General features: G+C 44.6%; 1 protein-coding gene across 1 annotated transcript; it reads right to left on the bottom strand.

The window, feature by feature from the left end:
- Positions 1-73,367: 73,367 nt before the first annotated feature.
- Positions 73,368-101,911, bottom strand: LOC135977522 (uncharacterized). The gene is made up of 4 exons (XM_065578792.1): positions 101,826-101,911; positions 83,068-83,238; positions 80,763-80,815; positions 73,368-77,378 (listed from the first exon to the last, which is right to left on the bottom strand). Exon 4 carries the CDS (start codon positions 74,663-74,665, stop codon positions 73,505-73,507), a length of 1,161 nt encoding a protein of 386 aa, XP_065434864.1. The 5' UTR covers positions 74,666-77,378; positions 80,763-80,815; positions 83,068-83,238; positions 101,826-101,911; the 3' UTR covers positions 73,368-73,504.
- Positions 101,912-144,179: the final 42,268 nt, after the last annotated feature.

The following is a 144,179-nucleotide window of genomic DNA, read 5'->3' as shown; positions in this document are numbered from 1 at the left end:
GGCAATGGAGAACCAGGGAAAGTGGAAAAACACTGTCAGGCTAGTACAGTAAGGACCTACCAAACAACTCCTCTTATATGACAGAGAGGATGACCCTAGGTTTTGTCCCCTTTGGAAAAGGCTGCTAGCAGAGGAAGATGAATGCTTCCAGCTGGAATCTATTCCCACGGCTGTTCCCTGATTTTCCTGCCACTGATATGAAGCAAAATAATCAATCAATGTCTCCATCACTTAGGAGTCTCTTAATGAGAATATTTCCTAACAGGAAATCATGAAACTGCAAATAGAATAGAAAGATAGGATCTGACCCCTGGTCTCTCTCTCTTCGATTGTCCTGTCTCCTAGGGTAGTGAGTACCAGATGCTTCAGAGGAGACTCAGGAGGCAGTTCTGGGAAAGCATCCTCATACCCACTAACAGAGGATGGTTTCAGCTGGGAGTTGAGAGACACACGCTCAACATGTAGAGACTTTGGAACTCCTGGAATAGAAAAGAGAATCTTGAAGATTTTCTAACTGCTTTCATCTCTAGCTAGGCCGCTTTATTTTATGTATTTATTTGGTAAGCTATTGCCTTTTAAAATTACTGGTTTACGTTTCCTACTGGATTTTTTAACTTCCATTCATGAATGATCCTTTATTTGATAGAACTGAATATGTCTGAACCCACACAAAATAAAATCTACATAAATTATAAAAGGAGAAAATGTGCTTAAATGAGCGAGGTGTTTTTTTTTTTAAATATGTACAATGGACATTTGCAAGTCCTAGTAAAGTTACAGTATTTTAAACATAAGAAGGGCCATCTAGCCCAGTATCCTGTCTTCCAACAGTGGCTGGTGGCCAGATGCTTCAGCAGGAATGAACAGAACATGGCAATTATCAAGTGATCCAGTCCCAGCTAGAGCATGGGGATGAATCCCTGACCATCTTGGCTAATGGCCATTCATGGACCTATCCTCCATGAACTTATCTAATTATTTTTTGAGCCCAGTTATACTTTTGGCCTTCACAGCATGTCCTGGCAACAAGTTCTACAAGTTGACATTCTATTTACAATAATAGCAGTATTCATGATTCCAAGTCTAGGGGAAATCACAAATATCACAGTAAAGGGCAATACCACATTGTACATGGCCATTACTACATGTTGCCCGCGGTATTCATTTTAAAAGAAAGATAGATATTGTTATGGCAGGCATCACCAAATAATGTTGTTAAACAGAGTCTTAAAAGTCCTCTCTTTAGTGTGTGAGCATTATATGGTCCTTGAGGGGATGCTATATGTAGTGGTATTAGTTTTTGTGGTGCAGATTCTTTAAGGTGAGATGCTCTCTGACTTAGTCAATTCTTGAGGCAGAGTTGCTTCGTGAGAACTGGGCAATGGTGTTTGGGCTTTGATTCCTGAAAGAAGAGATTGCCTGCCTGGTGTTTGTGACCACCTCTGTTCAAGAAGTGGTGTATCTAATGTAATAGTAAGAAAATACTGGGATTTCACTCCCAACACAAAACTAACCTTCACAAGTTCCCAGAATCTGTTCCCTTTCAGAAGAGGGCCAAAAATATGAGCATTAGCAGAGAGGAAAAGTAGTGAATGGGCTGGAGACAGAAGAGTGGGATTGAATGGGCCTGAAAATTGAGCTTTCCCCCTAAAGAGTGGTTTCTAGAAATCAGGTTTGAAGCATTTTCCCAGAGCAGTGAGAGATGCTTGTTGTACCTCTTTGAAGTCCTTTGTGTCTACCAGTCTACAAGCTGGAAACTTGGAAGCACTAAATGCAATTAACATTTAGAGGAAACTAGAGAGTTACTAATATGATAAAAGATCCAGGAGAAAGCAAAGCTGTGAAGAAGTATTGGTAACTGGAAATCCAAGGGCCTTTAGGAGTGGCTCCACTCTGCCAAATATGCACGGTGTAAATTTTACTGTGTAAATATGGCATGTCCTTAATCAGCAGATCTGCTTGCTCCCTATGTGTGTTTTCAGCCACATCTGCTGCTAACGTCCAACACGTAGTCACTGCTTTTTACTCAGCACTGCAGAGCCAACAAACCATGGGTGAAAGAGTGGGATGCTATTCATGTGCACGTTTCCAAATCCACTGAAGGCAATAGCTTTGTACAGAGACAGGTAGATAATCCTTTTCTCTCTGACTTTCCTGTGAACCTCCAACCATGCCAAGTCAGATTTGGTCAGCAAAGTAGTGCACAATACTGATAGATTTCACTAAAATATTAAGTATGGGATTTTCAAATCTCCCTAGGAGATTTGGACCCCCAATTTCAATTAATTTTAACTGAAATTGGGCATCTAGTTCCTGTTCATTTTAATAGGAATTAAGCATCCCTTAGGCAGCTTTGAAAGTTGCAGGCTCAGTATGTTCTAAAGCAAGCTTCTCTGTCCCTATTGACTGTGTATGTCCCTAACAGATCAGTTAAAATGCACAGCTTACAACATGGAAATACAATGAGTAGCCACATGTGAAGTTTCTGCATTCAAAGAATGAACAAAATGGATGCTGCCAAGATATCACAAGAAACATTCCTATGCACGTTTGAAAAACAACTCCTTGAACTCCCAGTGCTGTTTCCTTTAGACTTTAGAGGAATGAAATTACAGATAAAGACAACGTGTCTTAGAGCTATTTGCTCCTTTCTTTTCTCAGTGAAGTGAGAGTGGAAAAGGTTTCTTACATATTTTCTTTCGGGTTTAATATATCTCTTCCTTATAATAAGGTCTGACTTGAAATGCCTCTTTCAGTCTTAAGCCCAGCTGCTGAATCCTATTGGCACACCGATATGAACACTAAATAGGCTAAATGCACCTTAACAACTCATAGGGGACTGGGAGGAGGGAAGCTTGTGTAATAGTCTTAATTTTAAAAACAGCACTAGGAATTATGAAGATGCCCCCTGCTCCTTTGATTGTTTCCTGACACTATCCTTGCTTGGCTTCCTCTGGGTCTTCCGTCAAGATAAGAACCAGAGACCTGCAGAAATGATAAGAGGAAAAGATCTATTAGGTCATCTACTCTATCCAAAGGAGGTTTATTCTCTACTATACAGATTGTAGTGGGACTTTTTCCATTCTGCTTTAAAAATGTATCAAGGGAGAGGTTTCCCTCCACTTTCCCTGGGAGATGATTGCACAAGCTAATATGCTATGGGAGTAGTTTGTGCCATTAAAGTTCACTTCTGTGGTAGGAACTGCACTGACCCAGTGGAAATACCAGAAAGGGTTGTGCTTCAGAAAAGAACAATCTAGAATACAGAGCCTTGGTTCCTTGATCATCATGGTATCACTGATCAGGAATACTTGCAGCTCCTTTTTGCTCTTCTTCCATCTTCTTCACTGTTCTGAGGAGCTGTCTGTCTTGGCCTGTTCTCATTCTATTCCTCATCTGCTGGCTCCTCCGGGGAAGAATACTTACTGCTGATGACTGCCAAGGGTTGGAAAGGTCACTGACCTTTCCCTACACTCCTTGTCCTACTGTCCTACTTGCCACATCTTCCATCTAACTTTCTTGCTCCTCTACAACTATCCTATCTATTGTTTTAACCTGTGATGTGTCTGGTGAGTCCTTCCTCTGTGTTCCAACTGATTTTGCTTGCTTGCTTTCTTCCACCCATATCATAAGTAACTAAAGGCCTTGTATGTTTCCCCCCAGAAAGGCCATCAACTTGACAGAAATCCATACAAAAATTTGCATTAAAACCAGCATTGAAGTTGCCCAGTGAAGCACTCTGAAGTTGGGAACCACCGAAGTTAATGGTGAATGTGCAGCAAGTTGTGGGCATACACTGCCGATATCACAGTTGCATATGACCCTTCAATCTTTGGTATTAGATGTTCCTGGAGATTTTATCAGTATTATACTGCTGCCCTCTGGACTTCATTCAGAACAGCTAACATTTCACACCTTCCACATCAAATGACTCTGGTTTCCTTGGTATCCATTTCATATCATATTCTGTTCACTTGTTGGGACTTGTCAGTGTTGGCCTCTTCAGAACTTCTTCAGGAATTCTTGCAGTATGTGGTTTGCTGTTCATGTTTCACACTGAGTCGCAGCTTATGCCAGCTTCAACTCCACCCCTTCACTTCTCAGTTCTGGCTTGCCATTCCCTGCTGCACATCAAGCCCTCACACAGATATCCTGAGCATGTACAGAACCACTACTCTAAAGCTAGTGTTTATTTTCAGTCAGTCACCCAAATCCCCAATTTGTTCTTCCATCTGTCATCCCATTGAAATCGCTCCCTCTGGAGCACTGCTCTTGCCTTCACTAGTCTCTGTTCTCAGCTGTTTGCTCAATCATAGAAGTACAACTCTTTGAATAAAGCTGATCTAAGAAGTGAGGTGGGAATTTGTAACAATGCAGACAGAGGACCTTTGAGCTTCTATAGTGACTGGGTCCTTCACTGTACTGAACGCCAACTCTAACATATGAATAGAACAGGTAGATATCAAGGACCGCAAAATATGCTTTTATTTAGGTGAGTTGTTATGGTCTGTGAGAGGTATATATCTTCCATTTCACCTTGGGCACCAGAACTCTCAGGACAGCACTGACCAGTACAGGAAAAGCTATGGCCCTGTATAAAGAGATCTTGTATTTCAACACCTACTATGTTTCTTTCATGCTTCTCAATATTACACTGTCATACTTATCACAAAAGAGGATTTGTCTGCTTGTGAAATTGCACTAAATTTTAACTTACCTTTTTCCTATTTGGTTTAATCATCGGGGTCTATTTTTTTCTATAATTCACTCTTGTATCTCCCAGTTAACATTAAAAGGTATTGCACCTATTTATCAGAGAGAGTAGTTAGATCTCATAAAATGTTTGGGGGGGTTGGTTGATATTGAAATGTTAAGATAATACCAAAAAATATTACACATTTTTTTTATTTGATTTAACTTTAAAATATAGGAAAGAGGCAATGACAAGGAACTGACAAGTCTTCAAGTGACTGTCCATATGTACTCCACTCTTGGTGCGCATGCAGTATCCTTTGGCCTGCAGTGCCCAGTAGGCTGCACCTGTCCCCTGTATGCCCTCACGCCTGCCCCATGTCAAGGGCAGAATTAGGCCAACCATCCCTCAGCTCCTCTTTATTGTCCACACATGTGAGATGGAACTGTGAGCAGTATCTTTATCTCTTGTGCTTGGCTAGCTTTGTTTGTATATAGCTTATTTTAGTGTACATAGTAGTTGATTAGTGGAAAGTACTTAGTTGATAGGGTTTTTTAGTAGGTTTTTATCTGGGTATTTCCCTTTTTATACCTAGGTACAGGCTACAGCCATAATGACTAAGCGCACAGGCCCTGGCTTTAAATATTACCCTCCTGTGAGGTGGCCATGTCCCTCAGTGGGGGCATGACAGATGTTTATTTTGTCTGGGTGAGAGGCATATCACCAAAGTGTTCGCCTTCAGGTCATTTTCAAAACAAATGCAGAAAGTGAGACTTGCCTTGGATCTGCACAAACAAGTCCTTCCTGGAGCAGTGCAATCTTCTTCTAAGAAGGAAAAAAATGGTTGCTTAACTTGCAGTAACTGTGGTTCTTCAAGATGAATTGTCCACATGTATTGCATGACGCATCCTCCTTTCCTGCTACTATGGAGTCTCATAACACGCTGACACTGTACTGGTGAAGGGACTGAGGGATAGTTGCATTTGCACCATGCTTTATGCCCTCAGAGGCAGAGGATGCAAGGGTACTCAGAGTTCAGACATGGCCCAACGGACACTGATGGCAAAAAGATTCTGATCTCAAGAGCATGGGGCGCATGCCCACCAAGAATGGAATCGATATGGACAACATCCCAAAGAACCATAATTACTGTAAAGAAAATAACTTTTACCTGCATGCCTGTTTCTCAAATATATGGTAGTTTATTTTGTCTATATTCACCCTCTTCTCTTGATTAACATCCGTGTGACTCCCATTGAAATGTTCCGTTTTACACCCATATCTTTTATTGCTTTCCCATTACATGTGACTGGAGTGAGATCAGAGATGCCTTCCTTTGCTGTTGACTAAGGGTAATTTATTGCCATCTCTGAATTTAGTGAAATCCCTTGGACTTTGCATATCAAGTCTGAAGATATTGAGTAGTCTACCAGCATAGTGTAAAATGATCGAAAATTTAGTTTGACGACTTTATAATCTCACCAGATCAAATTCTATGACCTGTGTTATGCAGGAACTCAGATCAGATTATCATAACTATCCTTTCTGGCCTTTAAAATCTATTACATGTATTGTTGTTATGGTATTAACTATGAATTTTATAGATCTTGGGCAACTCCAGAATATGAGCCTGAGTGTCCTATTCTCCTTCAGCAGACTATTCTCTCTCAATCTTACTTTCTTAATTTAATAAATTATACTGGTATCCAGTATGACTGTTTAGAATAAACCATAACAATTTGAGGTAAAATAGCTATGTAACTTGCTAATGTAGGCATGTAGCTTGCTCTGTATCTGTAGGTCCGCTCCGCATCTGAACCACTGAATTGCAGGATTTTTCTCTATATAGGATGGCCGTTAGCATTGACGTTAATGGGCGCAGAGTTGAGCCAATGCTAAGCACTATTGAAAATGTCATTTATACTGTGTTCTTTAACAGAATGGGCACTTTCATTCTGTACTCTAATAGAAAATTATAGATCAGAGTAGGCAACCTATGGCACGTGTGCCGAAGGCGGCACGCAAGTTGATTTTCAGTGGCATCACACTGCCCAGGTCCTGGCCACTGGTCCGGGGGGCTCTGCATTTTAATTTAATTTTAAATGAAGCTTCTCAAACATTTTAAAAACCTTATTTACTTTACATACAACACTAGTTTAGTTATATATTATAGACTTATAGAAAGAGACCTTCTAAAAACGTTAAAATGTATTACTGGCACACGAAACCTTAAATTTGAGTGAATAAATGAAGACTTGGCACACCACTTCTGAAAGGTTGCCAACACCTGTTATAGGTCATTGAAGGGTGGTGAGATACTGTAGATGACAACTGTTCCAATAGTTCATTATTATCTACTTTTGATCATAAGGCCTCATTCCCCATTTTTTTTATATTAATGCTTAAGTAGAGTCAGCAGGTTCTAACTAAAAGATGTTAGAGGGTTGCTAGCCAATATTGCCAGTGGATTATTAATATATTATATGGGTTTGAAGAGCCTCAATCACTCAATACAGGTTAGATTCTTGTGTGTTTTCTCTACAATTTATTGTTTAACTTCTAACATTCCTGATTAGTGCAGTTGTTACTGTGTATCAGCAATAACTGTTGTCCAGGTATATGTAAATTGTAATTCAGAGTTACTTATGGGTAACTATCCATAATTTCTTAATATCCAGAAAGATTTGTTATAACTATGTGCTGTAAAGAAGTGGCAACAACACTGTTGCTCACAAAATGTAGCTATTAAAACCATTTTAAATTATACCTCCTGCCTGGGCAGTCAATAATCTTCATGCTTCCATAAGATCTTCAATTACTCTATTTCTCCATACGCATTTGTGTACATTTATGATGACTTCATCATCAGATTAATAGGGCAAACTAACCTTTCTGATCTCATAGATTCAAACCTGATTTATGCACACTTCTTGCCCGGTGCTTACTGTATTGTCACTAACACCAGCACTACTATCACTGGGAAACTCTTGTTCTCAGTCTTTCTCTTGCTGTGGAGTATTAACATATGCTGCTGAATTGGGCATTGACTACTTTTTGGAAGGACCATGTGATTCCTTCAGTGTATAGTTTGTGAGGCCTGTTGGGAACCAAAAAGGAATAGGCTGGCTAAATAGGCGATAGACTGAGTTATGTAATTACTTCGCTATTTTCAAGAACAGAAGTGATTTTTGTAATTAAAATTTACATTTTATAACTTATCATTTTGACTCAATTGTTCCTTATCCTCTATGGACATTCTGAATGTAGATAATTTTAATTAAAAAACCAATAGATGCCTAACATGAAAAATACTAAGAAAGTATATTATATTCCTTCTTAAACATAATAATTATGGTGCTAATACTTTATACCATCCTTAATGAGAAAAAGGGAACGATTTCTGAAGGGAATGAAAGATAGTTGCTTGCTTTAAGGTTTGATCCAAAATCTACTGGAAAAAAACTCCCATTGACTTCACTGGGCTCTGGATCAGATCATAAACTTCAATTCAGTAAAACATATGTATACATGTTTAACTTGAAGAATGTGCTTACACACATCTCTACTCAACAAAGCACTTATCTCATATTTGCTTAAACTTAAACATGTGCTAAAGTACCTGAATTTGGCTTAACGGCTTTGCCAAACCAGGGCCTAAAACAGTAACCATTTTTTAAACAAGCCCTGCTCAGCCATGGGTGCCATGTTGCCCACATATTGATCAGAGGTGTGTGGGAGCCAAACTTCTGTTTTATGGGAAACTTTGTGATTTCAAAATTTGGTTTTGTTACAAATTGGAATGAAACCAACATTTTCTTAATTTCACTTTGGGTTAATCAAAATGTTTCACCAGAAATGTCAAAACAGAACACGTCAACATTATCAACATGCGTCGTGTCGTGGGTTTATCCTTTACAGAATTTTGTAGAAATAGACATGTTCCCATAGAAAGTTTCTCGGATGTGACAAAATGGCATTTTTGGACTAAAATAAAGTTCCATTGGATCATTTTTGATCAGTTCAAATGTTAATATATAATAGAGTGTTATGAACAATAAATGGAAGATGCACTAGGTGTTAATTATCTATTATTACTGTTCATTTTATTAAAACTCAACAGTATCTAGTTGCTTCTTGTCCCATTTTGGCACATACGTTAACAGAGTTTAATATATTTCGAGTTACAAAAATGTTTACAGGTGCAATAAAGTAAATGTAATAAAAATGAAGTATGCATTTTTTCCTTGAGTGTTTAAGGGTCAGTATTTAGACGTGTAGAAGTGCTTAAAAAAAAAGGCACCTATCTATATACTCCAGATATACTTGACATAACTAAGGGCTTGTCTACCCAGGGATACTCAGGAGAATTAATCTGAATTACTGATCAAAGTGGACTAGTAAAACCACATTGAAACACCTGTGTGGATGCTCTTATTCAGAATTATAGTGGCCTTAATTCGGTTTATCTTAATTCACTCTGGAAGTGAATTAATCTGATCTGAATTAAGGCCACTTTAATTCTGAGGCCAGGTCTACACTACAGACCTATATAAGTATAGCTATGTTGTTCAGAGGCGTGAAAAATTCCAACGCCTGAGCAACGTAGTTATACCAACCTAACCCCCGTGTAGCCAGCTCTATGTCAATGGATGAGCTTCTCCCATCGACATAGCTACCGCCACTCAGGGAGGTGGATTAACTATGCCAGCGGGAGAAACTCTTGCATAAGCGTAGGAGCATCTTCACTAAAGTGCTGTAGCACTGTACATGAAGATAAGTCCCAAGTAAGAGCTTTAATGCAGAGGTTTAATGCAGTTTAACCCCACCAGTTTAAATTAATAGACTTTTAGGCCAGAAGGGATCACCACGATCATCTAGTCTGACCTCCTGCACATTGCAAGTCACAGAACCTCAACTATTCACTCCTGTCTTAGACCCCTAACCTCTGGCTGAGTTACTGAAGACCTCAAATCATGATGTAAAAACTTCAAGAAACTGAGACTCCCCCATTTCCTTTCATTTAAACCTGAAAGTGACCTGTGCCCCATGCTGCAGAGAAGGAAGAAAAACCCTATTGTCTCTGCCAATCTGACCTGGGGGGAAATTCCTTCCTGACCCCAAATATGGCGATCAGTTAGACCCTGAGCAGGTGGGCAAGACCTACCAGCCAGACACCTGGAAAATAATTCTCTGTAGTAACTCAGAGTCCTCTCCATTTAATGTCCCATTACTGGCCATTGGAGATATTTACTGCTAACAGTCGCAGCTCAGCTACATGCCATTCCCCATATAAACTTATAAGGCTCAGTCTTGAAGCCAGTTAGGTTTTTTGCCCCACACTGCTCCCCTAGGAAGGCTGTTCCAGAACTTTACTCCTCTGATGGTTAGAAACCTTCATCTAATTTCAAGCCTAAACTTGTTGATGGCCAGTTTATAGCCATTTGTTCTTGTGTCCACATTGGTGCTTAACTTAAATAACTCCTCTCCCTCCCTAGTATGTATCCCTCTGTGATGGGGTGTGCGCCCCACACTGGCCCTGAGAGGGTAAATTAGACCCAATAAGTCCCCAGGCTGCACCTGGAGGAGGAGCCAGGGAGCAGGGATTCATTAATTAGACATGAGGCTCAGCTGGGCAAGGACAGGCAGGGTCTATATAAACCAGGAAGCTGGCAACAGAAGGGGCTGCAGGAGGGTAGGGAACTGTGTTGGGACTATAGAGGGTTGTGCACAGTTGCTCCCTGGGTTTGTCAGCCTCCCAACTCCTTAGTCCCAGGGACCCAAGAGAAGGCTCAGGAGAATAACAGCAAGGAATAGCAGTGCAATAGCCTTGGCTGCTAACCAGAGGGCCCCTGAGCTGGAACCCAGAGTAGAGGGCAGGCCCAGGTCCCCTACCAGCCACTGGGGATGTGGCAAATACCAGGCAGAGGTCAGTGGACTGTCTGGGATGATTTGGTCTGGGAAAGACTTTGTTACACTCCGCCCCCGCCCCCCAACCCCCGGAAGGGGAAACCATGTTGTGAAGTGGCCGGAGGGCTGAGTCACGAAAAGGACTCTGCAGTTCCTGGAACGAGAGGGGCCACAGGATGTGAGAAGGATGGGAGAGATACCGCCAGAGAAGGGCGCAACACTTGGCCAGAACTAATCCCCAGGATGGCCAGTAGGAGGTGCCATGTATTTATAGAGAGAAATCATATCTCCACTCAGTCTTCTTTTGGTTAGGCTAAACAAGCCAAGCTCTCTGAGTCTCCTCTCATAAGGTAGGTTTTCCAATTCACACCAGTAGTTAATTCAGATTAATTTTCCTGAGTGTCCACATGTGGACAAGCCCTTCAATATACATCCAAAGTGTAGCAGTGCAATTTGAAATAAACCAGCACCAGTAAACCAGATGATTTAAAATTATGACCCCATCAACCCCTTATTTACATGTGCAGTTATTTCCATAGATGCTAACTCTGTGTGACTTATAGCCAGGGCCGGCTCCAGCTTTTTTGCCACCCCAAGCGGCGAAGAGGGAAAAAAAAGCCGCGATCGGTGGCACTTCGGCGGCTGCTCTCCCGCACCGCTTCATTCTTTGGCGGCAATTCGGCAGCCGGTCCTTCCCTCCAAGAGGGACTGAGGGACCTGCTGCCGAATTGCCGCCGAAGACCCGGACATGCCGCCCCCTTCCATGGGCCACCCCAAACACCAGCTTGCTGCGCTGGTGCCTGGAGCCGGCCCTGCTTACAGCAAAGATTAACCTTTTATGCGTGACAGCAAAGAATGTGGATTCATTCTCTTGAGTACGTGGCAAACAAGGTAGCAGTGCATTCGCTCACCCCTGGGTACCCACTCCAACACTTTATTTGCATTTGCTTGCTCCAGATGGCATTTCAGCCTGTTCTGCAGGCACCGTGCTGTGTGTAAATGTTCAGCAGACAGATGTTTGTAATAATTAGCTGATTTCTACTGCTCTCCTTTAGGCACACAGCAAGTGATGCATCGAACACTGATGTTCAATTGCCTTCTAACCTTGGTCTAATGGCCCCTGCTGAGGAGACCTATATAGCTATGTTATCAGGTGAAATAAGATTGCAATCCTGCAGCCTTTTACTTTATTGATAGCAATTTTATTGTGGAATATGTCCCTTGATTGCAAAATTTGGAACATCAAATTCCTGCCTAGCCCTTTGCTGCCATCATCCCTGGGCTCCATGCAACAGTGTAAGTCAGGAGTAAATCCATTGTCACTGACAGTTACCTGGAATTTACACCAGTAGAATTTGGTCTTCAGTTGTCAAGATGGATGGTGTACAATGAATGAAGCAGGGATGCACCTGCCTTCAAATACCAGAATCACTCACATAGTTGTTATTGGGTCATTTAGTGCACTGGAGGAGGTACACCACATGTTGTGATGGACATGTGTAGGACCCATGGATCTTGAAAGCTATATTGTGAGGGGTGTTGATCAGTGTAGCAGTAGAGATAGGTCTGCAGGTTTTGCATCTGTTGTTCTGGCAGGGTCTGGTGCTGCTTTGAATTGTTGTGTCCTGATCTGTGGGGAGCTTGCTTCTGATGATGAGCTTGGAGAGGTTGGATGGTTGTTTGAAGGCCAGAAGAGGGAGTTGAGGAAATATTTCTTTCAGAATGGGGTCCCCATCGAGTATACAAGTCTAGTAACTATGTGGGTGAAACCAGACGATCACTATGCTTTGAATCAAGTATTAGAGGGGTAGCTGTATAAGGCTGTATCCACAAAAACAATGAGAAGTTGGCACCTTAAAGACTAACAGATGTATTTGGGCATAAGCTTTCGTGGGTAAAAAGCCCACTTCTTCAGATGCATGGAGTGCATGCTTTGAATGAACTTTCACAGGAAAATGATAAAAGACAAAAACACCCAGTCTCCTGCGGGTGAAAACTAAAATTATGGACTGAATAAAGACACGGGATTTATGGCTTGTTAGGACAATCTGTAACCCACTAACATTGACTTCCTCCTCTTCCTCCCTCCCCCCAGCTGTTTCTCCCCCTCCTTTCTTCCCTATGACTGGAGGGGTATTAACAGGCCACTTCACCTTGAATGGTCCCTTGAAATATGTGTTAACTACTTATGCCAAACAATCTCTTTAAATCTTGTATTCAGCAGTGACGCTTTGAGTTTCCCAGACCTGAAGAAGAGCTCTGTGTAAGCTCTGTCTAAAGCATGTCTCTCTAACCGACAGGAGTCGGTCCAATACAAGATATTATCTCATTGTCTCTAATATCCTGGGACCAACATGGCTACAACAACACTGCATACACCAATCCAGATATATCTAGTGCAGAGAGAAACGTTGTTTGGTTTGTTTTTCTGATCACTGTTTCAGGACTAGCATTTATAAAATGTTGGAATCCTGAAAGCATTTATAAAATGTTTGTACAGATCTGCAGAAGTGTACTGTGTTTCTACAGCTCTTGGTATCTATAGGCAGAAGATATCAAATCTTACAATCATACCATTCTGATTACCACCTTGCTTTTTTTCTCTCATTCCAATTCTAATATGAATTTATCAGCTAATAGATCATGTACCACTAGATTGAGGGATAAATGTTAGGCCAAGATCCCAAATTTTCAGATGATATAAAGCATTAGTTGCTAACTCTAGCAGAACTCAAGGGAACAATCACTAACTAAACTTATGAGGCTAAAAGAATATATGGAAATCAGATACATGATTTTAAGCTCTATTCTAACATCACCTGCCAGTGCTAGAATTAAATGCCTGATGCCATTGGAAAGTCATATTTTGTATAGATCTCCAGCAAGTTATTAAGCAGAGATTCAGAATGGTGGATGAACACCTTTAGACTGGCACGGAAAATCTTATGAACTCATTCATCTCTTGAACTTTGGAATGAAATACAAGTTTGAAAACTGCTGATATTTCTACTTTTGATTCATTTGTTTATCTGAGAGTGAGACCAGTCGACTTTTAAAACTTGGACAAAACGGCAGATTTAAATGCTTTTTTTCTTGAAGATTTTTCTATTGCTTTTAATTGCATCTCTGTGGGTTCATTTGCTTGGCAAACTTTGAAAGAGAAAAAACGGAAGAGTTTGGGCATCAAGCAGGTTTCTCCAAGCTTTCACTAATCCATACTAGCTTTGTCAGTAATTGGTTTGAGTGTGTTGGCAGGACTTGATAGCTTTCAGCAGGGTTTGTACCTTCAGATACATTTTCATTATCTAAAAGGAACAATATTCTGTAGATCTTGTTTGTTCTTTTATTCCAAAATAACCTGCTTTAAAAAAACAACGGAATATCCAGTGCTCACAGCATTATCGTAAGAAATTCATATATTTTACAGAGTAAAAATTGATACATGTTCTCTGCTTGTATCTAATTACAGAAAGCTCTGCTAGGTGCTGCCCTGACACTATACAAAGGAATCTAATTAAGAAAAGAGGAATCCTCGTGAAGATGATCCATTAATTAATGTTGTTGTTATCCTTTTAAACTGATTCTTAGTGAGTTTGAGTCCTGGTCCAACCCTCTTTGACATCAATGGGAGTCTTTGCATTGGGCACAAGATTTGATGAAGGTGCTTAACTAGCAGCACTAGTGCTAGTGATAAGGCTGCATCTATGCAGGCTACCAAGATGTGACACCTTCTGTATACCATTGCCAGTTCATTCAGCCCTCAAAATGATCATCCTTACTTCTCTACAAAAATATAAATAAATATCCTTGATCCACAGTAGTACACATGCCAATTAAAATGAATGACGTCTCCAATACAGAATACAGCTATCCCTGCAAACGCACATAGCCCTCCCAGTCTTGGCAGTGCTCTTTATACGATTGGCTTTGCTCAGTTTAACTGAGAACTGATGTGGAACATCACCATCAAGATGTCAGGAAGGATTAAACTTGTCACTATATGAATTGACTTTAGTTATTTAACATCATTACTAAGGTTAGCCTTTACAGTAACTAGCTAAAAAAAATTTGTAAAAAGCTTCATTTTGGTAAAGCTAACAAAACTTCATTTTGGTTAAGCTAACAAAACTCTCGCATTTCACTCAAAACATACCATTAAAAAAACAAGTACCCAAAGAGCTGAACTAAAAATGTAATTAAATCTTGTATTATATCCCAAGACTCATTTTGGCATAGATTAATGAGAAGAGCATTCCAGCATCACCAGGCTTAAAATCTGCTCTCTTTCACATCTGTGTAAGACAAGTAATGGAATTAGCGGGGATGTAGACGGATGTAGGTGACACCAGAGTCTGGCCTGCAGTGTAACCATCCAATGGGAAAAATCTTTCTTCCTCACCCAATCACGGGTTAGGACTGAGAAGGCTGGTGTTTTGTTTAAGGCCTTGACTGGGACGCCGGACTCCATTCCCAGTTCTGTCACAGATCTTCTGGCAAATCACTGAATCTGTCTTGCCTCCTTCCTTACAATATAGACATAGCTCCTGCTATGAATGGGATTGAATGCTCAACAGCTAGAGCAGCAGCACAGTTTACTGTTCAGAAGTTGAGAGCAGTTGTACTTGAACCGTTATCTAGCTAGCAGTTTGTGTCACATAAAGTCCTGTCTCAACTCCTGTGACTGCCTTCACCGCCTACTTTTCACTGTGCTTTGACTGTTTTGCAATGTTCGTGAAGTCAGATAAAAAATGCTGCCTCCATAAACACAAGCTCCATCCAATTTTAAAGGCAACTATTGATTTTCTGTAAATACCAATAAGGAGTGGGCATAACTCATTGGGGAACAACTGTCCCTTCCAATGTCCTATCTGCATTAAAAAACTTTACCGATATAGTTATTCCAATGCAGCAACTCCCGCCTCCCACCAACATAGATGGACTGTATGTGTTCAAAGTCAAACTGTAGTAGGTCACTGGTCCTTGGGGTGCACGTGTAGCCCAACATGCTGTCTGGGAGCTAGACCTCTTTAAAACTGGGAATTTGGGGAATTTGTAGCCTCCAGACAGCATAGGACTAATGGGTCAGCTGACTGGGGATCAAGTGACTGTCTGTAGGAACTACAGTGACACTTTAGGGTTCAAGCCAGACCCAACCACCCCCCGTCCTGAATTTCCCCAAAACCAGTCCTGTAGTGTCCACCAGCCCTCCCACTGAGCACTTACAGAAGTTAAGTTCACTACTCCCTAGAGGAACTCTACCCAGCAGCTTATTACTTTAACTGAAGTTATCAAATGCTCTATTTTAATCAAAGCACCAAATTGGTTTATAATAAAGCAAAACAAATGTACTAACCATAAGGCCATAGGTTTAAGGAATATCAAGTATAAGTAATAGGATAGAAATGAAGCAACAAAGAGTCCTCTGTTGAACTCCACTGGCCATCACCTACAGTCCTCAGCTTAAACCTCTCCAACGCATCATCAGTGATCTTGTACTAGTAATCATGATTGGTATCATTTGTTATAGTCTTGGCCTAGCAACCCTAACCCAGCATCAGGGCCACATATTGGGCAAATAACAAAGAAGACAGTCCCCAGAGCTCCCAGCCTTCATGGCAAACACAAAGTAACAGGTGCCTGAAATGTGAAGGGGTGGTTGGGAAGATGAAGTATCTGTAAAATGAACAGAGTTTAACAGAAAAGCAGCAGTTACATGTAGGTCATCACAGAGCTCAGATCTTCACAGAAAGATTCATGGGCATGAGGCAAATATGGGGTGGAGGGTGGGATAGTGGGAATCCCGAAATAGTCCCAGGTTGTGGGCAGCTGGGTGGAGTTTATTCATCTCTAGAGATGGTTAACTCATAGGCAAGAAACCCCCTCAAGTTATGTTTTAAATAAAAGGGGTAAAACATACATAGCCTGCAAGAAAAATATTTGCAGCAAATCTACCAGCTGTCTCTGTATTTTACGAAACAAAACGTGTTTTTCTCCTCCTCCTATCATTTCTCTTTATATCAGACTGTTTCCATGAATAATGTAAATGAGCATTTGCCACCTGAGGTGAAGCTAATTAAAATGTTAAATGTGACTTTAAATGGAGTGTCTACCACTACTTCATCATGTTACATATTATGAGCATCACTTGTTTAACTAAAAGCTTGCTTCCCGCTGGTTAACAACCATCTGTGAGAGCAGAGACAGAACTTTATGTGCCCATGATTTGAGCTGCATGCCGTGTTTAACAGTGATTAATGGATGCAGTTATAAATAAGTGTGTGTATGTGGATGGTAATCTTTTGAAGAAGGTTATAAAGTGAATGTCAAAGCAAAAAGTCTAACACTAGGATGTCTCTGAAGAGGTACTGATCCCCTTTAGATTCTTTCATAGTCACTTTTTTAATATCATCAGCTTCCATTGCTCCTCTGCCACAATCTTTACATACTAATGCATTTATAGGAATATTATGCTCAGTGGGAGACTTTCTAAAATGGTGCTTATTGTTTGGAGGAGAAGATTCATGTCTTCTCAAAGGGAATTGTGCAAATCCATTTGTCAATATGCATGAAATTAATGGGGAGGCAGATATGTTTAATAGCTTACTGTGTAGATTGTGCATATGGTTCCCTTATGGGACAGGTTCTCTCCAGAACGTGCCTGTTGTTGGGGCTCGGTGGTTCGTTTCAAGAGCAGTGAAATAAAATGAATAACACTTGCAAACTTCCAAGTGCTTTGCAAACACAGGGCACCTGGGGGTTCAAGCTGCAGAAGGGAAAAGACACTTTAGAGGCTCGTACCTGGCCCCGAGTCCTGTGTGCCAACCACACCTCTCTGAACCATGCTGCCACATGGAGGCAAACCCTGTCCTGTTTCCAAGGCTGCAGGGATTCTCCTGGCAGAGGGACAGGTGTGGTTCTGCTGCATGAATCCCACACAAAGAATACCCATCCCCTCTGGGGTATGGAGCCAGGGTCCCCCTGCATGTCTGTGCAAGGGGGACAGGGCATGGACGCACTGGAGAAAGGGCTGGGGATCTGCCACTGCACAGCTCTTTCCATCCTATCCCCATGGGAGATTCATGTAAAGGGCCACAGAGCACAGTGCAGTCGTTGGGTTTCCCCCTGCCCGTATGAAGATTTGCCCCAGAGTGTGCACAGATAATAGGCTATAGTGTGACTGGTTCTGGTGAGGTGCACTGAGGGACCATACAACCTCCTGCCATGACTGCAGTCCCTATCTTTGTGTGAATAAGGGCTCTGCCCCTTTGGAGCACACATCACCCCAAAGGGGGTTGGGGAGAACATAGGTGCTGGAACTGGGGTGCTGCCGCATCCCCTGGCTTGAAGTGGTTTCCATCATATACAAGGTTTCCAGTTTGGTTCCATGGCTCTCCGCACTCCACCACACAAATTGTTCCAGCACCCTTGGGGGAAAGGCAAGTCCATGGCCCCCACCTCCACACCACCCTGTGACATTCGCTGCGAGCAGGCAGCCTCAGCCCACAGGATTATTATTGTTGTTGGGTTAGCACCTTGGCACCCCAGTCAGGGTCAGGGCCTTGCTGCACTAGGTGCTGAAGACAGTTCCTGCCCCAAAGAAGTAAAGCATGACTCAGTTTGTGCAGTCCCGCCTGCTGCCCACTGTGATGCTCAGGGTGGGAGTTGACTTCTCTGGCTCCTGCTATAGTAGGGCAGCTCCACACTGCTCCCAAAACAGCCAAGCTGGAATTGTCGAAGGAGCCTAAGAGAGTTAGGCACCCCATGAAATTCAGTGGCCTTTGGGTGCCCTTCGTCTCCTCTGAGAATCAAACTCCAGTGCTGAAATGGCACCAATTGCCCCCTGTTTAATAAGGTTGATCAGCCTCTTGTATACAGTATTCAGTAAACTGACCTCTCTGTGCATTTACCATGAACAGCGAGACCTTACTTATCCAGCGCAGAAGGAAACCGTTAGGCCCAAATGACTTGGCAGCTGAGGCTCACATTTTGTCCTGTGAGTAATATGGAGCCAGGCAGATGTACTAGTAATGAGCTGAGCATTTGAATGAGTCTCATCTACCCATTGAATTATAAGGATAGGATACTTCTCACTGTGTGATGACACTCAAGCTTGGCTCATCCTCATCAGTGCCTCTGATATACTGTGCCTCTATTTGCAGAATCCCAGGGGATGCTAATCAAGTTGTCTTCAAATATCCGAGCTCGCAGCCATTTAGAGGAAGTGCTAGTGTAATGCTTTACCCTGTCATTTTTCTTTTCTATTATTTTAAAGCTGAGTGAATCACCTATTTGTATATAACTGAGACAATAGTCCCTGCTATACCAACAAGCCAATAGAATACCAAATGGCCCTGAGCTAGCTAAATTAGCACTAAATAGGAAATCTATCCACGTCTTAATTCCCAGAAAATTAAATTAGCAGATACTGAGCCAAATGTCTCCTGCTCAAAGACCCTAATCATTGGTTATTTTGCTAAGAGCCAACAGAGGCTAGCAATATTCCCAATATGACTAGTGGTCACCATCATTTCCACTCTGCTTGCATCTGCTGTTCATGCAAATGTCCAGCACACATTAACAGCCCCCATTCCCACTATCTGTCACCACTACAACTTGGCAAACAAAAGGGCTTAAGATTTAGCAAATGCATTGAGGAAGCTAATGCAGCAGTGGCTTGCACTCACAGATTGCTTTCCTTGTCCCTTGGATGGAATTAGTGAGTTTCTCATGGAAACTGCACGGTCTGGGAATTGAAGACAATGACTCTGAGGAAGGGGGATTTGCTGGGAGGAAGGTTCATGGCATGAGGTAGGTAAGATTGTGGGAAGTGATAAAAGTTTCTACTGGGGTTGGAGAGTAGGGAAGAAAACAGCTAAGATTTGCTAACAAGACAGAAAGCATAGGAAAAGAGGTGAACATAACATGGGGACAGGAGAAATGGAGTGGCAGGGAAAGGTAGCCCAGGTGACCTTTCTTGTGTGTTCCCATGTATGCTGTGACCATTTTGTTCAGGGACATGTTTTCCTTGTATGTCTGAGGCATTCAGGACACACTTGACTGCAAGACAGATATATAGTCTGGTTCCTTGCCCCATCTCAAAACCTATGGAGCTGTGAGTAGTTTTGCATCAAAAGCAAAGTTGCTGCAAAATTCACCAACCAGCTGTGGAAACGAATGAAGTGACTGTGGCATTAAAAAAAAGAAGGAAAAGGAAAATTGGACTAAACTGGGACTCTGACAGTAAGATTTTGCCTGGGAGAGTGGTGCTAATTTCAGAGTCCTAGGCCCTGATCCTGCAAACGCTTTCACAAGTGCTTAACTTTCTGCTCTTTGACTCCCATGGGACTACTCACCTCGGTAAAGTTAGGCACGTGCATGAGTTTTTGTAGGACTGGGGCCACAGAGAGACCCTAATAATCTCAGTGTGATGTCTTGACATTAAATTGTGAGGTTTGCATCATCATGACCCGGCACCAGCATATGATGCAGTAATCCCATCAGAATCGCAATGAAGTATTAGGATAGGTCAGGAGGACTGTTCTGTGCATCCCTGATTCTAATTGGCGCTATATGTCCTCTCCTACCACCTACCCACTTCTGGTTGCAGGGCTGGATCCCAGTGCACGGTCCCATTTAAATGGAAATAAGGAAGTGCCAGGCTGCTTAGTCAGTGTCCCCCATGCTGTGTTGCATGTTTGTGGGGAGTGCTCTTCTGCTCTGTTCCCCACTTGCTGTGCCATATGCCATGCAGAGTGAAGAGTTCCCATTAAACTTGGGGTCCACATGGAAGCCTGGGGTGCTATCAGATGTGCCTGCTGCTCTCCCTTTGCCCTGTATGTCATCGTCAAAGCACTCCCCTCAGCCCTTTAACTTCAGGTTGGGGCAGCGGGCTGGGGAAAATCAATGTCCAAGTGCAGAGTCCAGAACTTTATGGCATTGGATGTTCTTTATCAACAGATTGGCGTTTTGCAATGGCAGCCAATTTGCAAAGTGTAGCATGGGTAAAAGCAGTGTTCACACCACTGGTCCCCCTGTTTAAGAACAAAAAGATTAAATAAATGAAACCCCATTCTTCCACCAAGCTCCTACTGTTCCTAAGAGATGCCTATTTAGGGCAAGATCGTGGCTTCCCTACGTATCTGTGCCAGAGAATGAGGAGATGTAAGACTGCCCCTCACTTCCCTACACCAGTCAATCTCACAGCACACAGGCCGGTGAGGGGCAGTCTTACATCTCCTGCAGGAAGATGTATAAGTAGGGGCATTGCCAGCAGATGACAGAACAAGGAGCAATGGTCTCAAGTTGCAGTGGGGGAGGTCCAGGTTGGATATCAGGAAAAACTATTTCACTAGGAGGGTGGTGAAACACTGGAATGCGTTACCTAGGGAGGTGGTGGAGTCTCCTTCCTTGGAGGTTTTTAAGGCCCGGCTTGACAAAGCCCTGGCTGGGATGATTTAGCTGGGAATTGGTCCTGCTTTGAGCAGGGGGTTGGACTAGATGACCTCTTGAGGTCCCTTCCAACTCTGATATTCTATGATTCTATGATTCTAAGGGGACCCATGGGACATGGGCTGCTACCACTGTGGCCAGAAAGGCCACATACGGGCCCAATGCCCCAGGCTCAGGGACAGACTGAGCAGACCGAACCCACAGAGGGTTGACTGGGTAGAGACCCAGCCCGGCGAGAGGCAGCATTCCCAGGGAAGGGGGGCTGGCAGAGTACCACCTGCTAAGGAGGGAGGAGAGCTCCAGGCCAGCTCCTCTGGGGGGCTGGATGCTCCAGACTCAGGGTTTTTGGTTTATACGGTAGGCGCGGGGCTGTCCCTCCGGAGAGAGTACCTTGTTCCCCTGGAGGTGGATGGGAGGAAGGTCAATGGATACTGGGATACGGGCGCAGAGGTGACGCTGGCCCGGCCCGAGGTGGTGGCCCCAGATCAGGTGGTGCCCAACACCTACCTGACCCTGACGGGGGTGGGCGGGACACCAGTCAAAGTGCCCGTGGCAAGGGTACACCTGAAGTGGGGGGCCAAGGAGGGCCCCAAGGATGTGGGGGTACACCCGTATTTGCCCACTGTGGTGTTGATGGGGGGGGACCTGGAGGACTGGCCAAGCAACCCCCAAAGGGCACTGGTTGTGACCCGCAGTCAGAGCCGGCGAGGGGCACTGCGCCCTGGCCTTGGGGAGGGTGCCTTGCCTGAGGCGCAGGACCCTAACCTGGTGGGGAGGAAACGCCCAGGGACACGGCTCAGGGAGGCTGCAGCTTCAGACCCAGCCGGCGAGAAAGAGCAGGTGGCCATCCCTGTCCCAGCTGCTGAGTTCCAGGCCGAGTTGCAGAGAGATCCCTCCTTGCGGAAGATAAGGGACCTGGCCAACCTCAATGCGGTACAGACCATGGGACGAGGTGGCCGGAAAAGGTTCCTGTGGGAGAAGGGGTTCCTGTACCGAGAATGGGCTCCCCCAGGGAAAATGGAGTCAGGGGGGATCAGGAGGCAGCTGGTGGTACCCCAGAAGTATCGCCGCCAGCTGCTGTGCCGGGCCCATGACATTCCCCTCTCAGGGCACCAGGGAACCTGGCGTACCCAGCAGAGGCTGCTATGAAGCTTTTACTGGCCTGGGGTCTTTGTTACTATCCGACAGTACTGCGGATCCTGTGACCCCTGTCAGAGGGGGAGGAAGGCCCGGGACAAGGGGAAAACAGCTTTAGGACCCTTGCCCAGCATAGAGGATCCTTTCCGGAGGGTGGCCAAGGTTAAAAGGGCGGCTCTGAACCAAGAGAGCCCAAAGCACAGACCTCCAGACTGGAGCGCTGGGAGAAGACCACAGCCCAGTTGGAACCCCAGGGGTATTGGGGTGGGAAAAGGGCACAGGCCGCATAAACCTTCCCACATGCGAACTGCGAGTGCCATCAAGCACCCCCGACTAAGGGGCGGCGTGAAACTGGAGGGGCCTGGTGTAATTCTCACCAAGGAATGGGAGGGATGCGGGGGCATCCATGGGAACGGGGGTAGGTTCGAACTTCCCCGGGTCACTGGCTAAAGTGACCCTGCTCAGTTCGGTCTCGAAACGGGGAGAGATGTGACGAACTGGGACTGTTCTTACTGTGGTCTGTGAATGCTGACAGGGGAGTGTGGCTAGGATAGTCTGCACTGGGGGATGGGAGACTGCCCGAAGGAGAATACCTGAGCGTGTAACATGAGAACCCAGGAAGGGGTTGGAGGCCAGGTGACACCTTGGCCCGGGAAACTGAACAAAGGCTGTGGGAGGGGTCGCTGAAGGCAGAGTGTTGGAAACGGGCTGGAGAGATGGCTGGGAGGCAGAGATGGCTCTGACCTCCCAAGGGGGGGGATGGGATGCCCTGGGACCCCAAGATGGACCTAACTGAGGGGGGCCCTGTTGTCTGTGCCTGCAAGACCTGTCTTGGACTGTATTCCTGTCATCCAAATAAACCTTCTGCTTTACTGGCTGGCTGAGAGTCATGGTAAATCGCAGGAAGCCAGGGGTGCAGGGCCCTGAGTCCCCCAATACTCCGTGACAGGGCCGCAGTGGGCGGGGGGGTGGAATGGGGCAGGACTGTGGGTGGAACAGGGGAGGGGCTGCGGGGGAAGGTGAAGAATGAGGTGGTGCAGCGGACGAGGCCACAGGGGGAAGGGGTGAAACAGGGGAAGGACCTCAAGCAGAAGGGGTAGGAAGGGGGCCCACCCACTTGCTCTGGCCAGGGCCCCAGAAAATCTTAATCTGCCTCTGAGCACACCAAGAAGCACAGCTCAACTGGCATAGAGGGGCTGTCATGTACTACTTGACAGAGACCAACAACAGATTCCCCCTCTCCTGGAGGGAGGGAAGAAATTGTGACTGTCACCATCCCCTCCTGATCTGCATCTCTGACAGTGCAGCTACACACTGCCCGTAGCTGTGGACCCTGAGTGAACGCTTCACTAACTCTTCAGTCAGAGCCCCCATTCCCCATCTCTTACCCAGAGCTCATGGTTTCTTAGTACAAGAACCCACCAGCTTTCAAGCAATCCTTTTTAGACCCCAGCTTGTACTTATGCTCCAAAAGTTTGGATGATTCATAAGCTTTGCGTAAGCATTTTAATTTAGTGGAGCTGCTCCAAAGTGAACTGAGCCTTTTGAACTTCACCCAGTGCTACTTAAAAGTACGGTGCGGTGTGGCCAGCCATTAATCATCCCTGAGCCTTAAATGATAGATTCTTAATGAGTGCAAAAGGAACAGAATATAAATGAAAAACGGGTTTCATTTTAAAACAATTTAAACCTCCTTTTCATGTCTGAAGATAATAGGGTCTGATTCTTCTATAATGGAAATTAGCTATGAATCTTAATTATTAGCCTGGAATTATTAATTTCCATTCCTCTAGTTCACAAAGAGTGAGCAAACTCAAGGCTTCCTATTCCTTAACCTTAACATCACTTAAAAAATAAGGAAAATAATGCAAATATTTTCAAAATCTATTATGAGCGTCAGATTTTGATGGCCTACTCACCCTGCATAGTAACCTACTCAATGAGTAGCCTTGTTTACTTCAATGGGGATACTCGCAGTGGGAAGTACTACTCCAAGTGAGTAAAGCTGTAAGTGTCCTCGTATATTTGAAAGAGTTCGAATTGGACCATGAACCCCTTTCTGCCCCTTTTAAGTAGCTACTCATATAAGAATAAGTCCCATAGACTTCACTGGGACTGTTTGTGTAACTGCTCTTCAGTGCAGGTAAGGGGCTCATGTTCTGGTCCAATGTTTATTTTAGGACATAAAAGAACTTGTGTTCAGTTTATCGGATGTCTTTAAACATATTTTGGATGTAAGAGTGACAATGGGTTTATTATCTTCACTGCTGTAATTTTTAGTATTTGTAGTTATTGGATGGAAACCATTGCATGGAAAATACACCACTCTGCAGTGTTGGATACATATTCAGATTTATCCTAATGAATCCTGCCACTTTTCTCTGCCGTAAAAATAAAGGCTATGAAAAAGAAAAGAGCCAATAGGACAGGAGGAGTTATAGAAATGTATGAATCAGGGAGTAGGTCTAAAGTAAGAAATGATTAAGCAGACCTGGCTGCTGTAATAAGGAGAACTCAAGGGGAAAAATAAAAATGATAGAAAAAGATAACAGGAGATTGTAACAGACCTTCAGGGTGGAGAGGGAGGGCAGTGAATGTGCGGAATGTTTATGCAGGTTCATAAAGAACCTAGCATGGTGATCATGGAGAATTTTAATGACCCTGCTATTGACTAGAATAAGGATTGCAGAATGGTTGGGAAAGGATGGATATTTCTGGTAGTTGTTTCGGGAGTTTTCTTGCTCTTTTTCTTCAGAAATCAACAAGATCAAAAGCTGTAGCTGTTACAAATGAACCCGAAATGACAAATAAAAGGTAGTCATCTTCCGAGATGAACTGATCCTTATGCCATAAGATTTGTATGAGGTACTTGGGAGGATATGTTCAAAGGCAGCGGCACAGAAATATTGGATTTTAAAAAGGCAGTTTTGAGAGAATGTGAAAGGAGTCGAATGAAAGTGATTGAAGAGAGCTATTGTCCAGAAATTTTGCTCAGGAACAGTGGGAGGTACAGTTGGTGAAGAGGGGATACTAATGCTGTGACTGTTTAGTTCTAAATAACCTCTTACTGTCAATAAGGGCAATAGAAGCCACCCTTGTTCAGCAAGAAAATTATTGTGTGCCAATAAACAGGGGCCAGATCAATTTGTCCTGTGGATGGGAAGGAAAGAAGTCTGGGGAGGGGGGCAACTTCAGCACAGAGTTTCATCAGGGACATTGCCCCCACCCCGCTCACTGGAATAGCTGGGTAATTTGTCCACGTGCCCTATGGATCCCCCAGGATCTGTGAACATCCCTGAGGATCCACAAGAGGCCAAGGTCATCCATGTGGACAGGAAGTTCCCTGTGCCTCTGCACTGGTCTGGGGACCCTCCCTAGCTTGTCCCTAAGGCTGTGAGCGCTTCCTCTGCCAGCAGATGCCCCAGAATTCCCATTAAAAGGAGTTTCTACAGTCTACAAGAACTCCTTAGTGGATTCCCTGCTGCGCTAGCAGGTCAGGCCGCTCCACTTCCAGCCCTGTGCTTACCTTCTCCAACTCCCTGCTCCAATCGGCAGCATTCTCTTTGCAGGGATAACAACAGGGGAAGGCAATGCCCTAGAGGAGACACAGCCCTGCGCTACAGCCAGGCATCTCTCCTTGCATGGCTAAAGAGGAATTTTGGCTAAACACTTACCCAAGTGCTATAGAAATGTGACAAAACTAAATGAGGGCCCAATAGTAAAACAATGGTGGTTGGAAAGCAAAGTGCATCTGATTCCAGGATTGTATAAATATTGAGGGCTCCATTTTAAAAGGTTAATAAACAAATGTTAGAAGCACATTACAGACATGGATCGCCTGTGTTATAGATGGCTGTAAGAATATAGAATCATAGAAATGTGGGCTGGAAGGGACCTGGGAATGTCATCTAGGTCAGCCCCCTGAACAGAGGCAAGAGCAAGTACACCCCGACAGGTGTTTTTGTCCAGCCTGTTCTTAAAAACCTCCAGTGACAGGGATTCCACAGCCTCCCTTGGGAAGTCTATTCCAGTGCTTAATTACCCTTAGAGTTAGAAAGTTTTTCCTAATATCTGACCTAAATCTCTTTTGCTGCAGGTTAAGCCCATTACTTCTTGTCCTACCTTCAGTGGACGTGGAGAACAATTGACCACCATCCTCTGTATAACAGTCCCTAACGTATTTACAGACTATCATGTCCCTTCAGTCTTCTTTTCTTAGGACTAAACATCCCCAATTCTTTCAACTTTTCCTCACAGGTCAGGTTTTCTAAACCTGTTATCACTTTTGTTGCTCTCCTCTGGACTCTCTCCAATTTGTACACATCTATCTTAAAGTGTGGTGCCAAGAACTGGACACAGTACTCCAGCTGAGGTGTCACCAGTGCAGAGTAGAGCAGGACAGTTACATCCCCTGTCTTATCTGACACTCCTGTTTATACACCCCAGAATGATATTAGCCTCTGTTACAAGTGCATCACATTGATGGCTCATATTCAATTTTGATCTATCATAATCCCCAGAGCCTTCTCAGCAATACCACAGCCTAGTCAGTTATTCCCCATTTTGTAGTTGTGCCTTTGATTTTTTCCTTCCTAAGCGTAGTACTTTGCACTTGTCTTTATTGAATTACGTCTTGATTTCAGACCCGTTCTCCAGTTGATCAAGTGTTATACATGGTTATAAGTCATGGTTATGAACAGCCAGCTGGACTTTATAACAACCAAATAAATATTTTTTAAAAATCTATTAATTTTATGACCCCTTTATAAACTATTTCAGCAGAACCTTAATATGGAGTGTGCCCAAATATTGATCTAGTTGTAGATGTGTTAAGAAGGAAGATCTATATCTCTAATAATATTAGAGCAAATCCTGTCACTCTCATGGCCAAAAAAGCAGTGGAACTGCCATGTGTGGTTGGAGACAGGCTTTGGATATGCTATGCTTTGTCCTGCAATGGCATCACAAAGCTATTTTGACTGCTAAGTGGGGGAAGGTGACAAGTATGGACATTGGGTCTGCAATCTACACAGATCCACTGGCCCAAATCCTGTTGTAATAGTGGGGCCCAGCAGCTACAGGTTGTTCAGCAATAGCTATACAAGTTGAAAAATTTCCATCTGTCTTTTCATTGGAAAATGGCCTCAACAAAATGGATGTTTTCATGAAAAGCAAAAAACATTTAAAGAAAAAGGTTCTCAGCACCTGGCTTTAGAGTTAGTGGCAAGGGGTAGGGGCGTATGCGTGTGTGTGTGTGTGTGTGTGTGTGTGTTGGACAGAGAGAGAGAGGAAAAAAAGGTCTGTTCCCAGTAAGCAATGGGCAGCTTCTTCCAGTCCAGAAGGGAAACACTTACTTGTGAAAACAACAAGGAGTCTGGTGGCACCTTAAAGACTAACAGATTTATTTGGGCATAAGCTTTCGTGAGTAAAAACCTCACTTCTTCGGATGCATCCGAAGAAGTGAGGTTTTTACTCACGAAAGCTTATGCCCAAATAAATCTGTTAGTCTTTAAGGTGCCACCAGACTCCTTGTTATTTTTGTAGATACAGACTAACATGGCTACCCCCTGATACTTACTTGTGGTTACACTGGTACTTCCAACTGACTTGCATTGTGATTTTTGTCCTCCAGGAAATTCTCCTCAGCCGTTTGCATATGTAGGGTTATTAGGACCCATTTCACCATTGTCTCACAGGCTGTCCCAAGACTCCTCTTCTGCCTCCATGATGTGTTCCTTGTTTGGGAGAAGGAGCTGCTTGTGAATGAGAAATGCTTCCTTCTTGGTTTCTTTGCTATGTTTTTGGGTGCTTTTATTTTTGTCTTAGAGGAAGAGCAACTTTGGAGGGACTCTTCTTCTTTTCAGCGCTATAGTGATCCTCCCAGAGCAGTGTATAAGCTTACAAGACTTTCTCTCTCATTGTTCTTATTTTTTTTTCTTCCCTTTCCTTAAAGAGAGGGATTAAGGCTCTTTTTCACTAGCTTTATGGAACATTGTCTCTCATGCTCCAGCAGACAGCTCCACCATCTGTTCTGCAATTAGCTGTTCACACTTAAACACCTCTGCTGCATCCTCCCTGGGGGTTGGGAGTCTGTTCTTTAGCTTCTTTTGTGTTTGGCTCATTTCTCCTGTGGCTTGTGGAACTGTTAGACCTGCAACTGTATGGGAAAATGATTGTGGTGGGGGAAATTTGTAACAGTCACATACTTTTTGCTACAGACTGTATTTGTAGCAGTCAAAAAAATAAGAGAAACCAACTAGTAAAGAGATATTGGATCTAGCTAGGGGAGTGCAGTTGTTCTGTAGAGTCTGGTATGCAGGTCACTGATTTGTGACACCTTCCCTTATGCTTCAGCACTAGATACAACAGCATATGCGACAAATGTTTTCCTCTGCTAAAAATACTGGGATGTTAAAATGTGAGAGATGGACATATTGGCCATGGTAACTTTCTACCTCCACTTTTTGCTACAAAACAGAACCTTCTAAAATCCTATCTCCACTCCCCAGGCCAGCTCTTAACCTGATGTAAATTGGCATAGTCCCATCAAAATGAATGCCGGCTTACACTAGCTCAGGATTTGATCCAGAATCTAATAAATCTTATGCACAGGGGAGGGAATAGTGATTAGACCCAGCTATGGAGAAAATCCTGTAGATTCCCCCAAGAAATAGTGGGGCCCTCAAATAACTTTCCTAAACCCTGATCCTGCAAACGGATATACTAGCTTAATCCCCTGATCCTGGAGAGATGCATTTAAGTCATTGGGACTCATGCTAGCACAGGGGTCTGCACAAGCATATTTTGAAGGACTGGGGCCTTAGTATTGCTGGAATTTGCATATGGATTATCATTCTAACAACACACCATTTTAATGGCTCGTGGGCTTCCACCAACTAAATCTTCTTTGACAGTACCTGAACACTCATGACAGCTTTAGACTTCGAAGGTTTTGTGGGCCCAGGACTCAGGAGAGCCCTGCTTTTCGTGGAAGCTACTGTATGTAAATAACTCGTTACCACTGTAATTATTGTATGTCATTTTTAAAAATTAGATTTTTTTTTTTAAAGGGGATCTTTCCATAAAATGTTCAGATGACTTTAAGATCTCCACTGACTGACTGTATAAAGGTAACTAATCCCTGCCCTTGGACAGATTCCTGTACAGCAGGCACGGTCGTTAAACATTTAAAATGAAACTACAGCTTGGCAGAGGGGCTCCCAGAAGAGTCACTAACCTCACTTCTATTTATGCAGCCCTTTCTCTGGGTAGTTCTTTGTTTATTTTATTATTGTTTGTGATATGTAGTGGAAACTGAGAGGCTTAGCACAAATAATGGTCTTTTAACCCCCATAATCTTTTATTACATATTTCTTCTTCTGTCCAAATGCTTCTCCGCAACCAATTCTAGGTTTTAATGTGCTGAAGATGGTTTGAAAAAAAATTGGTAAGGGCCCAGATGTGCAATATTAGGCCTCAAATAATGAAATCTTCCACAGATTTAGTGTAGAAAAGAACATTTGTTTTAACATAACACCTTTCGTACCCACAGTAGTTTATAAAGGCATATTTTAGATACTGAAAGCATGATGGAAACAAACAGAAGCCACACACACACACACTAGGGTTACCATATTTCAGCAAGCAAAAAAGAGGACGGGAGGAGCCCCGCCCTAGCCCCGCCCCTGCCCCTCCCACTTCCCGCCCCCCCAGAACCCCCAACCCTCCCCCCGTTCCTTGTCCCCTGACTGCCCCCTCCTGGGACCCCTGCCCCTAACTGCCCCCCAGGACTCCACTCCCTATCTAAGCCTCCTTTCCTCTTGTCCCCTGACTGCCCCAACCCTTATCCACACCCCCACCCCCAGACAGACCCCTGGGACTCCCACGCCCCATCCAGCCACTTCCCACCCCCTGACAGCCCCCCCCAGAACTCCCAACCCATCTAAACCCCTCTGCTCCCTGTCCCCTGACTGCTCCGATCCCTCTCCCCACTCCTGCCCCCTGACAGCTCCCCCCCAGAACTCCCAGCCCCCTACCCCCCCGCTCCTTGTCCCCTGACTGCTCCGATCCCTCTCCCCACTCCTGCCCCCTGACAGCTCCCCCCCAGAACTCCCAGCCCCCCACCCCCCCACTCCTTGTCCCCTAACTGCCCCCTCCTAAGACCCCCCCAACTGCCCCCCAGGACCCTACCCCCTACCTGTACCCTGACTGCCCAAAACTTTCTCCACTCCCCCCAAAAAGCCCCCCCCCCGTTTCTTGACTGCCACCTCCAGAACCTCCCTGGCCCCCTTACCCTGCTGCTCAGAACAGGGTGTTGGGCTCTGTGCCAGCCGGACACATGGCTGAGCTCCCCAGCACAACAAAACCCGGTCCCTGGCCCTGCACAGGGCTGCGGGACCAGGCTGCAGGAGGAGGAGCTGCTGCCGGCTCAGAATGCAGGGAGGAGGAAGCTGCTCCGGAGTCCAGGCCGGGACTTTCCTGCAGCCCTCCCAGCCACTCGCTCTGCTCTGCCGGGGGAGGGGGAAATCCCGGACATTGTGAGTGCTTTACAAATTCCCCCCGGACGCTATTTTTAGAACAAAAAGGAGGACATGTCCGGGTAAATCCGGACGAATGGTAACCCTACCCTCCTGGGACCCCTGCTCCTAACTGCCCTCCAGAACCCCACCCCCTACCTAAGACTCCCTGTTCCTTGTCCCCTAACTGCCCCCTCCTAAGACCCCCCCCAACTGCCCCCCAGGACCCTACCCCCTACCTGTACCCTGACTGCCCAAAACTTTCTCCACTCCCCCCAAAAAGCCCCCCCCGTTTCTTGACTGCCCCCTCCAGAACCTCCCTGCCCCTTCTCCTGCCCCCTGGCCCCCTTACCCTGCTGCTCAGAACAGGGTGTTGGGCTCTGTGCGAGCCGAGCCGGACACGTGGCTGCGCTCCCCAGCACAACAAAACCCGGTCCCTGGCCCTGCACAGTGCTGCTGGACCGGGCTGCAGGGGAGAGCTGCCGGCTCAGAATGCAGGGCGGATCCGGCTCCTCTACAGCTGCTCCGGAGTCCAGCCCGGGACTTTCCTGCAGCCCTCCCAGCTGCTCGCTCTGCTCTGCCAGGGGAGGGGGGAAATCCCGGACATTTTGAGTGCTTTACAAATTCCCCCCGGACGCTATTTTTAGAACAAAAAGGAGGACATGTCCGGGTAAATCCGGACGAATGGTAACCCTAACAAACACACACACACACACACACACACACACTCTCTCTCTCTCTTACTTTTAACCTAGAGAAGGAGTATTGAGAAGGATACTGCTGATGATTTACCCCAGTTATGCATCTGGCTCATAATCTGTAATTTTCACCTAGACAGGCACCAAAGATGGGCAAGAGGGGTTACCTAGGGAGGTGGTGGAATCTCCATCCTTAGAGGTTTTTAAGGCCCGGGCTTGACAAAGCACTGGCTGGGATGATTTAGTTGGAGTTGGTCCTGCTTTGAGCAGGAGGTTGGATTAGATGATCTCCTGAGGTCTCTTCCAACCCAAATCATCTATGATTCTATAATTCTAGCAATCTCATCTGGAAGCCTGCCCTGTATTTCACTGCAATGTCATTACTGGCTCTGAGCCTATGTCCCGGTGAAAATGTTTCCAAAAAGATTCTGGAGAAAATTGCAAAACATAGCATTTTCAAAAGGGATTTAGGCACTCAGGAGCCAAAATCCCATTGAAAGTTGATGGGATATTGAAAATGATATTTAGGTTCCCAAATAAGTTAGGCACAGCAACGCTGAGTGCAGCAATGCCTAAATACCTTGACAAACCTGGGCCCAAGAGACCAAGAATGTTGATCTAAAGTTCTGTTGATGTGATTCTTCGAGGGGCCTGATCCAACAACCATTGACTCCAGTAGGAGTGTTTCCATTGACTTCAAGGGGTGCAGGATCAGGTCCACAGAGAGAAGCTAAATGTATGTTACAGTAGAGCCCTACAATTTTACTTTAAACGTCAGTTAATTATTTAAGCCCCACTTCTGCTCAGTGAGGTTGTGACTTTGGGCACAGTCCGGAACAATGGATGGCATGTATATTTCTCCACTGCAGGTAGTGTGGGGATAGGAAGTGATCGTAATTTTGTTTCTGGCCTGTACAAGCAGCAAATTACAACTTCCCCAGTGCTCCGTTCAGGTGATGGACCCAAGCGTTTGCCCTTTTCCCACCCTTCCTTGCCCTCCTGTCCCAGGGAGGCCTTACACAGGCATTTAGCCCAGCTATGTAGCACCATGCCTGCACCCAAAGTTTGGGGAGACCGTACAGGAGAGCGAGGGAGGAAGGCTGGGATCTGCCCAGGGACTGAGCCGTTGCAATGCTGAGTGTCACAGATGATGTCCTGGACATAGAAACCAGGGACTGAGCCGTTGCAATGCTGAGTGTCACAGATGATGTCCTGGACATAGAAACCAGGGACTGAGCCGTTGCAATGCTGAGTGTCACAGATGATGTCCTGAACATAGAAATCCAAAAGTTAGGCAGGGCGCCTAACTTTTGGGTTTCTATGTCCAGGACATCATCGGAACATACGATCCACGAAGCCTGAATTCGGTGCCTAGGCTCCCTACACAAAGAATGGAGAGAGATAGGACTCTATCTCTCTCCATGGGTAGCTAAGGAACTTTTACAGAAAAATCTTACTCGCTGAGTGAGTTTAGGCTTAGGTGGCAACTGTGTATGGGTTTCATGGAGGCTCCTAAATCAGGTTAGGCATCTAAGTACCTTTGTGGATCTGGGCCCAAGTGCTCCAAGCTGCAATCTGGTTTGTAGACATCTTAAACTAAAAGCATGATAGAACTGAAGAAATTCCCCGCTTCCCATAGCAAATTAGACCAGAATTTTCAGAACAGCTCGGCTCCCATGTTTGGAGCCAGACTTTCAAAGCAGCTCAGCTGCCACTTGGGCAGCTAAGTGAGTGGCCTGATTTTCCAAAAGAGTGCTCAGCAGTTCCCTGGAGAACGACTAAAAACTTGGCCCTGATTGTGGGGATTGAGCACTCTTGAAAATCTGGTCCTAAGCATGGAAGATATGATGACCCCTGTCCTCCTCCTATTTTCATTAAAGTGTGGTCTCTCCCCAACCCCTATTTAGTCTAGCTGAGGCTAGTTTGCACAGGGACCAAATGTCCTGTTCCCTTCCTTATAGCTTACCACTATTGTATCTTATTTCTAATCTCTCTTCACTAATGGCAGCACACGAGGCACTGCTCTTTCCAGTAAAGACAGCTGAACAGCCTCTCCACAAACATCACCGCAGATTACCTAGCAGAGGGTGGTCAAGTAGCAAATGGCCAACAGCCAAGTACCTTGCCTTCAATATTTGCTTGTGGTCCAGTAGTCCAAACCCAGGCAGCTGCTGTCAAGATACAAGGCTGGCTTTTTACTCTTCTAACCTTTGACACCTGGGACCAGATCCTTAGTGGGTATAATTTGCCATTGTTCCATTGAGGTCAATGGAATGATGCTGATTTAAACCAGCTGAAACTCTGGCTTAAAGAGTTGGGATTTGCTAACAGGCTGCTAATGGATTTTGCATTAATGCTAATGAAAGAAGTTGGGCCTGACCCAACATAAACAGCAGCAATTCCATACGTGTTCTGCTTTACAAATACATCCTTCGTGAAAAATGAACAGAAGAATGATGTAAGTTTAGCTGAGCCAAAATAAGTGATTCTTTCTTCAGGTTTCATTCCTTGTATTGATCTGCTAAATCAGGTAGTTACCATATTCATACAACTAGCTGATGGCTTCTGGGACAGATTAATCAAGTGGAAAGAGAGAAATTCTCAAGGAAAATCATTCTATTTCAAGACTGCATCTTCCTTGAGTAATACTTTGGTAGAACTCAGATACTGACGCTGCTGTGTGTCTGTGTTATTGTGATGTATTTGTAAATAATTGAAAAGTACAGAAGATGTTAACTCTAGAAAGTCCCCCAAGTTTACTGAGCAAAGAATGCAAATTAATCTAAATTTCTTTTTGTTTCCCACTGCACATAACTTCTGCCTTCAGAATTATAACCAAATGGAATAACACTGCTGTAGCTAAAAGGACACATTTTGTTAGTTTCACTTTATATGTTTCCTTCTTTTTCTTTAAAAATAGAGTAACACAAGTGGATGATTTTGAAATATTGCTGGGCATCTTTCAACTAAAGAATTCTGGAGAAGGGGTTGGATTGGAAAATTCTTAGTGGCATTTTTCTGTATTTTTAATTTATTCCAAAACATTTGACATAATAATAATTAATAATATTCTAAACCCTTTATTTTCTGAGCACCCAGAGCAATGTGATAGGTGCATGACATGAGTTGAAATATAACAAAACTAAAGTAAATTGATTATAATCAGAATTTGGGGAAATAAAAGTCCTTACATTTTGAAATAATCAATAACTGTATTGTGGTGGTTACACATCACTGTTATATTGTACTAAAAGTAGTAGGGTTTTCTGTTGGCCTACCCTGTGTTAGCAGGTGTTTGGAATCCAGTACTGAAATGCTGACCCATTCCTCCTCACACACTGTAGCACATGTGGCTCCTTTTCCCACCCTGAACATAAGGTTGGGCAGGAGTGGCCGTCTGGGTAGAGGGAATGAAAGTCTTGGAGAGAGCGAGAGCTGATCTTGGGCAGAAAAAGATGAGGCTAAGTTCTACGTGGTGCTCTTACAATTGCTCATTAAAGAACAACGCAAGGAAAGAGGGCTTAGTTTGGGAATTAACTCACTGTGTATGCTGTGTGCTAGAGCAGCGTAAAGAATCAGCCTTTTCCTACTGTTCTTCTGAAACTGGATGATATCAAGCAACAGAGGGTCCTGTGGCACCTTTAAGACTAACAGAAGTATTGGGAGCATAAGCTTTCGTGGGTAAGAACCTCACTTCTTCACTTGCATCTGAAGAAGTGAGGTTCTTACCCATGAAAACTTATGCTCCCAATACTTCTGTTAGTCTTAAAGGTGCCACAGGACCCTCTGTTGCTTTTCACAGGTTCAGACTAACACGGCTACCCCTCTGATATTGGATGGTATCAAGGCGCTGTCTCTTTAATTAGGGTTAAATTCCTAGAAGAAACTGCCAAGTAAAGTTGCTGAAATGTACAGTGTGTCTCAGGCGTGTGTAATGCGTCTGTATGTATAGGCCTGCAGCCACAAAGGGACAAAGCCATTGCGATGCTTAGCATTATAATGCCTGGCTTTTAGATGCCTAGACAATCACTGGAACAACATGATCCACAAAGCCTGAGGCCTAGTGGCAGAGACATAGGTGTCTAGGGAGCCTTTACCCTGAAAGTTTAGGTGCCAAGTGAAATTAGTTGCCTACAGAGTTTGGCAGCAGCTGAGCAGTTCTGTGGATCCCAGTGGCACCTAAAGCTGGGAAGAGATAGGCATCGAAGAATGGGATCCACAAAAGCCAATATGCTAGATGGGCAGCTGTCTAAACCAGCCAATGGGAGATGCCAGTGAGAGCGGGGTTTCCAAAGCCCCCGCCCCCCAAGTTAGGTGCCTGTATCTCTTTGCAATCCACCGCTGGAAACCCTTCTCCTGGAGTCAGGTGACTTCCATGCCCAAGTCGTTCCTCGTGTGACTGAGTGAGGCACACCCAATCTGTCACTCCACCCTCCTGAATCTTCGCATTGACTGAAAAGAGCATTAGTACCGAACTGCAGTTTGACACAAAATGGCCGGAAGAGGTGCTGGAGCTACTACCCACCTAGCCCAGTGGTTAGTGCACGCCTCTGGGATGTAGGAGACTTCAATTCAATTCCCCCTTCAGACAGAGAGGGAGAGAAAATTTGAACAGGCATCTCCCAGCTCCCCGGCAGAATATGGGATATTCTGATCTGGGCTTCCCTCCTTCTTTCTATATTAATAATTAGTCACTGACAGCAGAGGGATTGGACTCTGGGTCTCTGATCTCCCAGGTGAGTGCTCTAACCACCAGGCTATAGAGTTATTCTCTCTCTCTCTCTCTCTCTCTCTCTCTCTCTCTCTGGCCCAATAACTCTTCAGTTATGTTCCTTCTCCACGCACACCATCAGACCCAATCCAATAGGCATGTCAGAGGCCACCTATCAAATAGGGCCCAGTGGTTTGGATAAGCATGCTTCTGCCTATTTCCCTCCTTCATGGTTTGCATTGGGTCTCTGGCATGACAGGCATCTGAACACCTAGATGGAGGCAGCAGTGCACATGCCCAAAGGCAGAAACATAGGTGTCCAGGGAGCCTTTACCCTGAAAATCTAAGGTGCTAAGTAAAATTAGACACCTAAAGGGTTTGGCGGCAGCCAAGCGGGATCATAGGAGCACCTAAAACTGTGGTTTAGGTGCCTATGTCTGGGGATTAAAGGCCCAAGTACCTTTAGTTTCTATGGTCCAGATCCACACTTGAAAACTGTAGCCAGAACTACTAACCCTGATCTTCCCACGTGTATCAGTGACCCTAAATAAGTAATGAAGCCAAACTGTTAATTTCCATTAATACTAATAAGACAACATACCCAAAGGTCTTCCCAAGGCAAGCATTCTGAGTCTAATAATGATAATTTGCCCATCGATGGTGTCTTCCAATCAAAGATCTTTGTTTTGCAAACATTTAATTAAAACTCAATTAACAACATCCCTGTACAGTAGGCTAGTAGTATCCCCATTTTACAAATGAGTAAACTGAGATTATGTGTCACCGAACAAGCCAGCAGATGGGTGTTAGATACACCCCGGAACTCCTAGTCTTCTGTTCTGACTTTTAGTACCATTATCTTGCCTTCACCTTATCAGGTGCTTCCACAAGTTTATGTGCAGTGTACATGCTTATTTATCCTTTCAAGTACCATTGCTCTGAAATCTCACTGAATAGCTATGTTTAAAAAAACACGTCTCCTTCATATTCAAAGGCTTACTGGTGTTTATAATTGAATATGATTTGCATATAGCAATTATATCTCTTATTAGCTGTGATTGCAGTTTCAGTTAAAGTAAATACCCTGCAGATCTGCTAACGTTTCCGTATCTGCCTTTGCAGCAACAGCAGACAATTTTAACAGTTATCTGTAGAAACAAATTACATTTCAGTTGTAAGTCATGACAGACATTATTAAACAGTAAACGGGGATGTTTACCCTGTGATTTCCTACCGGATACTGTGTCTATCTGTATTAACAGCCTTTAGAGTTGTTTAGTGCTAATTTTACATATTCATTTATGTAATTTTAGGTTGTATCATACAATCAGACTCATAAGCAAAAATTTACAAATGACATGGTTTTTTTTTGTTTTTTTGTTTTTTGTTTTTTGCAATTGGCATGATTCACTGTGGCATAATTAATTAGAGCATGCTCTAATAAATTTGTTAGTCTCTAAGGTGCCACAAGTACTCCTGTTCTTTTTGTGGATACAGACTAACACGGCTGCTACTCTGAAACCTGTTCTGGAATCTCGTGTCTTGTGTGGGGTGGGTGTTTGGGTGAATGGGTTATGAATAAGGCTGCAAGTCTGTCATGGAGGTCAGGGATTCCATGACTTTCCGGGACCTTGGTGACTTCTGTAGTGGCTGGTGTGACTGACCCTGGGCCGGCCGCTGCCAGGGCGGTCTTGGGCCACCGCGAGTCCCCCCCTCTCCAGCAGCAACTGCGGTCCCCGGCTGACCCCTGCCCTGGAGCACCCGCAGCGCCACCCCCGACTGCCCCCCGGAGCCCTTCCTCCAGAGCACCCAAGATTTAGTCAGGGGTATATAGTACAAGTCATGGATAGGCCGTGAATTTTTGTTTACTGCCTGTGACCTGTCCATGACTTTTACTAAAAATACCCATGACTAAAACGAAGCCTTAGTTATGAATGAAGTGTGAAAGGCAGTACAGCCTTCTGTTGGTTGCTGCAACATTTTCTCTCTCCTTGATCAAAGGAGACAAAAGGCAAATTGTTGCACCTGTGGGCAAGTTAGTGTTTTACGAATGACTGGAAGTGTCAGATGCAATAAGTTAGCAGTTAGGAACCTGAGACCCTAGAAACTGTATTTGGGGTGGGGGGACAGAAACCTCAGAAGGGAGGAATCAGCTAGTTTGGAAAAATTGCCCTAAAAGTATCTAGTGAGCTGGCATCCTTGTGCTGTTTAAACTGCTATTGATGATACCCAGGGTTGTGTAGTTTGGGAGATGCTCGGGGAGTGAGGGGGTTGATTTCTCCAAGATGGTAATCATTAGTAATCTCCAGCTGCTTTGCTGATCTTGCATGATCAGAGAACATGAGTTGCATCCTCCCTTTCCCCATGTTGTATATCACCCAGTGTCGCCAGCTGTCATATTTGGTGTTTTCTTAAAGCCCCAGCTCTTGGAGTCATGTGATTAAGATGAATGCTGAGATTCTTACATAAAAATTCTAGCGCTCATAGTTGTGATTAGAAGCTTGAAAATGTGAAATGTAAAAGCTCAAAAACCAAGCGGCAAATAAAAAGTCAACACATTTTTTTTAAATCATGACTTTTAAAGGAATTTCATAACTTGGGAGGGGAGCTTACTCATGACTTTCTTAATGCTCTGGGCTGGCAGCACTGGGTGAAGTAACTTGCTTATAGTTGCACAGCAGATCAATGGCTGCATCTTAAAAATAATTGAAAATGTACCAAATTCTGCCTTCCTTTACACCTGTGCAACTCCTGAATTTGGCCCACTGAATTTAGAGCAGCAAATGTTCTAAGCTGTAGTAAGTCTCGCCTTGTGCAGTTTTGCACTGGTTTGGCAGGCAGTAATCCTTCTGTGTGGTCCTTTGTGAGGATGATCCTTGCATAACCTCATATTAATTAAAATTAGGGATTATACAAAAACCATTATTTCAGGGATTAGCCTTTTTTTTTTTAGTTAATGTTATTTCTCGTGCCCCAGCTGATGTTGTTTTGTTTTTTTAACAGTAATTTTACACAGTAAATTGTTTTGTAATTGTGTTTGTCTTCACCGTCTATAAAAATAAACATCTCCAGGGATGCTTCATTCAAATACGGTTACAATCTTATCAGTATGGGGGATCCCACATGTTTGTTTTCACATGCCTGTTTTGATGCAGCACGTGTCTGTACTGTACATATGCAAACCATATGGAGCTGCTATCTAGATTCTAAGTCTATCAAATACAATGAACATCTGAAAAACTTCTGTGCCTGACTCTCTGATCTGTCATATTGGCTATAGGCTGATGTAATTCTGGTGTAAAACCAGCGTGAATGGAGCATCTACCTCTTGTCTGATTAATTTTATCATCTTCTGAAGAATCCTGCTGTGCACGGTAGGCTGTGGTCAGTTACTCAGATCTGGTTCTATTTGGTCAAAAGTTGCATCCTTCAGTTTTGGTATTCTTTTAATACTGGCATGATTAGTACCAACCCACCAACATATTTCAACAAGGTAAATAAGAAAACATTGACTAAATGGATTATTGAAAAGTTATATATGAACACACTGACTACACTGTCTATTGAATATAAATGTGTGTATATCAAAATGGGAAGCGTAAGGTGAAGTGTATCAATCTCATGCCTATCAGTGAATCCTCACTGTGGGAGGTAAAGCAGTTATCAAAACAGTGAGACTGCAGAACCTAATGGACAGGGTACTAGTCTGGGAGCCAGGACACCTGGGTTCAGCCAATGACCTGCTCTATGACTTCGAGCAAGTCACTGCTCCCTGGCCCTGTGTCTTGTCTGTTTAGCCTGGAAGCTCTTCAGAACCTCTCCCACTGGGTGTTTTCACAGCACCTAGCACGATGTGGCCAAACTCTTGACTGGGGTCTGCAGGTGCTACTGTATTACAGATAACATAGCAGTTCATTGGTATGCGTTATGACCATACCAGGCAGCCTATAAGCAACAGTTAAAGTCAGTCTTCTAAATATGATAGGAGTGAGTCATGTTAAAAATTAATCAGCTATTTAAACATTGTCTCTGCTGTGGGTTAGCAGCAAGACACTAACAAAGTGTCTCCCAGGTTACTACTTAATTACAATTACTATGGTTACAAGGTTGAACAATAAACTCTCATTTGATACTTCAGGTCAGAGTAATCATTAATAAATGCTCAGCAAAGCCTACCCAGCTCCTGTGCATAAAAACCAATTAGATTTATCATCCTAGGCTTTACATAGTTTCTCTCAGCTCTTGGAGGTTCAGCTGCATGAATGGCAGGACTCAAGTGCAAAGTCAGTCCTCTGGAGTTGCACAATCTTTCCTTCTCCTTCAGAGTCCATGCCATGTTCCTCTATTCCAGGCCTGACTCGGGCTCTCCGTAGTGAACAGGTTGTTTGGGGTTGACTCTGTCTAATCTATCCATCTACTCTCTAGTAGCGCTGATTTGAAAAATGCTAATTGCCTTTCACAGGAATTGTTTTTAATTGTAGGTTTGTTCAAAACTTCCTGCAAAAATTCTTTAGTTTCTCATCGAAAAGTCAAATCATGAACCCCTTTTGGTCCCTCTCCTTTCTCTCCCTCTTTACCCACTTTCCAGCGGCAAAATGGAGAAAGGTGGGAAACTTCTAAACAAGTTTTCTGCAAAAATAGCTTGTTGAGGGTTTAGGTGGTGTTGAAGAAATTTTCCATCAAAAGTTTGGACAGGAATTTTTCCACCAGCTATAGCTATAAACTCCCTCTTGGTATTTACCACATGCCTATTGGCATGAACTAGGTGCTGGAGAGCATTGCTTGTCTCTTGTTCTCTTCAGAGCTGTGCCAGGCTCTAATGTGAAAACAGGCTCAGTTAGATGGCGTTCAACATCTCATTTACATAACTAGGCTGGGATTCATAGTCAAAGACCCAGAAATGAAACTATCCATATGTCTCCCAGATGTGGGTCATTACTCCTCCCTATCTAGGGAGTTATACTCATAACCCAGTCACACTCCCTGAGATGGACACCAAGAGTGGATTTCTATCTTCTTCAGACTGTCACAGCCCCACCTTTCTGGGTATCTCCCAACTGAAAATCAGGGCAGGTGGTGAAGGTTAGTCTTACTGGCTTCTGGCTGGACCCAGAGGGACTCATCTAAGGCACCAAGCCTGGCTGTTACCCCTCTAAACATTTACACGGGGAGGAGCAGCAGCAGCACCCCAGAAGATCCTGTAGGGGATGATCTAAGGCAGGGGTGGGCAATTTATGTCCCGGGGACCACATCTGGCCCTCCAGATCTTTTAATCTGGCCCTCGAGCTCCTGCCGGGGAGCAGGGTCTGGGGCTTGCCCTCTAAGGCACTCCAGCCAGGGAGCAGGGTCAGGGGCTTGTCCCACTCTGCGCAGCTCCCAGAAGCAGTGGCATGTCCCCTCTCTGGCTCCTACGCATAGAGGCAGCCAAGAGACTCCGCACGCTGCCGTTGGCCAGGAACTGCAGACAATGGGAGCTGCAGGGGTGGCGCCTGTGGACAGGGTAGCGCGCACAGCTGTCTGGCCGCGTCTCCACGTAGGAGCCATGGGGGGACATGCCACTGCTTCTGGGAGCTGCTTGAAGTAAGCACCGCCCGGAGCCTGCACTCCTGACCCCCTCCTGTGCCCCAACCCCCTCCCCCAGCCCTGATCCCCCTCCCGCCCTCCGAACCCCTCAGTCCCAGTCCAAAGCACCCTCCTGCACCCCCAATCCCTCATCCCCAGCCCCAACCCAGAGCCCTCACCCCCACATACACACCAACCCCCTGCCCCAGCCTGGAGCGGCCTCCCGCACCCTGAACTCCTCATTTCTGGCCCCACCCCAGAGCCTACACCCCCCAGCCGAAGCCCTCACCCCCTCATGAACCCCAACCCCCAATTTTGTGAGCATTCATGGCCTGCCATACGATTTCCATACCTAGATGTGGACCTTCGGCCAAAAAGTTTGCCCACCCCTGACCTAAGGGAATCTAAGGACCCTTGGGGGGTCCTTCACCAGAGCAGCCAACACCCACTCCAGTTGAGGGATATGGGGAGCATGTAAGGAGGGTCTCTCCAGCATATTGGCTACTAGGCCCAGTTATGCCCCTTCCCCTTGGAGACACACTATCACTTTTTTGAACACACAATTCCCCGTGTAAATGGAGCAAAAATGGGTTTCCTGGATGTAGATTCTGCTCGGTGAATACAATTAGTAATGTACACCCATGGTTTGTAGATGCAAAAATGGGTCCAGGTGGAGGCAATGTTAAACTTTTGGCCTTTGAGGATTGCAAAGGCATCCGAGGGTGTTACCCGTTGGCTGTGGGAGTCCAAATTAGTCATTCACTGAAAAAACAGGACTCTCAAAATTGTGCATGTTTCAAAGCAAAACTGCCAACTTAAAATACAGCAAAATGGTGTTTGATTTGCTAAATCAATAAGGCAATTGCAGATCACACAGGACACAATTTAAAAGTAATATTGGTTTATACATTTTAAAATACATGTGGAGTCAACAGATTCAGTTCCTGTGGGTTAAAAACCACAATATCCTTCTAAATGGAGATTGGAAATAGACTAGCGAAGGTGCAAAGCATACAATGGAAGGCAGTGTTTGGTGTCAGCCAGAGTGGAGCATTCTTAGGCAAGTTATTCATTCCATTACTAAAACTGTAGCCAAGTATAGGAAGCAGAAAGCAGATTTTTAAAGGACAGCTGCACATCTTTATAGGAATGGAATGTGCAAGATAAGAATGAGTTTGGGTTCAGAGGGAAAAGCTTTTATTTCCATTGTAGTGAGTAGATAAAAGTCAGAGCATGTTGTCTTTGTCTGACAGTGAGTGCAAAGTGGAGCGGATCAGAATCTACAGCATTTATCTCAACGTTGGTAGATAAAATTATTTGAACAAGATGGGGGAGGGGACCCCAGGCATCTGCTCAGGGAATGCTGCCCAGTTTGAAAGGAGCATTTTGAGAACTTTTTAAATAAAATAACTATGGTTTCATTTTTAACTTGACAGTGTTGTGGAGCTATACTGAACTATCTCTTTCCAACTACTGGTCTGTCCTTTTATACAGCAAACATCAACTTTTCCCCTTTCCTCTTGCTTAGAGAGAGAAATGTCTCATCACTCTTCCTTGTTTGCTAGGCCTGTGTGAGAACACTTCAAGGCTCAATTTGCACTGGGGGGCTCACAAACTGAATCCTGCAAATTTGGCTCACAGAGGTTGTACTAAACCAACCCCTTCATTTTCTGCCTGGAGGTTAGGATTGGACAAGGAAAATATCCGTCTCCCTCTATCACCACAGCCAATCCTTCCCTACTCCCCCATTGTCCACTCCACCTCATAAACTCCAGGAATCACATTTTACACTTGATGTTTTCAGAGTGACTTGGTGGTCTGCACTCCCTCCCGGCTCTGTAGCTTTAGCTACCACACTAGAGTTGATGGGGGCAGTCAGTTGCTGGTGGCCATGTTCTGCTGAACTGTGCAAAGGGTTTGCTGAATCCTGCCCCAACAAATATTTGATGGCTTAAGAAGGCAAGGGTTAGTACCATCAGGCCTGCCACGTACTCTGCTGGGGAGCATTGGCCACAGAGTGCCACCTGAGTGAGGCCTTTTAGTCCCAGAAATCAGCAGGAGACAGTAGGCTACCCACACCCCATGTATATGTCTAAGGTACATCAAGATCCATGTTCTTGTTGGAGGAGAAGGGCAAGCTGGCTGTGGGAAGAGGGACAATGTGAACACAAACCCATGCTGCTCCTGGAATATGTCACAAAGGTGTGTGAACCATAGGCTGAGGTTTGTGAACAAAATGAACCTCAAAGCTAGGGCCTGTTCTACTGAGCTTTGACACTGGTTGCAAACCTTCCCCAAAGCTCGCTTCTTCTCTTCGGTGGACAGTTTGTCAGACAGTTACAACCTTAATACCAGCACACGTTGAGAAATAGTGTTAGTGCACTCTTCAGCTCATTGCCTTTTTTGTTTCTGCAGCATCAAAGCAATGGCTTAATGGAGGCAAGCAATCCCTACCACTTTAAACAGTTTAGGGTCTTTATATAGGCCCACCATTGTAAATGAGAATTGGGCCTCTTTATAGTATTTAGATTTAGAGTGTGGCAAGCGGTTGTACTGGGGGGAGGGAAGAGGGAGACACACAAGGAGCTTCCCATCCTTATAATTCCCCCAAGGAAGGGCTGGTCACATATTCCCTTCACTCTCCAAAGTGCACACATTACTCCGCCTTGGTGCTCCTGGTGACAAATGACCATAAGGGATACAGGAGGAGATGTGAATATGCTCCTCCTCCTCCCTCTCTGACCTACTGGCTAGCTTCCCAGAACTGGCCTGGGTGGGGATGTCTGACTTTAAAGCGCCTATAACGTTCTGAACTTAGATTGTTTGCCAGCATGAGTTAAAGTATTACTGGTAAATTATTAAATGGGTTTCTATCCTCTATCAGTGTGTTTCTATGCTCAAACTAGACATCTGTTATGCTGTATAATACACGTGAGACTGTAATTATCCTATGATTTTCATATTCAACCACAGGTCAGGTGAGAGCTTGGGGTCAAAAAGTCGAATTCATGAACGTCGGCAGCCCTTAAAGACGACAGACTTAATAAGGCTGAAACGCCAAAAACTGTCCCAGTGCAGTCAGTTGTCAGAAAGCTGATGAGCTGACAGGAAGGTAAGTATCAAAGTAGGGAGAAAAAGGTTAATCCCACTTCTAGGTGTCAGGTAAGACAGCAGCTCCTCATCCTTAAAGGATCAGGACAGCATTTCAGATTTATAAATGTAATTATTTCCACCAAGCAGAGGAACTAGACACAGGCAAAGCTAGGAGGGAAGATCTGCTACTAGCTGAAACCTGCCAAGAATATTGCACATTTTAACTGCAGTTCTTTCCATCGGGTGTAATAGACTATGAATTTTCAACCAGGAGGTCATGAACAGGTGACAGGCTCCTGCGCACCCTGCCTTTCCCATATTATTAGATGAAAGGCATTCTAGGGTAGTCCTGGTTTGGAAAGGGTGAAAACCACTGTAGTACTCTCTTCTATTTCTCTATAGAAGGGCCTCATCCTGTAGTCCAGTGGTTCTCAAACTAGGGCTGCCGCTTGTTCAGGGAAAGCCCCTGGCGGGCCGGGCCAGTTTGTTTACCTGCCGCGTCCACAGGTTCGGCCGATCGCGGCTCCCATTGGCTGCGGTTTGCCGCTCCAGGCCAATAGGGGGCTCCGGGAAGCGGCGCAGGCCGAGGGACATGCTGGCCACCCTTCCTGCAGCCCCCAACTGGACACAGTACTCCAGATGAGGCCTCACCAATGCTGAATAGAGGGGAATGATTACGTCCCTCGATCTGCTGGCAATGCTCCTACTTATACAGCCCAAAATGTCGTTAGCCTTCTTGGCAACAAGGGCACACTGTTGACTCATATCCAGCTTCTCGTCCACCATAACCCCTAGGTCCTTTTCTGCAGAACTGCTGCCTAGCCATTTGGTCCCTAGTCTGTAGCAGTGCATGGGATTCTTCCTTCCTAAGTGCAAGACTCTGTACTTGTCCTTGTTGAACTTCATCAGAAAATAAGGTGGTTCATGAATGACGGCCAGTAGTCTCTGAATATCTTTGTCATTTCTAGGTTTAATGTTATAACACCAGACTCCTGAACTAATTCATTCCAGATATTGATCAGGGGAAGAGTTAACTATGAGTGAGCCTTTGAAAGTCAATAGGAGCTATGCTCCTAAACCCCTTAGGTACTTTTTAAAATCTCCCACCTAGACTCCTTGGATAACTGGACTTCTGTCTTTCATCAACACTTTCAGACCATGTATTGCCATCTAGAGCAACAGCTTCTCTTGTGACACTTAATAAAGTAAATCTTCCTTCAGTAACAAAAGGAGAGAACTAAGTAGCCAAACAAGTGGCAAAGTGCAGAAAAACAGATATGGCCTTGCTGACTCACAAAATTGCCTGGCTCGGGGCTAGAAAAGGAACCAAGCACTGCCAGTCAAGAGAGAGACCACTAGAATAATACTCTGAAACCTGCCTGACCTACTCCTAGGAAGAAGTAGTGAGTGTAGAGTAGTACAGATAGGTTGGCCATCTCCCCTTGGAGAGGTGTGACAGGGCTTAAGAGAGAAGTGGAAAAGCAATTTGTGCTCCCTGAAGCAAATCTGAAATTCCTGTCAAGGTAAATGAGAAGGTTTTGTTCCATGAGGGAGATGGTTTGCATGAAGCCATTGATTTGAATTGCCTATTTGGAGACCAGGCTTGCAAAATGGTGCTTACTTAGGAAGACATGGTCAGAGCTAGTGGGCCCACAGAACACTTCCTGTGAAGTTTTCTGATCCTCTTTTGAGCCAGTAGTAATTCTGTTGATCTAAGGTTTGGTGGTTGGATCTATCTGTGCTTATCAGGCTAGATAAAAGGCGTGTTAAATGTGGAGCTGTATGTCATACAAACTGTTATCTACCTTTAGTTGCCAATTCTGTTAATAAGAAAAATAAGAACTCTCTTATTTTAACAAATTGGCTCGGGTTGTTCCAAAGGGGTGGGGGGGCGGGACTGTGAAAACAACAATACTGTGTAGGTGGAAGGTTTTCATCAGTATAGAACTACCTGCCACATATTCTTCCTTTTTTTACTATTATTATTTTTTTATTTTATGATAGTTATTCCTAATGCATTTAATATGGAGAAACACTTGAAAGGAGATTTTAAAATAAGTTTGTTAAGCCTACGTTCTCAAAGACTTTATAATGGCAGCGCTCATGTTTTCAGGGCCCCCACTTTGTATTTGAATAAAGCATTGCTGTTGCTACTCTTTGAAGGACATAGGCAAGTAAGTAAGCAGCAAAAGAAATGACGTAGAGTAAGTTTAACACCAAGAAAAAACTTGACTCCTTTATCATTCTGAGCCAAGGTGTCTAAAAATATCTGATATGCATAAATACACCTTTCTGTTGTCTTTTTAGCTTAAAGGAGATTTTATCTGGAAGTCAAATATTCTCTCTTAATGCTCATGATTTTGCTCTGCTGGTTTACATGAAAAATAATGAAGAAGCACTGCCATTTCAAATGTTCTTTGCCATTCAATTGCAGCCTCTTGAGAATGACAGCTATTAGACTGCAGGTGTGACTATAATAGAGCATTCTCGGAAGATAACATTTTAAATGTGCAAAGAAAAAAAAGTTGTTATAAAACTTGGTTTCCTTGTCTTCTGTGTTGTAGCTCCTAGCTTTGTGAAAGGGGTGGAGGAGTGGTGTTTGCCATTCCGAGAATGAGAAGAATAAAGGAGTCCATAATTAACAAAATCTCAAGAAAATGCCACTCAAATATGGCACAATCCTCTTAGGGAAAGTCGCTTCCCTTCCAAAGTATTCCCAGAAGGGAGCTTTGAAAACTTGCATTGACAAAAGTTACTTCAAGGGTGTGTCTTATCTGAGATCTAATCAAGGCTGCACATCAAAAACTATATAAATTAACACACTCATTAGGGCCTGTGAATAGCTACTGGCTGTCTGTTAAATAATATCCCCATTTAAATGTAAATGTAGCCATTCCACTCCAGGCTGGAAAAAGTTTTCCCAGGGAAACACCAGAAAGGAAAGTGAGGGTCAAACATTAAGGGCCAGATTCTGAGCTGTTTGAAATCAATATAGTTCCATTTAATAAGTGAAGCGAGGCCACTTTCACCAGCTGAGATTCTGGCTCTGTTCTACACTGCAGACAATAAGCACTTTCCCAACGATTTCAAAGAGTTTGGGTCAGGTCCTATGAAATATTTTTTAATTGATTCATTAATAATGGCTACTTCCTTGTGTTTTCTTTTTGATAAACTGCTTAAAAACCTGAGATGCTTAAAAGCGATGTGTTATAAGACTTACCTTGTCATTTATTTTACTAAAGAATTCAGAACATTAAAGCCTAAAATAAATGTGCACGAAAGAGAAATTTGCATGTGCAAACACTGATTATTTATTTTTTTAAGAAGGTGGGATGTGAACTAGTAAAGCTTGTGAACTGTACCCTTGCACTGTGATTTTTCACCCTTCCATCCACAGGGCCACCCAATGGGAGGGTCAAGGGGGGCAATTTGCCCCAGGCCCCGCAGGGGCCCCGCGAGCCCTGGCCCGGCAGCGGTCCGGGTCTTCGGCGGCCCGGGTCTTCGGTGGCATTTCGGCGGCGGAGGCCCTTCAGTGCTGCCGAAGACCCAGACCGCCGCCAGGTGAACACAAAAACCGCAGCTTCCCCGCTTTGCCCCAGCCCCCCTGAATCCTCTGGGCAACCCTGTCCATCCAGGACTTTTTGGGGTGGGGCAGGCTCTTTTAATTCCGCTGAGTTGAAGAATATTGACTTTGTCAATTCTTGAAACAAGCTGTGAGCCCCAAAAATCATCTCCCTTCTACTTACAAATAGATAGAATATGGGAGTTTTGCCTGACCAAGTACTGAAGGACTGGGTCCAGTAGTGTTAAATACTATCTATATAAGAGGATTCCAGGATTATCACTCTGTGTCATGCTGAAGTCTAGAATGTGAGTCAATGTGAAGCAATGGAAACAGCCTCAAGCATGGTTGTGCTCTTTTGGGTTAGAATATTACCAGGTTCAATCATCGGCATTCGTGATCTGTTCCCATGCTATTTTAAGTTCTCAGCCATTTGGGTTTTTTTCACACACCTGACTTTATGAATTTCACATTTATGGAGGCCCAGAGGGAGGCCCGGAAACATGAACTGGCTGTTATGGAGTCGGGGAGACGAAACCCTCCCCCTGCTGGCTCCACTTCCCCAAAAATCCACAAATGGGAGTGACTATGTCCACAGTATGACGAGTCCAGCGATATCGCCGAATATTTCATCACCTTTGAGAGACTGTGCACCCTCCATGCCATCCCTGAAGATCAGAAGATGACCACATTGATAGCAAAATTGACTGGCAGAGCTCTGGACATATTCAATAAGATGCCTATTGATGATGCTTCAAACTATGGTAAATTTAAGGAACTGGTTTTGAAACAGTTTCAGGTTACACCTGAAACCTACAGGGTTAAATTCAGGAGCCTTAAGAGGGGAGCTGGATTAAGTAATGTGGCTTATGCCAATGAAATGAGAGATTTGGTAGATAAATGGGTGCGGGGGAGAGGCATTACCAGCTTTGAAGGGATGTGTGATCTAGTTACTCAGGAACATTTCCTGAATATGTGCAGTGATGAGGTAAAACAGTATTTGTGGGACAAAAAGGTAAATGCAGTGGGTGAATTAGCTGGGTATGCAGACTCTTATGAGCAAGCACAAGCTGCAATCAAACACAAACCACTGGCAGAAGGGTATAAGGTTGTGGGAAAGCAGAATCACCGTTTTACCCCTGGGTCTGGGAAAAAAGAGGCTGGGCGGTCACCTCCCCATTCCCCTGGTACTCGTCCCAAATTTCCTGTGCAAGCAGAGGAGCCCAAGAGGTGCTATCATTGTAAGTCCACTGAGCACCTGAGGAATAAGTGTCCCTTACTGAGTGAAGCTGCGGCTTCTCAGAGCCAGGCTGTGGCCTCTTTCCACACAGGATTTGTAAAGCTTGCTTCCACACAACCCAGCAATGAGCATATGCATGCTGTTAAATTGAATGGTCAAATGCTTCTGGGATTAAGGGACACGGGTGCTGAGATTTCTGTGGTCAGGAGGGACCTGATCCAAGAAAAGGATTTGTTGCCAGGTAAAATGGCAGAATTAGAGCTGGTAGGGGGTTACAAAGTCCTTGCACCTTTAGCTAAAGTTAGGGTTACCATATTTCAACAAGCAAAAAAGAGGACGGGAGGAGCCCCGCCCTAGCCCCGCCCCTGCCCCTCCCACTTCCCGCCCCCCCAGAACCCCCAACCCTCCCCCCGTTCCTTGTCCCCTGACTGCCCCCTCCTGGGACCCCTGCCCCTAACTGCCCCCCGGGACTCCACTCCCTATCTAAGCCTCCTTGCCTCTTGTCCCCTGACTGCCCCAACCCTTATCCACACCCCCACCCCCAGACAGACCCCTGGGACTCCCACGCCCCATCCAACCACTCCCCACCCCCTGACAGCCCCCCCCAGAACTCCCAACCCATCTAAACCCCTCTGCTCCCTGTCCCCTGACTGCTCCGATCCCTCTCCACACTCCTGCCCCCTGACAGCCCCCCCCCGAACTCCCAACCCATCTAAACCCCTCTGCTCCCTGTCCCCTGACTGCTCCGATCCCTCTCCCCACTCCTGCCCCCTGACAGCTCCCCCCCAGAACTCCCAGCCCCCTACCCCCCGCTCCTTGTCCCCTGACTGCCCCTCCTGGGACCCCTGCTCCTAACTGCCCTCCAGAACCCCACCCCCTACCTAAGACTCCCTGTTCCTTGTCCCCTAACTGCCCCTTCCTAAGACCCCCCCCCAACTGCCCCCCAGGACCCTACCCCCTACCTGTACCCTGACTGCCCAAAACTTTCTCCACTCCCCTCCAAAAGCCCCCCCCCATTTCTTGACTGCCCCCTCCAGAACCTCCCTGTCCCTTCTCCTGCCCCCCCTTACCCTGCTGCTCAGAACAGGGTGTTGGGCTCTGTGCCAGCCGGACACATGGCTGAGCTCCCCTGCACAACACAAAACCCGGTCCCTGGCCCTGCACAGGGTTGCCGGAGCGGGCTGCAGGAGGAGGAGCTGCCGGCCGGCTCAGAATGCAGGGAGGGGGGGGTGGGAGGAGGAAGCTGCTCCGGAGTCCAGCCCGGGACTTTCCTGCAGCCCTCCCAGCCGCCCTCCCAGCCGGGGGAGGGGGAAATCCCGGACATTGTGCGTGCTTTACAAATTCCCCCCGGACGCTATTTTTAGCACACAAAAGGAGGACATGTCCGGGTAAATCCGGACGAATGGTAACCCTAGCTAAAGTACACATGCAAACTCGGGATTTGCAGGCTGAGTTGACTGTTGCAACGGTGGCACACAATTTTGCACCATTTCTACTGGGGAATGATTTCTTTAGTGTGGCAGAATCTGTCCCAGGGTTGGTTAGCGGTGGGAAGGAATCTTGTGCTAAAAGCCCCAGAGGGGGTGGCGAAGTCACACAGACTGCTGGGGGAATAGGAGAGTGTCTCTTAGATTCCTCTGCAGCAGTAAAGGATGCGGCTTCGGGGGCAGGGATGGTTGTAGCCAGTTCCTGTAGCCCCGGGGCTCAAGGGAAGTTCCAGAGGGAGGAGCTGGATGAAGCCAGCTCCTGTCCCGTAATCATCTCCCGGGGGGAGGGGGATGTACCACCTTGTAGCAAGGAGGCCACCACAGCTGCTGACTGCCAGGAAGTTGCAGGTCAGCAGGGGGCCGGGCCTGCCCTGGGGTGCACAGAGGCGTGTGTCCCAAAGGTGGAAGTTGGGGTCCTGGGGACCGCTGTGGTAAAAACAGGCCCCAAGGACTCTATAGCTGAGTGCCAGCCCAACCCGAGTGGAAGGGGAGGGATTTTGCTGGCCAGTGAGAGGTCTTTCGTAGTTGGTAGCTGTGAGTCCACAGCTGGGACAGGATCACCTTCCCTTTCAGGGGACACAAGAGTGTCGGACCCAGAGGGGAGCCCAAAGAGGGAAGCCCAAATGGAAGGTCGGGGGGGGCAGAGAGTCCACCCACCTTTTGTGGGGAGGGGCTTTCCAAGGAGGAGGGTGAAAAGTATGCATTCGAAATGCCAGCCCCCTCTCCTGTGGATCAGGTTTTAAGGGAAACCTGGGGGTCAGGTCTCCAGGATGAGGGGGTCTATCCAGCTGACCCATTGGAAACAGAAAGTGGGGTGCCCAAAGGGGTCCAGAGCACCCCAGGGAAAGCTGCTGTTCTTGCTACACTTGCAAGAGATAAAACTCTCTCTCCAAGACAGGGTGGGGGGAATCTCTTCATGGGAGGAACTTCACAAGGGAGGGGGGCCCAGCCCAGAGAAACTCCAGAGGGAGGGGGCCGAGGACAAGTATGGTTGTAGTACACCCTTTCCTGGCCAAAGACCCAAGCACATGCCCGAACTAGAAGTCTTCCCCAAAGAGGCAGAGGAATCTGCATCAGAGGGCCTACCAGAGGGCACAGAGAACTGGGAAAATGCAATAGATGCTAAACGAGTCAAATTGAGTGAACGAAGCCTGTCCACTGTAGATTTGCTGTTAACCTTGTGTCTTTTGCTAATTCACCTATGGGATAAAACAAAAGAATTCACACTAGTGGTAAACCCTTTAAAGATGTGGAACATATCTGATTTGTGGAAGAAACTGTTGGACATGCTAGGGACGGTGACAAGACAGCCCCACCAGCATGTTACTTTACAGCCCATACCTGTAAAAAGCAGCAAAAGCATAACAGGCCCATGCTGCTGTGTAGAAGGGGAAACTGAGGCACACCGCCTCATGGCATTGGTGACTAAATGCCAAGACACCTCCATTTTAATGGATATTGCTGCCTGCATTCTATTAGCAATACTACATCCCAAACCTGTTTGCAAGCATCTGGGGACCACGAACCCCAAAACGGGCTAGAACCCCTAGGAGTGACATCATATGGTTTCAAGGTACTGAAAGGAAGTGTGACCAGAAACAAACAGAAATCTTACAGGTACTGCCTCCGCCATGGACAGTGTCCAAGTCTCTGGCAGTAAGTTCAGGGGGAGGGTGTGACAGTGTACCCCATAAGGCTTTATGGGGAGGGGGTGCTTATAAATGTATGTATGACATAACTGGAATATGTTTTGTGCTGCCTGTGCCATGTAACATATCTCCGTAAAGGTTATGGTCTACTATATCTATTCATCCTATTTGTACATATATATCATTTTCTACTCGAGGTTAAGAATATGGGCTGTATGCTTGCCTGATTTCTAAGTAAGCTTTGTGAGGCATTTGGTCAGCTTCTTTAGGAAGGAATTCGCCAGGTTAAGTACCTGATCAGGAGACACTTGAGGAACAATGCATCTTGGAATGCTCCAATCCACATGAGAAGTCTTCCTGGAGACATGCAAGATGCCATGTGGACAATGGCGTGGGCCTGCAAAGACTGAGTCATGCAGGGGCATGTGACTTGCCCAGGTGACTCCAAAACTCCATCTTGGAGCTGGACTTTGCATAGGAGGGAGGAGGGGGGTCTCCACCCACAAGAGAGAGTCTATTTAAACCCAGGGGAGACCCCTCCATTTTGTCTTCAGCTGGCTAACGAAGGAGCCTCTCCACCCCCCCCCCCCCAAGATACTTGAAGGAGACTGAAACAAAGAACAGTAACTACAGGGGGTGTGAGTGATAGCTGGACCCAGGCTAAAAGGAGATTAGCCTGTAAAAGGGAGCACTCTGGAACTGGTGAGGAAATTATCTGTATTCAGTTTGATTAGGCATAGATCTGCGCATTTTATTTTATTTTGCTTGGTGACTTGCTTTGTTCTGTCTGTTACTACTTTGAACCACTTAAATCCTACTGTCTGTATTTAATAAAATCACTTTCTATTTAGTAATTCACTCAGAGTATGTATTAATACCTGGGGGAGCAAACAACTGTGCATATCTCTCTATCAGTGTTATAGAGGGCGAACAATTTCTGGGTTTGCTCTGCATAAGCTTGATGCAGGGTAAAACGGATTTATCTGGGTTTAGACCCCAATGGGAGTTGGGCATCTGAGTGCTAAAGACAAGCACACTACTGTGAGCTGTTTTCAGGTAAACTTGCAGCTTTGGGACAATTGAATCAGACCCTGGGTCTGTGTCTGGAGCCAGACGGGAGTGTCTGGCTCAGCAAGACAGGGTGCTGGAGTCCTGAGCTGGCAGGGAAAACAGAAGCAGGGGTAGTCTTTGCACATCTGGTGGCAGCTACTAGTTTGGAAAGCTGTTAATGGAAAGGAATCCTGAAAATAATCACACAGAAACAAAAGTTCAATGATTCAGTGGATAAACTGAAAATACAAAAGCTACTTTCCACATATTAAAAAAAATACCACGGAACAATTATCATTCATTATTTGTATTGTACTAGCATCTAGACCGAGTCCTGCCTAAGACCGGGGCCCCACGGTGTTAGCCATTTACTAGGAGACTGAGGAGCTAAGGTTTATTCTTTTAGAGCTGACTGAGGAATATATTTGCCCTATTCTGTTTCAGTGAAACAAGCCTGGGCGCAATCACTCTGGGCTTGAGTCTCCTCTCGCTTACAGTCATAGGCCTGGTCTACATTACAAGTTTAGGTCGAATCTAGCAGCGTTCGATCGATTTAACCCTGCACCCGTCCACACGACGAAGCCATTTTTGTTGACTTAAAGTGCTCTTAAAATTGATTTCTGTACTCCTCCTCGACAAGGGGATTAGCGCTGAAATCAACCCTGCTGGGTTGAATTTGGAGTAGTGTGGATGCAATTCGAAAGTATTGGCCTCCGGCCCTCTGGGACTATCCCAGAGTGCTCCATTGTGACCACTCTGGACAGCGCTCTCAACTCAGATGCACTGGCCAGGTAGACAGGAAAAGCCCCGCGAACTTTTGTGCACAGGTGACTATGCAGAGCTCATCAGCACGAATCCGTGCTATCCGAACTCTGTTCCAAAAGACGAAATGCCAAAATATTTGAAAAAATCTCCAAGGGCATGAAGGACAGAGGTTATAACGGGGCCCACAGCAGTGCCGCGTGAAGCCTACCAAAGAACCAGAGAGGCAAATGGCCGCTCCGGGTCAGAGCCCCAGACATGCTGCTTCTATGATGAGCTGCATGCCATTCTAGGGGGTGCCCCTACAACTACCCCACCCCTATGCTTCCCTCCTCCCCCACCCCTCCGGGGCTACCTTGGCAGTTATCCCCCTCACTTGTGTGACAAATTAATAAAGAATGTATGAATTTGAAACAACAATGACTTTATTGCCTCTGTAAGCGGAGATTAAAGGGGGGGAGGGGAGGGCGATTGGCTTACAGGGAAGTAGAGTGAACCCAGGGGGCGAGTTTTCAGCAAGGAGAAACAAACAGAACTTTCACACCATAGCCTGGCCAGTCATGAAACTGGTTTTCAAAGCTTCTCTGATGCACAGCACGCCCTGCTGTGCTCTTCTAACTGCCCTGGTGTCTGGCTGCACGTAATCAGCGGCCAGGCAATTTGCCTCAACCTCCCACCCCGCCATAAATGTCTCCCCCTTACTCTCACAGATATTGGGGAGCACACAGCAAGCGGTAATAACAATGGGAATATTGCTTTTGCTGAGGTCTAATCAAGTCAGTAAACTGCGCCAGCGAGCTTTTAAACGCCCAAAGGCACATTCTACCACCATTATGCATTTGCTCAACCTATAGTTGAACTGCTTCTTACTACTGTCCAGGCTTCATGAGCCATGGAGCAAGGGGTAGGCTGGGGTAGGTGCGACCGCGCAGTGCTGAATCTCCATTAGACAAAACTTAAAGAAGAGAATGACCTGGAGTCATTCCCATTTTTGTCCAGGCGTCCCCGACCGACCTCACCGAGGCCAGCCAGGAGCACCCACAGGACGACAACGACGGTTAGCAGTCGTATTGCACCATCTGCCGTCCGCAAGGCAAGGCAAGGAGATGCTGCTGTGTAGCACTGCAGTACCACGTCTGCCAGCAGCACCCAGGAGACATACGGTGACAGTGAGCTGAGCGGGCTCCATGCTTGCCGTGGTATGTTGTCTGCACGGGTAATCCAGGAAAAAAAGCGAGAAACGATTTTTTGCCATTGCTTTCATGGAGGAAGGGGGGGCTGATGACAGGTACCCAGAACCACCTGCAACAATGTTTTTGGCCCATCAGGCATTGGGAGCTCAACCCAGAATTCCAATGGGCGGCAGAGACTGCGGGAACTGTGGGATAGCTACCACAGTGCAATGCTCCGAAAGTTGACGCTAGCCTCGGTACTGTGGACACACACCGCCAACTTAATGCGCTTAGTGGGAACGCACACTATCAAATCGATTTCTAAAAAATCGACTTCTATTAAATCAACCTAATTTCCTAGTGTAGACTTACCCATAGACTATAAGGCGGTAATGCCCATTGTGCTTATCTGTGTGGAGAGGGGAGGTCTAGGCCCACCCTCACTCCCTTCTCTTGGGACCACTCCCCATTTTAGTCCCATAAAGCTGAACTGATAACACATCAATTCTGAAAGTACTGTACCTCATGAGCACCTTCTAGAGACACATCAGTGGGGGCAGGGCCGGATTAACTTTTTGTGGGTCCGGCGCCAAACATATTTGTGGGCCCCCATGGGGCAAGGTGCGGGGGGGGGGCGGGATGGTCAGTCTCCAGAGTGAAGGGCGGGCTGGGGGCAATGAGGCGGGAGCAGCCCCACTCTTTGCAGCCCGGCAGGAGGGCACTGTTTACAAACTTCCAGCTGCCAGACGCACACTGGCCTGCCCAGCACTGTGCTGCCAGCATGCCCCTTCCCCTTGAGGGCGGGCCTGCACCACACCGCTCCCCTGCCCAGTGCCCCACCCTTATGCCCAGTGCCCCCCTCATCCAGAGACCTCCCCCACAGATCTCTATGCCCAGCCCCCACCCCTCCTAGAGACCTCCCCCACTGGACTCCCATCACAACTGCACAGCACCCTGCATACCACACCGCTCGCCCAGCACCCTCCCCCGCACCCATAGACTTTCCCATTGCCCACCACCTTCCTCACAGTCCCCCATATTCCTGAGGGGATTCTGCACCAAAAAATTTAAAATTCTACACACAATATTTTAAAATTCTGTAAATTTTATTTGTCACTAAATAAATGTGGAGGCTCGATCATGGTAGTGGGGAGCACAGGCCACTGGTTGCATGGAGGTGGGAGATTACCCTGCAGCCTCCCCCCACCGCACCCCGGGACAGGGACTCGGCAGTGAGGCTGAACCTGATCCTGACACAGGGCAAGGGCCAGGCCTGCCCCAGAAACACCCTGGGGCCCTGCCCCCCTGCCAGGCACCCCAGGTGTGGGTGAGCATGCTCAGCCCGGCAGCAGGATCCAAGTGCAGAGGGACATAGTGTGGGGGGATCCAGGTGGGGGTAAGAGAGGTCTCTGTGGGGCAATCTCGGTGCGGGTGGCTCAGTGGGAGATCTAGATGCACAGAAGCTCATTGGGGGGTTCCAGATGCAGGGGCAATGGGACTCTGCAGGGGATCCAGGTGAAGGTGTCTGGGGCTCAGAAGGGGGGGTCTAGGTGCAGGGGAAGTGTGGTTCATTTGGGTGGGGGTCCAGGTGCAGGTGGTTGGGGCTCAGTGGGGAGGGTGTCTGGGGGAGCTCATCGGGGTGGTACAGATGCAGGGGAAGTGGGGCTTGTCAGGGTGAGGGTTCGATGGGCCTGCTTAACAGGGGAGCCCCAGCTTCTGCCAAGGGGATGCTGCATGCTGGGCTCCAGCTTCCCCCCTGCCCCTGCTTCCCCCATCCCCTTCTCTTCCCCATCCTATGCCTCTTCCCCACTGCCCCATCTCCTCCTCACCCCACCCCACCCCCTTCATCCCCACTGCCTATTTCCCCCTGCCCCTGCTTTCCCTACCCCCTTCTCTTCCCCACCCCATGCCCCTTCCCCACTGTTCCATCTCCTCCCCACCCCATCCCCTTCCTTCCCACCGCCTCTCCCCCCTGCTTCCCCTATCCCCTTCCCTGCACATCCCATGCCCCTTCCCCACTGCTCCATCTCCTCCCCACCACTGCCCCCCAGCATGAGCCAGCGGAGCGGAGGAGGTCGCTCCACTTAGCGCCGCCCAGTGAGTGCAGGGCAGGCCCGACCCCTGCTACAGTTCTCAGGGGAAGGGGTGGAGTGGGGGCGGGTCTGGGGCGGAGCAGGGGCGGGGGCTATGGGAAAGGGGTGAAGTGGGGAAGGGGCTGGGTGGAGCAGGGGCAGGAAGAGGCAGGGTGGGGGCAGCTTTCCTGGACGGCTCAGCCTGATGGGGGATCGGGCTGGCCGGGACCCCTTCTGACTCTGGGCCCGGCGCCATGGCACCACTGGCGCCATGGTAAACCCGGTACTGAGTGGGGGCCCTTTCCTATTTAAACAGAGCACGGTTACTTTAACACAGTATTAATTAAAGAAACATCTGCACCCATGCAATGATAGTGGTGGTCTGCATTGTCATCATTAGCTCCTCCAATCCCACAAATAAGCCCCAAAACCGTATTGAAACATTTGTTTTGCCATAGCACCTAGAGGCCCCGTTCAGAACCCTGTTGTGATAGGCCCTGTGTGTGAGACAGAGACAATACACCTCACATATACACACCAGTCCCTGCACTGAACAGTTTACAGGCTATCGATATGATGAGACAATAGCCTGATTAAAATAATTAATGAGTGGTGGTGGAGGGACAAAGTGAGCAGTGAATCAAGCCTATTAGCTTCATATATAGCAATGTTCATAATACTGTTCTACTCTCACTTAGGTACCTCTCCCAGTCAAGCTGAGACTTGCGCCTCTGTAAAGGAGGACAGATTAAGTGGTGGCACCTAGAGGCTAACAATCAAGGATCATAGCACTGAACACATAGACAGTCCCTGTCCCAAATCGAATAACCCATTAGCAATATTATAGGAGTGTCATCATAGGAGAGTATCAAATGCTGAAGCTTTAGCAAATCTTTCGTGTGACATGATGAATGATGCCATAGGGGGAAGTTAATGGATAGAATCCAAGTTGAATCATGGAATCAGGTTGAATCTGATAATGTCCCTCAAATTATGTCAGAGTATGGTAATAGTTCATAGAACACAATTAAAGCGATCCCTCTGCCAGTGTTCTGTTTGCTGAGTTCAGGGTTTATGTTAAAAGTGCTTCTTACAGGATTACAAAGACATGAAAAATTGTCAATCAAGTTTTAATAAAAACCTTGTTGTGTTTTGATTCCTATGTCGAACACCCTTTTTATTGGTGTTAATCAACCAAGCTGTACAAAGCTTAATTGTATCTAAAATACCTCCTCTCATTTTCATTAGTTCCAGATTTTAAACTTGTCTGCTTTCTGGCTCATTGTTAAACAATTGCTGTTCAGCATTTTGGCTGTCTCAGAGCAAAGCTGCATCTTCTTCTCAATAAACAAAATTGCATAGGGTTGCTGGGGTAAAAACACAGTGCATATCATCTCCTGAGCTAAGCTAAAATGATTTGGAAATTAACTGCCCTACGCACCAACTATCAAGCTAGATAAATGTGATTCAGAAACCATATTTCATAAGCTGTCACTAGGCAGATGTTCTAAAAAAAATATATGATTAGCTAGAGCTTCTAGCAATAGATGTCCTTTTCAGCTCCTTTTCTTAGAATGGGGAGGTGACAAACACTATGAGCTAGCTCCTGGCTATGAGTGCATCCTTTTTGTAGGACACAGAATGGTCCAGTCCAGTACCCTGACCACTAGGAATCAGGAGATCTGGAGTCTATTCCTGGCTCAAACACTGATCTGCTGTTTGACTTTGGGGAAGTCACTTTACTTCATATTTCCCCTCCGCCCATTTGTCTATCTTGTCTATTTAGATTGTAAGCTCTTTGGGAAAGGGACTGTCTTGCTCTATATAGGTACGGCACCTAGCAATATAGGGTTCTGATATTAACTGGGGTCTCTAGGTGCTACATAATATCAATAGATCCTGGCACCATGGGAGTATGAAGGGACAACAAAACTCTATGCTATGCTCTCACAGAAACCCACAGTGATTTCTTCCAGCCCGCCTGGCATGCTGCCCTCCCAATGAATTTTTCCATAGCAGAAAAATACGTGGCCCAGTATTTAAAAAAAAAAATGTTTTCTTGGAATTAAAATTCAGTGCTAACAATTTACTTTAGGTTTAAACTTTGCATGTAAGGATCAGACAGCAGTACTTCTTTAATGTTAAAATAACTTAAAAAAAAAAGAGCAGCAGTAAAGTTTATATCGTTAGACCACCTTTGTGCCTGACAACAGTACAGGTAATTCACTGCTAGGAGGATATATATCTGTAGAGGTAGATGGACGAAAGATGTGTCATTTAACCTCCAATTCTGTGGAGGTATAGCTTCTTTTCTGCTCTTAAAATGTCCAAATAATGGGTGGAAAAATCCCACCATTGGCCTTGAATAGTTTTCCCCCCTTAATGTTTAATGCTTTTCTCTATTAACAGTTCAACACTGTGGAGTAACCTGGCACATAGGGCATCATGTCATAGCTAAGGGTAATGATCAAGAGTCTAAATACAGATGTGTGTGAATAGACTGCACAGCACTGCTACCCTAAAAAGCCTCCATTTCAACATGTTTTCACGTAATGCTTTGGGATAAGCTAATAATGAAAAAAACAGATGTACCCATCTTTCCATGCCTCCAAATACACGATTCTCACACTAGGCAGGACTCTGTCTACAGTTGCCCACCAGTTCCACTGTGATAGCAATAGTATATAAAATATCGCACTATGCTTCTAAAGTTAGTACAAGACATAAGTGAGCTAAAAGTTGATAACAAAGAATTTTAAGCTTCCTTAGTCAATTTAAAAGAAAAAATAAGAGGTAGTCAGTAGGCAGACCGTGGGCCAAAGTCAGAATGCCAGATGCTTTTGAATGGACCACACAATTTTTTATTTACTCATTATTCTTATTGTGGTATGGAAAATATTTCTCTGGAGTCTGGACCTTGACTATACCTTGACCAAGAAATGTGGACCTTGATAAAAAATAATTGTTCACCCCTGGTGTAAAGAGTAGCATTCTCCTCCCCTGCCATATTGCAACAACAGACCTAAGGCCTCATCCAAAGCCTATGGAAATGTTTCCATTGATGTTAGTGCACTTTAAATTAGGCCCAGTCTTGAAATCTCTTACTGTGCCAAAAACTTCCATCTGATTAAATAAGAATCATATAATGCCCCAAGTGGTGACAGACTCCCTAGCCCACTACCAATTCTGAGTAATCCAGTCTCCTCAAATTCATTGTTAAAGGGAGAAACCAGTTTTTGTAGCACACTAGAGATAAAAATAAAACTGTAGGACAGGAAGGCTGCTGAAGGGAAGGTTACCCTTCACATAAGCAGTAAAATGAATTGCTACCCGTGAAATTCTATGAACTCCTTGTTTTACAGCCTGGTGTAAGAAAAAGATGGTGCACAAGTAGAGTCCTGGAGATTTTGTGATTAAAACCAAGCTCAGTGGGCTGAGGCTGTTTATGAATTGTAGCAACTGTGTGATATCAAAGCCAAACTTTGTTGTTGTTTTGTTTTTGCAGAGCGTGTCCCATAAATTATGAGAATGAGGGAAAAGCCAAGAGAGTGCTTCATGCAAACAAATGTATCATTAAATACACCTCTTTTATTTAACATAACAATAAAAAAACTGAAACAAAGTTCTGAAAATGTGCCTTGGGCATTTCCCCCAGCTAGGAACTCTTGTGTCAGCACATCAGTTGAGCATCACACAGGTCAAGATAGGTGTAATAAAGGAGGGGGGGGTCACTTGCCTCCAAAGCAGCAGGCGTATTGACTCAGCCTCAATATAGCCCCTAAGACATCCAGCAGACTGGGCTCCAATTCATTTTTGGTAAATAAAACTGTGTGTGAATGGGTAGAGTAGGTCTCTCTCTGTATGTTTTGGGCCCCTCATAAAATCTTGCATCAAAAGATTGGAAAAGACCTCCAGGATCACCTAGTCCAGCTCTCTGTGGCTAGCAACAATAAGGACTCTGCATGACTCTTTCTATATACGTATATTTGATTTCAGTGTCTCTATTGAATTGGTTATGAGCACCTCATGACGTAAACCGCTCCGGTCAGATTCTCTTTTACTGTCAAAGCTTTTCTGAATAACCTTGTTCAACTGGTGCCCCATCACTCCTTGTCTTACTGGTAGCATTTGATTTAAAGTGTCCATTTTCATTCATTTCATTATTACTAAACATTTATTACACGTAAAAAAAAATTAAATTGAGATCTTACTTGCATGAAAAGCAGGTTCCTCAAATGTATGATTCCCACCAGGGGCACCAGAATGGAGGTTGGGGTCGGGTGGCAATGGGGGGGGGGGAAGAGTGGAGAGGAGTGAGTGGGAGGGGTGGAATCTTTAGGGAGGAGAGGTGGTGTGAGGACAGGGCCTCGGGGGAAAGGGGCGGTGAAGGGGCTCAGGGGGAAGGGGCAGTCCGGAGGCTGGTGTTTGGGAGAAGGGGTGGTGCGGAGGGGCACAGCCTAGGTTCAGGCACTGGAGGTCCTCCACTTTTAGGGAACTTCCATTGTTCTTGATTCCCACTGTAGCCAGATTTTGTTGTTCTTACACACATGCAATCTTTTTATATTATGGTGTCTTGGGCTTGATACAGGAATTACTGGGGGAAATTCTGTGCCATGTTGTATGGAGCAGGTCAGACTAGCTGATCACAATGGGCCTTTGGCCTTTGAATCTGTGTTGCATAGTGAATTTAGGAACAAGCTATAGCAGCACTTCACTACTAGCCTAAGTAAGGTGCAGTACAGTCTTGTCTCAAGGAAGGGTTGTGCTCCACCCGATGCTTTCCAAACCCCCTAACACATGTGGTGCACTGTGTAATATAATGACCCTTTTTTTTAAAGGCGCAGCAAAGTGCACATGCTAATAAGCCATTCTGCCTTGCAGTGGCATGATGGCTTGTGGATTATGCCAGAACTCTCTCCCTAGTGCGATTCTGTATGAGGGTGGGATTTCACCTTTAATATCTAGGGACCTGTATCAAGCCCATATTCTCACCAGTGACCACTGGGTGCCCAACATGTGACAGCTAGGGATTTTCAGTAGTTCAGAGAACCCACCACTCTAGTCGCCATCAATGGGCATTGAACTCAGGTCAAAGCTATCTCAAGTTGGACACTCAAACATTGCAGCACCCATAATTGGTAGGCATGTTTGAAGCTATGTGCCAATTTGCCTGAGTTACAACATGATTGCTTTGGGAATTTTAACTTTGACTCTCCCAGTTTTTGTGGGATTAAATTCTTCACTTTTCCACCATAGTAAGTATTTTGCACATAATTTGCTTATTTTTTTAAATAAGGAAATAGATTCAAAAATTATATATCCAGATCAGATGGCTCTTCAACTTTTTCATTATAGGGAACCACTTTTCCTATGAAAATTGAACATTACCCCCTCCCAAGCAGAAATCCTTAACACTGTGTGTCACTCCTGTCAACCCAAATCTTGGACCTTTTGAATTCTCCCTCAAATATTTGTTCCCTCAAACCCTACCTTTATTGCAACCGCCTTGAAAAATCTGAAAAGAACAAGTCGTGAGGTAATACACATTTTTGTTTATATGGTGGTTTATGGTAGCTTCTCGCTTTTTGTCATAAAACAGGAGTAATGTCCACGGCATTGGAGTATACGCACACTAAACAGCTTTGTGGTTATCAAATGCCTCAGCTTTGCTTTGGTGTTTAATCGCCCACACAAAATGTTTACTGCCTTGCACACTCCTCGAACATTATCCCTTAATTATACAATGTTGTACTATACAAGACATACAGCACAGTCTGGAGAATAAAATCCAGGTATCTGTTAATAATGCAGACAGAATTCTATAACTCCGTCTATTTTTATTTCATAGATGTGCATCAGAAGTGGAGCTCCTTGATCTGCAGAGGGTCCCATTAATACTGTCTGAAGCCCTATCTCACACCCCTACTGCTGCTCTTTCTCCTTCAATTGCCTATTGCTTCCGTTCTCTGCACCTGACCTTCCACGGATGATTGTTAAGGCTACGATTTTGTCATGGAGGTCGGGGAAATCATGGAATCCGTGATTTCCAAAGACCTCCGTGACTTCAGCCTGCGGCATTGGGAGCTGCAGGGTCCTGCCCTCCCTCCCTCCTGCAGCAGCAGGGAGCTGTGAGGTATCTCTGCTGCCTGAGGCAGCGGGCCCCCAAGCTCTGAGCCACCATAGGCAGGAGGACCCCAGCAGCTCCCCGCTGCCAAGGTGGGGCAGGGGGACCCCCCACAGCTCTCCACCTCTGCAGGCAGCAGGAGGACCCCCTACAGCAGCCAAGCCCCTTCCCATTTTGTCATGGACATTTTTAGTAAAAGTGAGGAACAGGTCAGGGGCTTCCATGAATTTTTCCTTACTGCCTGTGACCTGTCCATGACTTTTACTAAAAATATCCATGACAAAATCTTAACCTTAATGAGTGTAGCTGCTGCTTATTCTCTTTGCCCCTGCCCCATACGAGACCAGGGCAACCTTATTTCCCTCTCTGCCAGCAGCTCTTGCCTACCACTCTAGAGTACTCTCCTAGAATGAGAGGAGTTCTCACCTCCCATTAAAATGGCATCTCCTTCAGTGTTGGAAGGACATTTTCCTCCTGCTTTGGTCCTGGAGCAGGATGCACGATTTACTTCAATACTTACTTTTGTATATTTAGAAAGGGAGGCAGCAAAAAACCAGTGGCTGTATTTTGTGCCCCAAGAGTCCCCACCTGCCCATGAGATTTGCAGCGATTTGGCTCTGCACCACTCCCCACTTAGCTCTTTCCCTGACTGGTACAGTAGAGCCCTGTCAGGAGCAAAGCAGACTGCATTGTGCATTTTGCTTCAACAAAAGTGTGTGTAAGAAACTTCCAATGTTGGATGCCAGATAAAGTAGGTCTGTCCAAAAATACAGTAAAAAAATGTTGCAGAGCTTTATATTGTCAAGGCAACATTACTCATCTCCCACCAAGCTCAGCCCCATGTCGACGATAACTGCTCTGCCTTTTTAAACGATCCTTCTGCTATCACACATTCCACAGATGAATGTAGACGTGGCAATAGTAAAACTGCAAGATACACCCAATTGTTTGTGATAGTGATGAGGTCCAATGTCATAGCATGCATGCCAGAGCCATGTTCAGAGAGACTGAGGGTATGTAAATAGATCATAGCAGATGTTACAGTGTTGACAGATCCTTTAAGAAGCCTAAATCAGTCAGGAATTTTAGCTTCACTGTCCAGCTACTCTGTCCGGTATAGCTGATTATAAAAGGGAAGCTAAGTGCCTGCTCCAAAGCCCACTGCTGTCAGAGTGAGAGGTGCAGGATCAGACCCTGCAGAAATACGCTTTTGTAGGGCTAGATTCCAATATCTTATTCATTATGGGTAGGGAGCAAAGCCCAGTTGACTGTGGGGGCTGGTCTACGCTGGGGGGGGAGAATCGATCTAAGATACGCAACTTCAGCTACGTGAATAGCGTAGCTGAAGTCGAAGTACCTTAGATCAATTTACCTTGGGTCCTCGCAGCGCGGGATCGATGGCTGTGGCTTCCCCATCGACTCCACTACCACCGCTCGCTCCAGTGGAGTTCCGGAGTCAACAGGGAGCGCGTTCGGGGATCAATATATCGCGTCTTAACGAGATGCGATATATCGATCCCCGATAAATTGATCGCTACCCGCCGATACGGCAGGTAGTCTGGACGTACCCTAAGAGTCTGACAATCTGTCCCTGTCAAGGCTGTATCCCCACTTTGAACTTTAGGGTACAAATGTAGGGGCCTGCATGAAAACTTCTAAGCTTAACTACCAGCTTAGGTCTGGTTCGCTGCCACCATCCCAATGGATTCCCTCCCCTGGGAAGCCTTGAGAAACCTTTCACCAATTCCCTGGTGAATACAGATCCAAACCCCTTGGATCTTAAAACATGGAGAAATTAACCATTCCCCTCCTTCCTCCCACCAGCTCCTGGTGAATACAGTTCCAACCCCCCTGGGATTCTAAAACAAGGAAGAAATCAATCAGGTTCTTAAAAAGAAGGTTTTTAATTAAAGAAAAAGGTAAAAATTATCTCTGTAAAATCAGTATGGAAAATAACTTTACAGGGTAATCAAACTTAAAGAGCTCAGAGGACTCCCCTCTAGTCTTAGGTTCAAAGTACAGCAAACAAAGATAAACACTCTAGTAAAAGGTACATTTACAAGTTGAGAAAACAAAGGAAAACTAACACGCCTTGCCTGGCTATTTACTTACAAGTTTGAAATAGGAGAGACTTGTTTAGAGAGATGTGGAGAACCTGGATTGATGTCTGGTCCCTCTCAGTCCCAAGAGCGAACAAACTCCCAAACAAAGAGCACAAACAAAAGCCTTCCCCCCCCCACAAGATCTGAAAGTATCTTGTCCCCTTATTGGTCCTTTAGGTCAGATGCCAGCCAGGTTACCTGAGCTTCTTAACCCTTTACAGGGAAAAGGATTTTGGAGTCTCTGGCCAGGAGGGATTTTATAGTACTTACACAGGACAGCTGTTACCCTTCCCTTTATAGTTATGACAGTCCCCTAGTCTGACACTGTTCCTACTGTGGCTATCTGTAAGAATTATACACAAGCTTCCCTTTCTTTGACCTGTTGAATGCTAGAGTCTTGTCAAACAATTGTCTTTTACATTTAAAGAGGGGAGAAAAAGTATAAGAGAAGGGTTCCCCTAGTTTACATTAAAATTCTTATTTGTGGAGTTCTCTTAAAGAATATCTGGATCATGAAAAGGAAAAAAACTGGCCCCTGTAAAGAGACATACCAGAGGGAGGAGGACACAACAAGAATTTTGTTGTGGACTGTCTCTGGATGCTCCTCGCAAGGAGGGGCTGCTCAGAGGTCCCACTGACTTCAAATCATGCAATATCTTAGGTGTCCATGGGGAAAGGAAGCTGCAGTGCTGTGCTCCCATTCTATCCCTGGGGTAGCTTGGCTCACTTAGTGTAGAGGAGAACGCCATGCAGTCACTGCTGAGTTCTGCACTTCCATTCAGCCCAGTTCTGCTCGCTACAGCTCCTAGCTCACCCTACTGAAGGGAAATACATAGTCTGAAAAAATCTCCTGTGTTTGACCCAGCCCAAATATGCAGCAACACAATGGACTGACTATCTTGCTGATCCGTTTATAGACAAACCTGTAACAGAGATGGCATCCTCCACATTGTACATACGCCTGAATGCCAAGCAGCATACATCTCCATGCACAGAAAGTCCGCTAGCTGCTTCCTGCCACAATGCAATAGACATCGCCTGTCATACTGTTGCCAGGAAAGGTGCCTGGACCCTACATCAGTATAAGTATCTGCTACAGTGCCCTTTGCAGAGCGACAAAGTAGCACAGACTGGTTTTTATCTTCCCCCTCTCCCCTCTTTTTGGCTCTCTCTTTCCTTTGGTTGAAGGGGATCATGGAGTATAAGACAATTGGGCCCTGATCCAGCTCCTTTTTAGGAAGACCACACTCACTTTTTCTACCAGGGACCAAGCAGTGTCACGCCCTCCCTTGCTCCTCTGGGATTGTACTTCATTTTCCTGGTCTAGTGTACACGCTCTGAGCTAATTAGATATAATTGGCACCACGTGTGTCCAGTTCACACCATGCACCCAGTGGGATTATTTCGGCTGTAGCACTTTGGTTAACAAACAGATTTAATTTGAAGCTCAAACCGCTCTAGCATGTTCCCTCCTTTCAGTTTTCGTAAGACAGCTTTTACAGACTTTGAAGATCAATAATAGGATGCCAGGGGAGGTATAAAAAACAATGACTCCCTAGGAGAGGGACAGAACATTATTGTGCATCAAATGGCCTAGATATTGCAAAGGAAAAGAGCAATGCATTTCAAATTACTCTTCTTTAGCAACCAGGGCTCAGACTACTGCTGTCATTCCATGATAGCTCTTTCAGCATGCACCCAGCAGGCTTTATCCAGTAATGTAACTTTGTGTCTGCCGTGCACTTATTTTATACATATGTTAGTAGGGCAGCTGGAGACATCTTTTTATATTTAGCAGCAGGTGATGAAGAAAAATGCCTCTGAACCTGTACTGTTCCCTTAACATTTGAGCATGTAAGCGAGTCATTTTTTATTTGGGTAACATTCTTTGTATTACAGCAGGGGTGGGCAAACTACAGCCCGCAGGCCAGATCTGGCCCCTCAGGGCTTTGGATCTGGCCCGCAGGATTGGCCCCCATTGCACCGCGGGCTTCGAGCCACTCTCAGCAGTGACCAGCACCACTTCCCTTCGGGCACCGGGCCCTTGACTCCAGGAACCCCCCTCTCCCCCGCAGCTCCCATTGGCCGGGGACGGGGAACCGCGGCCAATGGGAGCTTTGGGGGAGGTACCTGGAGGCACGGCAAGGGCAGCAGCCCAGCCCCCCTCCCTTCCCCCAGGGCCGCAGCGCTTCCTGGAGCGGCGTGGGGCCGGGGACAGGGCAGGCGTGCAGGGAGCCTGCCCTGGCCCCGGTGCGTGCCGCTGCTACCCCAGAGCCTGAACCCCTCCTGCACCCCGCCCCACAACTCCCTGCCCTAAGCCCCTGCCTGCACTGTGCACCCCTCCTGAACCCCAACCCCCTGCCCTGAGCCCCCTTGTATGCCCCACACCCCTCCTGCACCCCAACTCCCTGTCCTGAGCTCCCTGCTGCACCCCTGTGCACCCCAACCCCCTGCCCTGAGCCTCCTCATACACCCCGCACCCCTCCTCTGCCCCAATCCCTTGCTCTGAGCCCCTTCCTGCACACTGCACCCCCTCCCACACTCCCTCCTGCACCCCAACCCCCTACCCCGGCCTTGCATACAATTTCCCCACCCAGATGTGGCCCTCGGCCCAAAAAGTTTGCCCACCCCTGTATTACAGTAACCCGTACAAACCCAACCAACAGAGACTGGGAATTCATTGTGCTAGCCCCTGTATGAACACACAGTAAGACAGCCCCTGCTCTAAAGAGCTTCCAGTCCAAATGGATCAGACAGACAAAGGAAGTTGTATCCTCTCCTGTTTGCAGAGAGGAAACTGAGGCAGGGAGAGATTAAGCAATTTGACAAAGGTCACACAGGAAGGCCATAGCAGAGCTGGGACTTGAACCCAAATCTGCAGAATGCCAGACCAGTTCCTTCACCACAAGAATATCCTTCTTCTCTGAACTTATTTGTAGCATGGTCAAGGTCTGTGGGATGAACCAATCCAGGTGTCCAAACATGTGAACTCTAGGCCTGATTTTACTGCATCTGAAGCCAGTGGGAACTTGATCATTAATTTAAATGGGAGCAGCACTAGGACCTTAAAAAGCAAAGGATGTTATTTTAAACTATTAAGAAACACTGACATGAAAGCAAAACAGATGTGTTTGATTCTCCTTATGCCCGTGTAGCTCCATTGACTTGACTGGAGTCACTCTTGCTTTACACCAATGTACATGAGGAGAATCAGGCCCTAAAAATTCATCCTTGAGTCCAGATCCTAAGGGCAGAGCCCAAGTTTCTCACAGGATTAGGGCTTGAGAGGCATTATCCACAGACTTACGAAACACTCCAGTGGTAAGATCTCTGATAGATGTATTTAAGTTTAGTTCCATTTTAAATTCAGAACAAAAGAGACTAAAACATGCAGAATCCTCACCCTTTGGCTCAAAACTCCATATTTTATAAACCTTCACGGCATTATACTATTTCTTCAGGACAAGGAGAAAAACCTGAGGTGAGTAAATCCTTCTGTCCACTATTTTTTAATCAGAACTTCAGCTCTGACACTTTATTCTCTGCAGTGGCTGAGAAACAGCATGTGGCATTTTTATAGAAAATATTCACCTTCAGTGGTACTTAAGGAAAACGTTGGTACCATCTGCAGTGATGCCATTATAGCCAGCTTACGGCCAGCTGGGCTGTCTAGGCATCCACTCTGCTCATTAATCCCCCATTCCACTACAATAAACGATGGCAACACATTGCAGATGGAATTAATCCACTATGGCAGGAACTAATTAAGAGAACAAATCTGAGGCTGTGCCTTATGGCTTTAATTCTTTTCTTTCTTTTTTTTAAATACCTGTGGGGCAAGGACTGTTAAAAAATGAAAAAGTTAAGCATAAGCCAATGCTGGCATTAACCATGTCTAAGGTCTTAGAGTCTATTGCTGCTGTTCATTCTGCAACGTCTAGAATCACACGTTTTAAAAACCAAACAAACAACCGAATGAACTATCACAGAAATCAGATAGCATTGATAAGGCAAACATAATTTTCAACAAGAATATTAAAAAAATCAATTTGAACATTCTGCTAAACACTTAAGATTAATGGCACTTAAGATGAATGTTGATGTCAAACCGGCATTTGTATGCCATAGCACACCTCTCTGGATAGGCAGGGTATCAAGATCTAGCCTGGCTGAGTGGAGGCTGTATAAGTGATGATGCATAGGATTTTCCCACCACATGGCAAGGTTGGGGGTAGAGAAAAGCATGATTAGTGTCATTCAGCTGAAGAGGAACTCTGCTTGAAAAAATTTGGAAAACTGTGGCTTCAATCCTTGGCATTCATGATCTTTGACCATAAAGGTGATTTTTGCAGAGGTTAGTTATCCCTCAGTTTTCCATGGCGAAAGCCAAGGAAAAGATACACAGAAAGCCATTGCATCTGGTTTCTGTTTCTCGGGAATACTGGCAACTGGCATGCAAATAACCAATATCACAGGAAAGGTATATAATTTCCATACCGTGTATGGAAAACATTAAGGTTACTGATGATCTCTAGAACTGTGCCAAACTAGCAATATTTATATGCAAAACCCTAGTGGTTTGCTGAATCAGGGCTTTACAGAGTGCATTATATAGACCCTAAATCAGCAAAATACTGAAGCATGTGCTTAACTTTAAGCACATGCTAAATCCATCTGTATTTAACAAAGCACTTAGCCCTATTGAAGTCAATGACACTAAAGTGTAAACTTAAAGTTAAGTATATACTTAAATCCATCCCTAGTATGACCAGCAGTCAAGTGCTTTGCTGAATCAGGGTCCACCATAGTATCTCATGTCCCATGGCATATCGCCTAATAAAATAGCCCACAAAAATAATACAAAATGAGCAAAACTTAGTAATCACCACTTCACTACTGGTAGAGGCATTTATCACCTGCCATGCTTCTAGGTCTTGCAATAAATTAGAATGATGTATTCACAGAGCAAATTGATAGCAGGTACTAGACAATTAAGATTGATTTTATGTATGGGTCCTTAGAATCTAATACCTTCACAACAAATTATACAGCCTTCATTTTCTGAACTGTAAGAATATTTTTAAATGGGCTTCTGGATTATTATTGTCCAGTTGTATGCGCATCAAAAGAGGGAGACTCCAATCATTTCTTAAAAATGACTTCTGAGCCTAGGTGCTACAAAAATACTTGGCTTACTGCAAAACTTTAGGTCACAAAGTGTTTCCAAAGGTTCAGAATGGCTCAAAATGAGCAATTAAATTTGAACTGCTCGATTGAATGTTTAGAATTGCTAAAGGGGAGGGAGGAAGATTAAATAACATGGAGCTTTTGGCCTGTGGTGCTTGGTTGTACTTCCAGGAAGGCTGGGAGGTTATTGATCTAGGTTTGCAGTTTCAAATTGCCAGGGAAGATTGAAGATGTAATTTTACTCAGTGGCAGGCATCAAGACCCTGATCCTGCTGCTCTTTGTACATGGCTGGCCATATGGCTGTGCCCACACAGAGCCCCACTGATTTTAATTGGCTTCCACAGGGGTGCTGCCAGTCTGCCTGTGACATTATCTGATTAAAATATAACCATATAGATCATTGTTGCAACCACTGTTATATATTTGCAGCAAATCTTGTGCAAAGGTTGTCAAGTGAGGTGTTATGATTTGCTGGTTATGATTATTCTATCTTTATGCATGTATCATTTTTGTATTTGAAGTTTTAAGTATTGGTTTTATACCTGGATTTCAAATGTTTGCTCCTAGGGTAACACCCACAAGGTAGCTAGCCAGCACATCTTGGAGCGACTATTCAAATTGAGTAGCCCATCGAAAGAACATTTAACTCACAATGGACCATGGGACATGCCCATCTACACTTAATGGCATTTCCTGCTGTGACTAGGCAAAATGCATGGACATGTGACTTGCCTATGTGACTCCAAACTCCATCGTGTTGCTGTAATTTTCCACAGTAAGAACAATGGGATTCCCTCCACATGGCAGAAGCTATAAAAGGCCCTGGAAACTCCTCCATTTTGTCTCTATCCTGTTCCAGCCTCTATCCTGAACAAGCCTCTGGACTACGAACTTATACTAATGGGAGCATTCTAACCAATGGACTGAGGACCTTCCAATGATTTGGAAGCAACCAGAGACTTATCAAGCCAGCAGTTTATTCCATCACTGCTACAAGCCTGAACCAAGAACTTTGCAATTACTGTATGTATTTGATTCCTTTAACCAATTTTAACTCTCACCTTTCTTTCTTTCTTTTTATGAATAAACCTTTAGATTTTAGATACTAAAGGATTGGCATCAGTGTACTTTTTGGGTAAGATCTAAGTTATATATTGACCTACGTGTGTGTGGCTGATCCTTTGGGATCAGAAGAACCTTTTAATTGATGAGACTGATTGTAAAGAACCACTCACCTTTAAATCTAGTGTTTTCAGTGGTAATACAAGGACTGGAATGCCAGAGGAAACTGCTTTTATGACTTCTAGTTAGCCAGTGTGGTGAAACAGTTGTTTATTTTTGTTGCTGGTTTGGTATATCCTATGGGGGATTAGCCACCAGTCTTGGGGTGTATCTGCCCTATTTCTCAGCAGTTCGTCCTGAATTTGGCATCCTCAGTTGTGACACACTGAGGCACGGTTACGCTGCCCACTTGCAAGAAGTTGCAGAATCAGGGCCCAAAAGATTCAGTTTGGTTTTGGTAAACTGTTTATGCTGATCAGAACGTTATTGAGAGAGAATTGCACAGCCCTCACATTGGTAAAATTAGGTTCTCTTATGAGGTTGCCAGTACTACTTTTTTCCTGTCAGGCCAACTATACTGCTTTAAACAACCTTTCTTGGTATTGCAGCTTTCCCACTTAGAGTTGAAACTAGAAAGTGCGGAGAGATGGGACAATGAAACATGCTCAGGGACAGGGAGGTAACCAGCCTCTTCCAAATTCCCAAGGCATAGCTAAGGTTTGGTTTAAATGTCAGGTGAAGTTTAATCTTTGACTGAGTGGGAGCATGTTTGTTTTTTACCAATTATTAAATGACTGGCTAGTTCATTCCACAATCACCTATCAAGGTCAAGCTTGATTTAGAAATCCAATTAACACATTAGGTAACTGGGCAAACAACTAAATTGTGGTCATTTGTGAGTGCAGTCCCCTGATTTATACACGAAACTATGTGAATAAATTATCAGAGGGGTAGCCGTGTTAGTCTGAATCTGTAAAAAGCAACAGAGGGTCCTGTGGCACCTTTAAGACTAACAGAAGTATTGGGAACATAAGCTTTCGTGGGTAAGAACCTCACTTCTTCAGATGCAAGTAATGGAAATTTCCAGAGGCAGGTATAAATCAGTAAGGAGATAAGGAGGTTAGTTCAATCAGGGAGGGTGAGGTGCTCTGCTAGCAGTTGAGGTGTGAACACCAAGGGAGGAGAAACTGCTTCTGTAGTTGGATAGCCATTCACAGTCTTTGTTTAATCTTGATCTGATGGTGTCAAATTTGCAAATGAACTGGAGCTCAGCAGTTTCTCTTTGGAGTCTGGTCCTGAAGTTTTTTTTGCTGTAAGATGGCTACCTTTACATCTGCTATTGTGTGGCCAGGGAGGTTGAAGTATTCTCCTACAGGTTTTTGTATATTCCCATTCCTGATATCTGACTTGTGTCCATTTATCCTCTTGCGTAGTGACTGTCCAGTTTGGCCAATGTACATAGCAGAGGGGCATTGCTGGCACATGATGGCATATATAACATTGGTGGACGTGCAGGTGAATGAGCCGGTGATGTTGTAGCTGATCTGGTTATGTCCTGTGATGGTATTGCTGGTGTAGATATGTGGGCAGAGTTGGCATCGAGGTTTGTTGCATGGGTTGGTTCCTGAGTTAGAGTAGTTATGGTGCGGTGTGTGGTTGCTGGTGAGAATATGCTTAAGGTTGGCGGGTTGTCTGTGGGTGAGGATTGGCCTGCCTCCCAAGGTCTGTGAAAGTGAGGGATCATTGTCCAGGATGGGTTGTAGATCACTGATGATGCGTTGGCGAGGTTTAAGCTGAGGACTGTAGGTGATGGCCAGTGGAGTTCTGTTGGTTTCTTTTTGGGGCCTGTCTTGTAGCAGGAGGTTTCTGGGTACACGTCTGGCACTGTTGATTTGTTTCTTTATTTCCTTGTGTGGGTATAGTAGTTTTGAGAATGCTTGGTGAAGATCTTGTAGGTGTTGGTCTCTGTCTGAGGGGTTGGAGCAGATGCGATTGTACCTCAGCGCTTGGCTGTAGACGATGGATCGTGTGGTGTGTCCGGGGTGGAAGCTGGAGGCATAAAGGTAGGCGTAACAGTCGGTGGGTTTTCGGTATAGGGCGGTGTTAACGTGGCCATCGCTTATTTGTACTGTGGTGTCTAGGAAGTGGACCTCCCATGTAGATTGGTCCAGGCTGAGGTTGATGGTGGGGTGGAAGCTGTTGAAATCATGGTGGAATTCTTCCAGGGTCTCCTTCCCATGGGTCCAGATGATGAAGATGTCATCAATGTAGCGTAGGTAGAGAAGGGGTGTGAGTGGACAAGAGCTGAGGAAGCGTTGTTCCAGTTCAGCCATAAAAATGTTGGCATATTGTGGGGCCATGCGGGTGCCCATAGCGGTGCCACTGGTCTGGAGGTATATATCGTCACCAAATTTGAAATAATTGTGCATGAGGATAAAGTCACAGAGCTCAGCAACAACAAGTGAGGTTCTTACCCACGAAAGCTTATGCTCCCAATACTTCTGTTAGTCTTAAAGGTGCCACATGACCCTCCGTGAGTAAATTAGATACTTAGCTCCATGTGTGTTTTGGGCACAGTTGTGCAGCTAACTTTTACAAATGAAACCATTACTGATGGCTTGAGAATGACTAGACGATACAGCACAGGATAGCAAGAATGTGGCCTTCTCAGCATCAGTCTGCAACAGCAGCTCTATGGTCTACAGTCATTGGCCAACTGCCTCAAATGAGCCAGTCCTCTTGTCCCCTCAGTCATACTTTGAGCCTGTGGCTTCCCATAATCAGACTTCAAACAAAGGCTCATGTTTCAAGCCAGCAAAGTGCTTAACTGAAAATATGGCAGAGCTTTGGGACCAGTCTTAGTTGCCTGTCACAGCAAGGCAGAGGGCCTGGGGATGCAAAATTGGCTGGAAGCCACTTCACCCCTACAATCCTCTGGCTGCTGGGAACCAGGCCAGTCCTGAGGAGCAATTTAGAGCCTCTTGCCACAAACAACCACCTTCCTGGCTTTTCACAGATGGGTCAATAGGGAGAAGGCACTCTGAACCTTACATTAGTCACATAAATCCAGAATGAGCTAACCCAGGTGCTGGCTGAGATCTGTCTGGAGAACTACTGTATCATGCAGTACCAGATACAATTCCAAGGTGTGTTCTTTCACAGACCTCAGGGTTTTCAATTTTTTCATCGAGAAACAGATACGTATGTCAAATTTATTCCTACTGTAACTCCAACATAACTCTATTCAAGCTACTTCTCCATGGAGAAATTTGGCCCGGACTCTGGTTTTGCAATTTGTTATTAGCTACGTATAGCCAATCATTATTATGAAGAGGTGGTGGTCTTGAAAAATGAGTTTGGGCTGAAAACTGCCATATTTACTCTGACGGCAAGAAAGAATGTTTCTGCAACATTTGAAGAAAATTCATCCAATGGTTTTGCGCTACAGGTCATCATTACAAATTACCTTGATTTGACACTTTGGTCCAGATTCTCAGCTGGTGTAAATCAGTGTCGCTCCAGTTACTCCAGTGGACTTTGCCAATTCCCCATAGCCGAGTCTCTGGCCCTTTGGCTTTCAGCTAATGTTTTTGTCTCCCTATAGCTCAAATGGCTTATTACCCCCGTCAAACAGTCGATAGTGCCAAATTTCCTTAAACCCCCATCTCAGCCCATGGACTTGAGGAAGACAGACTGTAATTAAGCAAAGTAACTAACTATTTTTGTTGTGGCTAGTTTTGCAAGATTTATGACATCCTTATACCTTAACCTTCTTTGTAAATGATGTGATACATATGTAGCTACACAGTTATGTAGCAACCTTAACTGTTTTTTGACACACATTTTTGGAACTGAATAGAGTAACTGCTACTTATGGCATCATGGGTAAACAACTGTTCTGAATGAAACAAATACACCATAAACTTTACAATTGGCCGTGGTTTTGAACAGACTATTAAGAATTAAGCTATGAAAATCCTTCAAATGACCACTGGAGAGTGGAATTCTTATTATTTTTTTTAAGATATAACTCTGGATTCCTCCTTTATTTCTTCTGATGTGTCAGGAACAGGGTTGAGGTCCAAACAGACTCTAGGTGCTTTCTTAAAATAATGTCTTTAGTCGTGTTGGCAAAAGTAACTACTCTCCATAAAATTTGATACTCCATATAAATTTCCTCACATTCACTTCACTCACCTGTTCATGGAATCTTACATTCTGATTAAACTGCAATCTTCCCCCTGAAGTGGGACATTAATGCACTAGGTAGAAGTCTCCTGGTGTGCACACAGTGTAGGACTACTGTAAGCAGGAGGGGTACTGGGCATGCTGGTGGCAGGAGGTGAGGTGGGGCCATTGCACATGGTGCTGCAGCTCATAGGTAACCTGGGTTAGGCCACCCTAAGTTAGAGCAGATGAGGGTTACTGCACATTATCCTGGGGCCCATTTCTGTTCCCAGAGCAGCCTGGAATCAGGAAGGTGCAAACTTCACATATCACAAATAGTACATCACCATAACTGATGTGCAGTGATACTATTCAATACTAAGTGTTATGTACTGTATTTAATTAAACCCATCCCATCCCCTCTTTCTCACCAAAGGGGGCGGGGGGGGGAGGGAAACTGCCTCTGCAGTATAATTCCCACTCTGGAACCTACCGAGGTCTCTGAAGGTCTGGTGCCTATGCAGAGAGAGAAGTGGAGAAAGGGGAGGGGTACACATCATACCTGCCACCCCTGAACCATGGGGCTTAAACAAAACAGATAATACATCCACACACCAACTATCGTTTCCATTCTCCCATCTTCTCCCTTCCCGCCCCCCAAAACAAACACCAGGGTCCCGGGGGCTACTGCTGCCAGGGGGAACTTGTAGCAAGGCTGCAACAGATGGAATTGGTAGGGCTGCAATAGATAGGATCGGTAGGGCAGCATCGCAAGGGCCAGACACAGTATGGAAGCACAGGGCCTCTGTGCAGATAGCTCCTGCCTCCTACTAGAGATTTAATAGGTTTTGCAGCAGGCCCCTCAGCTCATTCCACGTGGAAGTCTGTATAGACGAGAGGCTGGGTGGTAGGCCAGGATGGATCCAGGTACAACTAACATAATTCATGATGGCAGGAAAGGTATGAAGAATGTTTCTGCAGAGCAAATAATAAAGAACCAATCAACTGGGGAAGTCATTTTGATATTCTCTCTGTCGAAAGGATAGACTTGGTATGTGATGACGACAGGGATAACTGTCCATATTTAGCTTTTTAATTTTTAAAGAGAGGCCAAATGGACAGGTTGGAACATAGTCACTGGTCCTGAGCTAAGCCAATAGGTCAAAGCTGGGAAAGGTCAGTAATGGCCAAAATTTGTTACCTCCCGACCCTAGTACAATGCATCTATCAAATGTATTGCTGTCCTTAATCAGGTTCTTGCACAGACCAAAGAATCCCATCAAACCTAGAATTTATTTATCCAGATCAGGATTGAAGTACATCGATTGTCTACGGGAAGCAGGCAATGTCACTTCTTGTGCTATAAGTTGGCAAGTATTGTATAAATAAAAAGCCCCCCAGCACTTCTGCACAACAGGTCACAATTCAACTCTCCTGCATGGTAGTCTATTGTATTGTACTGGCAGTAAGTCAGATAATTTCTTACTGTAAACGTCTACCAAGATTGAAAGACTGTTTTTATTTCATCTTTCCGATACGGAATCCAACAAATTAAAAGGAAGATCAGCATCACTGAACATTTAATTTGCAAGAAGATTAAGAAATTAAGAACACTTAATTTGCAAGTGATGGTTTCCAACATTTTACACATATTTTTCAAACTTTTATTCTGAATAAATTGGATTTTACTGATTGAAATAGATGTGGGATTTTTTGCTGCCAATAAGAACATTTTAATAACTTGTATGGCTGGACAAGGCATTTCTCCATTATAACCAGATCAGTGAGGAGTCTGGAAAGATGTAGTCTTACAGAGTCTACATCTTGCAAGACCATATATACTTTCTAAGCTGATGGGAAATTAATATGGTCTCTTTATTGGAATGGAAAAGGGATTTCAATTTAACCTTGGGCTATTTCCCTTTCCAAAGAAACTGCATGAAGGCAACAATGAAAAATTGTAATCTCCTTAAAGGATAATAGAAGAGAGTTCAGCTGGAGTTTATAAAGCATCTTAGTTAATGGTTCATTTTAATAATGACAGGTCTATCCACCCAAACTGGCAAACCCTGATTTTTCAGAAGCTTATGACTCAAGATTACTTGTCTTACAGCACGGAAATGGAGTGGCATAATAAAAATATTCAAAGCAATCCCCCCTCACCTTTCTCGATCAGTGTGGACAGTTCCGCCATCCTCTCCGTCACTCAGGTCCAGAACCCAGGCACCTTCTTGGACTCAGCCATTTGTCTAAACCTCACAACTATGCTGTGTCTAAATCTTGCTGATTCTTTCTGCATAATTTCTCTAAGATAGGAACTCTCCTATCCATCTGCCCAACTAAAACACTCCTCTCAGCTCTCATCATCTCAATCTCTGTGACATCTTCTTCTCCTGCCTTTCTCATATCCATTTAAAATGTTGCTTGAAAGATCAATTTCCTAGCTCATTGCTTTGGCTCTCATAGTGAAGCCAGTGGAGGGCCTCATTTTCGATCACATCAAACATAAGCTACTGGTCTCCATTTTAAAGGCCTTTCATGGTGTGTTTTCACTCTACCTATCATTTCACATGCTACAGAGATGGTGACTCTGACCTCCATTCTGCCCCAGTGTCAGCCTTCATCACCCACTTGTTAAATTTGCAAACAAGTACCTTTATGCTTTCTCCCATGCTGCCCCTTATGCTTGGGGGGGAACATCCCTGTAAATATCCTCAATGCTCCATCATTCTCCTTCTTTCAATTACCTTCTTAACTCTCCTTTCCCATGATGCCTACAGAAAACTTGACCGCAGCCTATCATGATGACCAATATCATCTCATTGTTTTCTTGACTGCCTCATCTGTTTGTATCCACCCATTGTCTCATGTCTTATGCTGTAAGCTCCTTGGAACAGGGATTGTCTTTGCTCAGGGTTTGGACAGCACCTTAATGCAATGGTATCCTTGTCCAGGTGTGGGGCTGCTAGGTACCGTTGTAAAACAAATAGTATAACAGCCCACTTGCCATCCTCTGAAAAGGACAATTCACCTGATGCACCTCTGCAAGTTACCTGAGATCTTGAGGAACTACACTTATGATCAGAGAAAGGGCCAAATTATTCCTAATTCAAAGAATAATGCTACATTCTTTCCCACTGAGTGAACATTCCCCTGGCCTTAAGAAAATATGGTCAGAATCCCCTATAGATAGGGATTAACTTCTCCTTTTCACTTAAAACAGCCTCATGATTTTCTGCAGCTACCACTATCCCACACCGGTATTTAGCGAGGATCTTCAATCTTTGGTAACTCTGCTCCTTACTTTCACTATTACATGGGCATCGTGAGATGTTTACTAGATTTATTTTAAGATTTTCAATTGGAAGGCAAGTATGTGCTTGTCCCAGACCATCGGGCTAGATCTGATGTGAAGGAAAAAAATCTTCTTTATGTTTTAACATCTCCAACCTAAGACTTCCTGAAGTCCCAAATCAGAATAATAGATTCCTAAGCCAGAAAGGACAATTGTGATCATCTAGTCTGACCGTCTGTTTAACACAGGCCATAGAATTTCTCCAACATAATTTCTAGAGCAGATCTTTTAGAAAAACATCTAATCTTAACTTAAAAATTGGCAATGATGGAGAATCTACTATGACTCTTGGTAAATTGTTCCAATGGTTATTTATCCTCACTATGGAAAATTTTTGCCTTATTTTCAGCCTGAATTTGTCTAGCTTCAACTTCCAGCCATTGGATTGTGTTGTACTTTTCTCTGATAAATTTTGAACAGCCCATTAGCAAAGATTTGTTCCCATTACAGGTACTTTTAGACTATAATCAAGTTACCCCTTAACCTTCTTTTTAAGCTAAATAGGATCTATAGGCATCTCTCAAACTTTCTTATTGGCCATGGTTCTATTTGATCCTACAATCCCTAACAATTTCCTTATAGCTCTGGGAGAAACTGGGAAAATTGACCCAGAAGCTCATTAGAAGGACACCAAATGGAATCTCTGATCATCACATTTCTCATAGCATACAGGCTTCTCGGGAACAGAATGCAGAACTGCTGCTCTCATACTGAGACAATTTCAGCCATCTACTCCAATAGGGTATATACAGATTTCAATGTGGAGCAAAATTTTGAACCAGGAATAAAATTCCTTCTTTTAAGGTTTAGCTCTGGGTTAGTAAGTAAGCAGTGGGGTGAATAAACTTCCTGCCCCTATTCAAGCTATTCCTTTGCACTGCCTTCTTTATTTTCCTTGGCCAGTTGGAACCATGGAGTTTGTCATGATAGATAAGGTTGTCTCTCTTACCAAAACTATTAAGTAAAGGCCACTCTTTTAGAATAACTTGCAATATCAGATTTACCTGCTTAGCATTATCTTGATCTGCTGTTGTCAGAACATCTTCATCTTTCAAACCTGGAAAGGAGGAGGAATCATTATTGTTTGGGCTTCTCCCTTTGAGGAAGGCCAAACACCTATTAATTGACCTATTCTAGATTTTGTTACTTTGTGATGAGATAGTGGGGTATACAAATAGAAGGGTTATAACCATGTGTTACAACTCAGGGCCCTGCAAATCTGTAATACACAGCAATCCCAAATGGGGAAATTCAGGCTTAAGAGGCCTCAGGACTTTCTGATGTCTGCTTACTCAGTATGGCAGCGGCATCTGCAACAGTCGGTAGGGGATGTGAAATCTCCACAGTATTATGTGATTAACATGATCTGGAATCAGAACCATTATTAAACATTGAAGTCCCTCCACCGTAAACAAGTACAACTTCAAGTTAAAACATTCTTGTACGTAAAGTCCTATAAGTGGGAAATGATTTAGTTTCATTCTCTGCTGATAAACAAACAGATTATTTTAGATTTAAAAACAGACAATTCTACTTATTGGGGAGAATAAAGGCACATTCTCTCCCTCCTGTTTTATAAACTCCCATACGTTTGTACTTACTGTGCACAGGCCAGTTTGTGCCATAAGCACACGTACCTATTCTTGCTTTTAGGTACAACTGTTAACTTCCACCCTTCACCTATCCTCTCCTTCCTTGTAGAAATAGTCTGACCTCAAAAGGACTCGGGTCCTAGATAAGAAATAACAGGAAAACAAAGCCTCTCCCACATCCACTGGATCTCTTCTGAAGAGATGTCCACACATTAATTCCTTAATATAGGACTACAGGGGTCTGGTTCATCACTGCGTTACTCAGTCTTCACTGGAGTTACAGCAGTGAACTGGAGTAGCACACTGGTGAGCCAAGGCCCAGGACTTTGCTGCTTGCTTTCCTGATTAATTAAATTAAAGTTAAAAAAAAAATCCTAAAATGTGGCAAGTAAACATCTCAGTTTTTCCTCAAGTTTCTTCTTTATTCAAAATCATTCACTGAATGGCTGAGTGGGTCTTAGTCCAGTGTGGGGTTTTGAGCAGTTCATTACAAGCATTCAAAATTCCAACAGTGTTGATTAGACATATGGGATACATGGCACCCATGAGTCTTGATCTCACTTACATTGGTTTTATACCAATTTCATTGACTTCAATGGAGTTATTCTGAAGTTACACCAGTGGTCAATATGAATTGGGGGCCCAATCTGTTGCCTAGTGATGCCAATCAGAATCAGTCCGTTAACTTCAATGAGCGATGGATCAGGCTCCTAATGAGCACAACTCTCAGACTCAGGCTCCACAGGATACCGTTACAAACTCCAAATTTGCTTTGGCCAATAGTGTTAAATATTCTTGCCAGTACATCTTTTTAGGAATGTATTTGCAATTCTTTTGTTCTTATTTTTTGCAAACAGTTAAAACAAATTCATTTCTCTCTTCCATTTCCATCAGACCCATTGGTCCATTGAGAAATGAGCATGCACTCAAAAGCATCAGTTGTTTTTTTTAGTGGTCTCTGCTCAAGGCTCATGGGAACTAGATTCTTCACTAGTTGCTCAGTTCACCAGTGCTGCAGACGGTGTAACAGTTCTATTGTGTTTAGTAAGCCAAGAAGAAGAAAAAATCATTATTGTTAGTTTATAAACAAGACTTAATCACCTATCATCAATTGTAAAAAAGGAGTAAATATGTTGTAATTTATTCTAATAGGTTTGCACAAAAAAGCAATTAAACTAATGCAGTTTGACTTGTGTTCCATTAATAATGTACCCAATCATTACTACATTGTTTGAAAAGACTATATGCAGAATATTGTCTTATGGACTAATTTTTTTCTTGCAATTAGTTGCATACATTTGCTGACAGGCTAATTTATATTCAATTGCTTTAAAAGCAGAATCATTTTGTATTTAATTGCATTTGGTTGTAATCCATCTGCTGACAAATTTGTGTGTTTTGCTATTTATTTGCTAATGCTTTCCTCCACTACAGCATGATCAGTCATACGAGTTGAAATATGTTTTTGACAATATAAATACCACAGGGTAATTAAAGGCCAGATGTATGGCTGGTGGGAACAACTACTCGCTGCAATTCTATCTCCCCAGTTGAACTTTTTATTGTTGCTCTATAGAGATTGAATAAAAATATGATTAAAATGCAATTCTATGGCTTCTTGTTTGTTCTCAACAGCTGCATTAGGTGAAGGTCATAAGTGTATCAAACTATTTGGAAGGAGCAGCAAATTAGTTCTTTGATGCACTTTGCATTTTACCTTTTGCTGTTTGCTTAGGTTCTGGTTAGCTTCACAGTGCCAGGTTCAGGAGCAATTCTACATTCAAGTCGCTGGAAGTACTGTAATAGGCAACCTGAGCAGCTTGGGCCCACACTTCCTCAAAACTCCTCTCCTGCTGGATTCAATATTTTGAAAAACCAGGAGAATTTTCTAAAGGGAAATAAAAAAAATTGTGGGTTAAATCTGGGGCAAAGGAAGAACTTGTACAGCAAGAATGGCAGACCAAATGAAATGAATCCCATTAAGAGACACCGTCACTGTTCAGAGGTCAACACACATCTGGATGGCAGGTACACTGGTGTGACACTGGAAAGTTTGGCTTGATCACCAGTTTTAGTCTCGTTGCTTGCGGTCCTAGGTGGCAGTGGCTGAATGAGCTATGGATGCAGCCTCTGGGTGGAGAGTACATAGCATCATTCAGCGGCTACTTCTCTGCCTCACTAAGAAACAGTGCTGATGGGCTCCAAAAATAAGTCCTTTCTAGTACTCCTTGTCCAGACAGCTCAGGCCATAATGCAAAGCTGAAGGGAGTGTTTAAACTGGGGAGTTGGGGGAAAGATCTGACAGACTCCAAGCCTCTCCACCTTCCATTAGGGAGACAGCAGCAAGGCTCAGGAAAATGCATACTGACCAGAGAGATGTGTGTTGAACCTACTTGTGCTAAAGAGACACATTTGTTCTTTAAACAAACCAGTCCAAGACAATCACATTTGGATACAGTGCAGTGGTTGCTGGTGCAACAATGGAGCCATAAGTTATAAGCCAGTATCCAGCACAGGCAGCTGCTGGAGCTATGGATCCAATCTACACATGCATAGTTGAAAGCGTGGGGAATACAAGGAATGTGAAGGAGCTCTATACATGGGGCAGCAGCCTTTTGGTGTGGTCAGAGTAACTGATAAACAAGGCTTTGTTCAGGAGCAAGAGTGTGCCCTTACTCCAGTACAGGCTTACAGCCTGTACAACTGCTTTGCCAGCATGAGGTGGGAGCTCAGTTACTATTGCTAGCTATGTTTGGTAAAGTGCATTTGGGAATGGGAGCCTGGTATGGCCCTAGAGGAAGGACTGCATTCACCATGTCTCTCTTTACTAGGTTCCTTTTGGTCATTTAACCCTCTGTATCATTACGGTTTAACCATACTGAGCTATATAGTGAGAAAGATGGATAAGGGAAATTATTACGATTGACTCCTGTTTCCTTAGGGTGCTTGGAGGAGCTCAGTGAAGCAGCAGCTAGATGACACCAGGCTGCCAAAATGGGTCTGGTTTGTGGATAAAATTTACAACACGCACAACCTTCTCCTCCATACATAGAGTTGTTTTTACAGCTATGAAATTGACCTAGAAGCCATGCTCACTGGTCACCAAGGAGAAGTTGTGTGTGTAAAGATGAATGGCTACGAAACCTTACAGATCGTGGTTATATTGACTTGTACTTGAGTTAAGAGGAGTACTAAGTGTAGCTATTGAACGACTGCACTTCTTAGTGGTAGAAAATGTGGATTGTAGTACATAGCACGGGGCCTAGCATCACTACTGCTACACCACACTAAATGGGTAATTCAGCTGACATATCCCAGTTGTTGCTGTCAATTCTGCATGCAAATGCAGAAACGGTTTATATTTCTTACTGAATTCAGTCCAGCCCAGTTCACTGTAAACACATGGAATGTTTATGACTGCCAGTGTTTTATGTAAAATGTGATGCTTGTGCCACTCAAGTATTGGGTCAGAGTATTTTATTTGCATTTTGTTAAAACCAGGCTGATCCTATCTGGCAGTTGCCAGTGGTGCTTTCTATTGTATCGAAACCTCAGAACCACTCTTGAAACCATACAGTCATAATAGGATAAATGAGTTTTGTACCAGGACTTAGGCCTTCTGCAAACACAAAAGTTGCACCAAATTAAATATATAGGTGTCCTTGTGGGGACACTCTTAATCAGTCTGAATGCCTTTTTAAATCGAGTTTTAGCTTGCATATTCCTTATCGATCCTCCCTGGTATAAGTCAGTACAGCTCTGACTTCCTTGCAGCTCAGCAGATTGAAATCAGCATAGTATCTGTCTCAAAGAGGGGATGGAGTGTGGATCTGCAGAGGCAATATATTCATAGAACAATAGTTATTGGTTAATATCCTTTCCACCTGGGCACAGAGCCCAGAACATGCAATAGCAATCTTTAGTTCAGATCAGAGTGAATAATTTTGCCTCATGTGTTAGGCGCACCAGAATAACTAGGCATAATGCAATAAGATGAGGATGGATTGTCAACCTTAACTTTAAATTGCCTGGCTTTAAGTGGTTTATGTTGCAACTAGTATCTGAAAGCCTGTGCTGGTGCACGAGTGTGGCAGTTGTGCCAAGTAATCCACCATCTGTGCATTTCCTCCCTCTCCCCTCGTACAACCAATGAAATTGTTACATTCAAATTAGCTGCAAAATAAGTGTGATTGGTTGAGTTACCTCTGCTATCATAATGGTCTAAGATTCTTGGCATGGCATAGATACATGCCTGCCGTTGCACAAGTATGAGTCCAAATGGCTGAGAACTTAAAAAATTGGATGGTCACAGCCCACGAATCCCGGTGATGACTGAACATGGTGATATGCTGAACAAAAAGAACTCTCAGCTATGCTTAGATCTGTTTCCATTGGTTCAGATGGACTCAGACATTCTAGCTGCAAAGTGACACACAGGCAGGTGACAGTCCTGGAATCTTATGATATAGATTTTTACAGTCATTTGGACTCACGTTTTATGAGAATTCTATGTGCGCATCAGAGTGATAGCTGCCCCACCTGCTGTGTCTTTAGGATATACGGAAAAAAGGTTTGACTTATTTTAGCCTTATAATGTTATTGCTATTATTATTTGTATTACAGAAGTGCCAAGAGGCACCAACTGAGATCAGGATTCCACTGTGCTATGCCCTGCACATACACACAGTAAGCAACAGTCCCTGCTCCCCAAAAGTTTACAGCTCAATAGCCAAGGCAAAGGAAGTAGCAGCATCCCCATTTTATAGATGGGGAATTGAGGCCCAGTGAGGCTAAATGACTTGCACAAGCCAAACAGGAAGTCTTTTGGCAGAGGTGAGAATTGAACAAAGATCTCTGCAACTCCAGGGAAGAGTATTAACAAGACCAGCGTTCTTCTCTGGATGTTATCAATGGACCAGATTTTGACATCCTTATTCATGCTGAGTAATGCATTACTCCATGAGTAAGCCCTTTGGCCTCAATGGAACTACTGGTAGAGTAAGGTCAATGTGAGTAAAGATGGCAGAATCGGACTCTCAGCATGGTTTCACTGAGAGTTTTGACTAACGGATGCATAAACTGTCTCAAAGATTGAAACACAATCACCGTAAGTGCCTCTAGGGCAGGGAATGTGCTCCTACTGCTCAGTTTAAACTGGTTTAACAGAAATAAAAGATACCAAATTATTTTTTTAATATAAAGCTCTTTATAAGACAATGTATGGAGGGTTTTTATAAATTCTTTTTCTTTCTACTCAACTTTGGTAGGCACCGATACATATCAGTTTTTCTCAGCCTCCCAGTGGGATTGAATTTAATCTTGCAATTACCACATTTTCAGACAAACAGTTTCTGACTTTGGATAAAAGACCAAGGTCAAATTAGAATTCTGTTTCCTCACGTTTTAGGTTGATTTTTTTAAAATAGTAACTGAATTACTACTTCTTATGAGTATTAAGAGCTGGTAACTGTACAGGAATATTGAGAGACCAGGCATATATAAAAATATCAATTCTTTTGAAATGATTTAAGCACAAATCATATTTAGATAACAGCCTAAGGCTAAAATAAATGTCTAGAAAAAGGATTTCTCCCCTTGCCACTTCTCCCCCCCCAACTTTAGGAATCAAATAGGGGTCTACAATTATCAAAGAAGCCTAAGAGATTTGAACATCCAGTGCCCTTTGGGGAAATCTTAGCCAGAGTTCGTCTCCCCTCATTATAGACTGTAAAGCTCCCTTTATGATATGCATTCTTGGATAGGACTGTACAACAATCCCAATGAAGCACTGTAAAGAGACAGTCTGGAGGAATAGCAGATGCTTTGTGTGGACAGACAAAAGGAACTGGATAGTTATTCTCTGAAAGAGTGAGGACTTAGCCGAGTGAATAACTCACAATGAATAACTTATATAATGATTTCACCTTTTTCTATTTTGTTTGGAAAAAACACACACAAAAACTAGCAATTCTCAGATGTATTGGTTATGTAAACATACTCCAGGGCATCTTCAGCCAATAATTTCTCAGTTTTCAAGCAGTTATTTTATGGTTGCTGTGATGGCCAGTTCCATCAGTCTTTCCTCTGCCCTCAGAGGGAGTTACACGGAGGTCGAATTGTTGCACAAACTTCAAATTGCATGTTTGATTGTAATATTTGTAATTCATGCCATGTTGGTTAGGTACATAAGTCAGCCAATCGGGAAAAGGAAACAATACCACATGACCTACATAGCTAACAAGGTTTGAAATGTGAACTTCGTAGTTGGATTTATTATTTTGTGTTACCGTAGCCCCTAATAATATTAAGAATAATACGGTTCCCTCTCTGTGTTCAGTCTAATATGGTTTAGCTAGGGTATTTAAATCAACAAATATATTAGAAAACAGCACCACAATATCTCAGATCAATTTATTTTTTCCCTGTGATCATCCTAAACAAGCTGCTTTAGGAACCCCTCTCTCACTCTTGCAGATTGGGGCCAGATCCACAAAGGAATTTGGGCAATTACATCCAGCCTTTAGGTGCCACCAGCATTCACACCCCCCCCCCCCCCCCCCCCGCTCTGCTGCCACCTAAATTTTTAGGCACCTAAAATCACTTGGCACCTAAATATCACTGTAAAAGTTCCCTAAGTTTCTGCCTCTGCACATGAGCAGGCCTCACTGTAGGCATTCAGACACCAAAGCCACAGCGCAATCCTCAAACTAGGGGGCAATAGGCCCACCTATCTCACCTGCGGGGCCTGATCTGGTAGGCATGGTTAGAGCACACCTAACCAAATCAGAGCCCAGGCAAAATCTTGGGGAGTGGAGGGGAGAGGAGGAGGAGGTGGTGGTGCCATCTCCCTTGTAACTTATAGCCCAGTTGCCTGCATTTGCACTTGCATAATCCTTAAAGGCATAAGGGGATAGACCGGCATCTAGATAGTCTTATGTGTAGTGCTGGGGAGGAGCTGGTGGTCGTGGTACACGTAGGTACCAATGACATAGGGAAGGGTAGGAGAGAGGTCCTGGAGGCCAAATTTAGGCTGCTAGGTAAGAGATTGAAGTCCAGGACCTCCATGGTAGCATTCTCTGAAATGCTTCCAGTTGCACACGCAGGGCCAGTTAGACAGGCAGAACTGCAGGGTCCCAATGCATGGATGAGACAGTGGTGTAGGGAGAAGGGGGTTAGATTTATTAGGAACTGGGGAAACTTTTGGGAAAGGGGGAGCCTATACAGGAAGGATCGTCTCCACCTAAATCAAAATGGAACCAGATTGCTGGCACTTAAAATTAAAAAGGTCATAGAGCAATTTTTAAACTAAGCGCTGGGGGAAAGCTGACAGGTGCAGAGGAGCACGTGGTTCAGTCATCCCTTAGGGGAGGATCTATAAATGGAGATTCCCAATATCCTAATAAGGAGGAGAGGATGGAAGGTGATAAAATACAGGTAGGAGCTGATAAGAAACAGTCAAATGAAAAAAAAGTCCCATTCAATTATATCCCGTAATGGCAGGCAGCTAAAAAGTGACAAGTTTTTAAAGTGCTTATATACCAGTGCTAGAAGTCTAAATAATAAGATGGGTGAACTAGAGTGCCTCGTATTAAATGAGGCTATTGATATAATAGGCATCACAGAAACTCAGTGGAATGAGAATAATCAATGGGATACTAATACCAGGGTACAAAATATATTGGACAGACAGAACAGGTCGTGCTGGTGGGGGAGTGGCACTATATGTGACAGAAAACATAGAATCAAATGAAGTAAAAATCTTAAATGAACCAAACTGTACCATAGAATCTCTATGGATAGTAATTCCATGCTTGAATAATAAGAATGTAGCAGTAGGAATATATTACAGACCACCTGACCAGATGGTGATAGTGACTGTGAAATGCTCAGGGAGATTAGAGAGGCTATTAAAATAAAAAACTCAATAATAATGGAGGATTTCAACTATCCCCATATTGACTGGGTACATGTCACCTCAGGATGGGATGCAGAGATAAAGTTTCTTGGCACCTTAAATGACTGCTTCTTGGAGCAGCTAGTCCTGTAACCCACAAGAGGAGAGGCAATTTTCTTGATTTAGTCCTCAGTAGAGCAGAGAATCAGATCCAAGAGGTGAATATAGCTGGACCGCTTGGCAATAGTGACCATAATATAAATAAATTTAACATCCCTGTGGCGGGGAAAACATCATAGCGGCCCAACACTGTAGCATTTAATTTCAGAAAGGGGAACTATACAAAAATGAGGAGGTTAGTTAAACAGAAATTAAAAGATACAGCACCAAAATTAGAATCCCTGAAAGCTGCATGGAAACTTTTTAAAGTCACCATAATAGAGGCTCAACTTAAATGTATACCCCAAATGAAAAAACATAGTAAGAGAACCAAAGAAGAGCCACCCTGGCTAAACAACAAAGAAGTAAAAGACATCCTTTAAAAAGTGGAAGTTAAATCCTAATGAGGAAAATAGAAAGGAGCATAAACTCTGGAAAATGAAGTGTGGAAATATATTTAGGAAGGCCAAAAAATAATTTGAAGAACAGCTAGCCAAAGACTCAAAAAATAATAGATTTTTTTTAAGTAAATCAGAAGCAGGAAGCCTGCTAAACAACCAGTGGGGCCACTGGACAATTGAGATGATAAAAGGAGCACTCAAAGATGATAAGGCCATTGTGGAGAAACTAAATGAATTTTTTGCATCAGTCTTAACGGTTGAGAATGTGAGGGAGATTCCCAAACCTGAGATATTCTTTTTAGGTGACAAAGAAGCTTCTTTCACAGACTGGACTCCTTCCTAGTCTGGGCCAAATCCTTTCCCCTGATACAGTTCTTGTTAGTTCCAGCTCAAGTGGTAACTAGGGGATTTCTCATGACTGGAACCCTTTGTTCCAATTTCTTTCGGGCATCTTTTGGGGGTGGAGAGGCCATCTCTTGAGCCAGCTGAAGACAAAATGGAGAGGCTTCCAGGGCCTTTTATATTCTCCCTCTTGTGGGCAGAAACCCCTTTGTTCTTCTGTGCAAAGTCACAGCAACAAGATGGAGTTTGTAGCCATCTGGGCAAGTCACATGTCCATGAATGATTCAGCTTTTTGCAGGCTGACATCATTGTTTACATGTTAGTTTGAACGTTCCCAGGAAAGCTCAGATGTGGACTGGCGTCTCTCAAAGTCCATTGTCAGTTAAGTGTTTCTTGATTGGGCACTTACTGAGAACAGTCCTTTCTCAAGAAGCTGACCAAATGCTTCACTGAGGCTACTTAGAATCAAACACATTGAGATACAAGTACATAGCCAATATTCACAACTTCAAATACAAAAATGATACTCATACAGTCAGCATAATCATAACCAGCAAACTACAACCTTTCCATAGACACCCCACTTGACCTCCTCTGTACAAGACCTGGTGCAACCATAGGACCCTGGTTGCAACAATGATCTATACGATCAGAGTTCATGTCAATAACGTCACAGAGGTTTTGGAACAAATTCATAAACTAAACAGTAATAAGTCACCAGGTCCAGATGGTATTCACCCAAGAGTTCTGAAGGAACTCAAATCTGAAATTGCAGGACTACTAACTGTTGTCTGTAACCTATCATTTAAATCAGCTTCTGTACCAAATGACTGGAGGATAGCTAATATGATGTCAATTTTTAAAAAGGGCTCCAGAGGTGAGCCTGGCAATTATAGGCTAGTAAGCCTGACTTCAGTACCAGGCAAACTGGTTGAAATTATAGTAAAGAACAAAATTGTCAGACACATAGATGAACATAATTTGTTGGAGAAGAGTCAACATGGTTTTTGTAAAGGGAAATCATGACTCACCAATCTACTAGAATTCTTTGAGGGGGTCAACAACCATGTGGATAAGGGGAATCCAGTGGATATAGTATATTTAGATTTTCAGAAAACCTTTGACAAGGTCCCTCACCAAAGGCTCTTAAGCAAAGTAAGCAGTCATGGGATAAGAGGGAAGGTTCTCTCATGGATTGGTAACTGGTTAAAAGATAGGAAACAAAGGGTAGGAATAAATGATCAGTTTTCAGAACAGAGAACATGAAATAATGGTGTCCCCCAGGGGTCTCTACTGGGTCCAGTCCTATTCAACATATTCATAAATGATCTGGAAAAAGAGGTAAAGAATGAGGTGGCAAAATTTGCAGATGATACAAAACCACTCAAGATAATTAAGTCTCAAGCAGACTGCGAAGAGCTACAAAAGGATCTCTCAAAATTGGGTGACTGGGCAACAAAATGGCAAATGAAATTCAATGTTGATAAAAGCAAAGTAATGCACATTGGAAAACAGAATCCCAGCTATACATATAAAATGATGGGGTCTAAATTAGCTGTTACCACTCAAGAAAGAGATCTTGGAGTCATTGTGGATAGTTCTCTGAAAACATCCATTCAATGTCAGCAGTAGTCAAAAAAGCCAACAGAACGTTGGGAATCTTTAAGAAAGGGATAGATGATTAGATGGAAAATATCATATTGCCTCTATATAAATCCACGGTACGCCCACATCTTGAATACTGCGTGCAGATGTGGTCACCCCATCTCAAAAAAGATATATTGGACTTGGAAAACTTTCAGAAAAGGGCAACAAGAATGATTAGGGGTATGAACGGCAGCCGCATGAGGAGACATTAATAAGACTGGGGCTTTTCATCTTAGAAAAGAGATAACTAAGGGGGGATATGATAGAGGTCTATAAAATCATGACTGGTGTGGAGAAAGTAAATAAGTGTTATTTACTCCTTCTCATAACACAAGAACTAGGGGCCACCAAATGAAATTAATAGGCAGAAGGTTTAAAACAAACAAAAGGAAGTATTTTTTCACACAACGCACAGTCAACCTGTGGAACTCCTTGCCAGAAAATGTTGTGAAGGCCAAGACTATAAGAGGGTTCAAAAAGAACTAGATAAAAGTATGGAGGATAAGTCCATCAATGGCTATTAGCCAGGAGGGCAGGGATGGTGCCCTTAGCCTCTGTTTGCCAGAAGCTGGGAATGGGCAACAGGGGATGAATCACTTGATGATTACCTGTTCTGTTCATTCCCTCTGGAGCATCTGGTATTGGCCACTGTCATAAGACAGGATACTGGGCTAGATGGACCTTTGGTCTGACCCAGTATAGCCATTCTTATGTTCTTATGGGACTACTTTAAAGTACTTTTGCACCTCTCTTATCTTGGGGCCGCTCTGCACTGAACCAGCAGGCAGCATAACTTACAGCAGCCTAAGCCAGTGGCCAGCAGCAGCCATTCCAGCCATGTGGTATGAGGCCTGTATAGGGATGCCCCACCCATACTCCCTTTTCCTCAGCCACATCCCCTCAGCTGACAGCCACGAGATTGTGGTATAGGAATTACTACAGCAGTTTTGTGTGACAAGAGAGTCACCATATGCAAGGGGAACCTTCCTGTTGTGAGATCTAATAGGTGTGGGACTGCTTTGCCCTAGCAGAGTAGTGCAAGGCAACTTTATGTACCAGACAAACAGAGCCCAGATTGGTTTGCTTTTCAGATTAGGCCTCATACTACCTCTTCAGTGGGGTGGTTTGATTGTTTTCATACCCACGTTACTTAGATTGGGCCGAATTCTGCTATTAGGAACAGCTGTGCAATACTATTGAAGACAGTGAGGCTGCAATGATGTAATGACAGAATTTGGCCTAGTATTTGTTATAAGCCAATAGGCAGAGTCCAGCTGCCCAGGAAAGGTTCAGGCAGACTTCCTGCAATCTATGCTTTTCCTGTTGAGCAGAGATGTGCTGTATCACAAGCACAAACAGCTAATTTTTCCTCAATATCCATGATAACACGAGCATGAGGGTGAGGGCCCATGACCCCAGCTGTTACTGAAAATGTCCTGCTGCAACTAGTCCAGGCACATGTGTGAAAGCCCCAGCAATTGTCTTGAGCAATGTTCTAACATCCTTTCCTGGACTCCAAACAAACAACACCTGAGCACAAGCACAGAGCCTGTAAGTACAGTCTTTTCTCACTCCTATTTCCAATCCTCTCCCTCAGTCAATCCACCCTTTCATTCCCTCCTTTCTCCTGTAATAACAGCCTGGGCCAGTGGCGTCTCAGAGAGGGGCTGGCTACCAAAGCAGCAAAGCAGTCAGTTGAACAGGAACAGCTCATTGCCATTTGACGCTGCCTTTTGTAGGCGGCACCTCCCCCCGACCAGCTCTTTGCCTGTGCTGTAGCCGTCCCCCTGAGAGCTGTGCAGAAAATGGAATTTCCAGTTTACAAAGGATTTTTGAAATTTGTTTTCGCCCAAATTTTGATATTGTCCGAGAGAATATTCCAAATAAAACATTGCTGAACCCAGTTTATCAAAAGGTTTTGTTTTGATTTTGACCTTCTATTATCACCTATAATGCAAAATTTAAAAAAATCAAAATGACAGGCCATTTTGAAAGGAATAAGTGAAACGTTTCTAGCAAAATGTCAAAACAGGATGTTCTGATATTGTTGGAATTTTCCCCTTTCCCCTCCTCAAACTAAATCTCAGGAAAACAAATCAACAAGATATTGCAAAGCATTTCAATGTTGGCAGAATATGGCTCAGCTGAAGTTCTTCTGACCAGCTGTGGTCATGACACTGACCAAGAGATGGAAGGAGGCCTGCCACTTGATGGCTGAGATTGCCATACTGCTCCCCCAGCACTGCCCCACAATCCAGTACTCCTTGTCAAAAAGAATGCAAAGATTCTTTGATTCCCTGAATCTTGCAGATGTATTCTAATTGCTTTTCATATACATACTCTCTCCACATTACTCAGGCACTAGTTCACAATCAAATGTGTAACTGTAAAGGTGGCCTGCTACTGAGAAAGTTCTTTTCGAACATGACGAAACCTTCCCTTGTAGAGTCAGCTAACTCCTTTCTCATTACATCTAGCTACAAACTTTCACATCTATAGAAAGGCAAATTTTTATCTGCTCCCAAAATAAAACATAAAACAAACTTCCATGGCTCTGATATAGAGTCAGCTTGAGGATGTTTTTCAGCAAATCCACTTGACTTAAATGATTTCAAACCTATTTTGCAATTATAAAGCCATTTTGCATCCCTTTGAAATAATTTCTTAAGCTTCTTCCGCATCAGTCTTGTAAATCTAAACTAGTATTAACCAAAACAGTTACATAATTCTTAATTTGACAATCTCTATAGTAGTGGTGGGATTTTGCAGAAGTGCCTGAGTGATTTGGAGTACAGGTTCCATTGACCTGGGAGCACAAATCCAATAGGAAGTCACTCTGCCACTTTTGAAAAATCTCACCATAGATTAAGTGCAGGATGGATCTAGGCCATATCGGCCTAATGCAAGGCCTGTTAGTCAAACAAAAGACTCTGCTTAGATTTTAAGGCCACAAGGCATCATTATGATTATCTAGTTTGACCCCATCTGATATCGGCCCTACAACTTTGCCCTGTGATTTCTGCATCAAGCCTAATCATTTGCAGTTGGTTAGATGGCAGTTCTCAACATGGGGGTTGCAAGCTCAGACATATCACCAACAGGCTTCAGGGCACCAAACACCCTTCCTTTGTTTATGGCTAGATGGGAGAATGGTACCAAGTCTCTTATGTAAAGTTGGGGCATGGTATGGAAAAAGGTTGAGAAATACTGTATTAGACCATCTAATTTAGAAACATCAATGGGTGTTCAATGAAAACCTCATTAATTAGTACTATATTCCTTTCTGCTTGATTGTGCTGTCTGAGGAACATAAGATTTTTTTAATAAAAACCTTCACTTTATTGTCATTTTCAGTATTTAAGGCAAGCAGGTTTTCTTTGAATATAGTGTAGCATAGGCAAAGGTCGCCTCTAAGCAACCCAAAGTTTCTATTTAAAATCACGTCATGAGTTATCGCCCCATGCGGACACCAATTCAAACACTGTTCCAGCGTCTGATTCACACACACTAGGCATGGCCGGTCTGTTACCAAATAAAGAAACGGGGGGGGGTTGGAAATATGCTCCTGAATGTGCCTTCTGTATGCGTTTTATTCAGAACTCAAGAGCTTTTGCATTTAGTCAGAAATAATATTCAATGAATTATAAGTGTCATTATGTAAAATGGATGGAAATAAAATCTATGTACTTGGCTGATTTTTGTAGCTTTTCATGTCTGAAACGCAATATAATTACTGCTATAGGGCTTTGAAATCAGAGGGCTGGATCCTAAACTGCTGTAGATTGGCACAGGTCCACCGCAGTCAATGGAGCTATGTCAATTTACACCAGTTGAGTATCTGGCCCCTAATATACCACACAATAAGCATGCTCTTTTCCCTCTGCAAAAGAGGCTGTACAATTATTCACTGATCCCATCATCATCAATATTTGCTTTCACGTTGCTAGTTCACAATAAAGCCCTCAAAGTGATTCCGCCTCTGGTTCTTTTTAAGATGCTGCTTATCTCTCTCTCTTTTTTTTTTTTTTTTTTTTAAGCAAAGGAAAAATAGCCTAATACAGGATTACATTTCTCCTAAGCAAAATCCTTAGCAGAAGGAAGCATTCAAAGATCTTCCTTTGTGTGAGCCGGCATTTACTGATCACTGCATTGTTTTGTGCTCTGTTGCCTATTGTGAATTTATAACAGACATGGGACCAGACCACAGCTTCCCCTGCATCTAGGGACTAGTGATTTGGGAAACTACTCAACACAGACTGGCAGAGTTTCTGAGTAAGGGAAGAGTTTTGTTTTCAGAGGGAGGCAAGGTCCTTCAGCCAGGCAGAGGATCATGGAGATGCAGCCCCTTTTCGTACTCTCCTCTAGCTTATGCCAAAGCTATGAAGAGACTTGGCCCTAACCCACTTGCTCCCCCTCCAAAGGAAGTAAAAGTTGCATTGCTGGGAAATTCACCAATTAATTATATATTAATCTGCTACCTCAACTCTGACCTTCTACATGGTTTTTCCCACAGGAGGGCATGCTAATGCTGATAAAATTTCTGCTTATTGACGTAACTGGTTGCTATGGAAATAATATCACAAACAAGGGATTAAGGATCTGAGGGGAAACAGTTGAAATATTAAGAGATTGTGTTAATGCCGTTAGTAACAAAGAACAAGACATGAGAAACAGAAAAATATATTTAAGTGGTAAAATGATTCCAAAGTAGTCAGTCAATTACAGTTTTCCATATCAAACACTCTAGATCAGTGGTGGGCAACCTGCGGCCTGGGTAATCCGCTGGCAGGCCACCAGACAGTTTGTTTACATTTGCACGGCCACCTGCCGCTCCCAGGAGCCACGGTTCACTCTTCCTGGCCAATGGGAGCTGCGAGAAGCGGTGCGGGTCACGCTTTATAAAACAACTTTAATAAAGGATTAACAAATTATTAATAGATGTTATCAAGATACTACCAACATTAGGTGGTACGTGTGCTAGATGGTTATAAGCACATCAATAGAAAGTGTAATAAGTGGTTATAAGCAATCTACTTAACTTTTGGATTCTAATAATTTATTAATCTTTTATAAACAGAACCTTAATATAAAGTGACTTTAAAACCTACAGTTTTATGGACTGTTTCATTTCTTTGCTTTGTTGTGTACTTTAAAGCCCTTCAGTTCATTAGGGATGGATATGTATATACACAGCTGTTTCTGGCTTTTGGCCTACCATTTTGTTACATAGAATCATAGAAGATTAGGGTTGGAAAAGACCTCAGGCGGTCATCTAGTCAAAGCAGGACCAACCCCAACTAAATCATCCCAGCCAGGTCTTTGTCAAGCCAGGCCTTAAAAACCTCCAAGGATGGAGATTCCACCACCTCCCTAGGTAACCCATTCCAGTGCTTCACCACTCTCCTAGTGAAGTAGTTTTTCCTAATATCCAAGCTAGACCTCCCCCACTGCAATATGAGACCATTGCTCCTTGTTCCGTCATCTGCCACCACTGAGAACAGTTGAGCTGCATCCTCTTTGGAACCCCCCTTCAGGTAGTTGAAGGCTGCTATCAAATCCCCCCTCATTCTTCTCTTCTGAAGACTAAATAAGCCCAGTTACCTCAGCCTCTCCTCATAAGTCATGTGCCCCAGCCCCCTAATCATTTTTGTTGCCCTCCACTGGAGTCTCTCCAATTTGTCCACATCCTTGCTGTAGTGGGGGGACCAAAACTGGACGCAGTACTCCAGTGGCCTGACCAGTGCCGAATAGAGGGGAATAATCACTTCCCTTGATCTGCTGACAATACTTCTACTAATGCAGCCCAATATGCGGTTAGCCTTCTTGGCAACAAGGGCACACTGTTGACTCATGTCCAGCTTCTCATTCACTGTAATCCCCAGGTCCTTTTCTGCAGAACTGCTGCTTAGCCAGTCGGTCCCTAGCCTGTAGCAGTGCATGGGATTCTTCCTTCCTAAGTGCAGGACTCTGCACTTGTCCTTGTTGAACCTCATCAGATTTCTTTTAGCCCAATCCTTCAATTTGTCTAGGTCACTCTGGACCCTATCCCTACCCTGCAGCGTATCTACCTCTCCCCCCAGCTTAGTGTCATCCACAAACTTGCTGAGGGTGCAATCCATCCCACTATCCAGATCATTAATGAAGATGTTGAACAAAACCGGCCCCAAGACAGACCCGTGGGACACTGCGCCTGATACCGGCTGCCAACTAGACCAAGCCGTTGATCACTACCTGTTGAGCCTGACGATCTAGCCAGTTTTCTATCCACCTTATAGTCCATTCATCCAATCCATACTTTTTTTAACTTGCTGGCAAGAATACTGTGGAAGACCATATCAAACACTTTGCTAAAGTCAAGATATATCATGTCCACCACTTTCCCCATATCCACAGAGCCAGTTATTTCATCACAGAAGGCAATCAGGTTGGTCAGGCATGACTTGCCCTTGGTGAATCCATGTTGACTGTTCCTGATCACCTTACTGTCATTTTTCCACCACTAGCTGAGTCCTGGAACCTCTACCACTGTTTTTAAACATCACATGGGCTTTTAATAGAGTTTTATCCATTTCCACCAGATGAGGCTCAGGCGCCATTTCCTCACATAACTTCACCCTCTGCTAAACTCCAGACAGTCAGTCACTCACATCCACGTGAAATAAGTCAGTTACTCTTTTTGTAGCAAACCTAGGAAAGGCCAGATTTTGATCCCTTAGGAGTCAATAGCATAATTCTCAGAGGAGTAAAATCAGGCTTGGTATTTTTAAGACCTCCACTGAGAAAGTTATATTAGAATGTGATATAAATATATATAAGCAATTGCTACAGATGAAACCCTTCCTCTGTCATATACACTATGTGCATATAGGGTAATATGTCAATTTGCTTTATCATCATTAATGTCATTTTATCATAGCTTACTCTTTAGCACAATAAAGCCACAGCTTCAGTGATGAAAACCTCACTCTTAGCCTTGTCTCTTGTTTCAACAGGAAAGCTTACTCAAGGAGGACTAATGAAAATTATAGCTATTTATCCACCAAAGCTATGAAATCATACATTATGATTCCCAAAGTGCTGGGTTGCTGTACTGTGACAAATAGAATTGTCTCTGACGTACCCTTGAGTGAGAACAAGCATGCACAAAGGAAACTAGTATTAGAGATTTTTTTCTCCCAACCATTTAGTTGCTAATAGAAGGAGTTATAAATAAAGTTTAACATTTTCAAAATATCAGTCTGGCCTCTGTTAGGCCCTAGTACAATAGAGATTGCTAAATATTGGTGTTAAACACAGAACCATTCAATTCTACACACAGTTTCAGAAATAAATAAAAATTGATTAGCCCTGATCGGGGCTTGCTGGGGTGGAGGGGTGGCAGGGAGGAAGAGAGATTTCCTGCCAGCTGTGGTTTTAAAAGAATTGCCTCTACAACTCCCTCTGTAGATAGAAAAACGGAGCCTGTTCTTACAGCCCTGGAATACACTAGTAGAACTCTCCATAGGCGTGCGCAGCACATTTCATTAGGCCCTAATGATTAGGGTGTGCACCCAAGCCCCACCCCCATCCCGATCCACACCCTCCTACTTCCCACCCCTGACTGCCCCCCTCAGAACCCCAACCCCCCCTGCTCCTTGTCCCCTGACTGCCCCCTCCTGGGACCCTGCCCCTAACTGCCCCCCAGGACCCCACCCCCTATCTAAGCCTCCATGCTCCTTGTCTCCTGACTGCCCCCTCCTGAGACCCCCCCACTGTAACTGCCTCCCTAGGATCCTACCCCCTACCTGTCCCCTGACTGCCCTGAGCCTTAGCCACATCCCTGCCCCCGGACAGACCCCCAGGACTCCCACGCCTATCCAACCACTCCCTGCCTCCTGACAGGATCCCCAGAACTCCCAACCCATTCAACTCCCCTGCTCCTTGTCCCCTGCCCGCCCCCTCCAGAGACCCCCCTGCCCCCAATCACCCCCCAGGACCCCACCAACTATCCAACCCCCCTGTCCCCTGATAGCCCCGACCCCTAGCCACACCCCTGCCCCATGACAGGCCCCCTGGGACTTCCACCCCATCCAACGCCCCCATTCCCCGTCCCCTGACTGCCCCCGAGACAGTCAGGCCCATATCTGACCTCCCTGACCTGGCCCAGCCCCCTTACCACGCCACCACTCAGAATAGAGCCCACCAAATCCCACCCCCTGGACATCCCCTTGACCAATGACGTGATGGCACTTACGGGGCAGGCGCAGAGAGCGCCAACCAAGCTGGAGTGTAATGGTGAAATAGCGCTATGACTGACGTAAGTCAAAGGTCATGTGTAGCGCTGGGGAGGCAGCAATTGGCTGGGCGGGCCCGGGCGGGGGAGTAAAGGGGGTCTTGGTAGCAGCATGGGGTTCACTGTGTGACACAATTACAACAACTTTGTGCAGCTGCTGGGGAAGTTTGTACAGGAAACAAATACACCCTGTGCAGGCGAGGGGGACCCTGTCACCCCGACTCAGAGGTGCTGACTTTTGGTTTTGCCGGTGGGTGCCCCATCCTGACTTCACCCCCTTATCCAAGGCTTCACCCCCTTATCCACTCCACCTCTTCCTGCCCCATCCCTCTAGACCCCCCTGAAAACCTCCTTCTTGCAAACTCCCTCCCCTAAATGCCTCCCACCAGCTGCTCACTCCTTTCTGCCCCTCCTGCCTTAAGAGCGAGGTGTGGCTGCTGGAGGATTACTCTGCCAGTTTTGAGGGGAGGCTATTTTCAACATTTATACACTTTCATTCTAGTTATTGAAAGTGTGTCTATCATTGGTATCTCCCCTTCCTGATGTTTCCCAGTTCTTGCTCTTCACCTGTGTCCCTTTTCCCATCTCTCTCTGCTCCCCACTTCCTGGTAGCTCTGTTTAGCAGCTGCTCCCACCCACGCACTCAAAGCAGCTCTGTCTCCTCCGAACCCCACCCCCTGCAGCCAGCCTAGAAACTACATGCCCTGACACAGAGAGAAATTTAATTCAACAGCCCAGCATAGAAATGGCCCATTCATTCAGCCTGCTGTGTGGCTGCTGTGTTGTTGCTCCAGCTCTTCCCAATCCCAGGGCTGCAATCCTCCCCCGTTTTGACTCCTTCACACACTCTACAACTTTTGTGGGAGGGGAGCCCCTGGTGGGACCATGGCCAAAGGCAGGGGATTAGGGGCCAGTTGCCTACTCCACCGGGCTGCAGCAGCCCAGCACCCTGAAGCAAGAGGAGCTCAGATGTCCCAAGGTGAAGCAGGGCAGCATCTCCTGACCTGAAGCTGATATGGGGGATGGATGCAAGGGAAGGAATTCCCCAGGAGCTGGGGGCGGGGGAGAAGGGGGATCCAGGGGAAGAGAATCAATCCTTCCTTACACTGGGAGGAGGTGGTGCTGATCGGCGGGGGAGGGGATAAATTTCCTCTCGGAGGAAAAGCCCCTCAGGCAGGCTTGATCTGGGTGTGGGGGACGGGGAGACAGCTTTGAGCTGGGCAAGCATTACTTTCTCAGGTATAAGGGAACCGTAGGGATTGGAAGCTCCCAGAGCCTGCATGGGAGGGGGCTGGGCAGCATCTAGGTTTGGGGAGGCTGCTCATTTGCAGCTGGGGCTGGAGTGAAGCCCCTCTGGACAGGTAAAGAAGGGGGAGGGGGCAAGCTGCTGGCCCCAGCCCAATTTCACTCAAAAGACACAAGGAAGAACTTTTCTTAAAGGAACCACGTCCTTTGGTTTGTGCCCCTGCCCAGCACTAAGGGGGTCTGCAGCTGGTTTCTCCTGAAGGGGAGCACAGGTCCTGGGGGAAACACCAGGGTGGGCTGAGACTGGCTGGCTCAGTCCTTGAGAAAGCCCCTGGCCCATACACCCCCCAGCAGTCCCCTGGAGCTAGCCCAGAAGCTGCCTGCCCATCTCCCCCCAGCCCCCTGCCGAGAGGCTGCCCACCCCTCTGCAGCTAGCCCAGAAGCTGCCCTGCCCTGGCTGCTGGTCCCCCCTAGCCCAGCACCCTCTACCCTGAAAATCAGAAAGACTCACTTACCTCTGCCTGCAGTCTCCAAGCTGCAGTAGGGGCAGGGGAAACAGCTGATCGGCAGGACTTCGCGCCAAACAGCTGATTGGCTGCAGCCAGCCAGTGCTGATGAGGGCTGCTGCAGCATTCTAAATAGCTGATTGGCAGTTGCCAACAGCTGATCTCCCGGGCGTGCTAAGCAGCCTCCTCCTTGTCCTCCTCCCCTCTCCGAGCTTCCAGCGGGGGAGGAGCAGCCTTCCCAGATGGAGCTCAGGCATGATTAGGGTGTGCCTGGGCACACCCCGTGCACACGCCTATGGAACTCCCGCTGATTTCAGCAAGAGCGGGATCACACTTGCTGTTACAGGCATTAGCGAGGCTGCTGGACCGCAGCATGGGTGTATTTCCATTACCTATGGAAATACACCCATCGTTACTGTTACCTGTCCCTCATCCTATTTTGCTCCTTATGCCCCTGTTGCATCATCGTACTCCTAGGTCTCTGGGACAGGGACTACTTGTTTGTACTAGCACAATGGGGCCCTGATCCCTTATTGGGCCTTTAGCTATTACCACAATAATAACTGTTTCCCAGTAGACTGTGGCCCAGGTTCTCTACTCCATTACACCAGTCCTATGGCTAGTGTAGGTCCTCTGAAATCTAACCCAGTACAAGTGGCTGTATCAGTGTGGAACATTCAGCCCCTTCTCTTTTGTGCTTAGTTCATTTACATTATTAGTGTCGCATTACTCCACATTGCAACCTATTTGAACACGGCGTTCTACATATACATTCTCATTCACAGCAGGAATTCCATCTGCAAGCTCTTCCGGAAGCGGGTACATTAAAACAAGCTATCCAAGCTCTACTGAGATGTCTAGCTCTTTATAAAGAACATTCAAGCCATTAATTCATAAAGCAAATTACTCATCGCTCCTGTGATACTTAGAAAACACTTGAAAAGCCCATTGCAGCTGGTTTGCTGAGATTGCTGATTATGTGAATCATGTTTGTTTCACTATCACCTTGCCCTATCTTTGCCTGTAGTCTCATCAGATGCTAATATTGTAAGTGTTTAGGGGCAGAGCCTGTTTTTTCCCCATAACACGTGTACAATGTTTAGCACAATGCAGGTCCTGATCCGTGCCTCTGGGGGTCACTGCAATGACAATATATAACAACAACCAAATAAAAGAGCTGGAACTGATGGTATTTTTACATTGGTTTAATAAATTCTTTGAGATTTCTTTAATAAATAGAATGAAAATGTGGCATTCCCCATGCATGAACGGGAGTGAAGAACACTTAACAAAAACATGGGCACACTAGTATTTGGCTGAGTTGAGCAGGCATTCTTTTATCCAGCCTAACAGCGCTTAGAACTGGTTAATGCAGTGGGGAGGGAGGACAAACACTCTCTAGTCTCTCTCTAGTACACGACATCCACCTGCTGGTCATGATAGAATTGTGTTACCGGTGTTATCACTGCAATGGTAGCTAACAATGAGCTATGTTTTTCGCATCCTGAGCAGCCAGTAGCTGAAGGATACATACACTGTGGTTCATGGAAAGAAAGAAGCAAGCTCTACTGGCTAAGCATGGAAATGGGATCCATTTCTAGACTCTGAGATCTCTGGGGCAGAGACCGTTGTGGTGGTGGTTGCTATTAGAACTGGGTGACATTTTTTCAGGGAACAGTAATGTAGCCGTGACAATTTATCCACCCCGACTCAATCTGTTACCAACCAACATTCACTACATTACTGAAAACAAAATGTTCCACTGCTGATAAGGCACTCCCACCTCAGGAATGCACCAACCAACAGCCACTAGGAAAGAAAAGCTAACGGTAAGGAATTTTTGGGAGGGTTCCGAGAAAGCCAAGAAGAACTGGCCATAGACTAGCACTAGATCAACCTTGGAAAACGTCTTGTGCTGACCATCTGGAAAAACAAAGCCACAAAGATAAACTGTAATACATAAAGTAATAGATAAACGTAAGACACGGGGGAGCTTGCATATGATTGGTTAAGATGTGTTGTTTGAAGGTTCTTAGACCTGTGATAGGTTAAAGTATAGATAAAGTAGTAGTGGTTTTACCTATATAATGTGTGTAAAATGTGAAGCTCTTTGGAATCTAATCCGAGACACAGCCCAAGATCAGAACTGCCAGACCTCAACAGCTTGCTGACCATACCGTGCAGAAGCTGGAGTCACCAGATGATCTAATCTTGACTGGCCATTAAGAAAAGTTTATCTGCCTTACTGGGAGTGGTGAGTATTGTATTCTTAGCATATGTTCTCTGTTGATCAATTATTAATTAAATAGAGGTCTAAGGATATAGCTGTGTAATACTTGTTCACCGGGAAAAGGTCCCACAGACCCATGGAGCCCTGAGCCCATGGAGGGGTAAAGGTGAGTCCCTTTCTTCCTGAGTACCCAAAAGGGAGGGTTGCTGGGGGGTGGGCGGGGGTGAGAGCCCTAAATTGAGTAACAGTAAATTCTCAGAAATATATATTTATGGGCGGCACCAAAACTATTTGTGAATTCAAATCAAATTTGGCAAATAGTTTCAGCTGATAAAAACTGATTTTATTTAAAATGTCATAATGTTTTCAAATTAACATTTTTGAAACAATGTTTGAAACATTTAATTTGCCCCAAACTAAATGTTTTGTTTTGATGAGGGGAAAAAAAGCAGTTTGGCTTCCAAATTAACTGATTTTTGGAGACATTTTTCGATTAGGCCACCGAACCAAAAAATCAATTATTCATTCAGCTCTGGTTGCTAGTACAATGAGGTCCTGATCCCCGTTTGGGAACCTTAGTAATCAAAATCAGTAGTATTCCGGGTTTTGCCACAGACTCACTATTACCCTGGGCAATTCATTTACAGTCAGCCTGTGTCCAGCGCCATGTTTGTCCACAAGAGTGCAGGATAAAAGACACACACACACAAAAAAGCCTTCTCCACTGTCATACTCCTGGCCAGGGGCTGAGGACAGCTGCAGTTCCTGCATTCCCCTGAGTGAGAGAGGCTGGTAAAATGTGTGATGTACCTTGAGAGCCTCTGATGGAAGCACTATAAAAAACTCTTATAATGTTATAAAACTTGCCTTAAAATTCATAACGGTCATCTTAATATGCACCAGGTTGTTAGATGGTTTCAGTAAATTAACCATTGAACCGAACACATCTATAACTCTGATCTCAAATGAATTAGCAAACTAACAGACTAAAGATTCTTCAACCATTCCCTGAAGTCCAGTTCAAGTTAGTTCTAAGAGGGCCCTGAGCCAAAGCCCACTGAAGTCAATGCAGAGAATCCCACACACCTCAGTGGGCTTTGAATCAGGCTGTAGCATGGCACTCTGGGGAGGTCTTTAAAATTGCAAGGAGCAAATAATCAACATCACCATCATGTTCAAGGGACATCAGGGCCATGTATCTACAAGATTCTGTCATGGTTTACTGAGATATTATTTGGTGTATCCCATGAATGGTCCATTTTAAATTAGATGAAATCTATAATAATTTTATGCAGCCTTGGGGTAAGGGATCCAGTCCTGCACCACTGAAGTCAGGTGGAGTTTTGTCATTGCTTTCAAAGCAACAGCACCATGCCTTAGCTGCAGACCTCAATTTCCTGGAAAAGTGCCAAATTTCAGACTACACTCCCATAACGCATTAAGATTTGATAACTACATCGGGAAGAACAAAAATCCCATGCAATCCAAGGTTAGACCTAGTTCCACAGCACTCTGACAACTGACTTTCAATGGCACTTTTGCTCCTAAGTGTCTAAGGCACTTTTGAATAGCCCAACCACACTGAACACCATATTCAAGATTAAGGTGTCCCATCATTTATATAAACTGCATTATGGGTACTTTTTAATACAGTTTAATGCCTTTTTGGTTTTTGATTGCTGCATGTAGGGATGTGGTGGGTTGTCCATCACTTTAAATCAAAATTAAATGTCTTTCTAAAAGAGACACTCTAATTCAGCCACAATTTATTGGGTTTGATGCATGAATTACAGGTTGACATTCTATGCCTTGTGTTATGCCTGATATCACAGTAGTCTCCTTCTGAACTTTAAAATGTACAAGTAAAATTCTGGCTCCGTTGAAGTGAATAGCAAAACTTCCATTGGTGACAACAGAGCCAGGGTTTCACCTTACAAATCTATGGAGGGGTCATCAGGACAAAGGGAGGCAAAAGGACTGAGATTGCATATTTTATAAGCGAAATCTCCTTTTTCTAACTTCCCTTTGAAGGTAATTTTAATAGTCCAGGCCTATAGCCTGAGTTTTCATTCTTACTAAATTAAAACAAAGAATTATGCATTGATTTCTGATTATGAATATTATGCAAAGTTTCAAAATGAAACCAACACTCCATGGGTGAACCTGCCTGATATGAAGCAATTTTTTTTGAAGTATTCATCATAACAATGTGGTGATAAATTATAAGTTAAATTGCAAAACGGTTCCCATGGAATTGCATATTTCATCCTCTTTAATGACTAAAGAGTTCATCATGATTAATGTTATTAAAATAAGCACCAAAGGACTTAAATGTGATGCAATATTCCCTGTGCCAAGTAGCTGCAGATCACTTGAGCTCTTTTAATTCTTGCAGCATTACCTTTTCCACGGTCACTGTTCAATTTCACACGTAAAGCGGGAGTTGTGGGAAGCACATCTTTACTGATTACATAATTAATACAAAGAAAAAGAGAACTGTAGTCAAAACTTCTTGATGACCTTAAAAAGGCATTTAGTGTTTACATGAGGCATTATTTTTAAATGTCAGATACCGGTGTTTTTTCCCCCTTTTAGCATAAATGCTAGTGGTATTTTGCTGAAAATTTTTGTCTTGTCTTCCACTTTGATGAATTCAGACTTGCTTTCAATCTTACCATCTATCTTTGTGTATGAATAACTCTGCTGAGTGAAATAGCATATCGGTTCCTTGCCAGGAGCCATGAATAAAAACACAAGAGTAAGAAGAGGACAGGGTATATTCAGGTGGATCAGCACCAATGTTTTTCTTGAGATGAACCAGTGCTGTGGTGGCAGTATGGAGCGACAACTCAAACCCAGATTGAGGAGGGCATTCCGCTCTTAGGCCACTGATTATATTACAGAGAGTGTGCATGCCTTGTGAATGGAATACAGAAGGCAACAAGGAACAGCAGCTGCTGCGGCTCTATTAGGGCAATGAGGGAAAGAAGTGGTGAGTGCAGGAATACTAGAGGGAACAAAGACAAATAGGGAATTGGTAACTATTACCCAGCTCTGCTTTAACTGAGCTAGTTCTAATTAAATCACATAGGCTTTGAAGAGAACTCCTCAGGGCATCAGAAGATTCTTATGCAGCCCGAAAGAATCCATATTTCCAGAGTAGGTGGTTGAAACTGTTGTTGTTGGACCACTAATTTAAAAAAAATCTCACTACTACCCATATTAATACCTTAATTTGTTCTTTTTTTTCTAAAAACCTTCATGGGCTGGTGGGCTTCAGACTGGGTTATAGGTCAGGATGCCTATAAAACACCTGACACAATGGCTAAGCAGGAGGTCTGCTGACACTGTAGCTGAGTATACTGAACATGCTCGTGTCACTGTTACCATGTCCTCCTCCTTCCACCTGTTATGTTTTTCTCCATCTAGTCTGTTGTATCTCACCATGGGCCTAGGCTCTACAAAGTCAGACCAACCACACAGAGCCCCCACTGAAGCCCATTCCAATTGCAGGATAGATTGTGGGACTGGCTCCTTCTTTAAAATATTTATGTACAGTACTGAGCACAATAGGGCCCTGGTCCCTAAGAGTGGTCTCGAAGCATCACTATGGTAATTAATAACTAGATAAATTCAGCACCATCCTGCACAAAAGCAGTGGGAAATTCAGTGGGAATTGGGCACTGAATCCCTTTTAAAATCCCAGACTAGCCAAACATTTCACCAAGCTCAGTACAAATATATTCACATAGTTTAAAATAATCCCTAATAAGAACATAAGAATGGCTGTACTGGGTCAGACCAAAGGTCCATCCAGCCTAGTATCCTGTCTACTGACAGTGGCCAATGCCAGGTGCCCCAGAGGGAGTGACCCTAACAAGAAATGATCAAGTGATCTCTCGCCTGCCATCCATCACCACCCTCTGACAAACAGAGGCTACGGACACCATTTCTTTCCCATCCTGGCTAATAGCCATTAATGGACTTAACCTCCATGAATTTATCTAGTTCTTTTTTAAACCCTGTTATAGTCCTAGCCTTCACAACCTCCTCAGGTAAGGAGTTCCACAAGTTGACTGTGCGCTGTGTGAAGAAGAACTTCCTTTTATTTGTTTTAAACCTGCTGCCCATTAATTTCATTTAGTGGCCCCTAGTTCTTATATTATGGGAACAAGTAAATAATTTTTCCTTGTTCACTTTCTCCACATCACTCATGATTTTATATACCTCTATCATATCCCCCCTTAGTCTCCTCTTTTCCAAGCTGAAAAGTCCTAGCCTCTTTAATCTCTCCTCATATAGGATCCGTTCCAAACCCCTAATCATTTTAGTTGCCTTTCTCTGAACCTTTTCTAATGCCAGTATATCTTTTTTGAGATGAGGAGACCACATCTGTAAGCCATATTTAAGAAGTGGACGTACCATGGATTTATATAAGGGCAATAAGATATTCTCCATCTTATTCTCTATCCCCTTTTTAATGATTCCTGACATCCTGTTTGCTTTTTTGACTGCCTCTGCACACTGCGTGGATATCTTCAGAGAACTATCCACGATTACTCCAAGATCTTTTTCCTGATTAGTTGTAGCTAAACTAGCCCCCATCATATTGTATGTAATACCAAGAGCTACACGCGTTGTAAAAATCCATCAAGCCACATGTGGGTTTAAACTATAGTTACCATAGCAAAATACCTGCCCTACCCACATGTTAATCAACTACCCTACATTCAGAGCTACCTGAACCGACATGGTATCATCTGCAACTTCTCTAAATGATACTCAAGCTGCCCAAAGCTCTTGCATTTGATTATTCTCTGGATAGCTGGCTACCAGCAACTGTATTAAAATATATTTTTGTAAAACTTTATAAGTCGCAATAATTCAGCTGTAATGATGCATAAACTAATACGTGATTTCCTAAGAACTCAGACAAAGAAATGATGAATTCATGGTACATTATTTCTGAATTAAAAGAGCTAATAGCAGATTCTAAATGTATTCAAACATGGTATTCTCAATGTATTATATCAAAATCTTTTGGACATGCTAAATCTCTCTGATTTTTCATATTCCAGATATCCCAATACTCTTGTGGAGCCATCCATCTTGTAGAGCCATCTTGTGGAGCTATCAGTAGAACTACAATAACATCATATAGCATGCTACCCTGTTCATCATGACTACTATAATACATGCATCTCCAGTCTGCTACAAGAATCTGAGTTTGAATCCTATGCTCATCATTAAACCCATCCACAAAATACAGATGTCTGCTTCTGATTGTTAGGTCATCAAAGTGGATACATTACAAACATCCTTATTTTCCTTTAGGTCAGATACCAACTCTGTGAACATCTCATTTATAAATGACTAACACCCCACTAGTTTAGAATGCAACTATAGCTCAAGGACTCTGCCATCCCATCCCCGCCCTTGCATTATTTCTGCCATGCTTTTCAACTACAGAAACAAGAGAGGATACTTCCATTTCAAAGAGGAAAGGAAAGAGGTTCCACCTGCTTCCAGAAAGCAGCACTACTGAAGCAGCAGGTGTGGGACTGAGACACAGGTAGAAATACCAGTATGATTTCATCTGCCCCCATTGAAGGCCATGGGGACCAAATTCTCAACAGAAGATAACTGGGGCAGCTCCTTTGACATCAATGGTATCACTGTAATTTATGCAAGCTGAGGATCTGAGCCCCAGAAGGTTTACCACTGCCTCCCACAAACAGAGGAGCAGACACAGAAGAAGTGAAGACCCTAACCGTCTGGAAGTCATTTCTAGAAATAAAAACTTAAGATGCCCATTACAAACTACACAGTGATTTGCTCAAGTCATTTGCAGCAAGTTCATGTTCTAAAACAGCTTAGTCTGTGTGGATGAGGCCAAACTGTTATAAGCGGGTTAAAAAACAACAAGTTCTATTTTTGGGGGGGTAGATTTTTTCAATCCAGGCAAAACACAACTTTGGGCAAATTGTGTTCTAACACAGTAGGCCATCCTCACAGGCTGGGCATTAGAACATGTTAGAACGTGGCTCAGCTGCCCCTGAGTTTAATGAAACAAACCACTATTTGTATTTATTAATTGCATATATAGCACCAACTGGGTGCTTCAGAAACCAACATAAGGACAAGGTCTTTGCTTCAAACAGCCAACGACCCACGGCCCCACTCCAGCAACTCACAGCCACACAGGTGTAACTTTAAGCACATGACCACACTGGGACTAGTCAGAAGCTTAAAGTTATGCTGGATCAGGACCAAAGGGCCCAGTCCTGTAAGATGCTGACCACTCTCCATTTCTAATGAAGTCAGTAGGAGAGAAGGATACTCTGCCACTTGTAGGATCAGACAACATTTAGCAGTCACTTGGCTTAATGCACTGCTAGAGGAACACAAATATTACAGTGATGAGCACGGTGTTCATACAGCATGCCCAGTGGCCAAAGTCCTTACACAGATGGCTCAAGGTAGGTTCCCATTCAAAAAGCAAAGCATGGGACTCAAGAACTGACAAAAAAGCATGATTTGCATACAGACTTTGAATTTATCCAAAGATCTTGAATTTTAAAAAGTGCTTGCCGTCATCCTAGTCAAAATGAAAGGCTGCTCTGATTCTCATTTACCTATTGCTTACAGCAAGTCAATTTGATTTCTTTAACTGTTAATTCACTGACTTTAAATGTTTCTTCAATAACTTTCCTCACGGCCTTTGAAAGAAACTTTGATCTCAGGGACAGAAGATGTAACTAGCAACTCTTTCTTTTTTAAAGCTTATGATCTTTTTTTTATTAATATACATTTGTTCAAAACCTTTGAAGATGGTCCTTTCAAAACGAAATGGAAATATTAACGCCAACACAGCTGCCTCTCCCACTGCTCCGGCTTGAGCGGGTTTGTGCCCCTGCCAGCGAGGCTGTTTCTGTCCCCTGCTGTCAAGGCTGATTCCCCACTCTGGCACTTCAAGTGCAAGATTGGGAGCCCGCAAGGATTTTAAAAATTAATACTGGCCACTCCAGGCTTGTATTAAACTCCTAAGGTTACAGCTTCTCTCTGACCTTGGATGGGTAGATGCTGCCACCACCCAAGTGCAAACACCCCCTTTTTGAAACCCAGGAAGGCGCACTTGAGAATTCCTTCCTGTGCGGTACCCTCAAGCACTTTCACACACACCCCTTTCGGGGAAGAGCTGAGAAGGAAAATCAAAGGAAATTAGCTGTTGCCACCAGCTAATTAAACAACATGCACAAACCTCTTAGGGACACAAAAATTCAATCCTGGTCTTAAAAAAGGTAAATTTGATTAAAACAATACAAGGATTAAGCATCAAGATAGCTTCTTGAGGTCCAGCTGAAAGGTTACAAGTAAAACAAAAGCATCTGGGGTTAGCACAGAGAAGTCCACAAGTCTTACAACATAAAAGAAATAAACCTAATCCTGTCTTTCTAGACATTCCTCATCTACTTACACATCTGGGGTTTCAAATAAGTAGTTCTAGGTATGATCTGATGATTTTTCATACCTGGCTTAAAGCTTCTCATAGTATAACTGCTGCCCTGTTCCCCTCTTCCCCAAGAATGACAACAGACAAAAGGGAAGTTTTTTCCAATTTTAAAAAGTTCCAGCCATCCCATTGGCTTTTTTGGTCAAGTGCCCACTCCCTTTCTTTTACCTAGCCAGGGAGACTTTTTAACCCTTTACAGGTAAAGCAAGCAGAGAACAGCCACCGAGAGGGACTTTATAACTAACTGGCTGGCTGGGTGTCCATAAAAGGGAGGCACTCTCCTCCCCCCTTCATTTATCACACTTGCATTATTTTTGGATAGCTGGCTACCAGCAACTCTTTATTAAAGTATATTTTTTGCTAAAGTTTACAAGTAGCAATTGCTGAAGACAGATGTCGCTGTTTGTCCCAATTCCCTTTTCCCCTTGCTCAATCCTTTTGATACAGACACAGAGATGAAATGAAGACAGATGCATGGAGAGAGTTTAAATGGCAGGTTGCAACTTTTATTACATTTAAACACCGGGGAGGGGGTGCTACCTGCCCATCCCCCATACTCTCCTATACCAGGCATTTAATCGCATACATTGCAGGGGTTACTGGGCTCCTACCATTAACCTGTAATTTGGGGTAAGCTCTCCTCAGCCTACCCCCAAGGGCTCAGCTTACTCTGAGACCTACCACCCTCCCCACCATGAGGGGACAGAGGGTGCAGAAGGGTGGGGACAGGTAACCAGGTCTCATGCCATCCCATGAGCCCAAGGCCCATCACCAAATCCCAGGTCTTTTACCTCTGGGAACCGTTCATTTTATCCTTTTAAATGCACTGGAAACTGGCCACAAGTTGTGACGAATTAACAACTCAACCAAGTACATCAGTTCAGTACCATGCTCGTTCCTATTTAACCCACTGTAGCTTAAAGGTGCTGCAAGAAAGGCAAAAAAACCCATACACAAAAAAACCACCCTGGTCCTTTGCCATGTGGCCTATGGGAGAAAAAGTTCCTTCCTGACTACCAAATGGGTCATCGTCTAGACCCGCAGCATCCATCAGGCCAGATTCCCTTTCCTAGTTCAGAGTGGGACTGCCAGAGCCAAAAAAGGCTCCCTATGGCCCCTGCCCCAGGGTAAATCCTGGGTGCTGGGGAATGCTGGCCAATCAGCACCCCTCTCCTACAACTAGCCAATGGACACCAGACACTCCAAGGGTGCATAGGTGCTGGAACTAGGGGTTATGGAAGTGCGGCAACACCCCCTGGCTTGAAATAGTGTCCATTATATGCAGGTTTACAGTTTGGTTCAATGGCTCTCAGCACCCCCACTATAAAAATGGTTCCAGCGCCCCTACAATGGGAGAAGCTACCTGGTGTCCCTCAATGAGCGTCTCCTTCCCTCACTGTTGAAGCTGTTCCCCTTCACTACCAGCAACCTCAAGTTCCATTATCCATTCAGGCGGGTGGGTGGTATTTACACATCTTCTTTCTAACCCCAGCATCTCCCATCCAAGTCACCATATTACCTCCCTCTTCTAAACCACTCCACTGGTTCCTCATTCTCCATCACACCAGACTTAAACATCTTGTACTCATTACTTATCTCCCCACCCTATCTGGTTTCGTATCACATGGCCTGCACCCTGTCTGCTCTGCCAATGATGGCAGCCTCAATACCTCCTTTTGCTGATGCCCTGCCCCAAGCCATCTCCGCTGGTTTTCCATGCCAGCCCCTACCCATGGAACCCCTCCCTACTCAAGTTCTATTCTGATCAAAAAATGTACTGCCAAAGAGCAATTACCCTTACGGGCATGGGGGGAGGCACTGATTGCTGAATGGAAACACTTTTAAATCAGTAAGAAGCAACGTTGAGTGGGAGCAGCACTTTAAATTTGTTTTAACTAAACAAACTTTCTTAACATTCTCAGTATCCTAGAGGGGCAGGCTAGCCTCCTATGTGAGAGTGAGCGCAATGCAAGCTAAGGTGATGACAGGAATTGGCGGAGACCAGGGACACTTGGCCCAGATGGAACTGCTCTCCAAGGGGGTGGCAAAACAGGGGGAATGACACTGAAAAAGTTTTAGAGGAGCTCTGCACAAAAGATAGCCCTCTTTCAACTTCACACTTTCAGGCCCCCACCTGGCTAAAGAGAGATCCCACAAGGCAAACCTGCACAATGAATTGCCTATTGGCTTGCTCCTCTGTCTGCCTATATCTACCTAAACTACTCCATCTAAGTTCCATAACTAAAGACAGTGTCTGGGATTTTCAAAGAAGCCTCAGGGATTTGGGCACCCGGTTCCCATTGTACATCGGTGAGGATTGATCACCAAACTCCCTCATGTATCTCAGCCACCAATGACAATCTCTTGCAGTTAACATCCTTTGAGAATGTAGCATCTGAGCCTGCACTGTGCTGGGAGCCCTCAGCTCCCGCAGATCACAACGAAAAATCAGGATACTCACCAGCTTAGAATATCAGGCCCTCAATCAGGGCTAACTGGTACAATTGCAGGCAGCTTTTCCCAGTCTTACCTGTGTTTATCATTGCTATTACCAGAGATAAGCCTGAATCAAAACACCAGAGCCATACAACCCGGGACAAGTTCAGGTGTGAATCTGAACTTCATTGCTGTCTGCCACCTCAAACTGACCCTCAAGTCCCTGGCCTGAACACACCAGCACTTTGGCAAGTTTGGGTCCGATTCTGAACTGTGAAGCCCAGGCCCATTTCCACAACATGTCGCTGTCCCTATGCAGATTAACTAATGAATGCCAGTGAGTAGGAAATACATCCTGTTGTTACCAATACAATGTCAAGCAAGATTTGCTAACATATTAGTGTAGCAAGAGCATGGCCAAGTATACTGGCCCCAAATATCAACTTTGCTCAAAGAAAAAAAAAAGATGGGGAATAGGCAGCAGATTTTGGCCCACAGTCAACTCTATAGCACTCTGCCTTCCAGCATACGGGGTATATTCGGGTAGGAGAAAACACAGCTGGAGTGATGGCCCCAAGGGGACTATGCCAAACTGCAAAGGTTTGGATAGCCCTGAAGTAGCTGTAACTTGCACTAGGGGCTGAAGTGGCCTATCGGTTGCCCTCAGAATTTGGAGGCAAGGGGAAAGATGATGGCTGGCCGCCTGCTCCCCGCTTAAGTTCAGCAAATGCTGCTTCAATGCTCCCAGCAATTCAGCCCAGCACGTTGTTATAACATAGAATGGCTGGGAAGGGGTCCATGATTGAAAAGAAAAGAAATACAGACATTCCCCGGTGTCTTGGAGCCCTGATGCCTAGTGAGCACGGCCCAGTAAGGACACTTGACTGCTCAGCTCCCATTCTCCCCACGTAAGAAGTGCAAAGAGCTAAGAAAGAGCACTGAGCATTAAAAATCCCATTTGCTTTTCAAATACCTTTAATAACCCAGGAAAGGAACCATTCTAATGTCAGACGTACGTAGGCCTTGATCCAGTACTGTTCACACACATGCTCGGCTTTAAGCTCACGAGTAGTCTCAGGTACTTAAAATTAAGCACATACAGTAACTGTTCACAGGACCAGGGCTTAGAGCCCAAGAGCATAGGAGCTTTAGAAATACCGTAGATTAGCCAGATACATAGGTCAAAGAAAAGTGTCAAGATAAAAATAAAGTTTGTGACATTATGAAAGACAGCAAATAAATTAATCCCATACATGTCGCCTCTGGGCACTTACAACTGCAACACATAGGTCAAGTCTGGCTACCCGGCACGTCAATGGGAATTTACACCAAGTGTGGCCAGCAGGATTGGTGCCACTGTGGTAAAGGTGACAGCTTTCCTTTTTAGTCCTATTTTGGCTGCTAGTCTCTGCCTGACGTTACATATTTAATTAAACTACACTCTGCATCTGCATGTCATAAAGTGCAATTATCATTCCACTTCTCTGGGTGACTTTGAGTCAAAAAAAAAAAAAAAAAAAGGAACATCACCTCAAAAATTATCTTTGCTGCTTAGGCTGAATATTTTAAACAGAATTTAACGTTCCCGTCTAGGTTGTGGGAGCTGGTGACTGAATCACAATGAGATCTGCTGCAGGCTGAGTCATGAGAGACGAGGAGGAATGATACATCGGGAACACAGTCAGTGCTGGTCAGCCTTCAGAGCAGAGGCACACAAGCGCTATTATACTGCTGCCAAGGCCCAGTCCCTCCCCCCAGGAAGCTCTTACAGTCGGCTACATTAGTTATCACTTCAAGGCATGACCTCTCTCAGCTCAAGGGATATTTTAAGGGAAATTTCTTTATTTAAATGTCATGCATTACAAGTTTGCACAGGATTCTGCCAGAGATTATTTCCACATTTGGCTGGCTTGTTTCAAATAGAAATAATACTTGGAAATTAACCCGTTCTAAGCTAATCCTCTAGCTACCGGGGTAAATGGCTAATGCAGGGAAAGTGGCATACTTCCCTGTGGCCAGGGTATTACTTCTGCCAGCCAGAAAGGCATTAACTCCTTGTTTATGCCTCACCTGGGGCATTAATATAGATTAAAGTAATGGTCTAAAAGTGTGTACAGGGTATTTAAACTTCATACAATTAATGGGTTGTTACATGCATTGTTTTTATTTATCTGTGTCCTGTCATGATGTAAGGGCAAACACTGTAAATACCCCTGTAACTAAATAACTCATCAGACAAAGAAAACCTGTGAAATGCTAATGAAACAAAAAATTCTAATTTCAAAGCAAGTGGCCATTATGTATGATGGACCGAGGTCAAAAGACTAAGTACATTCCTCACCCAGTGTTAAAGGAAAACCCCCAAGGGTAGAGACACTGTCAGCCTGCTTTATGTGTGAAGAATCTATAAATATGGATTAAAAGAAAGATCCTTCATCTCTGAACTGTTTGGACTCTTCCAGGGAAGTGTACCAGATGCAAAGTAAAGATCCCCAGAGACAATCTGGGTATCCTGAAAGACTTTTGGAAACTGGCAGTTTATTACCTCACTGCCACCACTTGGAATTACAAACTGTGATTCACCTGTGCATATATTTTACCTGTTTTAACCTCTCAATAACTCTCATTCTTTTTCTTAGCTAATAAACCTTTAGTTAGTTTACTATAGAATTGGCTGCCAGCTTTGTCTTTGGTGTAAGATCTGGAGTACCACCTGATCTGGGGTAAGTGACTTGTCTCTTGGGACTGGGAGAAACCCTGATGCGGTGTGAATTTTGGTTTATGTGACCATGTTCACAAAGTCCAGTTTGTCCAGGTGGCAAAATAGGCTGGAGAGTATCAGGGGACTGTCTGTGACTCCATGGTAAGACTGCTACAGAGATCCAGGAGTTCCCATTAGTGAAATCTAAGTATAGAACATACCACCAGTTTGGGGTGTCTGCCCTTGTTTTCTGACAGTCTGCCCCGAGGTAGACACTCACAGTTGTGAGCCACGCCAGACAATGTGACATGAGTAACCAAGATTGTTTAGCGTGTCCGCGATGTCCTCAGGGACATACTGGGCTTTCTGTTCCCTGACAAACACTCAGCTGCAGCAGTTGAAGTAGACTGAAACAGAAGGGGCAGCTCTCACTAAACCAGGCTGATGTGGGAAGCTGTGAGGGGAGCACTGTTTACCCAAGCAAGGGGCAGGAGAGGGAACCCTCTCTGCTTTGCACTGCTCTCTTGCCTAACTCGGCATTACTTTCCTCCTTGGAGTGCTCCGTACCCCCGGTTAGAGTTCTGGGTCATTGTCTAGTTATTTAATACAATTTCCCCCCTTATCGTAACCAATAGGTTAAAGAGGGTTTGTGTTGCTGAATTCACTGACCCATTCCACTAGCTTTCACACTTCTCCCCACAAAAGACTCACAAGGGACCACGTCTTCCCCTGCCACACAGCCACAGCTGCTATCAGCAGAGGCATTGGAGCAGGATCCCCATGAATTTAAAGTGGAGGGGGAACTGGCAGTAGAGTGTTCCCCCATGACAGGCCTTCAGTCCTGGATCAAGCTCCAGCACCCTGGCCTGTTGCCCTTCAGAGAATGCTGGGGGTGAGCTGGGGAGTTAACTTTGTTTTGCTTGTTTATATAAACTAGGACATGGGGCACCTAGCACTTAGGAAAGGTGCCCTTTAATTATAATTTCTTTTGATTTCTACAAATATTAAATGAATAAATATCAGCTGCAAAAGCCCAAATCATAGTAAATCCGCACTGTGCCTGCCTGAAGCCGTCACCATGCAGGGCCACGTGCGTTCTGTTCCTGCAAGAAGGACAGGAACTTGCACAGAGGGCTGCTATGTAGGACTCCATTAGCACCTAGAGGCCTTAGCTAAGGATCAGAATCCCAGTGTGCTGGGCACTGGGTAGACATCAGACAAGAGACAGTCCCTGCTTACATGCTGAGTTAAGGAGAAGATGCAACATGTAGATGAAACAAACAAATAGGAATGGATGAGGGACAGGGCAAACAAGGTAGCCAACATCATTGGTCCATGCAGCTGCATATGCACGTGTCAGTACACATACCTTGTGAGCCTACTGGTCCATACTCCTCTCCAGGGAGTCACAGACAACCTGTAGAGTGAACAATCTCTCTCTCTCTATCTGCACCTGATGAAAGGCCTACTGAGGTCAGGAAAAAGGCTCCCATTGACTTCAGTGGGCTTGGCATCAGGCACTCTGGGACTTTCTAGAGGAGGCAGCCTCTTGGCCAGGCAAATGCCACCATCATGCATTCCTGCTAAGCCATAGGTTTGCGGTCATCCACAGATACACACTGCCATGGCAAATTTCACCCTCTTTCTAGCTACTATACCACAGCCAGCAACTGAGGCAATCAAGGCAGAATTCTCAGCTTGTCTCCCATACCCACATGGCAGAGTAAGCAGGTGTAAGACATTCACTCACTCCCTTGCACAGGCCAGGTACCCAGTAGCTCCCAAAGGGAAAGCAGCCTCTGCAGGGCCCCTACTCCCACATAGAGAGTGGGTAAAGCCTTGGCTCCACACCATCCTGGCCAGAGCAGCGGGAGAAATAACCTGCGATGATTAGCGAGTTACTTCCTTCCTGGAGCAAGTCGGGCCACCAGAAAATGAATTGTAACCCTCAGAGTCACAGCTGATTGCCTGGCCTGCTCAGGAGGCAGTGCCTCTTACCCCACGCAGATCGTTAAATCACAATCCATCCCCATGGAAGGTGAACACACCCTCTGTGCTAGAGCATAACACTGTGATCCTGTGCTGAAATGCTTCCAGTCTACTGGAAGATCAGTGCTTCCAATAGGTGCACTGGAAAACACTTGACATAGTTAATATAAAGCCTGCAATTATTACATTTTCTTTTCATTCAGTTTAACATGTGAAGAAAAAAACAGACCTCACTTACCTTACATTTCCCATCTCTAAATGTCAGCACTGTCCTCTTGACTGGAGTAGGATGTTTCAGGATTGATTTATTGATGTTTTCTCCTTTAAAATGGAAACCAAACACATTATGATTTCACACAGAAAAAATTAATAATGATAATTTTATTGCAGAACACCAAAGCCCATCTGCCTGTTGCCATTACATTCAGCCAGAGCTGGCCTTACCATGAGGCAAACTGAGGCGGCCGCCTCAGGTGCCAGACTGTGGGGGGGCACCACTAGGAGTGTAGAAAATTGGGTCTGCTGCAGGTGCATATGTATTCTCTCTGCTCTAGATGCACAGAGATGGTGGAGTGCTGCGCTGGAGGAAGGAGGGCACAAGAGACATACCAGGCAGGCAGGAGAAAAGGTGAGAGGGAATAACAGAAAGCAGCAAGAGCTGCAGGGAGAGAGAGGAGGAGGAGCCTCTTATGTACCGCTCTAGCACCCCCAGGAGCCTGGACTGATTAACACCAGCTTCTCAGGGAGCTTCTTGTTTCTTGCTGCTTCCCTGAATCCACTTGAGGAGAACAGGCAGTCAACTGAAGTAGTAGGAGCCAGTTAGGCCCTTAAGATGCTGATCTCTTCCCTCACTCAGGCTCTGCTACCAGCCTGCTTATTTGTCCCCTTCAATTGACTGTTGAGAGCCACTATAGCTGGCACAGAACAGCAGTCATGACTGAAAGAAGAAAACACCCCTCTGGGGCAGCATTCAGAAAAAGAAAGCAAGCAAAGGAAGCTTTTCTATCTAAGCAGGAAGGAGCTCTCCTGAGATACATAGACACAAATGTTCACGGTGAGCCTTCCGGCCCCAGTGAGGATGTGAGTGGTGAGGAGATGCCTGATCTTCCAGTTAGTCGGAGTGCAGGTGACCTGGCAACTACTGCAGCATCCATATCTCCATCTCAAATGGATGTAACCATGCACATTCCTGAAGAAAAGTGTAGATCAGAGGAGACTGTGGTGGAGGCGCAAAAAACAGCTGCTGCTGAGTTTAGTTCCTTAAGTCTAGATGATCCAGGACTGTGGACCCACTTGAGCAGTAGCCTGAGGGACTTCCTTGTACTGCATGGGCCACAGCAAGTGAAAAACTTCATGTTCCCCAAAGACAATGAAAATAGAAGTTTCCATCCAACACATTACTGGCATGAAATCCCCAATGGTGACAATATGGAGAGGCCGTGGCTTATGTACTCAAAAACCCAGAATGCTGCATAGGGTTTTTGTTGCAAACTCTTCCAGTCTAATGTTCCAGCCACATTGGGTTCTACAGGAACAAAGGACTGGAAAAATCTGGCTAGAAATCTGGCATGCCATGAGAAGGCAGCAAATCACCAGAGAGCATTCATTAGGTGGAAAGAGCTTGAGATGAGACTAAGATTAAAGGCCACCATAGCTGATCAGCATCAAGAGAAGATTACATCAGAGTCTCTTTACTGGCAAAATGTTCTGAAAAGGCTCATTGCCATTGTGAGAATGCTTACTACCCAAAACCTAGCACCGCGTGGCACTTCCGATCCGCTGTATGTGCCAAACAATGGAAACTTCCTTAAAACTGTGGAGCTGAGTTTGATGCTGTACTCCAGGAGCATCTAAGAAGAGTCACCACCCAAGAAATGTTCACACACCACTACCTTGGAAAAACAATTCAAAATGAGATCGTACAGTTACTGGGAACAAAAGTCGAACAGAAGATTGTAGCAGATCTGAAGTCAGCAAGATATTACTCTGTTATTCTGGACTGCACACCTGACATCAGCCATATGGAACAAATGACTTTAATGGTGCGTTTTGTAACAACAACAGAACCTAGTGAAAATGTCCCTGCAATGGTGACTGTCAGAGAGCATTTTCTAGAATTTATTGACATTGATGATAGTACAGGAGCTGGTATGACAAATGTGCTTCCTAAAAAACTGGAAGATACGGGAACTGCATGAGATGTCAGGGCTATGATAATGGTGCCACATAAGAGGAAAGAACAGAGGAGTGCAGACATGGATCCGAGAGTTAAACCCTTGAGCTTTTTTTGTCCCATGCAGTTCTCATTCATTGAACTTGGTGGTCAGTGATGCAACATCAGCTTCTAGTGAGGCTGCTGAATTTTTTAATGGAATTCAAAGCATCTATGTATTTTTCTCTGCATCAACTCATCGATGGCAAATTTTGAAGCAACATCTGGGAACATCCTCTCTGACACTGAAACCACTGAGTGCCACATGATGGGAAAGTCAAGTGGAGGCAATAAAGCCTATCAAACACCAAATTGGAAGATAGATGATGCCATAGTTGCCATTATGGAGGATAATGCTATGACAGGAACTGTTCATGGGAGAACGGTGGGAGAGGGAAATGGAATCACCAGAAACATACATAACTTCAAATTTCTGTGTGGCTTAGTGTTGTGGAATGACATACTGTTTGAAACAAATGTTGTAAGCAAGAGACTCCAAGGTGTTGACCTTGATGATGATGATGGGCGATCACTCGTTACTGAGTATGATCATCTTCCATGGGAGTTATGGGTCCTCAGGTGGCTAATAAGGCCAATCCTTGAACCACAAGTTCTATTACAATGAGGGCAGATGTTTTCAGGCTCAGCAGGAGGCTGTTGACCATGACTGGAGAACAGTCTCGCCTTCCTCCTGCACCTCTTGTCCTCTTCATCTTGTCGGTGAGCAAGTTCAAAATGCAGGGGACCATCCCGTAGGACTTCACTCCATTTTAAGCGATCCTGGGCAAGTGTCTCCCAGGTATCAATGTCAATATTACATTTTTTGAGGTTGTCCTTCAGTAAGTCCTTATAATTCTTCCATTGTCCACCTACATTACAGTACCCTTCTTTCAGCTGAGAGAACAGGACCTGTTTGGGGAGGCGATGGTCTGGCATCTGGACAACATGACCAGTCCAGTGGAATTGCTGACAGATGATCATTGCCTCTATACTGGTAGTCTTTGCCTCTTCCAGAACACTAATATTGGTGCGCCTGTCTTCCCATTTGATCTTCAGAATCTTACGAAGGCAGCGTTGATGGTGCCTTTCAATGACTTTCAAGTGGTATCTATAGGTTATCCAAGTTTCGGACCCATACAACAGTGTTGGGAGAATAACGGCTTGATAAACAAGAACTTGGTGTCTGTTTGAATGTCATGATCTTCAAAGACCCTGTGCCTTTGAGAAAAAGCTACACTGGCACAGCTCAGGCAATGTCACCTGACCTTGATATATCTGGAGCAATGGAACAACTGGACAAAGCAAAGTCCTACCTACAGTCTTACTGGTCAGATGAGAGATTTCAAAATGTTCTGAAGAGTACACAGAAGATGGCAGAGGAACTTCACAGTGAAGCTATTTTCCCACCCATTCAGGAATACAAGAGTCACCGAAGAAGACATTTTGATTATGAGGCACGGGATAATCCCATAAGAGACCCCAAACAACAATTCAAAGTTGAATTCTTTAACCAGGTGCTAGATTGTGCAATACAGTCAGTTGACAAACGTTTTATGAAGCTCAAGGAACACAGCAGTATATTTGGGATGTTGTATGATATTCCAAAACTCCTCACTATACCTGAAGAAGACATACACCAGCAATCAGGGCCATCTCCAGGCACCAGCCGACCAAGCACGTGCTTGGGGCGGCACCTTGGGGCAGGGCGGTGCTCGATTTTTTTTTTTTTTTTATTCGGCGGCGCGGTGCTCGGAGGGGGGGGCGGGGGCTTTGGGCCACCTGGTGCTCGGAGGGAGGCGGGTGCTTCAGACGGTGTGGTACTCGGAGGGGGGGCAGGGGCTTCGGGCGGTGCTCGGAGGGAGGGCAGGGGCTTCGGGCGGCGTGGTGCTCGGAGGGGGGCGGGGCTTCGGGCGGCGCGGTGCTTGGGGGCGGGGCTTCACGTGGTGCTCGGGGGCGGGGCTTCGGGCGGCGTGGTGCTCGGAGGGGCGGGGTCTTGGGGGGGCTGGCGCGGTATGGCGCTGGGGGGGCGGGGCTTCGGGTTGCATGGTGCTGGGGAGGCGGGGATTTCGGCGGCACTCGCGGGGTGGGGGAGTACGGCGGGGCGGCGCTCTTCTTTTTTGTCTGGGGTGGCAAAAAAGTTAGAGCCGGCCCTGCCAGCAATGCAGGGCACTAGAGACAGTGTTGATACATGATGACATGCACGATATTGATGCAAGTGTAGGTGATGAACTGAAAGCCTTTTCAAGATATATTTCAGCAGGATCAACTCCAAAGGCTGTTCTGGAATATATGTGCACAAATAAGATGACCACCCGCTTTCCAAAGGCTTTTGTTGCTTGGTGCATGCTTCTAACACTTCCTGTAACAGTTGCCAGTGGAGAACGCAGCTTCTCCAAGCTGAAGTTAATAAAAACACATCTACGCTCCACAATGACACAGGAGAGGCTGGTCGGCCTTGCAACCATCTCTATAGAGCATGAGCTGGCCAAGATCGTGGACCTTCAGTAGGAAGCAGTTCAAATCTTTGCAACCAAGAAGGCACGGAAAGCACCACTTTGATTATTCAAACAGATAAAAATGCCAGTGTTTACTATGCAGACAAGAAAAGTTACATTTGCTGTTCAGGTGTTTGAAAGTTAAGTGTTACTTACAATTTTTGAACAAGGCATTTTAAGTTGTTAGCTCTCCTTTATTGGGGTAGGTAGCAGAGCAGTACCATGAGAGAAGTAGAACAGGAAGAAGGCAGAATTGAGACCTTTCAAAGTTTTGGCCCAAGCGAGGGGGCATGGAGGCGTCATTTGAGCTCCCCACCTCACATGCCAAAATGTTGTGGGCCGGCCCTGCATTCAGCACTACAGTGGCTGCCATTGCAAGAACGGAGTAAGGCAATAGCCAATTCATGCAGGGTCTTGAGGAAAATAGCATCAGTCTAAATTTTGATGGAACATAACATAAGAACATAAGAACATAAGAACGGCCATAAGAACGGGTCAGACCAAAGGTCCATCTAGCCCAGTATCCTGTCTACCGAAGTGGCCAATGCCAGGTGCCCCAGAGGGAGTGAACCTAACAGGTAATGATCAAGTGATCTCTCTCCTGCCATCCGTCTCCACCCTCTGACAAACAGAGTCTAGGGACACCATTCCTTACCCATCCTGGCTAATAGCCATTAATGGACTTAACCTCCATGAATTTATCCAGTTCTCTTTTAAACGCAGTTATAGTCCTAGCCTTCACAACCTCCTCAGGTAAGGAGTTCCACAAGTTGACTGTGCGCTGTGTGAAGAAGAACTTCCTTTTATTTGTTTTAAACCTGCTGCCTATTAATTTCCTTTGGTGACCCCTAGTTCTTGTATTATGGGAATAAGTAAATAACTTTTCCTTATCTACTTTCTCCACATCACTCATGATTTTATATACCTCTATCATATCCCCCCTTAGTCTCCTCTTTTCCAAGCTGAAAAGTCCTAGCCTTTTTAATCTCTCTTCATATGGGACCCTTTCCAAACCCCTCATCATTTTAGTTGCTCTTCTCTGAATCTTTTCTAGTGCCAGTATATCTTTTTTGAGATGAGGAGACCACATCTGTACGCAGTATTCAAGATGTGGGCGTACCATTGATTTATATAAGGGCAATAAGATATTCTCCGTCTTATTCTCTATCCCCTTTTTAATGATTCCTGACATCCTGTTTGCTTTTTTGACTGCCTCTGCACACTGCGTGGACATCTTCAGAGAACTATCCACGATGACTCCAAGATCTTTTTCCTGATTTGTTGTAGCTAAATTAGCCTCCATCGTATTGTATGTATAGTTCGGGTTATTTTTTCCAATGTGCATTACTTTACATTTATCCACATTAAATTTCATTTGCCATTTTGTTGCCCAATCACTTAGTTTTGTGAGATCTTTTTGAAGTTCTTCACAGTCTGCTTTGGTCTTAACTATCTTGAGCAGTTTAGTATCAAACTAAAGTCCTATACACTGCCCCCAAGTCATGTCACAAACAGATTTATAGGGTAAAGAGAACACAGGCTTCAGTCTTAACATTGACTAATATTTTAATAATAAACTCACTTATTTTAATTGGGGTTTTTTGCACTTCACTAATTTTAAGTATGAAAATCAAGTGTCAAGAAATCCGTAAAATAAGTATTTCAACCTAAAAAGGAACCTCCCTTCCCCACGCCCTTCCCTCAAATTATTAGTCAAATGCAGCTGAGATTGATGCAAAACATTTTAGTCACCCACTTGTATCCTAGATGTGTCACCTATACATCCATTTGGCTGCAAAAGCAAGGATGCAGGCTGCTGCATGATGTGTTAGCATGCTGTATTACAAATGCCACAAGACTTAGGGCCTGAGCCAAAGCCCACCAGCTCCCATTGTCCTCAATGGATTTTGAATCAAGCCCTTGGTGCATACAGCTGTGAGTACGCCCACTGACTTCATTATAGCCACAGTAGTAAGTGAGTACAGGATTAGTCCCTTAAAGCCAATCCAGTGCCTGCTGAGGTCAATGGGAATCCTGTTCGATGGCTGTTGGATCAGGCCCTCATTGAAGAGCAGTCACGGTTGCCATGCAGGGGAGTCTTGAGCCCCAACCCTGTAAGGAATTCAGTGTGGGCTGAGCTCCTGATGGAACCAGGCCTGGCTTTTGTCCCTGCTTAGAGATGAACTGATACAAATATCAGTACAGAAGCAGGCAATGTTCATAGTGGTTCTTGTCCTGAGCCACTTCCCAAATGCAGTATTTGTTTTAATCCAAACAAATGTCAGCCAAAATCCTCTTTCTATAAGTGTCTTCCTGCAATACTAAGTCAAATTCCTATCCTTCCCACTTCTCTCTCAGTCAGGAAAGGGGTTGATGTTACTTAGCGGTGTTTCAACCTTCAGCCCAAACCTTTGCTTTTTACAACCTTTAGCCAAATATTTGTTTCATGTAAGACTATAAGCCTACCAACAGAAAAACCAGCTCTTCCTCTAGCTCAATAAATAGTCTCTCTCATCACAGCTGCAACCCCCGCCCCCTTCATTCTATGCTGGATTGGATTCCCTAAAAGTAAATCCTTCCTTTGATGCTTACTGACTTGGTTAATTTCTTCTGCTCCTCACCATTCACATCAAGTGCTGCAATTTTTATTTATTCTTTCCAGAAAGTACTTAAATATTAACAGATGTTATTTAATTTAACCTCTACAAATTATTAAGTAGAGTTGGTCAAATATTTTGCAAATGGAATGTTTCTCTATGGAAAAATGCCATTTCATCAAAATCAAAACTTGCTGCAGGAACATGTTGATTTTGACAAAATTTGGTTTAAAAAAATTCAAAACTGTTTTAAAAGTGTCAATTCAACATTTTCAGAACAGAACATTTCAACTTTCATTTCAAAACTATTTTTCATTTCAAAATGTATTAAAAAAATAATTTTGAAAAAAGTTGAAATCAAAATAAAGCCTTTTGATTGACCCAAAATAATTTTTTTCTAAATATTTCATGTTCTGGGAAATTTCAGGTTTTTCATTCTGATTTGAAATATTTTTTTTCAAAATGTCAGAATTCCTCATGGAATGGAAATTCCAGTTCCTTACCAATTCTGTTGATAAGCTTTTGTGTAGATTATAAGGCTATGATATAGACAGATGGTATCAATTTTGCATAGCTGGTAATAATCTTCTATAGATAGTCTTGCATGGATGAGAAGAGAGACCCTGTATTTGGACACCATCATAGGGAAATATTTTAATCTCTGTAGCTAGGATTCTGCTAGCCTCTCACCGTGCTATTTTCTCATAGTAGCTGAAGACTATATTGTCCAATGCTATTGCACTAGTATTACAATATTAACACAACAGCTAGAGGTGAACATGAAATGAGAAAGCCACCATTTATTCCCTACTCAACAATGCTGCTCATCACCTCCTCTGTTTCTTACACAGTATGTTTTAATAGTGTTTTTAACTGTGTTGATATTACACTGCCACAAGGAGTATGTCCCTATGAAAGGATTAGCTAAGAAAGGAAAAAATTCTATTCTTACAGTAGTGCTAGAGGTCCAGAAGGAGATCAAGGCCCAGTGTGTTAGGTGCTGTACGTACAGATAATAAGAGAGCGTCCCTTCCCCCAAAGCGCTTACGAGCTAAATAAACAAACGGACAAAGGAAGTGTTGGTGTCCCCATTTTCCAGCTCAATAACTGAGGCATCAAGAGATGAGCCAGATTTTTAAAAGAGATCAGCTCCCATTTAAACTCTGGAGTAAGTGGCCAGATTTTCAAAACAGTTCAGCAGATTGGGTATTGATTGAGCTCTTATGAAAATCTAGCCATAAGTGTCAAACTGGGAGCTGCAAAGGGCTAAGGACTTCTGAAGAATCTGGCCATTATTCAGGTGCCAGAAAATCTCTCCCTAAATGATTTGCTTAAGGTCAGATGGGAAGCCAGGGGCACAGCTCGGAACCATACCTAGGTTTTGTTTATATTAATAGGCAGCAGATTTAAAACAAACAAAAGGAAGTATTTCTTCACCCAACCCACAGTCAACATGTGGAACTCTTTGCCAGAAGATGTAGTCTTATAGGCCAAGACCATAATAGGGATTCAAAAAAGAACTAGATAAATTCATGGAGGATAGGTCCATCAATAGCTATTAGCCAGGATGGGCAGGGATGGTATCCCTAGCTTCTGTTTGCCAGAAGCTGGGAACGGGCAAAATGGGATGGATCACTTGATGATTACCTGTTCATTCCCTCTGGGGCACCTGACATTGGCCACTGTTGGAAGACAGGATACTGGGCTCGATAGACCTTGGTCTGACTCAGTATGGCCATTCTTATGTTCTTATTCATCCAGTGCATTAAGCGAAAGGTCATCCTCCTCTCTAGAAGTTTCCTTTCCTATCAGCAGATGAGAAAGACCAGACCAGGAAGAGTGTGATTTCGCTCATTTGCTGCCTGCTTGATGCCATTACCCCCAGATAAATGGGTGTTAATGAAGAAATGCCAAACATTCCAGCTGGGAGGGGAGAGAGGAGATGTTGTTTCAGCAATTTGTCAAAGGGACCTTAACTAGTTAAACAGAAATCACATAAGTCAGCCCTTGAGGTTCATATTACCTTATACTGCAACAGACACAATGCATTGTTTTCTCACAAATTAATTTCGTAACCACTGCTAAGCAATATTGTTCGGCTGGATTATGGAGGGCCAGAAGATTGAAAGGCTATTCCATTTTTTGTTGTTTTTAAAAGTAATATGTTCCTGTACAAAGTTAGCACCAGAGCAGTAATAGTACAAGGTCAGTGATAAACTTATTATAAGAATATTACACTTGGTAATGATCTGAACTTTAAAAAAATCCATTTTCCATTTCAGAAATGAGAGAGCTCAATTTCTGCCCACATTTCATTTGTTTCAAGGCAGAGATTGGAAATGGTATCAATTTTCTGCCAGCATATTAAAACACGTTTTTATTAACAAGTAATTTTACCAAGTCTGGGGAACCAGCAGCAAATGCTTCCAGAGAGCTGAAAATATATTTTGGATTCCTCTGAATAAAGACGATAAAACGGCTCCAAAATGATTTTTCGTGCTTTTCCCTTTTAATACCACTGCACAAGATAGAAGAACTGCTACAAAAGTCTGCAACTGAAAGTTATCTCAGATCTCTTTTCAGCTTAAACAGTTTATGAGGTAAGGATTATATGGGTGAAAAGAGACTCCAAGGATCCTTTTCTTCAGCTAAAATGATCTAACAAAAGATAGCAAATCTCTTTGCTAGCTTAACAAACCCAAATGAAATTCAGACATGGATCCGCACACAGGCCTGATCAACACCGTTTTTATGCTGATATAGGTTGTTTAGGGGCGTGATTTTTTTTTTTACCAATGCAGTTAAACCAGACAACTCCTTGTGTGGACAGTTATACCAGTATAAAGGTGCCAGAGGGCTGGAGAAAATGCCTTGCAGGGAAATACTTAAACAGCCCAATCTTTTCAGCTCATCAAGAAAGAATACTGACTGGTGACTTGTTTACACTGTACAAAGTACTGTTACAAGAAGAAAATACCAGGTATTAAGAGCTCTAATCTAGCAGAAAAAGTCATACCAAGAACCGATGGCAGGAAGCTGAAGCCGAACAAACTGAAATTAGAAATAAAACACCAATTTTTAATAGTGAGGGTGATTAGAAATTGAAACAAACTTGCAAGGGAAGTGGTGGATTTCTCCATTGCTTGGTGTCTTCAAATCAAGACTGGATGCCTTTCTCGAAGATGTGCTTTAGTCAAACACGCAGGTTATTAGGCTCAGTACAGAGGTAACTGGATGAAATTTAATGGCCTGTGATATACAGGGGATCAGACTTGATGATCTAATGATCCCTTCTGGCCTTAAACTATGACTCTATATATCTGTTTCTCCTTCTCATACAGAAATAAGCTATATCAGGATAAGCATATTTATATGGTACAACTGCACCCACACTAGGGGTTGTACCATTCTCACTATATCCCTATGGTTAATGCAGTACAACATGTGTGTTTAGTACAAGGCCACGATTGCAGTCCCGGAGTTTTCTTAGTTCATGGATTATGGATACAAGTACCGGTACTCGATACAAAACTCTCCATAGAAAGAGTTTGAGTTCAGAATTTTCAAAAAGCCACACATGCCCAACTGGCCATATGGGTGCTCTAACAGGGCCACCACCTATTTGGGTGCTAAAGGAACATTTAGAAGAGGTGTTGGGTCACACCCAAATCGCCTGTGAAAACAAAGCATGTGCGAGATGTGGGGCTAGAGTACAGTAAAGGAGTTGGGTTCTCAAAGGACATTCAAGAGCTAAAAGCTGCCATATGCTAAGCTAGGTGTAGCTGACTTAGTCCTGTCATAAGCATGGTTAGGCCAGGAGATGTACATTGATACCAGCTGCTTTTTACTTGCTCTGTTCAGCACACATCTGGAAAACCCACTCCAGAATGGTTTTTAAAAATAGGGGGGGAGAAATTGTGCATAGCTCTGTGGACTCAACCATCCAGCAGTAGCGAGCTGTAGCTAAGAGGCATGGAAGCCAAGACAGGGCCGGAGAGCTGCATTGCACACACAGAGGGAGAGGCATTGAGGTTACTGCAGTTCACCCTGGAGGCTACACCCACACTGACTGGAGCACTATCTTAGGGCACTATATTATGAGGAAACCATTGGAAAGGCTGGTCCTGGCTCAGAGATGGAGGAGAGGCCCTTACCTTCCAAGCACGTTTGATGAGCCAAGGAGGATCTTCTCTGTGAAGCATAGGTCATCCAAAGGGCAGCTTCAACCTAGAAGACACCATGCACCTCTGATGAGTAAGGAGTTCAAAGGGAGCAAGAGAAGGTAACACAAAGGAACCATACCGTCTTGGTCCCCATCAAAGTCACTAACTGCCCTGGTGCAGAGAGCCACGGTGGATACCACTGGCATTGGGCAATCTGTTACTTCCTATTACCCGGAGGATGTCCTCAGTGCCATGGTGGAATGAGCCTCCTGATGGAAATATTCTCTTCATAAGCCTTTCTAGCAATCAGGTTTGATTTGGTGACCTCTCTCCGCAAGGAAAAGGGCTAGGAACTTAGGTTGAAATCCTGGTCCCATTAAACTCAGCAGTAGAACTTCCACTGACTTCAACAGGGCCTCGGGGCAGGTCTAGCAAACCCCTGCAAAGTTCCCAGTTACAAAGTCAGTAACTTTTGAAGCGAGACATTAATCATCAAAATTCTGGCTTGTGCACGAGATCTCAGCTAGGAAAGTTTCATTTCTCTCCTACTTTCTGTCCTTTTGCTACAAAGTGCGGAGAGAACAAGATTTTTGAACCTTGGAGACCACTGTATCTGATAACACCTTGTCCACTTCATGTAAAAAAAAAAATCAAGTTAATAACAGAAACTCAGTTACAAACTTCACAATGAGACAAAGGCCATTGTTCCATCATGTGTGTTCCCTCTTCATAACAAACCTTTATGGCAGAATCTATGCAACAAGAACAGAAATTTGCTTCTGGTTTTGATCAACATCAATAGCTGTCTCTGAAAATAAATTCTAACCTTGACATTACTTAGTTCAATATTTTTCTCTCAGATCAATAATTCTCAGTGTTGCCCCTAAACCAGAGGTCAATATCAGTTTAATCTTCACTTCTGTTGTTTGCCTGCTTTGACATCAGAGGTCAACGAGTGCTGCTGTTAGTCACCTCTGACTTTTTGCTTTTAATTTGTCAATCTTCATTTGAAGTCTTAATCTTCACCTTCCAGGATCGATAACTAGTGTTGTTAGTCACTCATGTCATCAAACACCTTTGTAACCAACTGGGACTGTGATATGAAATAAATAGAAAATAAGTGCTACTACAAGTTATGCCATTTCTACCACCACTCGACAATGGCTTTGATCTCAACATGAAATAATGTCAAAAATCCATGGCACTATTAATAAAAACAGTCTTTCAGCAATTAACCTATACACTGACTTCTGTTTTGGTCAACAACCAGTGTCATTGTCCCCTGGGAACAAAATTGGTATTAATCTGATTCAGCTTGGTTACTATATACCTTTTTGGGTCAATAAATCCTGATGGACAGGAAATATTCATTTTAACACACATACTTGGTACCACCAAGCCACCTTAATGTCCTGATCTAGCAGGATGCCAGAGGTACCTGACTCCCATTTGAATTCATATAGGTCCAAATTCAGTAACACATTTATGCACATGTTTATCTTTAAGCATGTAATTACTTAAGTCCACATATATTTAGCAACAAACTTTGGCTACAATTTTAGGATTTGGGCTCCGAACTCCCTTAGATGCCTTTGTGCTTAAGTTCTTTGACTTAAACATGAGTTGTGCCATATTTGCTATAGCAAAGAGGTTGAAACCAGCATGGGCTGTGCTGCAGGTTCTCATTTTAGCAACTTTGGTTCAGTCATAATGAATTTACAAACTAATCAAATGATCCAGAGTCCTGTAGCACCCCAGAGATGCACAGTTGAGACACCAACTTTCTTTTCATCTCTTTCTCTGACTAATAAAGACATCATTTTTTTTTCAGGGACATTACAGCTGCCTGCTGTAGAAATCACAGGGACATCACAGAGGTTTTATGATTTGAGGCTAAAAATAAAGCTGGAGTTTTTTTGAAGAAACAAAGAACCTTCTTCGTTAGCGATGGGGCAAACCTCAAAACATCCAGACTTCAGGGTGAGCTTGGATAAGCATCCAGAAACTTAGTTGCTTATTCCCCAAACTCCTGGAGCCTGCAAAATTAGTTGAAAACTTGCCAAAGAGGCTGTTGTGTAGGATTTTCAATCCCAGCCAGAAATACTAGACCCTTTCTCATTGCATTTTGACACTTTGGCTCCTGGTCAATGCCTGGCCGTGTCAATTACTAATTATTGTTTGTACTGTGGTAGCATCTAGATACCACAATCACAAGTTAGGGCCCATTGTGGTAAATACTGTCCACCCATAACAAAAAGACAGTCCCTTTCCTAAAGAGCTTACAATCTAATAAGAGCACAGACAAGTGGATGCAACAAAGAGATGAGGGGCAAGCACAAGGTAACAATGTGACAGTTATGATTAAGGCTAAGATTTTATCACAGATATTGTGAGTAAAAGTCACAGACAGGTCATGGGCAATAAAGAAAAATTAATGGAAGCCAGTGACCTGTCCCTGACCTTTACTAAAAATATCCATGATAAAATGGGAAGGGGTTGGGCAGATGCTGGGTGGCTGGGAGCTCCAGGCCCCCCTGCAGTGGCAGGGAGCTGCTGGGTCCCCCTGTGTGCCACTGTGCGGGGTGCTGTGGGCGTCTCCCGTGCCACCGCTGGTTGCAGGGTGCTGTGGGGTACCCCCACCTCTCTGCCCATGGTGGCTGCGAGCTTGAGGGCACCACTGCCTTAGGCATCGGGAGTACCTCAAAGCTCCCTGCCACTGTGGGGGGCTACGGGACCCTGCAGCTCCCAGCCACTAGGACTGAAGTCATGGAGATCTTTGGAAGTCGGATTCTGTGACCAAATCGTAGCCTTAGTTATGATTGGTTTAATAAGTAACAATCACATTGGGGGACACAACTCAGGCATGCTGAGGTTAGCCCTAAACAATTCAGAACCCCAGACAAAGGTTCCATTTGAGTTTGTTTCTAAAACTGATTGACAGCTGCACGGTTGGGGTAAAGTTCTCTTTAGAATTTTTTATTTATTTAGATTTTTAAAGTAATGGGAGGTGCCAATCTGAACATTCTAGGTTCCTCCCACAAATCCTTACAAACTGTTAATAAATAAAAAAAAACAAAAACCACCATATAAGGCTCCTAAAAAACCAGACAAGACAACGATCAATCAAGTGCCTCACTTTCCCTATATGTGGCCCTTAACAACATTTGCTTCTTCAGTAGCCTTCCTAGGGTCCTAACCCGGGTATTTCAGATCCCAGCTTAAATCCAAATCTCTTCAAATGAACTGGGGAGTTCTTATTGAGGCTTTGTCTAGTTCTTATCATCATCCTTCTGCCGAAGAGTAGCCGACATTGGGGCCCTGAAGGTTGGATTCCTGTTGAAGGTGAAGTCAGTGACATGGCGGTTAGTGTAACGTGTTTTATTTAAATTACACACTATACACCAGTCCTTAAACAGAGGTGGTCACAAACAGCATGCAGGGAAACCCCTTTTTCTGCATTTGCAGCCCAAACACCAGGGAACAGCTATGCCCCAAGAACTGACTCTAGTTAAAGAGATGAATGCTGAGAGCAAACTCTCTTGCTGTTTGCCACTGCTCCCACAAAAAGTCCTGGATCACCAAACCAAACGACAGTACAGCATATCTCACAGCCTGTACTCTGTTTACATGCTAAGAAAAAGAACTTGTGAGAGGATGTGCAGCAGTGCCACCTGGGAACCCTGCCATAACATTATTGGCTCCAAACATCCAGCCAGCCATCACTCATTTTCTTTAAATGTCCCTTGTCGGACAAAAAGTCAATGCCATAAGAAGGCCGGGGCTTGATTCTCATTAGCACTAAGTCCCCTTTAGCATTGCTATGACATTAAAGGTGGATGTGAATGATACACTGCCCAAGCAATGGAAAGGGGACAGTGAAAATGAGCATTAGCCCCCCCCCCCCCCCCCAGTTTTCAAAGATGGAAGTCTTAACAGAATAGCCTCATCCCAATTCTGTAAGCTTATATCTGTAGTTCAGCACCTAGCTTCCCAGGCTGCAACATTCTCTGCAGCGGCCCATATTTGAGAACTGGGCCCTTCAGCAGAATGACTTTTAAACAGAATGTGTGTATCAGGCACTTGTACTGCCCAGATACTGACACACACATTCTATTTGGACAACACATACCGATAGGCAGGTTTTGAGTGATACGAAGGCAGGAGATCAGCGGGAAAAAAGGGTGACATCAATTTAAGACAGACAGGTGGAGGTTTTCATTCATTAAAAAAGGACATTTATTTTGTACAAAACAGGCCATTCGGTAAATTTGTCATTTTCAGACAATAATGCTCCTGATGAAAGAGCATTCCTGATAATGAATGGCATCTGAAGCGAGGACAGAATAGTGGCAGGTACTTATTAAGCCTTGTTTGGATGATAGCTGCAGCAAAGCTGCTATTGGTTAACAAGCAGTTACCAGAAAAAAATTAAATGAGCTGAAAATTCTAACGAAAAGTTCAAACGTTCAGCTGATTTTATTTTTGTTAGTGTAGACAAAGGAAATCTCAGGGCTAGATCTGTAGCACAGGCGCAGAGGGTTGTGTGTATAAGTGCATGGTGAAGCGCAATCAGCAGGGATGAGTGCAAAGGGGATCCTACCTTGATGGGGCCATTCACCTGTGTGCTCAACCTAAGTCCCACTCCAGCTCTACTGGGAGAACTGAAGTTGTGCATAAGATTTGTGTTGACCCCCTGGGTACATCTACACTGCAAAAAACACCAAACGCCTGCAGATGCGAGTCTTAGAGCCCAGGTCTGCAGATGGGCAGCTCACACCATGGTGCTAAAAATAGCAGTGTAGATATATAGTTCAGGCTCTGAAACCAGGCATGGGGAGGGGGTCTCAGAGCCTGAGCGGAAACATCTACACTGCTGTTTTTAGAGCTGTAGCGCAAGCCCCAATCTGTAGACCCAGGTTCACTGCGCAGGTGTTTGTTTGCAATGTAGACATACCCTCGGTGAGCAGGCAAACTTCACCCTAACGGGAACACTGGTGCAGTCACCAACTCACAGCTGCCTAATAGCATTACTAACACCCCATAGGGAAACGTGATGAGGAATGCACTGAACTCTGTCTCCTCATAACCAGGGCCGGCTCCAGGCACCTGGAGGGGGGCGGCATGAGGCGGCGCTCCAGCTCCGGCCGCTGGGGAGAGCGGGGCCACGGCCGGGGCTCGCCGCCCTCCCCCCGGCGCTCTGGCCGCCAGGGACAGCGGAGCCCCGGCCGGGGCTCGCCGCCCTCCCCCCGGCGCTCTGGTCGCCGGGGAGAGCGGAGACCCGGCTGGGCACTCCGCCCTCCCACCGGCGCTCTGGCTGCCGGGGAGAGCGGAGCCCTGGCCGGGGCACTCCGCCCTCCCACCGACGCTCTGGCTGCCGGGGAGAGCGGAGCCCTGGCCGTGGCACTCCGCCCTCCTCCCAGGGGTCCGGCCGCGCTCTGGCCGCCCTCCCCCCGGCCGCCGGGGAGAGCAGAGCCCCAGCCGAGGCTCACCGCCCTCCCCCTGGGGCTCCGGCCGCCCTCCCCTGCCACGCTGGTGGGGGGGGAGCAGCGGCCGGAGGCTTTTTTGCCTGGGGCGGCAAAAAAGCCAGAGCCGGCCCTGCTCATAACCACCATTTTTCCACTCCTGACATGCCCCCACTCACCCCCTTTTTTTCTTTTTTGTAATCCTGCATGCTTGCAAGTAAGAGACATGGGGATCTGAGAGTGGAGCTGAACAAATAATTTATTTTTCAGTTCAGTGGCAAAACAAAACAAAACAAAACAAAAAGGCAGAAAATATTCAGTTTGTTTCCAGCTGAAACTGTGGTTCTTTTGGTTTCTCATCAGCACCAATGACAACATTGCTTCGGGTCGGTTCAAAATTATATTTTCAACATCTTTCATTTCAAAAATGTCCTTCTGATATGACATTTTCAAAAAAGGTTCATTCTGATTTTTTTCAAAATAAAATGTTTTGACGTTTATTTTTTTTCCATTTTTGGGGGGCTGAAACTATTCATTAGATTCCACCTGAATTCACACACCATTTCAGTGCCTCCCCAAAAATGTTTTTTCCTGGGAATTTATTATTCATCGAAAAGTTTTTCTCCAGCTCCACTAGAGATGCTTGCACCGTGCAGAGAGCTTCACCTAGTGCAGACCCTGTGTAAGGTATACAGCAGTGAAGAATCAGTCCCCCACATTCACTGGGAGGCAACAGGGATTCTCAACCTTTTTCTTTCTGAGGCTCCCGCACACGCTATAAAAACTCCACGGCCCGCCTGTGCCACAACTGTTGTTCTGCATATAAAAGCCAGGACCAACGGGTGTAGCAAGTAGAACAACTGCCCAGGGCCCCATGCCACAGGGGGTCCTGTGAAGCTAAGTTGCTCAAGCTTCAGCTTCAGCCCTGGGTGGCAGGGCTCAGGGCCCAGGGCTTCAGCCCCATGGCTTTCTGCCCTGGGCCCCAGCAAGTCTAATGCCGGCCCTGCTTGGCAGACCCCCTGAAACCTGCTCGCAGCCCCCCAGGGGGCCCCGGACTCCTGGTTGAGAGCCACTGGCCTAGCACACAACGCAAGGACTTCCTGGAGTACTGACGAATGTTAGTCACATTGTTTAAAGCACCACTGCAAGGCATCCACTACTGTGGTGATAAGTGTGATATAAGAACTTATATAGACTAGAACAGAATGCCTTAAAGTCAAAGGGTAAAAAATTCACCCCATTCAAGGGCTAGCACGGACAGATAGGCATCACTCAAGTGCCACTGAAACCCTCAAAACAGGACTTCAATCATTCACGGACCTTGCACTGTCCCTCTGCATGGAGGTGAATTGTACACTAATCTTAAATCCCACTAGTACTGTACTAAATGAGAAAAGACCTACATGGCAATCACTCAAGACTTTGACAATATTTATAAGCCACCACGGAGATGTCTTATTACTCTATTGTAATGCAGACAAGAGGAAGAACTCCTGTACTGTATGTTTATCATAAGAGAGTCTTCCCTTTGATGCTGTACCCATCAGTCTTTGTGTGGTCTCTTTCAATACAACCAAAGTCTGTTCAACCAAGCACACACCCGATTGTTAAATCCACTGAGGGGTGATGGGAAAATCTGGTGAAGACGCTGTGCGGTTTTAGCAACTGAGCTGATGGCACAAAAGTTTAATAAAAAGATGTTTCAGTGCTTCAGGGAAAAGTAAATCAATTAATGGCCTCTTGGATTTTATAGCTTCTCATAATGTAAATGTTCTGTAGCAAAGCCAGTAAAACCTTGTGTTATTAACCATCCTGAGTATCCAAGCCTCATTTTTAAGACTGTGCCTTTTAGCTATTGGGACAATCCTATAAATACGCAATTTAAGCAAAAAACTCATAAAATGTACCAGGGAAAAAATTCACAGTAAAAAGAAGAAACATAAAGAGAGACATTAGATTCCCACCATTGATCACAGCCATCTGAGAAGATTGCCATCTGATTCCTCAATGCTCGGAGATGGCTGTATTTCCTTTATTTTGTTTGTTCAGTTTTTTCCCTCCTTGTAGCAGAGACGAGGGAAATCATTCAAACAGAAATCACAGAACTAGTAATAACCAAAGAGCTATTTATTCTTATTTCATAATCAAGGAACACACTATAGTCCTCTTTCCTGATCACAACTGCTGATGTGATGTACTCTGCCAATCTTAATCATTTAGGGGTAGATTGTGACTCGGATTACATCCCTGCACAGGAGAGTAAGAACTCCCCCTACATCTCTCTGTAGGCTGCGTGGACCTCGGGCCCTGTCCATGACTTGGAAATAACATGGACACCTCCACACACTAAGGTATCAGTACTTCACAGCTGAGCCAACATCGGCATAGAGTATCACAATGTTGCTTCTGATCTGGGCCAGCAGCAAATTATTGTTCCCTTCCTCCAAGCAAAGAGGAAGCAGAGAGGGAATTTTGCAACACAGAGGTGTCTGTTGGGCACATGACTCCCCAGTACAGGTCCTGTGGTGGTGGAGCTAATGCACTGCCACTTTCCACAGGGCTGTGCCTAAAGGCAAAGTCTAGCCCTTAATTACCCTTAACTCAAAATATCTTGTCACCTGAGAAAATAACCTATCTACACTACAAACACTACAAGGGGACAGCTACACTGCTGTAATGCTGTAGCAGAGGCACTTGCTACAGGAACAGAAGGGGTTTTCCATTGCTGTAGTAAATCCCCCACCCCCTCAAGAGGTAGTAGCTGGGACGACTGAAGAATTCTTCTGTTGACCTAACTGTGTCTACTCCAGGGCTTAGGTCAGTATAAGTACATCTTCCAGGGGAATGAGATGTTTTGTTGTTGGTTGTTTTCCTCAACCTACAATCCCCTCTCCTCCTTCCCTCCTCCCCTCTCCCCGCCCAAAAAAAGTTGTCCTGCTTGGTTTTTTGCCTTGGAAATACGAAGAATGTCAAGCCCAATTTATTCTTTCCTTGCAGGTTATCTTTCACACCGCTGACTACCACAGATAACTCCCACACTAGAAAATGGGAGCCCGTGTTAGATGGATTCTAATTATTTCCTTTTGCTATCATAACATTGATGAAGATCGGGTTAAGCCTTTTGGTTTTCACATAGTTCTCCACCTGGTATCCTCCTAGTAGCACCTTGAGACTCCTGATTGGAATCATTTTCTGCTTTATTGCTTGCCATTGTTTTTCTATCCGTGTAATAGAAGCAGAGTTACGGAAGCCTTGTAAGTTTCTGTTCTGGTACATTCTGAAAAACTCACGCCATTTCCCATACAAGTGGCTTGAACCCCTTGGAAGGGAAACCTGAAAATGGTTATTTTTGTAGTCTTGGTTTTGTTGCCAAAATCTGTTGTCCATGATAGCAGCAAATAGAGATCATTAGCTATTGAATCAGACTTTGGTTTAACTCCAGCTTGTAAACTCAGATGTTTGGTTGAACAGAATCCTTAGTGGATAGTACACGGAAATATTTACTAGTCTGCTTTGAGCCACAGGTAGCAATCAAACCAGAATCCAAAACTGAAATACAGACGAGAAGCCACTGTGATGAATCCAATTAGTCTTTAAAGCCAGGAGATATACCTGTATTCAAATATTGACTAAGTCTCAAAGAGTTCAGTACAGTTCCATTCTAGTTTTTATACCATGGCCTTTAACACAGTAAGAGAACATCTTCCAAGACTGCATTAAATAACATGACTGAGATCTGCTAAGTTTGTGTTTGTTTGTTCGTATTTTTACTTCCTGTGGAATCTCACTTCTGTGGCATCTCTGCGTTTGTTTTTCTCTTTTCCCCCAAGAACTCTTAAAAACAAAATGTTAATGAACGCATTTCAATAATGTCAACTCTGACTTTTTTTAGATGACACACACCACCCCAAACAAATTAACAGGTTGTGCCTCCCTCGCTTCTGATGAATGTTACCTTACTTCAGGAACAGCCTTACAGAAGTCAATGGGAATAAGGAAATAAGCATCTGGTCCTTGGGGAATAAACCCCACAAAATCACAAACAGTCTAAGTCTCATCAAAAATGTCATTCACCTTAAAAAGGCTATTCCGCCATAGCAGCTCCTAAAGGTCACATGCTATTAGAAAACCTAACCTTTTATTATGGGTTTCTCTTCAGTACCACTGAAATATACAAGTACACTTTCTATACCATTCAAAATGCATAGGCTACCGAAGAGAGGATTGAAAACAAAGGACTATAATATGGATACTACAATGCACTGATAGGTGAACCTCAAGGGATTTGTTTAATATAAACACAAAAAAATGTGGTAGCTTACCCAACCACATCCCAGTCTCTTGAATACCCTTCATTTTCCCCACCACCACCAGGTCTACCTCACAACCGTCTCCTTTCCCCAACTCCATCTATTCCACTGAGCCCCACAAAGTTTCTTTTATCCACCCTCCCTGCCCCCACACAATTCTCTCCAATTACCCTTCCTCTTCCTCCTCTTCTCCCACAGCTACCATGCCATGTGAAGCTCAGACTCTGACTTTGGTGATACACATGTTCCTGACTTTCAGTTCTAGTGCTTCCTCTACTAGAATCAGGACCAGCTGCTCTAGTTGCCTCAACCAGATGTGCCCCAGAATGCACTTCTTTCCTGCTGACCCTAAGCAAACTCCAGAACGAATATGATTTGAGAACACCTGGCCCAGTGGACTGTTAGAACTGCGAAGCCCCCACCCTTCCTAAAGATGCATTTTAGCAAAGGGGCTTGTTGTTTTTTGAAGAAAACTGAATAGATACTTATGCAAACTTTATTAAACTAGTGAATTCTTGGGGCCAAGTGGTTTGAGATTTCGGCAGAAACTTCAGGCATATTTTGTTCCCTCCACTCCAAGGCCTGTTGCCCAGCTGTAATTCAGTAATACACTGATTGTCTTCCAGCAACTGCACAGCAGGGGTCCCCAAGAATTAAAGTGAATACTCATCATGTTTCAGTGCATTGCTCCTTTTAGCAGCTGACAAACTTAGCCGCTGGTTTATATAACAGGCCAGGAAGCCCCTACAGTTAAAAGGTGTATTTCATCAGCTTTAGTAATTAGCATGCATTACCCGCAGCACCAGAACTTGTTTGTTTTTTCTCTTCAGCAAATAGATATATTTGTTAAAAGGGCAAACCTGTGTGATAGAAAAGCTAATAGACACCCAAACACCAGCTTTTAGCAATTAGGAAGATATTACTGGCATCAACAAGATTATCGTCATTTCATCCTCTGCAGCGGCTAATGGTTATTACAATGCTCTCCAGGAAAGACAGCTAATCACCAGCATTCGAGTCCAGCAGGCTCTGATGTAAATTACAAGTTGTCCACTGGTACATTCAGATGGTTTCTCTTTTGGTTCTAAACTCCCTGTTTATCTCACAATGGCCCATCATCATTATGGGTATTGTCAGTACTGCCTCTAAGCCCCTGGTTAAGGTTGGAGCCTGCCTGGATTCATGCAACTGTGAGCACGTGGGCACTAAGGCCTGATTTACACTGAGGAGATGGGGAGGGGAGGAATTGATCTAAGTTACACAACTTCAGCTACGTTATTCACGTAGCTGAAGTTGACGTACTTAGATCTACTTATCGTGGTGTCTTCACTGCGGGTAAGTCGACGGCTGACGCTCTCCCGTCGACTCTGCCTGCGCCTCTCGCCCTGGTGGAATACCTGAGTTAACAGAAGAGCGCTCAGCGGTCAATTTATCGCGTTTAGACTAGACGCGATAGATCGACCACCACTGAATCGATCGCTGCCTGTCGATCCAGCGGGTAATGTAGACAAGCCCTAAGAGAAGCATGACCTGCTTATCTTCGGAAGAAAAGCCCGTCTCCCCCCTGGTTCCCATCAGCTACACTTCCTTGTGCAAACTGTTACTGCTCAGTATCTCCCTTCCCACAATGCCTCACTCCTAAGGCTAGCTGTTACCCTTAGCTTTCCTTTTATTATCTGCTTTGTTTGTTGGGATGGGGAGCCCCAGGGCTCTCACCATCAGTTCATCCTCATTCCATCTCACCCACGGCACAGAGCAAACCATGGGGCAAAGGCTCACCCCTAAAGGTATGTCTACACTACAGTGTAAGCCCAAGGTTTGAACTCAAGCCTCCTTCCATCTACACACAAATCGCACTGACCGAGGGTCCCAGGACCCGACAGGAGTAGAGGGTCCGAGCTTGAGTCAAGCCAGGACCCAGGGTTCAAGGCCTATTGCTTTGCAGTGCAGATGCAGCCCCACTGGACTTATGCTCTGGGAATCCACCAAAAGTATCCCACAATCCACAGGCCTACTTCCTTTGTCCTCTGGACAGTCAAGTTTGGTGGACAATCAAGTTCTTCCATATTGTACCACAAACAAAAGGGCTAGTGCAGCCATATTTTGGGGGGCGCTAGGACGTCTGAAATATGGGTGGTTGGACTCAAGCCCGCATAAAGCAGTGTAGATGCTGGAGTCCCAGGTTAGGACCCAGGTACAACAATTCCTAACCTGGGATTACAAACGATTGTAGATGCTCAAGCCCTAGGTTAACTTAGAAATGAGGTACTCATAATAATGACAAACTAATCAGCCAAATATCAATTTCTTTACAGATCTACAGCCCCCTATATTATCAGAACGCATGGCCAGTGGGCCAGTTTGCCTCTCTTCTCCCTGATACAGGTGTGTCATCCATTTTATTGGACCCTAGTGAATTATCTTGCAGACAATGTCATAACTGAATTTAGACAAACTAGACTAGACTCTTCTACGGTCTAGTGAGCATTTATGTTGCTCAAGCACCAAAAGACCACAAGAGGTGTTTTAAATGCTGCAAAAATTGATTGTCAGTGGCATTTTCCCAAGTAAATAGTTTAAATGGAGCTGCACAGAGATTTGTATAGTCTTAAACTTTCTTCCTGTGACTAAGAGACAGGTTTAAATTTACCTGGAAGACAGAAGCTGTGAAGCTCCCCAAAGACACATCAAGAAGTGCTAAGACTTTCTGCTCCAGGAAAATAAAACCACCACAAAACCAGAGTATTATGACTGGAGTGAGTCATCTAAAAAGGAAATGCCTGCTACCCGACATATACATTTATCTTTGTAATTATTTGGTATAATCTGTTACCAAGATTAAGATGGGTCTGGATGAGTCAGTCGTATTGTACGGTGCGCCAGTCAACTAGGTTTGGGGAAAGCTGTCCACTGGTTAGGGCATTAGCCTAGGGCTTGTGAGACCTGGGTTCAAGCCCTTTCTCTGCCACAGATTCTCTGTGTAACCTGGGGCAAATCACTTACCTTCTCCGTGCCTCACATTCAACCTGAGGATAATAGCATTGCCCTACCCTACAGGAGTGTCAGGAGGATAACTATGTGAAAGCCTGGGAGGTGCTGTGATGCTCCAGTAATGGGAACCACATAAGTACGTTAGGTAGATGGGTAGGATATCTCTTCTATTGAGAAGACTGTAAACTAGAAGTATTGGGCCAAACTCTGTTGGTGTAAGTTTGATGCAGCTCCAATTTACACCCATGAAGAATGTGACCCCATTAGAGTTGCTAAATTTAGTTGGACGTATTCCTGGAGGTTTCATCACATGACATTAATTTTTTTAAAAAGATTAATCTTTGATTCCTGGAGACTCCAGGACAACCCTGGAGGGTTGGCAGCCCCAGACCCCGTTCAATTAGCCTCCATCTGATGCTTTTTGCAAACTGTACATTTATCAGTAAAGTAAAGGGACTGGAACTTGCTGTGGAGGGGGACTCTGTTCCCTAGGAAGATCTGGTTGTCACCTATAGGACCTACTATGTCTCTCTGTTATCCACAGTAATATGAAGACCAGGGCCGATGCAACCACTAGGCGAACTAGGTGGCCGCCTAGGGCGCCTAGTGGTTGAGGGCACCTAAAAGCCCGCTCAGGTGAGGAGGTGGAGTGGAGGTGAGCTGGGATGGGGGGGCGCGCAGAGGGACGCCCGCAGTAACGGGAGGGGTGCACAGGGGAACCGCTCCCCGCCCCAGTTCACCTCCACTCTGCCTCCTCTGCTGAGCACACAGCCCCCACTCTAATTCTCCTCCAATCGGTGCTGCAAGCCTGGGAGGGGCGGAGAATTAGAGCGGCGCTGGCATGCTCAGCGGAGGAGGCAGAACGGAGGTGAGCTGGGGTGGGCTCCCCGGGCGGGGTTAGCTTCCGCGGGGGGGGCTCCCCAGGCAGAGCTAGCTGCCACAGAGAGGGGGGCTCCCCGGGTGGGTGGGCAGGGTGAGCTGCCACGAGGGGGGGCTCCCTGGGTGGGGTTAGCTGCAGGGGGGGGTGGCTGCTGCGGGAGGCGCTCCCCGGGTGACGGGGGGGCGGGCTGGGTTAGCTGCCGCGGCGGGCAGGATTAGCTGCCGCGGGGGGGCTCCTCTGGTGGGGGGGAGTGGTTAGCTGCCACGGGGAGGGGGAGGAGAAGACAGGGTTAGCTGGGTGGGGAGGGGTGGCACAAGCTGGAAGTTTCGCCTAGGGCGCAAAACTTCCTTGCACCGGCCCTGATGAAGACTATAAAATGGACCC

Source organism: Chrysemys picta, unplaced genomic scaffold (genome assembly GCF_011386835.1).
Source record: "Chrysemys picta bellii isolate R12L10 unplaced genomic scaffold, ASM1138683v2 scaf2, whole genome shotgun sequence".
Classification (NCBI taxonomy): domain Eukaryota; kingdom Metazoa; phylum Chordata; order Testudines; family Emydidae; genus Chrysemys; species Chrysemys picta.
This window is presented reverse-complemented; position numbering and strand designations above follow the sequence as displayed.

Excerpts from the sequence above, each read along its gene's own strand:
- LOC135977522 (XM_065578792.1), bottom strand. The coding sequence starts at position 74,665 with ATGCACAATTATTTCAAATTTGGTGACGATATATACCTCCAGACCAGT.